General features: G+C 40.9%; 7 protein-coding genes, 2 long non-coding RNA genes and 2 pseudogenes across 15 annotated transcripts in view; 3 read left to right on the top strand and 8 right to left on the bottom strand.

The window, feature by feature from the left end:
- The window catches only part of LOC148790592 (uncharacterized), a 6,928-nt gene extending 662 nt beyond the window's left edge, over window positions 1–6,266 (bottom strand). Inside the window, exons 1-4 of one of the 3 annotated variants that reach the window (XR_016077153.1) lie at window positions 5,755–6,266; window positions 4,954–5,178; window positions 4,603–4,812; window positions 1–23 (exon numbers count right to left, since the gene is read on the bottom strand). The exon at window positions 1–23 is cut by the window's left edge and continues 662 nt beyond it. This is a non-coding gene — a long non-coding RNA (uncharacterized LOC148790592). The other 2 variants (XR_016077151.1, XR_016077152.1) reach the window with 2 other exon arrangements.
- A 2,928-nt stretch (window positions 6,267–9,194) lies between these two features.
- On the top strand, window positions 9,195–10,996 carry LOC148790591 (uncharacterized). Its single transcript, XR_016077717.1, has 2 exons — window positions 9,195–10,559; window positions 10,679–10,996. It is a non-coding gene; the product is annotated as an uncharacterized LOC148790591 (long non-coding RNA).
- Window positions 10,997–22,669: 11,673 nt separating this feature from the next.
- On the bottom strand, window positions 22,670–35,711 carry LOC148790590 (GDSL esterase/lipase At4g10955 pseudogene; annotated as a pseudogene). Its single transcript, XR_016077391.1, has 2 exons — window positions 35,196–35,711; window positions 22,670–26,078 (listed from the first exon to the last, which is right to left on the bottom strand). The product of XR_016077391.1 is annotated as a GDSL esterase/lipase At4g10955 pseudogene (transcript).
- A 1,038-nt stretch (window positions 35,712–36,749) lies between these two features.
- Window positions 36,750–39,487, bottom strand: LOC104604618 (subtilisin-like protease SBT3 pseudogene; annotated as a pseudogene). The gene has a single exon (XR_016077390.1). The product of XR_016077390.1 is annotated as a subtilisin-like protease SBT3 pseudogene (transcript).
- Window positions 39,488–43,000: 3,513 nt separating this feature from the next.
- Window positions 43,001–51,145, bottom strand: LOC109115209 (uncharacterized). Of its 2 annotated transcripts, XM_088889790.1 has the most exons (6): window positions 49,763–50,102; window positions 49,160–49,250; window positions 46,428–46,503; window positions 45,437–46,284; window positions 45,246–45,326; window positions 43,006–45,125 (listed from the first exon to the last, which is right to left on the bottom strand). In XM_088889790.1, exons 1-3 carry the CDS (start codon window positions 49,976–49,978, stop codon window positions 46,481–46,483), a joined length of 330 nt encoding a protein of 109 aa, XP_088745916.1. In that variant the 5' UTR covers window positions 49,979–50,102; the 3' UTR covers window positions 43,006–45,125; window positions 45,246–45,326; window positions 45,437–46,284; window positions 46,428–46,480. The 2 variants fall into 2 exon arrangements, 1 of the variants encoding a protein (XP_088745916.1); XR_016077392.1 differs by having other exon boundaries at window positions 43,001–45,125; window positions 45,269–45,326; window positions 49,160–51,145.
- A 3,080-nt stretch (window positions 51,146–54,225) lies between these two features.
- Window positions 54,226–83,921, top strand: LOS4 (P-loop containing nucleoside triphosphate hydrolases superfamily protein). The gene is made up of 8 exons (XM_010269057.3): window positions 54,226–54,734; window positions 54,833–55,126; window positions 55,217–55,444; window positions 59,370–59,435; window positions 76,688–77,089; window positions 77,191–77,302; window positions 83,169–83,254; window positions 83,524–83,921. Exons 1-8 carry the CDS (start codon window positions 54,504–54,506, stop codon window positions 83,584–83,586), a joined length of 1,482 nt encoding a protein of 493 aa, XP_010267359.1. The 5' UTR covers window positions 54,226–54,503; the 3' UTR covers window positions 83,587–83,921.
- Window positions 83,922–84,694: 773 nt separating this feature from the next.
- PHF1 (phosphate transporter traffic facilitator1) lies at window positions 84,695–106,603 on the top strand. Its single transcript, XM_010269056.3, has 10 exons — window positions 84,695–85,329; window positions 85,416–85,510; window positions 86,053–86,185; window positions 86,960–87,051; window positions 87,698–87,797; window positions 87,897–87,969; window positions 88,069–88,189; window positions 103,553–103,672; window positions 105,876–105,946; window positions 106,128–106,603. The coding sequence occupies exons 1-10, from the start codon at window positions 85,156–85,158 to the stop codon at window positions 106,319–106,321; spliced, it is 1,173 nt and encodes a 390-aa protein (XP_010267358.1). The 5' UTR covers window positions 84,695–85,155; the 3' UTR covers window positions 106,322–106,603.
- On the bottom strand, window positions 99,866–102,555 carry LOC148790589 (uncharacterized). Its single transcript, XM_088889789.1, has 2 exons — window positions 102,436–102,555; window positions 99,866–102,399 (listed from the first exon to the last, which is right to left on the bottom strand). Exon 2 carries the CDS (start codon window positions 102,356–102,358, stop codon window positions 100,007–100,009), a length of 2,352 nt encoding a protein of 783 aa, XP_088745915.1. The 5' UTR covers window positions 102,359–102,399; window positions 102,436–102,555; the 3' UTR covers window positions 99,866–100,006.
- Window positions 106,604–108,343: 1,740 nt separating the features above from the next.
- On the bottom strand, window positions 108,344–114,678 carry LOC104604615 (ATPase complex subunit). Of its 2 annotated transcripts, none has more exons than XM_010269051.3 (7): window positions 114,419–114,678; window positions 114,226–114,266; window positions 113,800–113,863; window positions 112,821–113,006; window positions 110,223–110,294; window positions 108,818–108,996; window positions 108,344–108,727 (listed from the first exon to the last, which is right to left on the bottom strand). In XM_010269051.3, exons 1-7 carry the CDS (start codon window positions 114,575–114,577, stop codon window positions 108,610–108,612), a joined length of 819 nt encoding a protein of 272 aa, XP_010267353.1. In that variant the 5' UTR covers window positions 114,578–114,678; the 3' UTR covers window positions 108,344–108,609. The 2 variants fall into 2 exon arrangements, with proteins under 2 accessions (XP_010267353.1, XP_010267354.1); XM_010269052.3 differs by having other exon boundaries at window positions 113,800–113,868; window positions 114,419–114,664.
- Window positions 114,679–135,081: 20,403 nt separating this feature from the next.
- LOC104604640 (uncharacterized) lies at window positions 135,082–136,004 on the bottom strand. The gene is made up of 2 exons (XM_010269074.2): window positions 135,866–136,004; window positions 135,082–135,790 (listed from the first exon to the last, which is right to left on the bottom strand). Exon 2 carries the CDS (start codon window positions 135,734–135,736, stop codon window positions 135,203–135,205), a length of 534 nt encoding a protein of 177 aa, XP_010267376.2. The 5' UTR covers window positions 135,737–135,790; window positions 135,866–136,004; the 3' UTR covers window positions 135,082–135,202.
- An 899-nt stretch (window positions 136,005–136,903) lies between these two features.
- Window positions 136,904–140,090, bottom strand: LOC104604613 (uncharacterized). Its single transcript, XM_010269050.3, has 9 exons — window positions 139,606–140,090; window positions 139,261–139,447; window positions 139,013–139,146; window positions 138,776–138,888; window positions 138,433–138,679; window positions 137,816–137,971; window positions 137,650–137,729; window positions 137,448–137,497; window positions 136,904–137,318 (listed from the first exon to the last, which is right to left on the bottom strand). Exons 1-9 carry the CDS (start codon window positions 140,017–140,019, stop codon window positions 137,155–137,157), a joined length of 1,545 nt encoding a protein of 514 aa, XP_010267352.1. The 5' UTR covers window positions 140,020–140,090; the 3' UTR covers window positions 136,904–137,154.
- Window positions 140,091–143,283: the final 3,193 nt, after the last annotated feature.

Genomic DNA, 143,283 nt, shown 5'->3' with positions numbered 1-143,283 from the left:
AGCCCATCCAATGCGCTGATTAGCTAGATCATAAACAAAAAAACAAAAAAGAAGATTAGTTTTCTTCTCATTAGTCATGCTTACCAACTCACAGCTTTTAACTCTTGTACTAATTGAGGCAAATATACATGCAAGATTACTGGTGTTGACAATGCATTTGCATCACTCAAAATGTAGTTGCCAATATCATGATTTTGTTTCAGACAGCAGAACTACTAGGCAACAGTTTGATCTTTCATAAAAATGGAAGAAAGTATTTCCAATGTCTAAAAGTAGAAAGATTTTAGAGAATCTAAGACAATTATTGATGGAAAAAAGATTGTTGGAGAAGTAAGAATTGGCATAACTAGCTAAACCTCAGAATGGACTTTCAATCAAATTTTTATCCTGATATAACTTGACTAGTCGCAACAGGTTATCTTTTATCTGTAGATAAAATAAACAAGTTCTTCTATATGTTAACAGTTGACACTTCTCTCATGGCCTATATTCCATGATATTGTAAGGGACCAATTAGTATGATTTGCATAATTGCATCTCAAACTACTTAAGATAGGCAATAGTTGAGATTTTCCCTGCAAACAATGTAGAGAGTGCATATAACTAAAAAGGCCATTATCCAATCACGGCCCCTGCTATATGGGGACATGGGAGGGGTAGACTGGATAGTGCTAACTCCTAACATTTGGCATTTTCTTTTGCACAAAGTGACGGCTCTCACTCTCACGATATGAGAGTGCACATATCTCTCATCCAAAAATAGAATTCAGTGGGAACTTTTCAAGCAATTTACTTCTATTCAACTCATGCCTAACACTTCACTGTGAGAAGTTGTTTATTAGATACGGTTGTTGCATAACTTAAGCCCACTTTCTAAAGGTTTTGGCAACTAAGATTCTACGCCATGGATAAATAGTGGATATACTTTTGGATTTCTACATTGCAAATGCATTTATGAAATTCTTAGTTGCTATTTCTCCCTATTGGATATGGTGTCATGCCCTGATTTATTGCAATGTATTCAAGAGTTTGTGAACACACTACACAGATTACATTTAAAAATGAGTATAATAGTGACATTTTATGTAGCCAAAAAGTGAAAAATTACCAACAAACCACAAAATTAGGAAAAACGAAAACTTAGTTATACTTCACATTTACACAACCTCCAAGACCTAAAATTCAAGAGATCAGTGACGGGTGACGCAAAAAGAGCTAAGGGTAGAACAAAAAGGACATGGGTAGAAGTTGTTAGAACTGATTTAGGCACTAAAAATTTAACAGTGGATAGGGATTTAACTTGAATGGATTGACGAAAAAGGATTCATGTAGCCAACCCCAAATAGCTAGGATAAGGCGTGGATGATAATGATGATGACATATTAGGGATGATTATTTAAGACCCGACCTGACTTGCAAATTTATGGAGCCAAAAAGCCACATTTCTTCCAAGCCTAGCCTAGCTTCGACCTACATTAAGACTACAAAAAATGCAGATCTGTGATGTTTAGCTATATTAGGGTAAACCTGATATTCGTTGTAACCTCAGAATGAACTTCCAGCTTGCAACCTTTAATATTGTAACCTCAGAATGAACTTTGAGCCAAATTTTTAGCCCGATATAACTGATATGATCGCAAATCTATAAATTTAGAATTGTCTTGAGATACCCTACAGCATGTTTATGACATTTGGGCATACTAATTCAATATCTTAGCATTAATATAATAATAAAATATTATACAACTAAAAATAAGATAATAATAATAATATATTAACAATAAATATTAATACACATTTAACTAAATATTAATAAAATAATAATAAAATAATATGACTATAACAAAAAATTAATAAATTAAAAATAACAAAAAGATATTAATTATTAAATATAATAATAAAGTATAAACACAATATCACTAAAATAATAAAAAACATTAATAATTAAATAAAAAAAATTCCAAAAGTTATATTAAGATAAAATAATAAAATAAAGAGTATATTATAAATATAAGTCGTAATAAAACATTTATGAAAAATCCATAAAATAATAATAAATAAATAATAAAAAAGCGAAGGTATTAATTCGTTAATTAATAATCATAATAATATTTAAGTACAATATAAGATGTTAAGATATATAATTAAAGTAATAATAAATACTAACATATTATTTCTTAAATAATACTAAATTAATTTTAAAATGATAAACAACAATAATGGAATATTATTAAACTAATAAGAAAATAATAATAAAATAAAAATTATGAATAAAATACTCATAAATTAATGATAAATACTAAGGTATTATTTCTTAAATAATACTAAATTAATTTTAAAATGATAAACAATAATAATGGAATATTATTAAACTAATAAGAAAATAATAATAAAATAAAAATTATGAATAAAATACTCATAAATTAATGATAAATACTAAGGTATTAATTATGGAAAACTAACAAAATCATAACAATGTACTAATAAAATAATTATATATTAATAAAATAAACATAAATATTAAAATATTGAAGTCTAATGTGTGCCCAAACATCACAGACAAGCTGTAGGATTTCTCAAGACAATTCTAAATCTTCTGAACTGCAATCACATCAGTTATATCGGGATAAGAATTTGGTTGAAAGTTCATTCTGAGCTTACAATTAAAGGTTGCAAGCTGAAAGTTCATTCTGAGGTTACAACGAATATCAGGTTTATCCTAATATAGCTAAACATCATAGATCTGCATTTTTTTTGTAGTCTTAATGTAGGTCGAAGCTAGGCTAGGCCTAGAAGAAATGTGGCTTTTTGGGTCCACAAATTTGCAAGCCAGGCAAGCGAGAATAGGTTATAAACAATCATCCCTAATATGTCATCATCATCACCATTCATGCCTTATCCTAACTATATGGGGTTAGCTACACGAATCCTTTTTCACCAATCCATTCAATTTAAAGCCATATCCACCGCTAAATTATTAGTGCCTAAATCATTTCTTACTACTAATACCCTTGTCCTTTTGGTCTACTCCTAGTTCTTCTTATGTCACCCGTCGTGGATCTCTTGAATTTTAGCTCTTAGAGGCTATGTAAATGTGAAGTATAGCCGAGTTTTTTATTTTTCCTAATTTTGTATTTCATGATTTGTGCTTTGTTGGTAATTCTCCACTTTATTGTCTACACAAAATGTCATTGTTAAACTCATTTTCAAATTATATCTGTGTAGCGTACACAAACTCCTAAATACATTACAACAAATCGGGGCATGACACTATATCTAATAGAGAGAAATAACAAAGAAGAATTTCATAAATGCATTTGCAGTGTAGACAACATTAAAATATCTCCACTATTTATCCACTGCATAGAAGCTTAGTTCCCAAAACCTTCAGAAAGTGGGCATAACTTATGCAACAACCATATCTAATAAACAACTTCCCACAATGAAGTGTTAGGTATGGGTTGGATAGAAGTAAACTGTTTGAAAAATGAAAAGTTCCCTGAACACTATTTCTGGATGAGAGATATGTGCACTCTCGTATGGTGAGAGTAAGAGCAGCCACTTTGTGCAAAAGAAAATGCTAAAGGTTAGGAGTTAGCACTATCCGATCTACCCCTCCCAAGACCCCAGATAGCAAGGGCCACAATTGGATAATGGCCTTTTTAGATATGTGCACCCTCCACATTGTTTGTAGGGAAATCTCAACTATTGTCTATCTTGAGTAGTTTGAGATGCAATTATGCAAATCACAAAAATTAGCCCTAACTCAACTCTCGAGCATCGGATCCTGAACCCGACCCTGACCCCGACCCCGACCCTATAGGGTTTAACCCGACTCGACCTGTAGCATTTCAAATGTATTTTTTAACATGTCTTGGAGACATAAAAAACATTAATTTCAGTTAGGAAGTTGTTTTATACATTCTAAGGTGTTACTTTTTCCATTTTAAAAAAGAAGAAAATCAAAATCAACATGTAAATAAAATATAAACACTAAGTCTATATAGTTAGAAGTCAAAAAATGCAAGAATACTTGGCATATATGTAGGTATCATGACCCAACGGAGTGGGCTAGTCAAAACCCGAAGCCGAACCCAACTGGGTCAAAGAATCAAAACCCTAGCCCGGCCCAAAAGCCGAATACACCTGACCCTAACCCAACCCTATAGGGTCGGGTCACGTCGGGTTTACCATTTAACCCGACCCAATGTCATCCTTTGTTAACCTATATAAGAACTTCCTCATTTTGTTAAATATATTTAATTTCTTAGTTTTGCATGTCATCAAGAATAACAGTTTAATAGGCGATTAATTTAAGCAAAATAATGCTTTCATGTATACATCATAATTATCAATAGTAAAACCTTTTTAGAATGAACTTCATGACAAAGATATAGATATATACATATCTAGGCATGTATACAAATATATACAGAATATATTTACATATCTAAATAAAAACATATGTTTATAGTGTATGTTAGAAGCCACAAGGATACGCACACATGACATAAATGCAAAGGTTAGCATATAACCAGTACTCATTCTCTACATTATGGACTAGAGCATACAATGGAGAAACATTCAAGTCAGGATTCATACCCCATAAAATGGTCATCCCTTCGTCCTGAACTCCATGGAAGCCAATGCACCAAAATTCTTGCCCCATCCTGGGAGAAATGTTAAAAATTTGAATTGAAACCTTTTGGTGGCAGTTGTGAAACGACGGACAGTCCGTCCTGCCCAAACCCAAAAATCCCATCATCAGCTCTGTCTGGCTTGGTCAAGTCTCCGGACTGATAGTTGCTACATCTGTTTCAAGAACAAATCTCTATCATGTAAGTTCCAACTAACATAATATTATCCCCACCACCCAAGTCATACAAAAGAACCTATCTGATACATAATGCCTACACAAAAATTACGGTAGCCAAAGAATTTGTTACCAAATACCTCCCGGGAACTGTGTCAAAGAATAACATATCATGTACAATAATAACCCGATGTCCCATTTCCATCACCATACTAAAAGGAGTAACCACACTGGGAATTCTGAGCAGTGCAGCCACCATCTAAAGTTTGAACCGCCAAATTACATATTTCATCTGGATGAGGTGGCAGCATCAAAGTAATTCAAAGCAATCTACAAAAATGTAACAGTCTTGGCAAGGATTACATCTGCAAAAATATCACTGGAAATGAAAGAAGAGGAGGGAGGGAGAAAAAATAAAATAAAGAAAGAAAGAAAGAAAGCTTTAGATTTAGATTCAGGCCGTTATATTTGGGGCAACCACGGCATTGCAGGTGATCGACAAGACATCACTTCCGGTGCCAATTTGAACATAATTCTTTTGCAGGAGAGTTTTAAAGAAAAAAGAACTACAATAAATCCCCACCCAGTAGAGTTTTAAAGAGATCAAAAACCGACGAAGATAAACAAATCAACATCTTCAGAAAACCCATCTATAAACTACATCAAAAGCATCAAAAGAGAAAGAAAGGTATAGACCCACATAACTGTCAATTTACAAACGAAAGAACGTCAGAAGATCAAGAATCATCTAATCCAGAACCATTAAACAAAGAAAAGGAAAACAGTAAAGAAACAAAGAATATCAAGAACCCATCAATATATATTATAAAACGAGTAGGTAAAAGAACACAAACAAAACCCCGAATCCAAACGCCATCCTCAATTGAACCCAGAGCGTAATATCAACCAAGGAGCAAAAAAATAAAGAAAGAAAAAATTACCCGACTGTGTAAGGATTGTAAGCACTCTCGACGGGAAAATCGACGATCCCACCTTTCATGATTCGGCGGTACACCGGAAAGGCTCTTTCGAGGTTCGGAAATCGACAAAACACCACCGCTGGTAGGAAGACGGCGCCCAAAACCATGATCAGAAACCCGACATTTCGTTTTGATTTCCCGACAACAAGAAAAAAACAAACGGATCTTATACTATAAATCCAGACAACTCAGAGACGATCGAGGTGTGTGTCTTCTCGGAAGAATAGAGTGTGCGTGAGAGAGAGAGAAAGAGAAAGGAAGAAACAGCGAGGAGACTAGCAAAGGGCCCAAGCAGAGAAATCAAGAACAGAGAATAAAAAGAGTTCCATGAGACGAGACGTTGACAACGGCCACCAACAGACAGAGGATTCAAAATCACATTTATGTATGTTTTCTTCCTTCACTTCCACCTTCTCAAGCTTCTAAAGTCTAAAGTAACGACGAGTGCGTACAACGCACTCCCCAGTTTCGGCTTATGATGATTGATGGTAACAGTTTCGGCTTATCCAATTTATTTATAAGAGATACATGGAATCATTCCTATCCCCGAATCCAATGGTTGATATTCTCGTTCTTCGAATCCAATGGTTGACATTCTGGTGCTTAAATGATGATGGTCTCACCACGCACGTGGTAACAGCCCGGGTTCTCGCACCGCCCATCTTAACACCTCTCTACTTCTTCTTCTGACACGTGGCCTATACATTTTAAGGCGATTGGAATAACTAATCAAGTCTAATGGAATTCAAATCGCACCGCCCATCTTCTAAATACAGTTTTGTGGCTTTTTGGAGGGTGAAAAACTGTAAATTACTTAAGCCTCCTATTTGTTTTAACCCTTGCAAAAACCTCCCTTGACCTTTCAAATAAGTATGTAAACACACCCCTTCTGTTAAATTCCCTAATGTAAAATAATGGATAAAGTTGACATAGTGCTTTAAACTTTTTAAAATCTCAATTTTACCCATGTGTTTTATTGAGATGAAGATTTTGTAGATTACCCTCAAAATCTTTTTAACCCAATTTTACCTCTGAGAATTTTATTGATAATATCTTTTGATTTTATTACTTGATTTATTCATTTTAGTGAATATTTTGACTATTTTATTATTTGTCATTGATATTTTATTAATAGCACAATAATTAGTTTTATTAAATTAACAATTTTACGACATTTTTATTTTTATTAAATTAATTATTTTATATGTTTTGAAATGCATATTTTTCTATCTTGTTGGTCATAAGGGCATAGTTGTAATTGTAACATCTCTCTTACATGAAATTTAATAAAAGGAGTATGCTAGCGTATTTACTTGAAAAATAAAGGGAGGTTTTGCAAAGGTCAAAAGGGATGTTGAAATAATTGTTACATAATCCGGTGGAGTTTTAAGTAATTTACCCAATTACCCTGTTTTGTGTTATAATTTATAAACAATTACCACTATGTAGAACCAAGGTTTTCGAACCGCCATTGATTCGGGCAATCGGATAGTTCGGCCGAGGAACCGTCTAGGCAATCGGTTCTGTTTTACCCAAAAGTCGGTTTTTGATAAAAAACCATTGAAAAAGTCAACAACCTATTGACTTGGGCGGTCGAATTACCGTTTTTATTTATTTTTAATTTGTTTGTTAGAACGAACCATCCATTTGAACCGGACGACAGGATGGTCGGACCGTTGACCCCGAAACCTGTGACTAGAACGCTAGGATGTATGATATATTCAACTAGATCAACTGCCTTGACTAGGGGTTTGCAATTCTACGTACAAAATGTCATAATCCAAGTTAATTGAAGGTGGATATATAAAATTCTAGGAATAAATGAAAAATTAAATGCAGCTGGTAAACTAATCATGAAAGAACCTATCAACCTATAATGAACGAGAAGGATTTAAAAGCAAAATAAACAATGAAAATTCAAATAATACTGAACATAATAGTTTCTAACAGAGTTTTCAAAATTGGATTGGATTGGACGGTTGGTTCGGAAAAACTGGGAATCAGTTAGGTGATTGGTTTTGTTTTGCCCCAAAACTGTTTTTTCGCCAAAAAAAAAAAACGTTGATTTGGTTAGCAAACCACTGACCGGGTAGTCAAATTAAACCATCAAACCATCAACCCAGACAACGGCTTTTTCTCCTTTTTTATTTTTTTGTTTTTTCTTTGTCAGAGTGCGCCGTCCATTCAGACTGGACGGTTGGACTGTTCAACCCAGGAACCAAACCCTAGAATGGTTCCCTGCCCGGTTTGATTTTAAAAACCTTGGTCTCTAATTACTTAGAAAATAAGGGATGAATGGATTAATTTATATAGAAATGAAAATAGAAATACCAAAACATAATTGTGGTTAGGGGTGCCAATGGACAATGTTCGGGTTGGGCCACATCCAAATAAAATCAATTTGAACAGATTAGACAAACCAATTAGACAAATTGAATTGGACCTGTTCAGACTTAATGGTCCAATATATTTATTAGATTGGATAGGACCTGGTCCATTTGTAATGGGTCTATATTGGACTGAGTCGGACTGAACCAATATCCGATCCATTGACATATGATAAAAATTCAGGTGTCAGCAGACCAGGTTCAGGATGGACCCAATCTAAATTAAAACCAATTTGAATAGTTTGGAGTTTGGACGGTCTAGACACAGAATTGGACCAGTCGTCCATAAAGGTCCAAAGTATTTTTCAGATTGCATTGAATCTTAGTCCATATGTACTAAATTCATACTGGGAAGAGCTTTGACCAATAATCAAAACCCAGTTCAGACTTTAATTCTTCATGTTTGGTAGGCATGAGGCAGTGTACGCAGGGATATGTTGAATGGGTGGAATAGGTAAAACAACTATTGCTAAGTGTGTCTATGATTAATCAAATATATAGCGTTTCACTCGGTGTTCTCAAAATCTGACCGAAGAAAAACTAGTCACCTGACCAGTTCTGTTTCACTCCAAAATCGCGTTTTGGCAAAAAAAATCATTGATTTGGTCTATAAATCATTGAACCAAGTAGTTGAACCATCGATCTAGACAACGGTTTTCTGGTTGTTTTTGTTTTTATTTTTTTTAGAATGGGCCATCTGTTCGGACTGGACGATTGGAGCATTCGATGTGGGAACCGGTGCCCATAACAATTCCTTGTTTGGTTCGGTTTTAAAAACCTTGGTTTCTCTCCCAAAAATTAAATGACGCTTTCAGTAGGATTGTATCCTAAATCACCTGACGTGGCGTTGAATTTCTCAACACGCTTTCAAATCCCAAAAATTAAGGTTGTGTTTGGTTTGAAGGAAAAAATAGGGAAAGGGGTAACCATTTCTCTCTTCATCTTCCTCTTCCTTTATAGTAACATATATTAAATTAAACAAATCAAATCTAACAAGACAATAAGGTGGGAGAATGAAGACAAACAATCTTCATCCCATTCTCCATTTAAGTGGCACATTTTAATTTTTCTATTTCTTTTGTAGAGGTGGGGAGAGTGGGGGAGGAAATCAACCGGGTTCTTCTACCCTAGGGACTTCTTTCATGCAGTTGATAAATCCTATCAGATGGCTGCTTTTCATCTGCCAATATCACTTTCTTGATCTTTTCATGATGGGAATGATTGGATACTGTAAAAATATATGGAAGCAGAAATGACAGCTTCTTTCCATGCTCTGAGCCTGGCAGCTGTCTTGAATGTACAATAACAAGAGAAAAGCTGTTGGGGCGAACAATGATTGGATACTTGTTCATCCATATGGCTCAGTTAGAATAGTTGGAACAGCTGTTGGGGCGAATATTCCTTAGCTATCTCAATATGTAAGATATAGAAATTTGAGTATAACTTTTTCAATGAGTTTTTATGTTATAGTTAGGATATTTATTTTAACCGGTTAAATGTTTTTGTTTGTAGTTTAAACTAGTACAACGTTGTGGATTTAAATGATGAAAAAAGTTTTTTTAATTTCTTATTTATATAGTTTTTGTTTAATTCTACTTTACATGCTTTTCATATTTTCCAAGACAAGTTGCAATGGATTTAATATTTTCTCAATTTAGTTTGTTTATTCAATAGATAGATTTGATTTTCTCAAGCACGTAGTGAAGAAGCTGCAGAGAGGTGTCCTTTCCCTATGCAGAAGGGAAGACAAGATTGGAGATGTGAAGGAGGGGCATTTTGCAGTGTTCACAACAGGTGATGCCGAGCCAAAGGAGTTCCTTATTGCATTGAACTATCTTGACAATCCTGAATTCTTTAAGCTGCTGGAAAAAGCGGAACGAGAGTTTGGATTTGATCAGAAAGGTGTTCTAGCAGTTGTACCTTTCCAAGCAAGTGAGCTCCACAGGATCCTATTGTTATTCTTTATAAGATAACCTAATGATGCTTGTGGCAGGCAGTTCAAGAGACCACATGCAGCAAAGCTATCTGATTTTGGGTGTTTAATTGTGTTGGCCCTTGGAGTCATTATTCTTCAAGAAACAGGTGGAGTAAATGGAACTTCTGGATCACATTAATAATGTCCCTCCAATGTTCCTTGACGAAAAAAAAGTCCTACAATTTCCTTCTTTATTCAGTTGGTCATTGAACCGACCCGATATAGTTGGGATAAGGCTTGGATGATGATGATGATTCAGTTGGTCATTGGCCTATATTGAGTAACTTGAACAAGAAGACTCTCTTTACAATATTTATTTTCTTCTATCAGATATCAGCCTAATATATCACATGATCCGTGGTTAAGGAACAATGAAGCTCTATGTGGTGTACAATGTATTAGAGGTCAGCCAGCAGATCAAGTGATTATGTCAATTTGGATGCACATTGCTTGCTTATTGAAATTGAACGTTATAATGCTTGGATTGAAAATCTATTTTAACTGATCCTTCAAACTGTGACAGATATTTGATAAACTATGCCAAAATTTTGACGGGGATGTGTTGCCAACTCTGTTCAGTTCTTCAGAGGGGCTTGCAAATTCTCACCAGACAATATGAGATTTTGGCGGTGGAGATATATTTCGGACCAAGCATTAGCTATTGTGTTATCTAAAATCCTTTTTTGTGGTTTATGCTTTTTCATTTTAGATTTTTTGGTAGCTTGGTCATGGTAATCACTTTGTCTACGTGTATTGTTGCCCACAATAATGCACTGCTTTCTTTGCTGGTATCAAATAATTTTGCAGAGATTAAGAGCAATGTGTTTAAACGCTTTAGCAAGGACAACATTCACTGTGTGGTGTACCATGGTGAGTTTTTGTTCTACCTTTGTTCTTGTTTGGTGGATTGGTGATCCACTACCACTGTCTGCCTTTCCACCCATTGAATGTGATCTGTGTTTCTGATGCTCAGACTAGTTAATAACTATGAATATCCTAAATGGTCCTGGGTCCTGCAATAATTGCATGCCATGGAGACAATTGATAGTTCTTGTGATTTATCTTGATAGGGCAGTCTTGGTCTATCTGTTATCTTTCCAAAACTTTCCATATTTCCTTTTTAATTCTATAAACTTTTCCACCTTGTATGTAAGATTGGAACATGACAGAGCAATGCCCCATTGTTGATTGCTGGTCATAGTCAAATGTCATTCTCTCCACAATTGAATGATGGATATGGCACTGAACAGAACGGAATGGCAAAACAGGATTCAGGTATCTGAACCCGTATAGTTGGGACAAGGCTTAGATGATGAAGATGAGACTAGCACCATTCTCTCTGAAACTTAAAACTGAAGTAGAAGTTCTTGTATAGAGCCTACTTGTCTCCAGAATAGCACCGGTGTTCTCAAGGTCTTAAGAGAAAAGGTGTAGGGATTTCCAGTAAGGACTGATTTGGACCATGAAATGCTGAGTTGGTTGCAATTATAGAAACTTAAAGTTGCCACCTACCATGATTTTTTTTTTTTTTTTGTTTTGATAGCAAAAGAAAAATCTTTATCACTTATAATGTGGAAAGACAACACCTTCACTGAAACACAACACCAACCAAGAAAGCAAACACTCAATGACCATTACACCTCTTCAAAAGAAATAGGCTCTCCACCTCTCTCACACCTTCATAGCTAGCAAAAAGAAAACAAGAATCCCCTTCATCAAAGCAACAACTTCAGACTCCCCACTCTCTGCCTGAGCCACTGCCTCTAAACCTCCCAATCAAATATTTCCTCGTACCTGACCATTGCACCCACTGCCTGAACCACTGCCTTTTGCATGTTCCTAGTAAGTTGTAATTAAGTACATGCTCATGCTTACATTCTTTCCTTTGAGATAAAGATGCTGGCCATGATGATGCTTTTCAAATTTCTATTTAGGTAATTTTTTCTTCTTTTGTTTGTTGTTAACCAGAATTTGGTAAGAAAAGAGAGAGAGAGAGAGAGAGAGAGAGAGAGAGAGAGAGAGCTACAACAAAATGCACAAGATGTTGCATCCAGAAAGCAAAGAAGATGCTAACACATTCCTTGGGAAAAAAATTAGAGAGAGAGAATACACAGCAATATCCATGGGTCTACATGGACTCCAAGAAGTCGTGCAATCAAGACAGATCTGCAAAATGATGTCATTCCTAGACTATTTTATCCCCAGGCACTAGAATCTTCTTTTTTTTTCCCTTTTTGTAGGTGGACTAATTTGGTTTTCCTCAATGTCGTGCTATCAAGACAGTATGAGTTTTACTTCCAACTTTCAACCCGGAATTAACAATTTCAACAAACAGATCATCCGTAGGCTCCAAATCTCCAATAGTCATAACATCCAACAATTTAGTTATGCCAGTAAAGTTTGTTTGAATCACAACTAAAAGAAGCTCAGGATGCATCTCAATATCACCTTGAATAAAACTTGAATAACATCAAGGAAAGAAGTATCGTTCCAGTAACATTAATTTCAAGTTTGAAAACAAAATTAGACACGGACTCGGTGGCCAATATGTTGTGAAAGGCATTTGGTGGTGGTTATTTTACTATGAACAGTGAAGAATGATTTCTCCTTGTTGGCCAATTGGCCTGATTTATCCAACTCAAATCTTGTTTATCAAGCACATTGCGTTTTAGAAAATAAATAATAATTAAAGATACATCATTTTCAAGGCACAGATTGACACCGGCAGTTCTTCCATGTGAATTGTTTTTCTTGTTGTGAGTTACAAATACAAATTAAACCATCTATTTTGATGACAAATTGGTTTGTAAAATAAAAATCACGGAAAACATGCTATTGCTAGTTTACATATTTGTTACCAAAACAGAGATAGAAATTTGTTCAAGAATTTCTGGTTTAAGAATCACGTTTTCTTCTAATGATCTTTCATGAGTTCATCATCTTTCCTAAATCATACAATATCTGTACTCAAAAATTTGTTTTTGTTTTAAAAACCATCATTTTGATGGTTTCAAAAAAATACAAATGGGTTCTTTTTTGAAATAAAACAAACTTATTTTTGCATCTCAAAACAAACTCATGATTCAAGAACAATCATGGGACTATTGATGATCCTTGTAGATCTTCAAACTGAAAAGTAAAAGGGAAAAAACAACATTTCTGTTTCTTTGTGGTTTTAGGTTAAATTACACCCATTTGATGTTGATCCCGATTATCTAAATATAGCTCTGGGTAGTTGCTTTTTTAATGAACAAGTTATTAAGTTGGTTGTGAGCTCCTTCTTTATGAAGCTGAAATTGGGTTGATTGCTTTGTATGATAATATTTGAAACTTGCAACAAAGAAAAGAACACCACATTGGCTAACACCCCCACAATAAGTTATTCAATTCAGCCACCTCAGCCATTGCATTCTAAAGCCCACTGTTCTTCTAAACTCAATTGATTTATTTGTTTCAAAAAAATGCTGTTGAATAGAAGGATATCAAGAAGTTGATTCATAAGAATTCAACTAGACAGTGACATTGCATAGAGAATTAAGTAATTTGGCTAATGGTAATTTCCTAGATGATGAGATTTTGAGTAAAATCAAGAAAAGAGGCTCCCTATTTGGGTCAAAAAGGGAGATTCATCTCTGCTACACATGGAAGCATAATGTGGCCATTCAATTCAACAACTTATATCAGCCTTCCACTGCACCCGTTGTATGTTAAGACTATGTTTGGCTTTGATAGAAAATAAGAGAGTAACAGATAGTTGAAGCAAAGTTGTCAAGAAACTTTGTGAAATTTCTTGAGAAATTTCCCATCTCTTTCTGTTTCTCTCTTATTTTTCTCTTGAACAAAAACAAAAACAGTCTACATGTTTTAATATTTTAATACCAAACCTTTCCCCCAAAGGGCTTTTATTCTAATCACCAGCTAGCAAGGGTTTTGGGTCTCGATTTTAATTAACCCATCGATGTAGGAAAAAATTATGAAAAATCTCCTAAGTTATAACAATAGCTAAACAATTAAGTGACATAATCCATATGTTTGAGTGTATGCCACACTCCTTTGAGGAAAGAGCTAAAATGAAATTCAAATGAATGGGGCCATTTTGAGGTCCTAGATCAACTTTCGATATGAAAGATTACTGAGCATTCAGTCTTTTTGGCCAACTGTGAAAGATAATTGCCATGTGTTAGGCTAATCAAGTGTAAAAGATACTTTGAACCTTGTTTGCAAACCTCCAATGAAACACAAACATTTTTTTTTTTGATAATATTCGAAGGGGCTACACAAGACGGGGAACCTGTGATACCCTTATTGTCATACTCCCAATCAGTAATAAATTGAGACGAATAAGAGAATCACTGGTCAATAAAGTAGTAACAATAATGAACAAATTAGTGGAGCAAAAAAAAGTCAAGTAAAACCAACTGCCATCTAACTTGCAAACCTCCAAAAGTAGAAAATAACTCAAAACAAATACCTATCCCAAGACATTTAATTGATTAACAATATGGACCTTGTCACGGAAAATAAACCACCTGAATTCCTTAATATTAAAATGGTCTTAATAATATAATGGAAATCTATTCCAAATCAAATCAGTTTTTATATCAATTACTCTTCTATCAAGAGCACAAAAAAGATATTTTCTTTTGTTTTTATATGATTGTTAACTGTTTAATTTTGTTAAATATATCATTATAAATTGATACTTAATTGTTAAAAATCTATACCTAACTATTACAAACCATACTCAACCATTTATAATATTCAATTGATACAGACTGTTACAAAGCATACTTGATTGTTACAAGTGTATACTCAAACATTACAAACTGATAACACAATTCGTACAAACTATTACACAGCCATACTTTATTATTACAACCAATACTCAACATATAAAAACTGTCACAAACCTGTACTTTAACAATTATAAATCATATTCAACTGTAACAACCCCATTACTAACCTTCACAAACTGATGCCTAGCTAGTACAAACTGTTACAAACCCGTACTCAATAGAGACTCAGCAGAGACCCTCTTCCCTAAAACTCTGTTGTTTCTTTCTTCCCAGATCATCAATAAAGCTGCTGTTGGGACAGTGTTCTCTTTCGCCTAATCCTTCCAATCTCCATCCCTTCAAAAGATACTTAACTGAAGCAGGATAACATCCCTTGATGGCAAATAATTTCATCACTTTGGACCAAATTTTGTTGGAAAAACTGCAGTGAATGAACATGTGCTTAACCGACTCATCATACTCTTCACACAACTAACAAGTTTCTCTGTCCACCACCATTCCTCTCCTCAACAAATTGTCCCTTGTTAAATCTTATTCATATAAGCTGTCCAAACACACAAAGACACCTTTGAGGGCACACATGATCCACACAGCATGAGATGGAAAGCCATTATCCTCTTGTGATATTAAATGATTATAAAATCACTTCACTGAAAATTGACCAGAATTCTCCCTGGTCCCCACCCTCCTATCTTCTCTACCCATGTCCATCTGGACATTGTACAGCAAATGCATTAGGCCCATCAGAGGTTCAACTTCCCAATCATTTAATTGCCTCCTGAACTGTGGTGTCCATGCCATGACTCCATTGTTTTCTGATAGGTGCCCAACTACCTATGCCTCAATATTTGTTGCTAGACTATACAAGGATGGGAAGTCATATTTCAAATGTCAGTTACCCCACTAGAAGCCCTAAAGAACTACTCTCTGTCCATTCCCTGCTGCATACAATACCCCTCTACTGAACTCTCTGTGGCTGTTCTCAATCTCCTTCCAAATAGAACATCCAAAAGTGTGTTTGGCTTTACCTGGCTCACATCCTGATATCCTCATACTGTATTTGGCATGGATTACTTTCTTCCCCTGCTCCCCATTCTGCGTTCCTAATCTCCCAGACCACTTTCCCATTAATGCTACATTCACTTCCTTCAACTTTCTCACAGACAAGCTTCCAGCTTTCTTTGTCCAACATACCTCATCCCAACACAGTTTTTCATGCACAAAAATGGAATTTCTAAATTGTAACAGTGTTGTCTAGACAATTAATATAAGGGGTATGCTTGTAAAGGTAGGTTTTTGTGGAGGTGAAAATACAGGGGAGGTTTTAGTATTTTTGCTATAAAACACGGGTAGTTTTTAAATAATTTTCCTTATAGTAGTGACTTCACTAAGCTATAAGCCCAATATTGGCTTGCAGATATATGTGCAGAATGTCCAACTTCAAATAGATACATGTTTTTTTTTTCTTTCTATTCATCTCCCTTTTCATTGAATGAATCTGGTTGGCTGGTAAGTTATACTGTTTCAAGTTGAGCAAAAGTATTTTTGAAACAATCTATATGGTTATCTATGGGTTGGGTTAAATGGTAAACCAGCCTTAACCCTATTGGATCTGGGGTTCAGTCAGCCTCAATAAGGTGTCAGGTTGGGTCAGGTCAAGCTAACTTGACCTGCACCATGTTCGGCAGACCGGAAGCAAACCTGATCCATTGGCAATACCAAGTCTGCTCTGTTTTTTCTTAAAATCTGCATATAAAATATGGTTGAATAACTAACTGGATTATCCATACGGGAAGCATACCTTCTAAAATTTTGCTTCCTTCGAGATGTAAAATAGTTACGGAAGCAAGGGAAAAACCAGTCAGATTCATGCTATTTGCATCCTGAATCTAATTTCTATATCCATCTTTCAACAGGTAGCTGAGAAGGATGAAAAATGATTTTTCTTCAGCTATACCTGTATCTGTTGAGTGCAGACACTATATATACTTACAGAAATGTGATTTTCTTTTCTTTTTGTAGATATTATCTAAAATCAGTGTTTTGTAATGCACCACTTTGTTTCTTTAGTTGAGGGCTTTAGAATGGCCAGTTTGTTATTACTTATGAGTGAAACTGCTGTACGTTGGTAAGATAGCATGTGCCAGGCTGAATGGTCACCCAATATGAGTACTATTTCTCTTGGTTTAGAACAGATCACCATACAGACAGGCACATAAACTGCACCCAAGTTTAGGCTGGTACACAACCACCTAAACCATATTTTCTATTTACATCATAATTGAGCCCAAAACAATTCCTACCCAGCCTCTCTTTGACCAATCCATCAGCCAAATTGTTTGCAGATTTTTGTACCTTGGAGAATGTATCCAGTTCTCCTGTCAAGCTTCTTATTTTCTCATAACATATCGATATTGCCAAATACCTTGACAGTTGCTCCTTAACCCTTTCATTGTCACCTTGGAGTGACCGTCCATCACTACATTAGTTTAATGATTTGCTCACCCTCAGGGGAACTTCAAGGGTTCCAAACCTCCACGAAATAGAAAGATAAAAAAGAAGAAAGGAGAGGGAAGAAATTGGTAACTTACTTCACCCTAAGTTAAAGTGCCCTTGCCTTATATAGGCATACATCAAGGTGAATGACACTCTCCCAGTATTTTTAACTAATCGCTTGCCATATGCCAGTTGGCATCTTGGTTCCTGGTTGTAGAACTTGCTGATGTGCAGGAACCAAAATGTCTTGGAGGGAAGCCTACTTAAATGGACCTGGGCTGCGACTGTGGCCATAATAATACCCCCCATGCCGGTAATGATAAAAAAGGTATTAAGAATAATGAACTTTATATTGCATAACTTTTTTAGATACCATTAATAATTGATTGATTTGTAAACAGAAACCAAAAGACATTTCGCCCAAAAAGGAGTGCACCCTCAGGCAGTAATGTGTGATCTATGTTCCATTTAAGGAATTATGTTATCTCCCTTTTGTTGGGAAGAGGATATGATGAAGATTGTTACTTTCAAGTTTTCCACATTGGACTTTTGAGCTTCCAATGATTTTGTTACCCTTGTTTGTTTTCTTCCAAAACCTTGTGAATACAATCTTCATCATGGTAATACAGGACTGTTGGGTATTTAGAAAAATTGACCAATTTAAAGCTATTGGTTCTACACCATTACAGCCATCAACAACTTTAAGTTATTTACTAGGTAAGTCACTTCTCAAAGGACTAATATAAAAAAAAAAAAAAAAAAATCAAAGGACTAAAACAGATCTAGAGTTACAGATTCTAAAATAGTAGTGTCAATATAAGAACATACTATCCTAAATCAGTTATTCTATTTGGTATACAAACCAACAATTTGATCAATATACCACAAGTTTGTATCTTTAAGGGTATAGAATTATGAAGCCAGAGCTCATATGCATGTACATATGATATTCCCATAGCCTCTTATTCAGTGTCAAACATTGTTTTTTTCTTTATCTGAACATGTAATTGTTTCTGTATGAACATAGTAAAGTAGTTATTTTTGTGTGGTTCCAATCTTATATTCATGTTCTTTATGTTTTTTATTTACTGTTATTATCTCTTGTTAAGCAGCAGGGGTATATTTTTCTTTGTAACTTTTTATGAGAAACATATAAATGCTAAAGGGTTGTATGAAAACACCATCCTGACTGTTTTGATCAAACTCACTTCCTTTATTCTTCATACCCCTATCTGAAAAATAATATGTTCCTTAAATGTGCAGTCTTAGGTCCACCTTTTCCTAGGATGTCAATAAGATATTGATATTTAAACAAACATCAAGAAATCTAAAAGTTTGTAGCAATAAAATCAAAACTTTAGCAACTCAAAGAAAATTATCAATTTTAAATTTCTCTCCTTCTCACCATGTCCTACGGAGATGGTGGGGGTGGGGGGGGCAGGGGAGCCATGGTTCCCCCTATGCCCGAGAAACCTATATGTATGATGGGCCCTTGTCCATCTTTATTTGCTCCTTCTCATCCCATGGTTGGCCTCCCCACTCAACTTTGCCAATTGATACCTAACCAAATTTCTTCTCAACTCCATGCAATGAAACCTAACTTTTGTTTTTTTTTTTGAGTTCACATGTAGATGGATATATCTGTAATGAACCCTCTAGGTCTGCTTTAGTACTAACTCCTTGTAGGGACTAAGGGCACTGCCATTTAACATTATCGGTTCCACCAGTGCCTTTTTCTGTGACTACGGTGTATTTGCAGCGTTATGGCTGGCATTACTGACCTGGAACTTTGAAGCATTATGACTGGCATTATCGGTTCCACCAGTGCCTTGGATGATGATGATGATTCAGTTGGTCATTGGCCTGGAACTTTGAAGCATGAGAGTTTCTATATCGAGTAACTTGAACAAGAAGACTCTCTTTACAATATTTATTTTCTTCTATCAGATATCAGCCTAATATATCACAATATCCATGGTCAAGGAACAATCAAGCTCTATGTGGTGTACAATGTATTAGAGGTCAGCCAGTAGATCGAGTGATTATGTCAATTTGGATGCACATTGCTTGCTTATTGAAATTGAACGTTATAATGCTTGGATTGAAAATCTATTTTAACTGATCCTTCAAACTGTGACAGATATTTGATAAACTATGCCAAAATTTTGGCGGGAATGTGTTGCCAACTCTGTTCAGTTCTTCAGAGGGGCTTGCAAATTCTTCACCAGAAAATATGAGATTTTGGCTGTGGAGATATATTTCTGATCAAGCATTAGCTATTGTTTTATCTAATATCGTTTTTTGTGGTTTATGCTTTTTTGTTTTAGCTTTTTTGGTAGCTTGGTCATGGTAATCACTTTGTCTACGTGTATTGTTGCCCACAATAATGCACTGCTTTCTTTGCTGGTATCAAATAATTTTGCTGAGATTAAGAGCAATGTGTTTAAACGCTTTAGCAAGGACAACATTCACAGTGTGGTGTACCATGGTGAGTTTTTCTGATACCTTTAATCTTATTTGGTGGATTGGTGATCCACTACCACTGTCTGCCTTTCCACCCATTGCATGTGATCTGTGTTTCTGATGCTCAGACTTGTTAATAACTATGAATATCCTAAATGGTCCTGGGTCCTGCTATAATTGCATGCCATGGAGCCAATTGATAGTTCTTCTGATTTATCTTGAAAGGGCAGTCTTGGTCTATCTGTTATCTTTCCAAAACTTTCCATATTTTCCTTTTTAATTCTGTAACATTTTCCAGCTTGTATGTAGGATTGGAACATGACAGAGCAATGCCCCATTGTTGATTGCTGGTCATAGTCAAGTGTCATTCTCTCCACAATTGAATGATGGATATGGCACTGAACAGAACGGAATGGCAAAACAGGATTCAGGTATTTGAACCCATATAGTTGGGACAAGGCTTAGATGATGAAGATGAGACTAGCACCATTCTCTCTGAAACTTAAAACTGAAGTAGAAGTTCTTGTATAGAGCCTACTTGTCTCCAGAATAGCACCGGTGTTCTCAAGGTCTTAAGAGAAAAGGTGTAGGGATTTCCAGTAAGGACTGATTTGGACCATGAAATGCTGAGTTGGTTGCAATTATAGAAACTTAAAGTTGCCACCTACCATGACTTTTTTGTTTTGATAGCAAAAGAAAAATCTTTATCACTTATAATGTGCAAAGACAACACCTTCACTCAAACACAACACCGACCAAGAAAGCAAACACTCACTGACCATTACACCTCTTCAAAAGAAACAGGCTCTCCACCTCTCTCACACCTTCATAGCTAGCAAAAAGAAAACAAGAATCCCCTTCATCAAAGCAACAACTTCAGACTCCCCACACTCTGCCTGAGCCACTGCCTCTAAACCTCCCAATCAAACATTTCCTCCTACCTGACCATTACACCCACTGCCTGAGCCACTGCCTTTTGCCTGTTCCTTGTAATTTGTAATTAGGTACATGCTAATGCTTACATTGTTTCCTTTGAGATAAAGATGCTGGCCATGATGATGCTTTTCAATTTTCTATTTAGGTAATTTTTTCTTCTTTTGTTTGTTGTTAACCAGAATTTGGTAAGAAAGAGAGAGAGAGAGAGAGAGTGAGAGAGAGAGAGCTACAACAAAATGCACAAGATGTTGCATCCAGAAAGCAAAGAAGATGCTTACACATTCCTTGGGAAAAAAATTAGAGAGAGAGAATACACAGCAATATCCATGGGTCTACATGGACTCCAGGAAGTCGTGCTATCAAGACAGATCTGCAGAATGATGTCATTCTTAGACTATTTTATCCCCAGGCACTGAATCTTCTTTTTTTCCCTTTTTGTAGGTGGATTAATTTGGCTTTTCTTGATGTTTTGGGTTAGGAATGTCAGTGTCTCTGGCTAAGTGGTAAACCCGCCTTGACCTGACCTGGGTCAGCCTAATTGGGTTTCTGGTTGAGGTCAGCCTGTGCCAAGCATGACCTTTAGACATAGTATCACTGAAACATTTGTAAAAATAGCCTTCATATCTATTTGTTGCAGTATTTATATATTCTCATTATCCACAAAGGCATCGTTAGGAGGTTTCTACTCCACCTTAAGATTAGAACTTTCTATTCAGAGGTGGATCAGATTGAAGATTGACACAAGGGATTTTCCAGAACAAAGGTGACCGTGATTTGCCAGAACTAGCAGACACCAAACAGTTGGGCTTAAGGCTGGATCAAGTTGACTTGTGTTGAGATGAATCTTGATACTAAGAAAATTCAACTCAGCTCAATAAAGCTTTGTCCCAACTATATGGGGTTAGATAGATTAATTTGGTTCTGCCATTCTGCTCTATTTAATATCATATCAATTGCTAAATTATGGGTCCTAAAATCATTTTTCTTACTTTGACCAATGTCCTTTTTTTGGCAATCCTCTATTTTTTTTTAGATTCTTCAACTTGCAACAGATCACTCATTGATTTTAGTTTATGAAGATGCTCCATTTACAAGCTAGTTAAGGATTATTTACTCAGATACATCAAGGACGTGAGTGGATAAGGTATAGGACACAGAGCTTACACTAACAGTTGAAGTATTCAACATGATATGTTACTTCAATCTTGCCTTCAATGAAATAACTATGGAAATCTTCCTTCTCAGCATTTACTATAAACATAAATAATACAAGTTCAGCATGATTTACTTGATTCCACTGGATTAACACATTACGTAATTAAATTAGTCCATTTCCAGTGATGCTTGTCTTTTTCATGATTTCTACCAATGCAGGACCTGATACATGTTATTCAGTCCAAATCGGCAAAGCAGTATGGTGATTACTTCTTGCATCAGATTGTGAAGGCATGCTTATGTTATTGCTTTTTTTCATTGTTATTACTCTACTCAGGAAACTTTCTTTGAGATACTATTATATTGTGTTGACTTCCATGTTTTAATACAAATATCAAACCAATCCATCAACTCTGTTTTGTCCACTTTCATCTTCCTATACCACTCCAGCAGAATCCGTTTTTCTTCTTTTTTTTTTTGTGAAAATTTTCCTGTAGTGCATACTAGAAACTAGAACTAGAATAGGAAATGACCATTCTTGGTTACTAGACTAAAAGTTGGAATTGGAACCCAACCGGTCATTAGTTGAATCCAAAACTGAAATTGGTATGTCTATTACTGACCAAGTCCAGATTGGAAAATGGAACTGGAATTGGTTGCGGTCCAAAGCTAGGTTGGGAATCCAAACTAGAACCACCTTAAGTCCAAAGATCTTCAAGGTCGCGTCTTTTTTTCTTGAATAGATCATTGTATCATTTCAGTACCATATTCCTAGCTATGGTTTAATCAGTGGTTCAATTCCTTTCTTAGGTTTGACCTATGAATAGTGTGTAGTTCAGTTATAATCCAGCTTGGCTTAGGCATAAAAAATGCTTCAACTCAATGTTATATAAATATCGTGTTTCAAACCTTTTATTTCTGTTGCAGGTCACCTTTTATGAAGCCCCTAAAGATTTGACAGAGTATGGGAAGCAAAAATGGATGCCAAGTCATTTTCATATTAATCCTTCACCAGTATATTGTAGAACAGAGTTGCACTTTACATCAAATGGAGAAACATGATACTGAATTAAGACAGTACTATTGAGCTTTGAGAATTTATAATACACCTCTACAGGAAATTGAACCCCCCTAGAGAGGACTTTATAAAGATTGCCAATTAAGGTAATAAGCCTGAAATCTTTAGTAGAAAGCATCAAGTTTTTTTTTTTTTCTGGAACAAGCACACTGATAGTAGAAAGCATGAAGTTTTCATTGGTTGAACTTATAGGAGAAGAAGACACATCATTGGTGAAAGCAACTAAGCTTTTGATATTATAATGATTAATATTTATATTAATAGATCAAGTTTTACATTTAATCTTTTATTTAAGTTGTTTAAGTTTTCATATATCAATTTGCAAGAGTGTATTAAGTATGTATTATTGTGGTGGATCAATAAAGTGCAGATAAAAAAAATGTTGAAAATAACATATCATTAAAAAAACAGAGATCTTAGTCGGCTTAGCTATACATAAGGCCTAAATGGCAACTTAGATATGATCTAAGCCGGCAGTGCAGACCGTCAATTTTTTGCAAAATTTAGGCTGGCGGTCCAGACCGCCAACTTAAGGAACATGCCATTTTTTTTGCGAAACTAAAGCCGATGGTTCCAACCGCTGCCTAAAAGAGCAGGGTATTTTTTTCCAAAACCTACACCTGCAGTCCTTGGTGTCTACGCCGGCAGTCTTAAATTAGGTCATTAATGTCAACAATTCAATGCCAGTGGTTTACACCGCCAACACACATGTCAATTTCAAATCAAGCCGGCGGTCTGCTTTTACTTGTACCAGCAGTTTGTAATGCCGGTATTTATAATATATTTGAAAAACATTTATTTATTTATTTTTTACTTTACTGGCAGTTTAGGACCACTGGTATAATACAGGATGGACGGAAATTCTGGCAAACCGCCGGTAGTGGCTTAATTTAATGGTCCAAATTGGTACCACACCACCTTTACCGGAAGTTTTGAATGGTTGTTGTGGCGGTCAAGACTTTCCCTGGCGGTGGCTATACCAGGAAAGAAAGGCCGCTGGTAAACCGCCAGCTAAAACCAATGCTGGCGGTTATGATGTTTGTACCGGTGGTCACTGACCACCGGCAAAACCTGTTCTTTGTAGTGTATGCTCAAAGTACTGAACATACTCCGAACAGATGTCATCTGCAGGATTCACAAACAGATATGCGACCCATGTAGACAAGGTAAGAAATGGATCTTCTGATGGAGAATTTTGGTTGTAACCCTTCACAGCCATAGAACGCCCTGCAGTGATCAAACTGCTTGCAATGTGGATCCCATGCTTCAATTTTTTTTTTATCTTTTATCCTCTCAATTGGAGCAGACAAGAATGGTGGAGTGAATAAAATCTCAATTGGAACAGAGAAGAATGGTGGATTGATTAGAAATGATTTAAGAAAAGTGCCAATCTTTGCCATGTTCTTTCCAGCCAACATTGCTAGAACAGATCCCAACAAATGACCTGTTATCTATACATTCAATTCGCCAACGGCATTAACTGTGTCTTGGACAACTTCCATTGCAGTCTGAAATCGAGAGGTACAATGAAGTTACTTCTGGATGAAGTGGAGGTCCAAACTGAGATCTTGTAGGAAGGATTCAGGCTTGGTAATGGTACCACGGAAAGCAACAACAAATCTTGGAGAACCCTGTGTTGAGTGGCCACAGTAGCAGAACTGGAGTTTGAATTCATATATAGCGTCAAAGATGGAGAAAGCAACATTATCCACAAGGGAACAAATCAACTGGAAATGGAAAAATTCCCACCAAGTTGGGGCAAGATCTTCAACTGGCTCAGTTTTTAACAAATTTACCAAATGTAATTTTGTACCTTCCAAAGCACTACATTCACAAACATGCATGCAAATCTTGTTCACATCAATGAAAGATAATTGCCATGTGTTAGGCTAAGCAAGTGTAAAAGATACTTTGAACCTTGTTTGCAACCTCCAATGAAACCCTAACATTTTTTTTAATAATATTCGAAGGGGCTACACAAGACGGGGATAGCACATCCCACAGATCACTATACACAATTACACTAAGATCGTAAGGAAGAGCTCTTGGATTGAATGTTGAAGAGGCATCCCCAAACTTTTGTGCTTCACGAGCTAACCAGTCAGAGAATGACCTTGTTATCTTCTTGATTCCTTCTTAGTGTAATTTAGAGTGCAGAAAAGCCTCATGTAGTCCTCTGCATTTGCATCATATACAAGTCCAAGGTCGAGTGCCTTATTAGGATTTAGGTGACCCGCTCCCGTGGCAAGAGGACTGGTGAGTTGCTCGTCGTCTAAGAGTTGTGATGGGTTTGATAGTGTTATTGAGTCAATCTGATGTTGTCATCATGGCAGATCAAATGGCTGTTGGGCTTCATCCAGGATGGACTGCTTTCATAAGTACTCCCACTCCCACTGCAAGAGGGCAACCCATGGAGGTTCCGTATAAGATGTTGAAGTTTCTAAACAACTTTATTGATCCTTCGTTCACCGCAGGAGGCCAAGATGCAAGAACAAAGGAGTTGGGAGACATGAGGTCAGACTTTAGAACAAGGTTTCAAAGAAAATTAGGAAAAACCGGAATTCTGTGGCTGAACCAAGAACTAATCAGATCAAAAGCCAAACCACGTAAACATTCACCCACTTATGGGAGTTATGATGGAGTTATCTTAAGGAATTATTACAACAAACTGGATGAACAACTTTTGCTGGATGCTAGAGATCTTTCCAGAGAGGAGTTTGACTTCTATCTTCAATGATAAACCAAAGGAGGGGTTCGTTAATACCAAATGACAAATCCCTTGCCCAAGAAATCTTAGAGTTCCTGGAATACCGATGCCATTATCTTCTTTCTTCTTCACGCTTTATTTCTTACTTATTTTTCTTCCTCCGCCGATTCAAAGGTAGCCACAACCACGAATAGTTTGTGTCCTTCGATTTAGAGAACTATCAAGCCAGCCACGAGTAGTGGTTGCCTTGAAAACTCGATTGCTTCAGAGAGGTCGATTTGAAAATGCGAACCTGTGAAAATCACACAGATTTGAAGATTTGAAGCCAGAGTGTTTGCATTGAAGGCAGAGAGTTCAATCGACTACATACTATTTCGCTCCAGGTACTCCATTCCTGTTCCTGTGACTCCAGTAGATTATTTTCCCAATGATACTTGTGTGAATCATTATGCTTTTGTTTATTTATTTGTTTAATCCACATTGCAATAGTTGTTAATTGTGTTTTTTTTCATCTTAATTCATTGATTTATTGTACTATTCCATTGTTGGTTCTTGGGAATTAAATTCTGGGGATTAAGTTATATTAGTATACTCATAGGATTTCTCTATGATCTGGGGATTAGGTCATTGGCCTTACACTTTCTACAAGGTGAAACACAAGTTACAAGACAGTGAAAACACCTTTTTATCCCATTACCTTGATTTCCTCTTGCAAAACAATCATGTACCTTTGTCTGTTGTATTATCTAGGTAGATATCCAAAGAAGATGAAGATATCAACTGCAGGCATGTTAGAGAGGTCCAGTATAGTGAGGTTAGACAATGAGTATGTCGAGCAGGTATTGTTTACTGCAGGTGTCTTGGTAGCACACTTTTGGAGGATGAGTGGAGCATTATATAATCAATTTTAACTTTTATTACCTGCACCAAGACCAAGGCAAGTGTCCACATAGTATATTATAGATTAGTGACTGTTATACAATGTTTCTAAGTGGCATTCCAACATGAAGACCTTGTGGCCATGGGATAGGTGTCCTGTACTAGTGGACCAAAAACTAAATTAACATTGATAATTCAAGCAATCACAGGTCTTCCCAGCTGAGCGAGCAAATGGTTGCCTGAAACCTTAAATTTGGTTTACTGGGATTTTGTTAGAGCTCAGATACAAATATTAACAAATCCCAGTTATCTCTGAATCGTATGTTACCAACTTCAAGAATTTTACAAGGTAGCCTCTGATTTCTAAAGATTACACTTGACTATTTTTAAAACGTGTTTGTTACCAGTTTTGGATGGTGAAAGAATATTTCTATGTTTTGTGTAAATTTCTGAAATCCCACTTGAAGTTTCTGCCCATTGCTGAAACCTCCCCTGAAGTTGAATCCAGACATTTTCTTGCAAGATTTCATTAATTTATGATTTTCTTGCTATTGACAATTTGGCTCCAGGGCTTCAACAGCCATGCTGACATCTCTCTCCTTGGCAGAGGAGAGCTAGGTTCATTAACCTGAGAATTAATAGTAGGTTAACTATTTCTTAGTATAGTCCTCTATGGGTGTCCTTTATTTCTGATATACGTGATAATGCACTCATGGTAGTATTTCACCTGTTAGAGGGAAAAAAGTCTGCCCAAAACTATAGAAACCACATGACAATGTGGATTAATGGCATTTATCAAATACAATCTCATTCTCTTAAGATGAGCCCTCTTGTTAGAACAAATGTCTAATGGATCAACCAATTGTTGTTAGCAAAAAAAATTACTGATTGGGGTTAATATATGGTTACAATGTTGAAAATGTAATAAAGTATTAATAATAATAAATAAAAACAGTTACAGTTAAGATCAAGTGTAGTTTCAGTTCTTGTTGGTAATAATAAATAAAAATAGTAACAGTTAAAACATAGCAGAACATAGCTCTGTAGAATCAGGTCAGAATGACTACTTGTAGAGGTTTTGTTAGCCGTTGAGAATAAGATCATCATTAACATTCATCTATGAATTAAAAAAAAAAAAAAAAAAAAAAAACAATTTCTCAATATATCAAAAAATCGAAACTGCTTGTAGTTTAGACATGCCTTATTTTCATGAGTTTTAACTGAACAAAAGGGTGAAGCTACTTATGATTTTATCTCATTGATGGAATCATAAGAAGAAATAGCCTTGATAGAGAAAAGGCTCGTTCCTCCATTAATTTATTGGGTCCACAGTGTCACAAGCTATAGATATACGGTCATCAGATTCATTTGGGTGGACAAAGAAAGGGTGGAAAGAGGAGGGAAGGATGATTCCACAGTTCAAACGATTGTGTTACATATAAATTGTTCCCCTTGTTTGGGAGTATATGATAGAAAGAATGGTTTTCCATTAAAAAAGACAAAGGTTTTACCTAGGCACAATGTTCTTATCATTTATTTGTAGGATTCACAATCATTCAAATATCTGGGTTTATAAGTTAGAAGATTAAAAGCTGTGTATGTGTGTATGTAAGTGGATTTGACCAAGGCACACTGTGTATGTGTATGAACTGACAAGGTCGGGTTAAGTGCCCAAAAAATTTTCCACAATGCTGTACCCCATGGCCCTATACCTATCCAAATCCTAATTCCAGCCCTATCAATGGACCCAGACCTGTCTAAAACTACAGACCTGTCCACTGTCCTGTACATGCCCAAAACTTGAACACAAACCTTTCACTTGAATGCTGACCTGTCCATGGCCCTGTACATGCATCCAAAACCTAAAGCCAAACCTATCAATGATGCTAGACTTGTCCAAAACCTAAACCCAAACCTATCAATGGACATAGACCTGTCCATGGCCCTATACTTGTTAAGAACTTAAACCCAAACCTGTTAGTGGACCTAGACTTGTCCATGACTTGAACCTAGACCTATCCATGGTGCTGTACCTGTCCAAAACTTGAACACAGACCTGTCCATAGCCCTGTACATGCTCAAAACTTGAACACAAACCTGTTCACTTGAATGCAGACCTTTCCAGGGTGCTGTACATGCATCCAAAACCTAAAGCCAAACCTGTCAATGATGCTAGACTTGTTCAAAACCAGAACCTAAACATGTCCATGGCCCTGTACTTGTCCAAAACCTTAATCCAAACCAATCAATGGACATAGACCTGTCCAAAACCTGAACCTAGACCTGTCCATGGCCCTACAGTTGTTCAGAACCTAAACCCAAACCTGTTAGTGGACCAAGACTTGTCCATGACATGAACCTAGACCTATCCATGGTGCTGTACCTGTCCAAAACTTGAACACAGACCTGTCCATGGCCCTGTACATGCCCAAAACTTGAACACAAACCTGTTCACTTGAATGCAGACCTTTCCATGGCCCTGTGCATGAATTCAAAACCTAAATCCAAACCTGTCAGTGATGCTAGACTTGTTCAAAACCTGAACCTAAAGCTGTCCATGGCCTTATACTTGTCCAAAACCTAAATCCAAACCTATCAATGGACATAGACCTGTCCAAGGCCCTGTACTTGTTTAGAACCTAAACCCAAACATGTCAATTGACCTAGACTTGCCGATAACTTGAACCTAGACCTGTCCATTGCTCTGTACCTGTCCAAAACTTCAACACGGACCTATCCATGACCATGTACCTGTCCAAAACTTGAACAAAGACCTGTCCAACACTTGAACACAAGCCTATTCCCCAAGGCCAATCAAGGCCAAGTTTATGGGTTTGGATTGGATTGGTTTGCAGTTGGTGTTTCATTCACTTTGGATCGGATCGTACCCAATCCAGTCCAGATGCACTTTAATTGATTTGGATTGGATTGTAGCAAGTGTTAAGTTGACTGATTTTATGTATTGTTGGTTCGGCTGATAAGTGTACATGTTAGTTAGTATTGGGTTTTAAGCTGTTAGGTACTGGGTCTTGTTTTGGGCCTAAGTCTGTTTAGTGTTTTTAATCCGTCTGGGCGTCCCATCACTAATCAGGGGCATTCCAGACATTTCATGTAACACTGTACTGTAATCTACTATAAATAATAGTACTGTCGATTGGGTTACTCAGTTCGACATTCTCAGCATTTGTTTGCCTTCACCTCTCTTCTACTACTTCAGCTACAATCTCTCAGCAAACATGGTATCAGAGCATTGAGCGATCTTCTGGTTACAGCCGACGCCAACTCTTCTCTCTTGCTTGCTTTCTCTCTTTTTTTCTGGTTGCTGCAGAAAAACCCTGGGGTTGCCGTAGAACAGAACAGGGTTCGAACCTAGGGTTTCTCTTGGTTGTAGGGCACAAGGGAGGTAAGACCCAGAAGTTGATGCCCTACTAGACTGCTTCTAGTAGTTAGTAGCCATTCGGCTGCTAAGAGAGGTCTGTATAGGACAGACCTAGTCCTAGTATTGGTCGTAGGGGTGAGCACTCTCTACAGTTGCAGAAGTCGAAGCCCAAGTGAAGTCTGCATAGTGCAGTGGTGGAGAGCTCTCAGTTTCAGGTCGGTTACTTGCTCACAGAATTCCTCTTGGTGCTGTAACTAGTCCACTTCAGGACTGTGACCACTTCGGCTTGTCTGAAACTGTTTTACCTACACAAAGTCTGCATCCAAGATGTCTTCAATATCCGGAGAGGTCTCTTCTAGGAATAACAGACCTGGTGGGAGGTCTTCAAATCTGGAGAACCCGAATCTGCACAGCTTAAAGATTATAAGTGTGTTGCTGGATGAATTCAACTTCAGGGAGTGGTCCGTTTCTGCATTGCTTTTTATTACTTCCCGTGAACTCGGGTTATTTAGATGGGAAGAAGAAGGAACCCGAAGTTGGCAGTGTGGAGTATGCAGTGTGGCGCAAGGAGAATGCCACAATTATGTCCTGGCTGCTTGCTTCTATGACTCCTCGAGTTGCCAGGACTGTTCAACACTTTCCCACAGCAGATAAGATTTGGGAAAAAGTGTCCAAAACCTATGGACAGAAGAAAAACAATGCTAGAATTTACTGGTTGAACCAAGACATTGCTGCTTTAAGGCAAGGGGATATGACAGTTGCAACATATTTTGCAACTCTAGAAGGGCTGTGGGAAGAGCTTGATCACCACTTGATTCTGGGTTGGGAGAATGCCAGGGACAAAGAGAGACATGATAAGTAGATTGAAGAGAGTAGAGCCTTTAAGTTCTTGGCTGGCCTGGACCCAGTGTATGAGGGCATAAGGTCACAAATTCTTGGAAGAGAGAAATGCCCGAGTTACATCATGTTCATTGTTTGGTAAGAAATGAAGAGGTCAAGAGAAAGGAGATGCAAGTTGACACTCAGAAGCAACCAGTTGAATAATCTATAGAACATTCAGCTCTGATTTCTACAAATCAAAAGGGGAACAGATATCCAGACAAAAGGCATCTTAAGCGCACTCATTGTGGAGGTGAAAGACATGTAAAAGAAAAGTGTCGGGTCCTGTATCCTCACCTGAAGCTAGCTGCATTGAAAAAAGACAAGAAGGGGCAAAAGGGTCAAGCGGCAAGTGGGAACCTTGCCACTAGTAACAATGGTGATAGCTCACAGAGTATACCAACAATGGCTTCTTCTTCCATGGGGTAGGTTGCTAGTTCCTCCGGAGCCAGTACCTTGGGCTTCACTGCTGATGAGGTAGAGGTCCTTAGCCGGGCTTTATCCCATCTAAGGAGTAACTCTTTTGCTTCCTCCTCTCTTGCTAGATCAGGTAAAGTCTCTGCCTTTAGTGCAACTAGTCCTATTGACTCTTCGTCTTGGGTTATTGATTCCGGTGCAACTGACCACATGACACATATGTCCTCCTTATTCTCTTCATATCACTTGTTGTCTGGTCAGGATAAGATGAGAGTTGCTGACGGGTCTTTCTCCACCATCTCTGGCAAAGGGGTGGTTGACCTAAGCAAGGACCTCTCTCTTAAATCAGTTTTGCATGTTCCTAGTCTTACCTCAAACCTTTTGTCTGTTTCAAAACTTACCAAAATTTTGAACTGTAGCATAACCTTTTTTCCTACTCATTGTGTCTTTCAGGACAGATTGACGAAGAGAACGATTGGGAGCGGTCATGAGTATGGAGGCCTCTACTATTTTGATGCAGACATTGGTTCAGCCTTACAAGCATCTGCTGCTAGTGGTTCGGAGAATGTGGAGTCAATAGCTAGGTTGCATCTGTGGCATGCTAGGCTAGGTCATTTACCTTTTTCTTCATTGCAAATGTTGTTTCCCGAATTGTTTAAGGGCATTTCAAGTCAGAGTTTAGTCTGTGAAGTATGTCAACTGTCAAAACAATGTAGAACTGTTTATCTAGTTTCCAGTAATGAAATTCAAGCTCCTTTTCATTTGGTTCATTTTGATGTTTGGGGCCCTTCACCTATTGTTTCTATTGATGGCTTTCGTTACTTTATCAGTTTTATTGACCACTACTTTCGATGCACATGGATCTACCTGTTAAAAGGACGAGATGAAGTGCCACGGATAACCATGGCATTTTGCAAAATGATTGAAACACAGTTTGACAAGAAGATTAAGCAATTCCGGTCAGATAATGCTGCTGAATATTTTGAAAAATCCTTGAACTTGTTCATGGAAGATGCTGGCATGCTACATCAATCATCTTGTGCTAATACCCCTCAACAGAATGGGGTTACTGAGCGCAAGAATAGACATCTATTGGAGACAGCTCAAGCCTTACTATTCCAGCACAAGGTTCCCAAGCACTACTGGTCTCAAGCAGTACTTACTACATCATATCTGATAAATCGGATGCCATATAAGGTGTTGGGTATGAAAACCCCTTTCTCTGTTCTGTGTCCTACCCTTCCAGACTTTCCTCTTCCTCCTAGGGTCTTTGGTTGTGTATGTTTCATACATGTAAAGGATCCAAAGAAGAAGTTGGATCCTAGGGCTACGAAAGGAATCTTTTTGGGGTACTCTCCTACACAAAAGGGTTACAAGTGTTATGATCCTGTCACCGGAGATGTGGTCTTTTTTGAGTCTCAACCCTACTTTCAGTCTTCCCAGAATCCTCTTTAGGGGGAGACTAGTGGGATGGAAGAGGATTCTTATTCTCCCTTCTTTTTTGTTCCTCTATCTGCCTCGGGCCTTCCATCCTCTCCTTCTACTCCTCCTAGTTGTGGCATCCCTGGTGAACCTAGTGAGGCTCCCACTGTGCCTACTACCTCTCCTAATACTACAGATGATCCTGAGGGATCTAGTAGGCAGCAGAAAAATATAACAATCACCTACAACAAAAGGAAAAAGGGCCCCCAAACTCATGACAGCAACCAGTTGGATCTTCCTATTGCTCTTCGTAAGCCTATCCGTTCTTGTACTACTCGGCACCCCATTGCTGATTTTGTTTCTTACTCACGTTTATCTCCATCCTATCACTCTTTTGTGTCTGCTCTTTCTTCTGTACATGTTCCTTCTAGGTACTCAGAGGCTGTGTCTGACCCGAGGTGGAAAGAAGCTATGAATGAAGAGATGAAAGCTTTAATGAAAGCAAGGGCTTGGGAATTAGTGGATCTGCCAGAAGGGAAGAGCACTGTTGGGTGCAAGTGGGTGTTCACTGTAAAGCATAGGGAGGACGGGTCCATTGAAAGGTACAAGGCCCGGCTTGTGGCAAAGGGGTTTACTCAAAAAGAAGGGATTGACTACAAAGAAACCTTTGCTCCAGTAGCGAAGCTCAACACAACTCGGGTTTTACGGTCATTAGCAGCAAATTTTTCATGGGAACTCCATCAGCTGGATGTGAAGAATGCCTTCCTAAATGGTGATCTTCATGAAGAAGTATTTATGGACCCTCCACCAGGCTACAACTTTGATAGAAAGGTGTGTAAACTGAGGAAAGTATTATATGGCCTAAAGCAGTCTCCTCGTGCATGGTTTGAGAGGCTTTGTGGGGCCATGAAGAAAGTGGGGTACACTCAGAGTGGTGCAGACCATACCTTGTTCATAAGGAGACATGATAGCAAACTTACAGCACTCATTGTTTATGTGGATGATATGGTGATTACTGGGAATGACCTAGAAGAGGTCAAAAGACTAAAGGAGTTTTTAGCCTCTGAATTTGAGATCAAAGACTTGGGCCATTTGAGATACTTTCTTGGGATTGAAGTTGCTAGATCAAGAGAGGGGATCTATATATGTCAACGGAAGTATGTACTTGACCTCCTAGAAGAGACAGGCATGATAGGGTGTAGACCAGCAGATACCCCAATAGAACAGGACCATGGCCTACAGGAATCAGTAGGGGAGGACTACTGTGATAAAGAGAGATACCAAAAATTGGTAGGGAAGCTGATATATCTATCTCTCACCCGACCAGATATCGCTTATGTTGTGCATGTTGTCAGTCAGTTCATGCACTCTCCAAAGATCCCTCATATGAGAGTAGTTGAAACTTATACTGATGCTGATTGGGCCGGTTCTGCTGGGGACAGAAAATCAACTTCAGGATATTGTACATTTGTTGGAGGGAACCTGGTTACATGGTGGAGTAAGAAGCAGAATGTGGTTGCTAGGTCAAGTGCGGAGGCTGATTATCGAGCTATGGCTCATGGTGTTGCTGAACTTCTGTGGCTCAGGACCCTTCTTGGTGAGCTTGGCATAAAAGCCGAGGGTCCTCTCAAGCTGTACTGTGACAACAAGGCTGCCATCAACATTGCAAATAACCTAGTGCAACATGACAGGACAAAACATATTGAGATTGATCGACATTTTGTTAGAGAGAGAATTGTCTCGGGAGAACTCTGCATTCCTTATACTCCATCCGAGATGCAGATTGCAGATGTGCTGACTAAAGGGTTGGCTGCAACAAAATTCTTGGACCTTCTTGGCAAGTTAAACATGACTGACATCCATGCTTAGCTTGAGGGGGAGTGTTAAGTTGACTGATTTTATGCATTGTTGGTCCGGATGATAAGTGTACATGTTAGTTAGTATTGGGTTTTAAGCTGTTAGGTACTGGGCCTTGTTATTGGGCCTAAGTCTGTTTAGTGTTTTTAATCAGTCCGGGTGTCCCATCACTAATCAGGGCATTCCAAACATTTCATGTAACACTGTACTGTAATCTACTATAAACAATAGTATTGTCGACTGGGTTACTCAGTTCGACATTCTCAGCATTTGTTTGCCTACACCTCTCTTCTACTACTTCAGCTACAATCTCTCAGCAAACAGCAAGTATGCATAATCTTCTAAACAAATAGATGCAAAACTGAACCGAGTGCAAAGTTTGTATTCAGTTCAGATTTGCACTAAAAACAAATAAAGCATGTATTTTTATCATCACCATGAAACTTATTTTGCCATAATCATCATAAATATTCAATTGACCGTTCATGTTGGATTCTCTACCCTTAATATTTTTAGTAGACTAGAACTAAGTGGTAATATAGGGCAACAATTGAGATTAGTTCAAGAAATTCTTACCTGTATATTGCAAAGTAGTAGGTCGTGCTACAACCACACCTAAATTAAGACCAACCTGAAATCCCTAAAACAAAGCACTCAACAAACCAAAAGAAATGAGTTAGAGTTTGCATGTATGTAAGTCTTAATATAAGTTGAATATGATTACGGTAGAACATGAACAGAAATAGTACCCTCTAATTATGTTCATCATAATTAGAGGCTCAGTCCATACAATATGTGTGAACGATTGTATACAATATAAACTTAGCTCAGTCCATACAATATGTTCATCATAATCAGTAAACTGTCAGAACCCTGTACCTAGAAGTTATTATTGTCTCAGTCCATACAATATTTGGTTGTGAAGAAAGAATTTGGGTTTTTGTTTTTTTTTTCATTACTGGGTTGTTCTCATCAGAATCATTGTTATGGTCATCCCAGGGAATGGATGCATGGCCCATTTTACACCTCTATATGTGAGCTTCTTTTCTATATAATTGTTTTATGTGTCAGGTTCGTGAACTGAGATATTGCTATTTGTTTTGTGTCAAGTCTACTACATCTGATTTTGCCAACAAGGAGGTTATGTATGAAATGGCGATCAAGAGGATCCACAAGAAGCAAACTGAAGGGTTTCACAGTAGCCATGGTTGAACATACAGAAGGGATTGAAGCACAAAGGATGGTCTTTTACAGTCCAATCCCTTTTGTCTTATGGTCTATGGATATGGATGACTGACGGGTTGATAATGGGGTCTCCACTTTCAGCCTGCACATGTGGATAATGGGGAACAATTTCGGTTGCAGGGAGCAGTATTACAGTAAGGACACCTTCATCTCCATGGATATGGGATGCAGGGGAGAATGTAGAAAATTTAAGAGGAAAAATCATATGGGTAACTTCTGACTTAAAATCTATCTATAATTTATATCTATATAAATATATTAAGCTGAAATGTGTATGTAAGAAAGCGAGGACGAGGGAAATGGAATCTAACAGTATTTTTTGCCTTTTTTCATAGAAATTACAAGAATGCCACTCACTCCTACCAACTCTCTCTCTCTCTCGTTTTTTTTCTTTCAAATTACAAGAATGACTCTCTCTCCTTATAAATTACAAGAATGCCACTGTCTCTCCAACTGAGGGAGACCTCAACTCGAACTTATTAAATTGGTGTGATGTCCAAAACATACATCTACCCCAACTGTACTCTGGGATTACAAATTCCGACTCTGGGCTAAACAGTCATTCTCTCAATAAAAAATGAAAAAATACGGACAGGTCCAATGCAGATTTCTGAATTCCACTGCAAACCTATAAACATTCAAAATGTCAACAATCCCCACTTTATACACCAATGTTCGCTCGTGAATTGGCATCTATTTCGAGCTGGCACCTACCCCAACTATACGGCCTAAAAATTCTGACCCTGGGCTGAAGTGTCATCCCCCCACCCCCCGTTGGGGTCACATGCATTGGGGATCACATCCAACTACAGTGTAGACACATTGGAGCTCACAGAAAAGATAGACTACGACATAAATTTAGTGGAGGATCCAATCTTGTTTGTAGAACTAAGAGAGAGATTGCGAGAGAGAACTTCATTTCAAGGGAACATTTTCACACAGCCTGAGCCTCATCAATATCCCATGACAAATAAACAAGGGAAGGGAGTAGAAGAGATTTGATGCTCAAACATAGATGAGAAGGATCATTAAAACAAAACAAAAGAAAGAGTCCATTTGGCTAGTCCCTTAATCATCATTTAGGAAACTTGTGGCTACAATTGGACTTCTCACCACATGTTTACCTCCAACTTCTTCCCAGCTCAAATAACCATGGACATCACCATTTTCCACTACCCTTGGGCCCTTCAAAGTGAGCTTGAAGCTTAGCTTCTGGTACTTCTCCTTGAAAACCAATCTATCTGGCTTAACCTTCAACTTGAAACCATCAATGGGTGCCAATTTAGCAACATATGTGGCCATTCCTTCTCCAACATTTGTCACTGTCCTACTAAACTCTTTTACTACTTTGGTATTCAGAGGCAGTATCGAAGAATCCTCATGGAGAATGGCAATAAATGAGGGGTAATTAAGATCCAACAATGGGTTTGAACAGTCAGCTTTTGAGGATGATCTTGTTATCTTCTTGATTTCCTTCTTGGTGTAATTCAAAGCACAAAGAAGCCTCACATAGTCCTCTGCATTCGCATCATATACGAGTCCAGGGTCGAGTGCCTTGTTAGGATTCAGTTGACCCGCTCCCATGGCCAGAGGACTGGCGGGTCCCTCGTTGTCGACGAGTTCAGTGATGGGTTTGAGAGTGTTATCCAGTGAATCTGCTGTGGTCATCATGGCAGACCGAATGGCCGCAGGGCTCCATTCGGGATGGGCAGCTCTCAAAAGTGCTGCCACTCCAGCTGCATGAGCACAAGCCATGGATGTTCCATATACGATGTTGAAGTTGTTATACAGACGTCTTGATCCTTCGTCCACCACAGGACTTGTTGGAACCCAAGACCCAAGAACAAAGGAGCCAGGAGCAATGAGGTCTGGCTTTAAAACATGGGGGCAGATTGCAGACGGCCCTCTGGAGCTGTAGATTGGTACTCTGGGTGCTGGCTTTGTTCCAATACGCATGTTAGGAAATTTCAGAGTTGCTCTTGGGTCATGACTTCCATTAATGTATTTAAGGATTGCTTCACCTTGTTGGTAATTCATGAGAACTGCTGGAAATGAAAACTGGAGGTAAGGATCCAAGTTATTGCCTTCATATAATAAGAAGATACCTCCAGCTACCCCTGCTCCACGAACATTGTAGATTTGTTGAGCAATGTCGTCATCTGGTGTAAACTTATCATCATAGCCAGCCGTGCCTTTGCACACGATGATCTTGTGACCAACTTTGTTCAGTTCCTGCGTATCTGAGCAATCACCCATGTAGACGAGGGGTAGTCGGGTTAGCGAAGAGCTTCCGTGAGACAAAGATGCACCTGCAATTGAAACACCATTGCCCAGAGCTACAACTCCGAACAGTTCACGATCGAGAGAACCAGAGGCCACAGTAAGCAGCCACGGAGCATCATTGTGCACAGTAAATACATAGGGCCCATCATTCCCCGCCGATGCAGCAACAAAAATACCCTTCTCCATGGCAGCAAAGGAGGCTATGGCGATGGGTTCATTATAGAAATCAGAAGCTGTGTTGCCCAAGGACAAGGAGAGGACATCCACAGCATCAACAATTGCTTGATCTATTGCCGCAATGACATCAGAAGCAACGTAACTACCTCCCCACAAAGCCTTATACATGGCTACCCGTGCTTTTGGAGCCATTCCTCTTGCAGTCCCATTGGCGTATCCAAAGTAGGAAGCCCCTTTGACATAGTTGCCAGCAGCTATGGAAGAGGTATGTGTCCCATGTCCTTCTGTGTCACGGGCAGAATTCATGGAGAAGTCTATGTCGGGTCTGTAAGCCATTATACCTTTACTGTAGAAGCGAGCTCCAATTAGCTTCCTGTTGCACAAGGTAGAACTGAAATTTGTACCACTTACACATTCTCCTTTCCACCTCTTTGGAACTTCGGCCAGTCCATCGTCTCCAAAGCTTGCACTCTCTGGCCAAATTCCACTGTCAACTAGCCCAATTATGACATCTTCACCATAGTTTGACACCGGCCATGCTCCAAAACTAGGATTGAGACCAAGGAAATCAGGGGTGCGGGTTGTGTGGGCCTTAAGAGGCACGTCGCGAGTCGATGAAACAAAGCCAGGTGATTGTTCGAGCAGTTCGAGCTCCAAAGGGGATAACCTTGCAGCAAAACCATGGATAGCACTGCTATAGGTATAGATGAGGTTAGAGGCTTTAGTGGTGGTAGCAACACCAGCCATCCCATCCTTAATGGAAGAAAGTGTAGCTTCATACCAGCTATGGTGATCTCTGAAGGGTGTGGGCATGGCTGATAAATCCATGTGGACGATGTACACATCTGGTTTTGCCACCAAGGAGGTGATGTATGAAATGGCCATCAAGAGGATCCACCAGAGGCAAAAGGGTTTTACAGTAGCCATGGCTGAACATTCAGAACAGATCGAAGAACAATGAAACCATGAGGATGTTCTTATACAGTCCAATCTCTGTTGTCTTTATTCTTAATGGATATGAATGACCGACGGATTGTTAATGGGGCCTTCACTTTCAGCCTGTCCATGTGGAAAATGTGGAACAACTTCAGTAGCAGGGATCCGTATTCCATACAGTATGGGCAATGGACGCCTTTGTCTCCACGGATCCGTGGATGTACGATTGAATGGGGTTTCCACTTTCTACCTGCCCAAGTGGAGAATGTGGAAAAATTTCATCTCTACATTAACAGAAAATATCCGAGAAACGATTAAATTGGCCACCACTTTGGTCGATAATGAAAAGAAAAACAATATGGTTGTATTTTCTGGAGCTCTAAATGGGTTTAAATGTTGCCGACACAAAATTTTAGTTTTGATTCGGGTCTCCAATAACATATAAAATATGGTTGCGTTTGGATGAATTTCAGGATTTGTACTTTTAAAAGTCTCAAAGCACAAAATTCCAATTTTAGGATTCGTGTTTTGGGGTTTGAAAGTGCTTTTGATATTTTCGAACTTTTCATGATGTATATATATGATCCCTCACCTTATTCACTTTAGCAACAACTTTGTGGAGGGACCATTGAGGTAAGACATTGACAAAATTGATTATCGTTACTCTTGGGCCCGACATATTATACTAGCTAGCACACTTGCAAATGGAGGTGGAAAAATGTTGAATACCATGTCACTTGTGATTTTCTCATCATTCATTTATTGTTGGAAATTTGAAGCAAAAATAAAGTCTGTGCCCACATCGTCATCACGATATATTCACAAAGAGAGGCTGTTTCCAAAATTTGAATCCTGATCACCTAGGTCACAGTGGAATAACTCAATCATTACCTCAAAACCCACCTATATTGATATTCAGAGTTATATTATCATTATAAAATTTTAAGTATATTCATCAATAATTATAAATGCCAAATATAATCGGTTCTAATCGTGCTAGACCCAATTGTCCCAATTAAGAACTTGTTCACTTATGACTTATGAGTATAATAACTATTACAACTTCACACTTGATGTGAGAAATATAATTAAATAGGTTTAGTATAAGGAAAATGATGCTATTTTCTTTCGTGATGGTGCCAGTTAGGGGTGCTCAACCGAACCGTGGGTTTATTTTTTAAATTAAATCGGACAAATCGAAGCCGATCAGTTAACTGATTGACCGATTCAATTAACAATCGGTTCAGTTTTTTGGTTCATCGGTTTTTTATTATTTACAATATATTATAATAAATATATAAATATATAATAAAAACTAAGAATATATATATAATATTATATTTTAAATAATAAATAATATATTATATATTATAAATATATATAATACATATTTATTAATTATAATGTATAAAAAATATAATATATAAATATATGCATACCGGTCGGTTCAGTTAACCACCAGTTTTTCTATTTTGATTAACCAAAACCGAACTGGTACCTTTGATTTTTTTAAAATACTGAACCAAAATCGAATGAACTGGTTCAATTAACCGAACTTTCAATTCGGTTTTTCAGTTTTTATTGCTCACCTCTCGTGTTGGTGGTATCCCTTGAGAGTTGGGGCAGTCAATGCAGTTTATGCCTTTTTCTGGTGGTGGTACACTGGTACACTGGTACCCTTGGTTGGTTTTTTGGATATCCATTTTGGGGATCTAGAGGTTGAATCGGTGGCTATTCTCAAAGCAATCTCTTGGATTGCAACTGCAAATTGCAGTTGTCTGATTTGTTTTGGCTGTTCAAGCTTTGTTTAGGAAAGGAGAATCTCTGTCAAGTGTGATGGTAGAAAAACTCTTGTATCTCTTTATTGATAGAGATACTTCGGAATTGATTGAGCCACTTCGGAGAAGTTATTGAACATAGATTTACAGTAAAGTTCAACTGGTCACAACAGACCTTATTCCGGCTCCCAGCACTTGACTTGCCTGTGTTTTATTAGAGGTTGCAAGGGAGTGCTGTAAATATAAATTAACTCCATTAATTCCTCCTACTGGTTAGCTCTGTTGTGGAACCCATTCATCTAAAAAAATGAATCTAACCTTCTCGATACCTAAAGATTAGGAAGAAAAATCTGCTGCTTCCATGGCCACATGTCATGCAACCACAGCCGTAGCAGATTTGACTCTGCAAGGTAGACATGGTGGACCCATGAAAAGATAAGACTACATATAATTTTAGTTAAAATTCCAATCTTGTCAGCAGAGATTATGAGAGAGAAGAACTTAATTTTCAATGGAACGTTTTCACACAGCCTCATCCATATCTCATGAGAAAGAAACAAGAAAAGGGGGACTGAAAGGGATATAATGCTCAGGTTGAACATATAGGAGAGGAATTATTAAAATAGAGGACACCATCTTCTACATACAAGAATTATTGCTGCTTGCTGGCATTATGCATTATTATTGACAATTGTTGTAAAGTGGAATAATGGTTTGCAAGGTTTTTTAAAATCGGACCAGAGTCACCAGACAGCGAATCGTTCTGGGTCCGATTTCTGGGCTGAACGGTCCGACCGTCCGGTGGTCTGAATGGATGGCTCGTTTTGATAAAAATAAAATAAAATAATTTTTGGCCAAAAAATGGTTTACTGACAAAATCAACAGTTTTTGGGGTGAAACAGAAATTGGTTCCTGGTTTTTCCAGTCTAATCGTCTGGCCTGGTCCAATTTTGAAAACATTGATGTTTTGTGACATATAAATTGTGATATACTGATATCAACATCAATAATTGTTTGATTTATTGTCCCAATGACATCGGATTCGAAGAAACTAACTCTCCATAGCATGGTTTTCAAAATTGGATTGGACCGGACTGGATGGTCAGACTGAAAAACTGGGAACCGATCACCTGACCGGTTCCGTTTTACCCGAGAAGACCAAAAACTGTTGATTTGGTCAGCAAACCGCTGACCTAGGCAGTCGAATCATTCAAACTATTCAACAGTTTTTGGCAATTTTTTTTGTTTTTTTATTTTTTTGTTAGAACAAGCCATCCATTTGATTTGAACGGTCAGACCGCTTGACTCAGGAATCATGCCTTTGGGGCCGTTTCTCACAATCCCATTTGCATTGCTATCCAAAATAGAAAACCACCACAACAGCGACGGAAGAGGTATGTGTCTCATGTCCCACAAGGTCTCTTTGAGAGTTTGGATCAAATCGGCACACATTGAGTAAGCATTCAGAATATTTAGGGACACCTGCCCCATAAAATACCCTCAGCCTACCCTTAAAATGATTTAAACAAAATTTTAAGACAGCTGTCCCATAAAATACCCTCAAGCTCGAAAGGGAAAAGACTTGGAGCAAAACCATGGATGGCATGGCTATAGGTATATATTGTTAGAGAATGAAACCCCATTAGTTAAGAGACTTCACCTAACAGCTAATGGAAGAAAGTGTACCTTCATACCAACTCTGGTGGTCATTGAAGGCACACAAGGGGATATAATTAAGGCCTGTTTGACTTTTATAAAGTATTTTCATACCTTTGAAAATATAAAAATACAAAAAACATGACATAGCCTTTGTATTATGTATTTTGTACTTTTTGCTTTCATATATATACGAGAAACCTCAAAAGCACGAAGTCAGCTTTTTTATACTTTGTGCTTTTGACGAAATTGTGCTTTTATTTTTGTGTGAACGGGTGGTTACACTCTTCAATAAAACTCTTGACCCTACCTCCACTCGTTGTTGCTAGAGTCAGACCGCTGTCATCGGTCTCAAACCCCGAAACCATTGAAAACCATCATTAGAAGTACAAACAGGCATGCTTTTGCCAAATAGAAAATGATACTTTTGTTTTGAAAAGCATACTTTTCAAAATTTTTTATCCAAATAGTTTTTAAATCAAAAATACCAAAGTAAAAGTACTTTATGTACTTTATACTTGGATATTTCTAAGAATACTAAAGTAGAAGTCTATCGAAGCATTGCCTAAGTTTCCACACAAAAATTTATTAGTTTTGAATTGGATATCCAATAACATGCATGTAAAATAAATTATTGTCATTATCATCACCATTGTCCATGCCTTATTCTAATAACTATATGGGGTTGGCTACTTGAATCCTATTTCATGAATCCATCCAAGAAAGTTTCAGGATGCGAGAAATGGAATATAACAGTAATTTTTGTTTTTTTTTCCTTATAAATTACAAGAATGCCACTCTCTCTCTCCTATCAATTCTCTTTCTCTTTCTCCTTACAAATTACAAGAATATCACTTTCACTCCTACCAACTATTTTTTTCCTTACAAATTACAAGAATGTCATTCTCTCTCCTGCCAATTCTATCTCTCTCTCTCTAAGGGAGACCTAAGCTCGGCACCTTAGTTGCTAGGGAGACCTCGGCCCAGCATCTCAACCGCTAGGGGACCTATAACCAAAGGTAGTAGAACTTAAACTTGCTCAAGTCTCTAATTCGAATCGAGCTCAAACTTGACGGCACCTCGACCACTGAGAGAGACCTCAGCTCGACACCTCGTCAACTAAGGGGGACCTTAGCTCGACACCTCGCCTGCTAGGGAAACCTCAGCTCGACACTTCAGCAAATAAGGGAGACCTCGGCTTAACACCTCGGCTGCTAGAGAAACCTACAATCATAGGTAGCCAAGCTCGAACTTCCGAACTTGTTAACTTGAGCCAAGCTCGAGCTCAAGCTAGATTATTAACATCCAGCGGAATTTGATGATGTTTAGAACCTTTTCTTATGTTTAGAATTTAGATTTTAGAACTTTATAACACGTAATATATATATCCTCTTCCCACGCATATCCTACACCTTTTCCATTCCATGCATGTAGCCACTCTTTACTATTTTTAATTTTGTTAAGGATTTGATTAAATGATGGAACAACCTAAGTACTCCTAAGAGTTGAAAACTTCCGTTATGACCTTTTGGAGTAGCCAAAGAAATCCCGTTAAAGGGAACCTCCTTCTCTTTTAATTTATTTATATAGACTAAAAAATCCCGTAAAACCCAAGGCAATTTTCCACTTCTTGGAATAGTCTCTTCCTCCAAGGCTAGAAATAGTCTCTGCAAATCCACCTCTTGGAGTAGCCAAGGTGGCCTTCTCATTTTTTGGATAATTAGACACGTAACAATTTTTGAGAAATTCCTACTAAAGCCCACAATCCACTACTAGGCTACATCCCCCCCACCATTTAGATATGTGAGGACCTCATTTTTTTGGAAAGCTAGACGTGTGGCATTAGAAGTTGCTACTAAAGCCCACAACCCACTACCACCATTTAGACATGACATCCTATTAATTCAAGAAATAAGATTCAAAAAGTGGGTAGTTTCACTCCTGAACATTCTCAATAGGATTCAAAAATAAACCCACATTTGTTTTTGAATGATTTTTTTTCTAAATAAAATACTTTATTAATTACAAACTTGATTTAATTTTCAAGAAGCAACCTAATTTAACCTTTAAAAGTAAATAACTCAAAATAGATTTATTAGATAAATAGTAAATACCAAATAAAGTGGTTATTGTTTACCAATAAGATCTTATTTAATATCTAAATCAAATTAAAAAAAAAACATAAATTAATAGTGAGTTTCAAATAAGTTAGGTCAGAATAGATTGTCAATTGCAAAGATGCAAGACCTATATTAGTTTTTTTAATTTAATTTTTGATACTAAATAGTAAACTTCAATCTAAATTATGCACACATTTAGTTACCCTGTACTTAGTACGGGAGTCATTCTTGGTGTGGGCCCATGCCCGTTGCTGGTCCACTTCATACAGTTGAATCGTCGCTGCCACATAATCTCCTGGAAGTGTCGATGCCTGGAGATAATCGAGAAGAGTTTAGAAAGAGAAGAAATAAAAATGCAAACAAAAAGCAATTACCAAAAAGAAATGTCACCACTTGAGAAAGCTTTAGCATATAGAGAAATGTGAACCTACATGGTTGCGACCACTCTTGATACCTCATTTGGCAAAGAGAGCTCTAGATAATGCGCCTGTAGTGACACGGTTGACGTTTCTCTGGAAGCAATCGCCAAGTCGTGCGAGTCCAAAATCAACATCCCATGTTAGAGTCATTCCCTACAAAAGCCAAACTTTGAACATTGACTAGGGGTTGGAAAGCTGCTTACCAAGGAAAGTGGATCCCTGTGGGGAAGGAAGGGGTTGTTGCAGCATTGGTCTTCCACCGGTCCGCATTCTCGAATTAGGGCCTTCAACGGGTAGGGTTTGCCCAACGGTCCTTGGCAAACCGGACCGAGTATAACGGTTTCAGTTCCATAAATATGTTCGACATGGGAAGCGGGTCGGTTCTTCCTATAAACAGTCCCAAAATGCTTAAGACCCAAAGCCAATTGCTTGATTAAATTTAAATAATATTTTGGTGAATTTCTTATAATTTCATCATAATATATGCTTAAAATTCTTTGTTTTACTTATAGTATTAGTTAAAAGTGTTTGGTTTTTTTTTAGCTTATCAATAGTTTAGTGTTTTTCCGTCAAATTTTATTTTGGTTGCGTTACCAAATTTTAGATTTGGGTTGCTTTTTAAATAAAACACTAGTAGTTTTATATATGATCGGTTCGGTTATTAGTGTAGTTTATTATATAATCTTACATTTTATACTATCAAGAACGGTTCTAGGTGTATGATTTTGTTCCGATTAACAACTGGTTGGGAACTATTTCTGCCTTGACCCGGCTTGGACCATACCCTTTGATAGCCCTATATGTTGAGTGGCCAACTCCCGGTGGAACCACCCCTTGAAACTTGAGAAGGACCGGTCGACCACTCATCCAGCACAAGGGAAACAGAAGGTGAATCCATTAAGAATGTGCAAAACAAAATTAAGAAAAACCAAATCATCACATAAGTCGACGCTTTGTTACCTTGCCAAAATCATCATCCGCAATAGCTCCGAGAAAGGTTGTCGTTGCCGTCTTTGTGCCTGGCTGAATCTGCATTGTCACTAGATGATACCTAGGAAAGCCATACATAATGAGTTCATAATGCAGTTGTCTATTCTATTTCTACCTACTTCTTCAGTCACATAAATGCGATGAAACATTTTGTACTACCAAGAAGGCAAAAAGGTGCTACGTAGGCTTTGCCTTTGTACTTACTCGGTCGGATCTGATGGCAACGTTGAAGATTCAACAACCCATTCCCCGAATGCCTAAGACCTCAAACCATTTGCACCTACACACAGTAGCCGGCAGAATTAGCAACAACAACAACATACACATAGGAGTAGAGAGAAGTTTTTTTATAGTAATAGTTTGCTTACCAAGCTTGCATACAACATACAACATCTAACATGACAACAATAATAAAGAAATGATAACCTTTAAAAAAGTTTTAGCATACAAGGTTCAAATTTGTTTAGAAGTATTTATTAGTTTGTGTGGGTGTGATATCAACACCCAATGACAAAATCGTACCCTACAAAAGAAAAGTTTTGAGCATTATTATGGGGTTGTAAAGGTCCTTTACCAAGAATAGCAAATCCTAATGTAGAAGAAAAAGAGATACAACCTTGGTGCCGCACCAGCCTTCCTGTCTTCTTTCAGCTTGAATTAAGTGCTGTCAACGGTGAGGGCCTACCCAACGGACCAGAACGAGTCGAGCCAATTATAATGGATCTACTCCTGTTCTCGCTTGTCCTGAACCGACTCATACCCTAAACCGATTATTTTGATAATTATATATAATATTTTCTTCAGTTTCTTATAAATTTTATCATATTATATGTTTAAGATGGCACATGTGATATATATATATATATATATATATATATATTTTATAAGTGAGAGATAGATAGATAGTTAAAAGTGTTTAAATTTTAACATATAAATTATGTAGTGTCTTTCTATCAATTTCATGAGGAGCAGTCAGCTTCTTATCCTACGGAACAATAAGTAAATGGAAGTCCATTATGAATGGGATGTGTCCAATACTTAGAGTGCCATCAAAAACCGGAAGCAATGTAAGGTGCAAGAGTCAGCAACCCCTTCCCCAAATGGACAAGACGTTGATCAATCCGCGACTACACGTATGACAACAATGATAAAACTTATTAGGCAGGAAATTGACACAATGATATGGCTAATAACTTTTTAGACATTTCCTATAGCCATTCTCTCCAATCCATATGATTTCTACTCACAACAGAACTGTAAAGCAATTGCATCAACTTCATAAGAGATTCAACTTTCCAATCATTAAAACTCCTACCAAGAAGTGGGTACCACAAACTCTATAATTTTGAACTTGAATGATTGAATTCAATGATTTTCTTTTCCTTCCCATGAAAATGTAAAGTTGTATGGATCTTTTTCAGATTTAGGATGAAATATCATGTAGTGGGTGGTATTGTTTTCTTTTAACTTGAAATGATTTTGTTGTTGAGAAATGGGAGTTCTGACTTCTAAGTGGCCAGAAAAATGGAACTTAAACGTTCAGAATCCTGGCCAAAATCTTTTTGGGGAATGGATCATTTATAAATTTCAGCTCAAATTGTCAACCCATCAATCATTTCAATTCACGGCAACAACACTTAAAGTGGAATGATCCTAGGAATTTAGATTATGAGTCTTGGACTGCACCAGGTTGTTTTGATGTCAAGTTGTCAACCCACCTCTGCTGTTCTCATTGAGTCCAGATAATCAGTTCAAAACACCGGAATGACTGGATGGTATGGATGGTCAAACAATTCAGGCAATAGTTAGTGCATCTAATTTTCAGGGTTGGGATCCAAGAACAATGTTAAGCATTCCTTCTTTCCTTCGTAGAACATCCACCAACTGCAAGATTTTGTGTATTTCGTTGCTGGAAGGGAAGGTCAGGTTTTGTTTCAACCAACTGGAATTGTAGCTCAGCTGCATTAACTTGAAAATTTTACACGATGTTAACAAATGCCATTACCCAATGTTAGTCTGTTGCTACTAAGTTGATGCAACAGTTCAACCTTTAGAATGTTATTCCAGACTATCTGGAGCTAACGTTCTTCTGTGGCATGCACCTAAGTAACCTCATAGCAGCCTCTCATCAAGAATTTGGTAGATCTTCAATTCCATTAAATTTGAAGAGTGCATATGCACACACTGGTTGTGAGGTTGCAACCCTTATCGATTGCACACTCCTTGGACAAGGTAGGGTACTCAAAAAGTTACCCTATTTCCTGTTGTGAGTGGTCTGGTCTAATAGATTTTTAATAAGATTCTGAATTTATATTCTCAATAACTTCAAGACTATAATTTTACATTTTTAACCTAAGGTGCAACATTATCTACAGTCAGGCAGGACTCAGGCCAGTCTGGCCCATTTCTCATCCCTTGATTTATCAGAATGAATTTTTTCACCTGAAGATTGATGGCTGCAAAAAGTTTTGAGTTTGTTTATAAGCATTTATGCAGGATCGTTTACAAGTTAGGTGATATTAACCTTCTTTTATATAAGAGGCACATTTGTGGCCTTACTTTATATATAAAATTGAAAGTGTTTTTTCTTTGAAACTAAGGCTGTAGTGCAAGTCTATGTGCACTAGTACAAATGCAGGAGAGTGCAAATTAAAAAAAAAAAAATGCTTACTCTCGTTTTATTTTGTTTTGGGTTTTACCTTACTCTACTTCATGTCTTAATTTATTTCATTTGTACTGCAATCAAACAAAATAAGATAAAATTTGAAACAAAAATAGGTTAGAATTTACACTTAAATCATATGCACTGTCATAATTGTGCATTAGTGCAAATTTATTTGCATTGCAATCAAACACAACCTAAGTGAAAAAATTCAGCAGTTGAAGAAAGCAATTATAAACAACTATATTTGGATCGGAAAGATGAAGGAACAGACCTGAAAGCAATAGAAGAATATCAATTATGAGACCCACTAAAAACAACTGACTTCTCAAATTTGAGCAACAATGATTATAAGCCGCCTGCACCTGTGAATTTAGGCAGAAGGTTTTGTCAAAAGAGAAATTAGAATTTGGGCAAAAGGTTTCATCAAAAGAAAAGTTAGGGAACAATCAAAACAATGAAATATCTATTTTCTTAATGGCTGTTCACCGTGGAGATGCTACGGTGAAAGTGGACATTAAAGAGGGAGTACGTAGATGGGGATACTCATTGAGAAGGTTGATTATTGAATAGGGAGAATACCTGTCACATGCTGTTGAGACTATAATCTTTTTCATTTTCATAGATTTTCTTTTTATTTTATTTAAAAGTATCTTTGACCAAGCATAACCTATATTTCATGCCCCTTGGAGCTAGAAACATAAAAAAGCTGGAGAGAACCAACATTAAAAAGCTGACAGAAAAAACAAAACTAAAATTCATCCAGGTTATAGAGATGAAACTCCAATATATCCCCTAATATGATATCCAAATCCTCTCTTAAAACTAGGATAAAAGCTGGAGAGATCAAAACCCAAACTGCAACCAAGATACTAACAGCTGCCACAATCTTCACCAGATTCCAGCATTTGTCTTCAGAGCCACTTCTGATCTTTTCTTTCATAAACTTACAAAACCGGGAAAATAAAATGCCTGCATGAAGCGCAACCTTGAAGGCACCAGAAACAAAGCTCTCCCTATCAAACCTGAGACTTCTGCAATTCCTCAAAAGCTTCCCCCCTAACCAACCACTGCTTTGCAGCTCCCCCATCATTCTTCAGCCATTATTTCTTCCTCTCCCCCTTCATCTTCCTCCCAAACCTTCCCCCCAGACTTTCAGTTTGTTCGCCTCTTCCCTTCTGTTTCGTTCAAATTGTTCAATTGCTTTTCTAACCACCGTTCCCCGCCCCCCCCCCCCCCCAAAAAAAAAAAAAAGAACCCAAGAGACTTCCCATTTTCAACCTGTCTATCCACTAGACTATCAAAACCCACTCTTTTCTTTTTGGGGATGCCATCTGTAGAAATCTCTTCATTTCCACTTCCTCCCCCCTCTCCTTTCCCCTTGTTCGTCAGGCTGAGGTTCTATGGCTTCCTTATTTTCCGCCCCTCCCGTTCTTTCATTCTTCCCCCTTCCTTCCACTGCCACCTTTTCAATGGCTTCCTCTTCATCTAAGTTCTCCTTACCTTCCTCCTCAACAGTGACCTCTAACCTATTTCTTTCCCTCTTCTCCTTTGAGGACTCCTCATCTTTTTTGAATGGAAGGGAGGGAATCTGACATCGTGTTAGCTGGGTCTAACTCTGTAGATGTTACCTTGTCTCTATCTTTCAATGAGGCTTGACCAATTTAACACTTGTACATCTACAAACAACCTCCAGTACTTCAATTTTTTTAAGGTATATGCCTGTTTCAACTACAAATAGCTTCAAATAATAGTTGCATGTCGATTTCTATAAATCAGCTTCAAGTATAAAGAGCAATTGTACCAAACAACCTATGGGAGGTTCCCCAGGACAAATCTGGCCTTCCAATTACCATACATCTACCTTACTGATGTTACGGTAAGTACAAGTCATCACCTGACCTACAAACACACCCTAAAGGATCGCACGGTCCACAAAAAAAAAATTGAAAAATAGGTTCTAAACCCTTCACATCAATCACACGAAACAGTTACAGAAGGTTTTCTTGGTACACAACCAAGAGAGGGAGAGAAAAAAGTCTGAAAAAAGCCTTCTCAGACCAGTCTGATTGGTATTCTCAAGCTTCTCCAAGAGAAACACAGCAAAATGAGTGGAACACTTGATCGGTTCCATTTTCCTGGCATAACAGACCTGCTTTGTTACCATATTATCTTGGAGAAAACAGTAGAGAGCTGGAACAGAAGAGAAGAAAAAGTGGAGAAGAGAGGATAATAGAAGAGAAGAAGAACGATAGGCAAAAAGTTCTGTTGGCGGTGCCAGAAATAGTTTATACCAGGGCGATCAAAAAACAAATAAAGAAAAAATACAAAAATGCCCTTGAAGCATTAAAAGTGAAACCTTTCACCTTAATAATTGACCACCTGAAACTAAGAGGTTTTCAGATGCCAAATATTGTGTTTTGTGCATGAAATGGAAAAGGGATGTGAATCATTTATTTATACATTATTGCTGGACAGAGTTCAAATGGGATTTCTTCTTTAAAATGGCATTGGAAATCATTGTAAGATGCATGGTAACCCTTTGAGTAGCATGAACAAAATTATGAGTTATCAGGAATGTTGGGATCACCTCATAACCTTTCAATCCTTTTTTCTCTAGAATCATTTGGCATGCAACATTGTCATCATAACTGTAGAAGAAAAGGGCCATTTGATTTTAAAGCAGTGGGGGAAAACTGGACCAGGCCAGACAGTCAGACTGGAAAAACCAGGAACTTGTCAGGTGATCGGTTCCGTCTTATTTCAGAACCATTATTTTATCAAAAACCGTTGATTTGATCAATAAATCGCTGATCTGGGCGATCAAATCGTTCGAATCATCTTCGACAGTGACAGTTTTTATTTATTTATTTATTTTGTCATGGGTCATCCATTCAGTTCCAATGACCGGACCATTTGACCCAGAAACCAAACCCCTAAAATCGATTCATCGTCCAGTTTGATTTTAAAAACCTTGATGAGCCTTTGAAGAGGCTCACGAATGCCAATCACCATATCATCCCAACATTTATGTTGTGTCACTGCACTTTGTTGATAGCTCCTACATCTTTGTTTCTTTTCTAAACCGGAGTATCCTCTCATATACAATCTCCTTGGGGCTTTTCTTAATTTCTTGTATCTTCCAGCTTCTTTGGTTCCATATCGGCATTTTATCGAATACCACTAAGGCATTAACTACATCCTTTTGTTCCACCATACACCGTTCAGGACCTTGTGACGGCAAATCCCAATCTTCAATTAATCATCTCATGTTTGGGGCAAGGCGGGATATGTCCTCCCGTGCTTTTCTTTTCATGTTTCAGCCAATTATTTAATATTAATAAAATTTGAAGGTTGCTGCCCCTCCACCAGAGTAAAGGTTGCTTTGGAGAAACTAATAAAAGAAGCTTTGGTAGAAAGCCATAATTTAGGTCGTAAGGTAGCTATTTTTTACCATTGCTTATAAGCTGTCTGGGTGGAGCCCACCTTGTAAATCTAGAAGCTATCACATGAAAGCACTCCAAAACAGACACCAAAGTTAAAACTTGTCCTTTTAAGCACCTATATAAAGTTGCTAATATGTCAAGTTTTGATCGTGATAGGGTGGAACTGGCCCGATCCAATTATAATTGGGATACAAAACTCTAAATAAAAACTAAATCAATTATATATTAATCAGGTTAATTAGGTCTGATCCAATTATATACTTGACATTTGGTTCATTGTTGGAATTAGAACCGAAATCCCTTGGAATCAAAGTTGGAATTATCTATTCTCCCACTTGTTTGGTTCAAATGGGATTTAGAATTGGATTTCATATAGTATGTATGACTCTCAATAAGGAAGGTTGGGGGTTTGAAGTCACTTATCTTTGTTTTTTTTTTAATCTGATCCACTAGAGTGAGATTCCCATTACCAAGGGGGGGAGGCCAAAAATGGCCATTTCCCTCAAATGGGGAATTGCCATTCTATAAGAATGGGAATTCTAATCTAATTCTGGCCAATCAAATAGTTAAAATTGGAATGGGCATTACTTTTAATATGACAACTTGGATTTCATTTTTGATAAATATAACCTTAAAAATGGCAGTAAATAGTAAAATTTTTATATTGTTATAAAAACAAGTGTTTTTTTAACTAAAATTATCTTATGTAACGTACAAAATTATCCTTTTAGACATGAAATATAACACAAATTACAAGAAAACCATGAGACTTTTATATATTATTAGTTACATGTTTGGTTTGGCTCTTAATCAATTTAGAATAGCAAAAACCGGTATAATCAGTTTGGTTATATCAGGTAGACCTGACCCATTAATGACCTTAGCAAGAATTTAGGTAACTATAGGGATGGAAAATTTCCCCATAAAATTAGGGCCCCACCCTTACCTAAGTGGTGCATGTTTTCCCCTATCTTAAACAAGGCAATGGGAAATATTTTTGCCCCAAACTAGGGCTAGATTTGCATATAATTTCCCAAATCCACCATGAGCCCAGTGGTAAATTACTAAAATTCTCCTAGGTTTAATATTAATTTCTAAAATATCCCTGCATTTCTGTCAAATTGTTAAAACCTATAGTATCCTCTCATCTCATTTCTAAAATACCCCCCAATTCTCATAATATAGTTTCTAAAATGTCTCAAATTCCCATAATATCATTTCTAAAATGCCCCCAAATTTACTTTCAGGTGGGGAAAAATTAAGGGATTCTCCATCCTTGACAAGGAGAAGTTGCTATACCATGAATCCACCCCGTTGCTATTCCTAAATCATAATCATCTATGCCTTATCCCAACTATATGGAGTTGGCTACATGAATCCTATTTTGCCAATCTGATCAGTTCTTATAATTAGCATAGTTGGTGGTCTTCTATGCACCTGTCCAAATCATCTTAGTCTATTCTTTCTCATTTTATCACCAATTAGAGCTATTCCTAAGTTTCTAGAAATAACTTCATCACTATTCCTATCATTTCTATCTTACTCTACTCCATACAATATAATTGGCCTTACAACTGTTTTATAAAATTTTCTTTTAATTTAAGTGGTATTCACCTGTTACCTAAAAATCTAGGTGTACCCTTTCTATTTTCTCGTTCTAATGCTTTGGGTGAAATCCTCCTCATCTCTCCCTTATATGAATTATTGAACCATGATATCCGAAATTATCACATCAATAACATGGTTTGGGTTGGGCCCATTCGTATATGGAGAACAAGCATCAGAAACAGCTGAAATTTCCCAAATGTAAAATCTCAGACGTGGACTGGGCCAACTACGAGCCCATATCTTCCGCATCCGCCCCAGCACATGGGCGTCTAGACTTCTCTAGACTGAGAGAACCGTCTGAGTCGAGATTCCGTAGTCGGTGAGTCGTCTCGCCCTCCTCACTCCTCAGTCCTTCGTATTAACACTTCCCGAGTGTTAGCGACTTAGCGTAATATGTCCGATTGACTGCCGTCCGCAATTCGAGCACCAACTGTACTTGAATTATACAGTCTGATCATTCAGTCGTCCTACCCATTCTCTCTCTCCCTCTCTCTCTCTCTCTCTCTCTCTCTCTCTCTCTCTCTCTCCAGCTTCATCTCTGTTCCTCTCCTGCAAATCGACTTAATGGCTGACAGCAGTAACGTAGCCGCTTCTGGGACAGAGAATGTCCCGGAAGTAAATCCACCGCAAGTTAGACGTTCTTGGGCCGACGAGGAAGATGATATGGCCGAAGAACCCACTTCGTCGGCGTCCGGAGACAAGCCGGCTGAACTGAATGTCGATTCTCTGGCAATCGATGAGAGCAAGAAAGTCAACAAGTTTCTGGACGAACCAGAAGATTCGAATATTAAAGCGGTAACAGAGTTTTTCTTTTTTTCCCCCACTTGTTTCTTCTTGGATATTAGGGTTTTAGATCACCAATTTGTTTTTTCTTCACACTAATTTTGATCTAGGTTACATCGGGGGATACTCCCTATACGTCTGCTTCTACTTTCGAGGATTTGAAACTGTCTCCTGAGCTGCTGCAGGGGCTTTATGTTGAGATGAGATTTAATAAGCCTAGTAAGATTCAGGCAATAAGCTTGCCGATGATCCTGACTCCACCGTATAAGGATTTAATAGCGCAAGCTCACAATGGTTCTGGAAAGACCACTTGCTTTGTGCTCGGGATGCTGAGTCGGGTTGATCCCAATCTCAAAGCACCTCAGGCGCTTTGCATTTGCCCTACAAGAGAGTTGGCCATCCAGGTATCTATTTATTAATATTCTTTTCTGCACCTCCTCCTGTTGGTGGTATTTGTTGGTTCATATTGTAACGGTAGGAAACGAATGTTGCAGAATCTGGAAGTTCTACTGAAAATGGGAAAATACACAGGGATAAGTACTGAATGTGCTATTCCCTCGGATAGTTCCAACTATCTTCCAATTTATAAAAGGGCGCCAATAACGGCACAAATAGTGATCGGAACTCCCGGTACCATAAAAAAGTGGATGTCAGCAAAGAAACTTGGGACGAGGGATATTAAAATTCTTGTTTTTGATGAGGCTGATCACATGTTAGCAGAGGTAACTTGTTTGCATTTAACTGACTTCAAATTTATTCATAGGATTAAGTTCCTGGGATTTTCTACTGTTCCTCCTCGCTTGACTATTTACAGAATTCTGTCCCAAGTTTTCTTAACCTAGCATGAAATATTGCTGCAAGCATACATACACACATACATAGCTATATATACATATGGACATGGGTTAAAGTAGTGAGAAATGATTTGAGGGCCTATAGTTTAATAATGGATATGGCACTGTAAAGAACAGAACGGAATGACAGAACAGGACATATGTAGCCCATCCCATAAAATTAAGATAAAGCTTAGACGATGACATACGTATATAATACACACATGTGACACTTTGAGAGAGCATATTAATTGGGAACACAAATAACTATCACTATTAAACAACTCCTTGGCAAGGAAGTAAGGATGATCTGTAAATGAGTTTATTGGCCAATTTGATATCCATATATACATATACCAATCTCATGGCCTTTTGCATCAGATTGATGAACCGTGCTCTAGAATTGTTCCCAAACCCGTTTCTACTACATTTGTGGGAGTTGGAGATAATCTAATTCCCTCTTTTATTAAGGAACCTCAACCTTGTTCACTATATGTGGTAAGGCATGCAAAAATCTAGAACTCTGCCATATTTCCTTATTTCATTTAAACCTCCTTTTGTTCTACTTCCACCAAAAGAGATGTCAAATTGAGAGTCTTTCCCAAATGCAGCCTCTGTACTACTGTACTTAACGGCTATCAGTTCTGCCCTTATTGAATTTCACATAACAGGAGATTTATCAAAAAAAAAAAACAATTCCCATAACAAGAGGTCCTGAGAAAATGTTAGGATATGTCCTTGATGGCCTCTACAGACCTCTCCAACTCGTGAAGCTCCTGGGCTACACAAACTACAGCCCTCAAAATTTAGGGGGTGTATGCGAAGTTTTTCCAAGCAATCTTTCAGGCTTTTCAAAGCTCGGAAGACCAAAATTTGGTCTTTTTCTGTTTGGCAATGTAGGACAGGAAGCTGAAAAGACCAATGCACAGAAACCTCGTGGAAGCCCAAAATGGTGAAAATCAGGAAGCTTCAATGAAGCTTCCCATCTTTCCGTCCCTAAAATCTCTCATTTAACAGATCAGTAGACCATGGTAGATCAAGATACTTACCATGGTCATTATCTTTAAAGACAGGATCCCAAAAGCTCAGTATCTCTTTTTGCCATCTAGGCTATCGGAAGATCTTTCTAAAATGACTTGCTGAACATCACCTTAATTTGACGATGTTAGTGCTGAGTGGACTCAGATGCCAATGAGTCCTTTGTTTAGCTGATGTGGAAGAACTCAACCATTGCCAGTTTCTATCTGTATCTTATGTTGAGAAAGGGTCAAAGATCTTCCGAGTTTTGACCAATGCATAACCCTTATTGATATGGTTTCTATAATACCTTCTTGAGATGTTTCCGTTCTCTTGAAAATTCTCCATTTCTTTTTCCTATAATGTCCAAATGATTGTCACCCTGGTGCATTTTCACATTATTTTACCTTTCTTTCTATTTTAAGGGATGATAGATAAGCCCACCTCATTAGAAGGAGGTGTCCATCTACAGCCAGACAGAGAAAAGAACCAATGCCATACTCAATGAGCGAAAAACAGGAGATTATCAGGTGATGTGTTAATTTCCCATAGGTGTTAAAAAGGATAGAACAATTTGGGGCTGGGGGGGATAAACACCAAGAAGGTCTTTTCTTCTGCAGAGTCTCAAGGTTGTTGATTTATGTACACATGCAAAAACATGTCTGCACCTATCTGCAGATCCTTTTTTTGTTTTTTGAGCTTGCTAATTCAGACTCCACACAGACACATAACAGAAGCTCGTTTGGTTGAATCTTGTTCTCTTGATTGAGACAGCAAACTGTTGTGTTATTTGTAATGGTGTTTGGACTTCTAGTGATCTCATGACGTTCCTTATCTCCAAGATTCCCCAATATTCCCTCCATCTTCTCTTAATAGGATAGAGAGGGCTATTCAAGATAGGTAGAATGTTAGTTATCAATAAAAAGACTAGATAGAATGTTAGTTATAAAAAAAAAAGACTAGATAGAATGTTCTCTCCAATCTTTGTAGGTGTTAGTAAAACTAAATGGCTAAAAGGGTTTTGCAAATCATGTTTATATACTGTTATACAATGGTTAATTGTTTATAATGTTAATCAAAAAAATGTTTGTAATATTAATAAAAGTGATATTCATATTGGGATAATAAACCAGAAGCTATGGTTAAACAGTTAGTCATTATTTGATTTAAATAAGTAGAAGATATATATTTGTTTATAAGATAGGTGAATTAATCTTCCATGTGAGGCTCACTAATCAAATATAAGGTGTGTTTGATACTTATGCCTCACCCAAAGGAATATATTTCATAAATGCTTCAGTCTGAGGTGAATGCCCCAAATGTAAATTATGCATCTTCAGGCATTTTAGGAATAGCTTGACTGCCTTGTAGGGCATCTTAAAACATTGATTTGATCAGTTTTTCTTGATCAATAACAAACATTGATTTTATCAGTTCCTACAAGGAAGCTGGCCCAACCAATGATGACATTTATTATTGCCTTATTTTACATCAGATGGTGTCAAAAAAAAAATCAAATGGGAGCCAAAAGAACTTCCATTTTTCTCTTGCTAATTATGTGGTTCTTTTTTCTTCTAATCAATATTTGAATTGCTTTTGTTAAGAATCAAAACAATAAATATAGAAAATACTGTATCATGAACAAATCAATGTCTCAATTTTTTTTTCTTGATAAGCAAGACTAAGTATAACTATTGCAACAACAGCAAAATGTACAAAGTTGGTAACTGAATAAGCTGCCTTGATTACAAACAAGTACCTTTATCAGTTTGCAAGTCCATTCCAGATTGGGGCTTCTTCAAATAAATTTTTCTCTATTGACCCCAGATCTAGCCAGTGAGTATTGGCTGCAAGTCATTCCTAAAATAAGGTAGTAAAAAAGCACTGGTTGTTCTAGGAACCCACCTGAACAAGGCATTTAGGCTGTTGAGTCTTTGCTCTAGCTTCTCTAACAAGAACCTGAACATCTGTGGTACTTCATTCCCTAGACTCTAGTCATATTATGACCACTTGGCAATCCCCTTCCATGTTTATTCCATTCTATCCAGCGCTTGAGGTCAATCTTTACTTGAGATCAAGATTTCTACTCTCACTGACTTAACACCACTCACCAGCCCTGAGAAGCTGATAGCTATGTTGACCTAATCATCACTTATCACCCCCTGACCAATGATAGTCCCTGCACCTCCTTCATCCTAGTGGTAATGATAATGTGGGGTGGCTGACTTTCACAAATATTGGATGATCTGACTTTCATTTTGGCCACTAAAAAAGCTTCTTAGAGGATGTAACTGATGCTCAACAGATGAGCCCTACCTGATAAAAAGATTGGGTGTCCCATTCCACCACCAGCCTCTTGATGCACAATGGGTGACCATGACCCTGAAGAAGAGCAAGGACCTTGAATTTAGATAGATTGTCTTCACCAAAAGGAAGCATCCAATTAAATACCACCTCTTGTAAAGTTTTACTGAATCTACACATTAGAAAGTGAAGATATTATAGACTTGACATAGAATCTACATTTTGTTCCATTTTCTTTCTTTTTTTTTGTCTAGTTTACATTTTGTCATTGATATGGTTCTGTTTTATTTTGAACTTTTCTTGATTAATGTTTCTATTTTAATGCTTGAGGACCTTCCAGAAAGAATATTTCTTGATTTATTTTGTTGATATAGTGGCATCTAATAAAATTTTATGAGTTATAGGGAAGAGTAGTAGAATGGCCCTTTTACGCTTCCATACCCAGAAAAGGTTGCTAATTTATTATTCTTTTATTTCCCTTATTCATCCACAGGATGGCTTCAAGGATGACTCTTTGAGGATAATGAAGGACATAGAAAAAAATAGTGTGCATTGCCAGGTTTGTCTCATTAGTTATTGCTATGGAGTTGATATTATCTATGCTTCTCTTCTTTTCTTGTCTTACTCTCTCCCCCTCCCCCCTCTCTGGCTAACATTCTATTTGGAGTTTGCTATGACATAGCTAAGAAGTATTTGTAGGGGCAGTGGTCCAATGGGGGCTGTTCATTATGAGATCAATGAAATTTTGGCCTCCTTGTCAATCCTAGGTCAGATAGGATTCCTTAAGATGAATTTAACTGCCAACTAGATAGTGAGATTGGGTGTGTGAAAGGATATATGTACAAAAAAAAAGAATAGCTTATGTATGAGCAATATTTCTCACCAACAGAATATTTACAAAAAATGATAAACAAGGATGCAAAGGTACCCTGCATCAGGGGACACCCCTCTCTTTATGTACAGACATGTGGGTATGCAAGTCAAAATGGTAAGCTTGGCCACTTCATTGCTGTCCGTCAAAAGTTATTTTATTACTAGTACCAGAGCTGCTCTTCAGCATGTTATAATGCATATTCATTCTTTTTGATTCTTGTATTTCTGTAAGTTTTAAGTAGGATGCATGTCTTTGGCGCAGATGATTTCATTCTCTGCAACTTTCCTATACAGGGGAGTACCATTTATTAACATTTTATTGTAGTAGCAATGGTTCACAACAGAAACCAATGACCCAATCGAAGAATAACTACAAGCATGAGAAACTTCAATGCTTTTGTGGATGACTTTGAATTAAAGGTGCTTCCATGGCTACAAGTAGAATACACCTGGTCAAATTTTCAAGAACCCTCAACTTGCTCTAAATTGGATAGATTTCTGTTCTCAATGGACTGGGAAAAGATTTGGGAAAAGTTAGTTTCTAGATTAGATCTACACTAGTTAACTTGTCTGTTTTTTTTTTTTTTTTTTATCGGTTTTTAAGATTCCAACAAGGGTGGCTAGCAAGTTGGAAAACTAATGAGAGACTTTGTTAGTAGTCAAGGGAGGAGAAAAAGGACCGTAGGGTTAGGTGGGAAGTGGTGAGTAGAAGTAAGAAGTCTAAAGGTTTTGGCATTGGGAATATACAGAAGAGAAACTTGGCTCTGTTTGGAAAATGGTTGTGGAGGTTCCTACTAGAAAAAGAAAAGCTGTGGGGTGTGGGCTAAGGTAGTAGTTAGTATTCATGGGCTTGCGGATAATGGATGGGATTCTGGGATTCTAGCTTGTACTACAAGAGCATCACCTTGGAAAGCAATGCAAGCTATCCTACCTCTGTTTTCACCCTGTATCAAGTATGACTTGCACACAGGGAGTTGGAGAGAATTCCAAGCGGCATTGAGATGGAGAAGGGGGTGGAAATCGAAGCAAAAAATTTCTTACTTGAGGAAGGAACGAATAGTGGAACAGCAATACTAAAGACCAAGGCAGACAAAAGAGTTACAATATTTTTAATAGGAGAAGCTATTTGTTGGTTGAAAGGTTTCGTTGATGGAACAGTTTACTCTGTTAAAAAACGAGGTTGGGAAAGTTCCTTTGGTCTAGTGGGGAAGAGTTATGAAGTAGAGGTGAGAAGAAACATGAAAGGATGGTTTGTTGCCATTACAAAGTATTTTTGCGATAACAGAAAACAATTGATCTGCGTTTCAGAGGGCAGGGGGAGAAGAGGCTGGATGGTTTTTGCTGATAGTTACAGGAGTTATTGACGAGACTGGAAGAGAATCACTTTCAAAAAAAAAAAAGGAATCAGCAGAAGACAATAGGGGTTCATTGTGAAGCACTAAGAGCAACATCTGAATTGCAATAAACTAGGGAGGAATCGAAGGGAGAAAAATCTGAGAGTAGGAGCTTGAAGCTTTTTTTTTTGGCTAGTTCAAACGAAAGCCAAAAATTGTCGTCAAAGGAGTTTGGAGGCAGCAGTTGGTTCTTACAATAGTAAGAGATGTTACAGATTGGGGGAGGCTTCTGGAGTGTATCATGAAAAAATTCTTGTTCAAGTGCCCTGCTTCTGTTATACCTTTTGATGCTCGAAAAGCAATCCTAGACATTGGGGAAGAAGGGCTAGCTATATCAAATATTGAGTCAGTGGAGACCTTGGATGGTCTGCTGGTGACTGAAAACTGGCATATGTCCTGTAACCAGATGGATGTCTCTCTCTTTTTTTTTTTTTTTTTTTGAGTAAAGTTAACTTTTATTGATAAAAGAAAATAGAGGATGTACAGCAGCCTGAAGAAGCTAAGACAAAATTACAAGGTAAACAATTTCCACTAAACAGTCTTTCTCTAACCCCTGATTTTGCTAGACTAGCAAGTGTGCTAGCCTCCAAGCCCCCCCTTCCTTCTCCCTTAATCAAGCTATAGTATTTGCTGAAACCCCTTCAATGGTTAGAGAGGATATACCTAGTTGTTTAACAATGCGTATTCCTGTGAGAGCAGCCAAGACCTCTGCCTTTGTGGCATTTGCCCTCCCAATTGGACCACTAAAAGCCCACCAAATATTCTCCCTTTCCCCTTGGATAACACCTCCAATTCCTGCTTGACCTGTGGACCCTTGTGCACTACCATCAAAGCGCACCAGACCTTCCTAGTGACAAGACAGTGGAGAAGAAGATTTGGAGCTCACATAGTAAACAAAGGCTCCCCTTGGATATCTTCAGCTTGTTATTTGACAAAGCCAAGGTTCTGGGCTTGATCAAGGGTTTTGAAGTGGGAAGAGATCTGGTCCAGGTTTCTCACTTACAATTTGTCGTCATCCTATTCTTGGATGCATCATTGGAAAATATCTCGAACGTGAAGAGGGTGATCGAAGCTTTTGAATTGGTTACCGGGTTGAGGGTTAATTTCAGCAAATCCAGCATTATTCCTATTAACTCAGTCGAAGAAAGTCTCATAGAGAATATCAAAGAGATTCTGAATTGTAAAGTGGAAAGCCTCCCCATTACCTACCTTGGAATGCCCCTGGGAGGCAACCCAAGATCCCTAAACTTCTGGGACCCAGTGGTGGAGAAATTTGAAAGGAAATTAGCCTCTTGGAAAAAATGTTACCTTTCAAAAGGGGGCAGACTGATTCTCCTAAAGGCCTCTCTAGAAAACTTACCAACTTATTACTTTTCAGTCTTCAAAGTTCCTCCAAAAGTGAGACTTTACTTAGAGAAAATCCAAAGAAATTTCCTTTGGGATGGAGGAGGGGAGAATAGAAATCACCTGGTAAGTTGGGACCAAGTGTGTAAGCTGAAGGAGGGAGGATTGGGAGTTGGGCATTTAAAAGAGAAGAATATCTCTCTCTTGAGCAAATGGCTATGGGGATTCCCAACTGAATCCGATACTCTTTGGGCAGCTGTTATCTCTAGCATGTATGGAACAAATGCAAATGGGTGGGACAGCAATCTTCAGTTGAACCAGGCAAAGAACTCAAACCCTTGGAAAGGTATAGTTTCCTCCCACTCATCCTTCAATCCTTTCATTAGACTCAAAGTGGGAAACGGAAATAAAATAAAATCCTGGAAAGATCTCTGGTGGGGGGATTCTACCCTAGCTGAATCCTTCCTTAGAATCTTTAATCTCTCCTCAAATCAGGACTCAACTGTCTCCTCTTGCATTCCAGCCTTACCTGCTGACACCAATTTGACTCTGAACCTGAGAAGACCTTTAAAGGAAATTGAGATCTCAGGCCTTTTAAACCTCTTCCTTACCCTAAAAGAAGTCTATCTCTCCCCTCATCCCTCTGATACCCGAATTTGGACCTTAAACCCAAATGGTGTGTTCTCTTCCAAATCTTTGTTTAAGGCTCTTCTTGCAGGTGACCAGACTTCCTCTTTCCCATTTAAGAGGATATGGAGCAGCCATATTCCTCTAAGAATCTGTTTTTTTGTTTGGGAAGCATGTCTACAGAGAATAAACACTTGTGATCTTCTCCAGAAGAAAAGCCAGGGAAGGTGTTATATCTCTCCTCATGTATGTGTGCTTTGCCTAAGAGAAGGGGAATCAGCAGATCATCTACACATTCATTGTAGTTTTTCTCAAAAGATATGGTGGCATTTCTTAAACCTGTTAGGCTATAGTTGGGCCTCTCCCAAACACATTCAGGAGTTCCTCAACCAGTGGTATGGGTCAGGTTTGAGCAGAAAAGGTAAAGTGTATTGGCAAACTGTGGTTCATGCAGTCTTGTGAGGAATTTGGGAGGAAAGAAACAGGCATATTTTTGAAAACAGGTCTAGATCTCTAGAGGACCTAATCGTAGATATCTTCTTCTGTTGTAACTCATGGGCCGTTAACAGTGTGATGTTTCAAGACCTATCCCTTAATGATCTTAACAGAAATATCCAGTTGATCCTACTTCTCCCAAATCACCCTCAACCAACCAAAAGTCTTCAGCTTCCTCAAATTGAAGCAGGGATGATTTTAAATTTTGATGGGAGTGCTGCAGGCAATTCGGGCAAAGCTGGGATAGGTGGAATTTTGAGGGATGAACAGGGACTGATTTGTTGGGCGTTTAGTGGTCCATTAGGTATTACAGACTCAACAAAGGCTGAAGTGATGGCAACCCTCACTGGTATCAGAATCATAAAAAACCTAGGCATTCAGAAAATATCTATAGTAGGAGATTCAGCTAATACCATCAAATGGCTGAAAGAGAAGGAGGGGGGCCCTTGGAGGTTGAGTCATTATCTGTCAGAGGCAAGAGACACCCTGGAACATTTGAATGTTAATCTGAAGTGGATCCCGAGGGAGATGAATCATATTGCTGATGGATTAGCTAAATTGGGAGCGAACTTAGAAAATTTATACAGCAACAAGCTTCCCCCCTTGTAATTTTGTATTTCTGCTGTTTTCTCTTTTAGTACACCTACTCATGTACTTCTTATCTCTATCAATGAAATCTGGTTAACTTTTTCTCAAAAAAAAAAAAAAAGTTTCCAGGTCCTTTGGTCAGGGGTGGTAGGGGAGATGTAGGCCTCACTGAGAGAGCTCAGCAAGCTTGCAACATCAGCAATCTCTTCCTCTCTTAAGGGCCTTCTGAGGTTTAGGTTTCAATTGGTTCCTAAGGGTGAGGGGTGAAGGCTCAAGGCTACCGAGGCTTCTTGGGATTGGGATAGGTTGAAGGATAAGAGTTAGCAAGGGTGTCCTCACCCCACCATAAATCAATCCAATAACTGATTCTACTTCTGTTTCCCACCTGATATCTGACAAACTCAATGAACAAGTCAAAGGTAGAAGAGATACCTTTCCAAGGGTTAGAAGCTTTCATCCGGTTCAAGTGGACCTTGCTATTCCCAACCATTGGCATGTTTCTTGTACTTGCTTGTGATGATGGATGTCCACAGAGCTTCCGTCTCCAAGGAGTACCTCCATAACCATTTACCAAGAAGTGCTAGGTTCCTCTCATTAATGTGTCCTAGCCCCAGACCACCGGCTTCCTTAATCTTGCACACCTGATTCCAATTCACTAAGTGGCTCTTCTTCTCACTTCCCCTTCCCATAAGAAATTCCGCTGGAGCTTTTCAATCCTGCTTTTAACTTTTCCCAGGACTCGGAACACCGACAAGAAATAGGTTGGCAAATTAGAGAGAGGTCTTAATTAGTGTTAGTCTTCCCCCTTTTGACAGAAAACTTCTCTTCCATGTGGTCAATCTTTTCTCGCATTTTTCTACCACTGGGTCCCAAAAGCTTTGGCACCTCGGGTTTCCACCAAGGGGCATTCCCAAGTAGGAAATGGGAAGCCTCTCCATATTACACCCTAGCAGCTCTTTGAATCTCACCAAGAGAGTGTCACTTACATTCAGTCCCACTATGCTGCTTTTTGAGAAGTTTATCCTAAGACCAGTCACCATCTCAAAGCTTTTTAACACCCGTTTTAGGTTAGAGATGTTCTCCCAATCAGCCTCCAAGAACAATATCATGTCATCTGCAAACACCAAATGGGACACCTGAACTGCTTCCCTGCCCACCACAAATCCTTTCAGCAGATTTGATTCCCTTGCCTTTTGAATCAAGTAGCTGTGTCTAGAATCTAGGCGAGGCACATATTCTAAAATGCGCCTTGGTGCGTCTCAGACGCGCCTTTTAAATCACTGAACAGAATTAAATTACATTTTGATGGAAGATCTATGGGAAGTTTTGGTTTGACAGGTATTGGAGGTGTCTTTAGATATGGTGCAGGTAGTGTTGTTGGCCATGTTTTTGGGAACTTTTGGATTCAGAGACTCATTAAAGCTGAAATGGCATTGCTGCAAGAATTAAGACACACAAAGCAATCAAATTTCCAACATTTGGAAGTAGAAGGGGACTCAATTACTTGTTTCTTGGGCCAGAAGTAAGCATCAAGTGATGCAGTGAGACTGGAACAAACTGTCACAAGTAAGCATCAGAAGAAATCACTCCAAGGGGTCTTAGAATCACTCTAGGGTTTGTAGGAATCACTCCATACAACAAACTTACAAGAGAGCTCTAAAGAAATCTTCATTCATTCAATAGCTTTAAAGGAAGAGAATATATCTATTTATAGAGTGACTTGTGTGGCACGGGATACTGTTCATCATAATTACAAAAATGCGACTCCTTGTCTTGTGCATCAAGAAACACAATAACCTTTTATCTACTAATGCAAATAAACTGAAAATTGAAAGACGAGACCTTCTAAACTAGAGGAAGAATGATGAGTTACCGCTCACCTCGGAAGTCCCTTCGAGGGTGGCTTAACCTCCTGAAATAGAAGATGGGGGGGAGAGAGGGGAAAGGTAGGAAGAAAATGACTTAGAGAGAGATGAAAGGGATATTCATTCACGCCACTTATTACATGATCAGGGCCTTATATAGCTGGCCTACATGTATGCAATCATGGAGAGAATATCTTCTGGTGGCAGTGTAACTAACTCTGGGAGGCTCTGCTGTGTGTCACACTAGCCTCTCTGTCTTCTAGTGAAATGCTGTTCGGTGGTGGCCTGCTCCACTCCTACAGCTGTGTGTCACACTATCTTCAGGTGGCAGAGTAACCAACTCTGAGTGTAACTAATTCTGGGGCTCTGCCGCTTGGCTCCTCTGTCTTCTTGTGAATGGCTGATAAGTGGTGGCCTGCTCCACTCCCCTAGTGGGTTCTGGAGGGGGTGTTTGGGTCTCAACAGTTCCTCCCCCCTTAGCACTGACCTTGCCCTCAAGGTCTAGGTTGGAAAACCTCTCATTCAGCCTTAGATAAGGTTCCCATGTGGCCTCTTCTGGAGGCAGTCCGACCCATTCAACCTTGGCTTTTGGCACCACCAGCCCTCCTCGCCGAACCCATCGGAAATCCACAATCTTGACAGGCTCCGTGTAAATGTCCCCTTCATCTGTAAATTGGGGTAAGTTGGGTGAGATAGGGGTATGATTCCCCACAGCTTTCCTGAGAAGTGAGATGTGAAACACCGGGTGTAGCTTCGAGGTAGCAGGGAGGTCCAATCTGTAAGCAACAAGGCCCACTCTCTCCAACACCTTATAGGGCCCATAATATCTGGGAGCTAGCTTGTGCCAAGCCTGTCTCATCACTGAGACCTGGCGGTAAGGTCGGAGCTTAAGGTAGACAAAATCACCTACCTGAAACTCTAGTGGGCGGTGATGAGAGTCATAGTAGGCCTTCATCTTTTGTTGGGCTTTAGTCAAGTTGGCCTTGAGCAGTCTAAGGATCTCATCTCTTGCCAATAGGCGAGTCTCTACTTCTGCCATCTTAGCCGACCCAAATTCATAAGGTAATATGGGAGGAGGTTCTCTGCCATATAGAGCCTTGAAGGGTATCATTCCTGCTGCTGACTGATAAGTTGTGTTGTACCAGTATTCTACCCACGGAAGCCAGTGAGCCCACTGTTTGGGCTTCTCCCCTATGAAGCACCTCAGGTAGGCTTCTAAGCACCGATTAAGAACTTCAGTCTATCCATCCGTCTGGGGGTGGTAACTTGTGGATGGGTGCAGTTGGGTTCCTTGCAATCGGAAGTATTCCTTCCAGAATGAACTCAGGAAGGCAGGGTCACGGTCTGATACAATGGATCTTGGTGTCCCATGAAATTTTGTGACATCCCGTATGAAGATGTCAGCCACCGTTGCTGCGGTGTAAGGGTGAAGCAGGGTAGAGAAATGGCTATACTTGGTGAGACGGTCAACTACTACCATGATAAATTCCTTCCCTAATGAACGGGGAAGTCCGGTGATGAAGTCCATGGAGAGGTCTTCCCATACTTGCTCTGGAATCTTGAGGGGCTGTAGGAGGCCTGCGGGAGACTGTGAGGAGTATTTCTACCGTTGACAGGTCTGGCATTCAGATACATAGTGTAACACGTCCTTGCGCATACCTACCCAATGGTAGTGGCTGCTGAGCCTCTTCAGAGTCCTTAGCACTCGTAAATGTCCTCCCAAAGAGGAATCATGAAACAACTTCAATAGTTCAGTTTTGTGGCTAGAATTTGGAGCAATCACGAACCGGCCCTTAAAGAAGAGGTCTGGTCCCACAATTTGGTACCCTGCAGCTGCGGATCAGTCCTTGCTTCTTGCCTTATGGCTTCAAATAAGGGAAAATTGGGCTGAGAGTAGGTTAGTTGGGCCAGCTCTTCTACCCGTGATAAGGCATCAGCTACCCTGTTAGCAGGCCCAGGTTTATACTCTATTCGGTAGTCAAAGCCCATCAGTTTACTAAGCCACTTTTGCTGCTCTGGGGTGTGCACTCTTTGTTCTGCTATATACTTCAGACTTCGTTGGTCTGACCTTATGATAAATTGGCGTCCCAATAGATATGTACGACATTTCTGGACTGCCATTATCACTGCCATCATCTCCTTGACATAAGTGGACTGGTTTTGGTGGGCGGCTGATAAGGCCTTGCTGAAGTAAGCAATGGGCTGTCCCTTCTGCATCCGGACGGCCCCCACCCCTGCAACTGAGGCATCACACTCAATTTCAAAGGGCTGAGTGAAATCTGGAAGAGTAAGGACTGGAGGGCTCGAAACTGCTGTCTTCAAGTCTTCAAAGGCCTGTTGGGCTTCATCAGCCCAGCTGAAAGAATCCTTCTTCAACAGGCGCATTAGAAGGGCAGCCATGAGCCCATACCCCTTAATGAAACGCCTATAATACCCTGTAAGCCCAAGGAAACCCCTGAGAGCCTTTACAGTAGTGGGCTTGGGCCATTTTTGGATGGCATCTATCTTTTCTGGGTCTGCCATGACCCTCCCTGCTGCAACCACATGGCCTAAGTATTGTATCTGTTTTTGTCCAAAAGAACACTTGGTCATTTTGGCATGTAACTGATGTTCCTTTAGAGTGGTGAGGGTAAGCCTCAGAGGTTCCATATGGGTGCCCCAGTCCTTGCTGTAAACCAGAATGTCATCGAAGAATACTAAAACAAATTGCCTTAAGAAAGGCCTGAAAATGTCATTCATAAGGGCCTGGAAGGTGGAGGGGGCGTTGGTGAGCCCAAACGGCATAACCAGAAACTCGTAATGGCCATCATGGGTTCGGAAAGCGGTCTTGTGGATGTCGGTCTGGTGAACCCGGATCTGATGATACCCGGATCTCAGGTCCAGTTTGGAGAACACCTATGCTTCTCCTAACTTGTCCAGCAGTTCATCAATGAGGGGTATCGGGAACTTGTCCTTCACTGTAATCTGATTCAGGGCCCGGTAATCTACACAAAACCGCCAACTACCATCCTTCTTTTTTACTAGGAGTACAGGGGATGAAAATGGGCTGGTGCTGGTTTGTATATGCCCTTTGTTGATTAGCTCTCTTACCGCCTTCTCAATTTCTAGCTTCTAGAAATAGGGGTATCTATATGGCCTCACATTGGCCGGTTTAGAATTTGGTAAGAGGGGTATCTGATGGTCATGGGCCCGGGGTGGAGGTAATTGGCTTGGTTCCTTGAACACATCAACAAACTGATTGAGTATCGATCGTAGTGCCTCGTGTTGGGCTTCCGTGGGTTGGTCACAGCCTTGATTGTTTAAAGTTGGAACTATGGGCTGCATGCCTAAGTGCATAAATAAGGGCTGTCCAGTATCCTTGGAGGCCCGTAATATGGAAGCTACAGTATCACCTTGGGGACTCGGAGGCTGCACCTTTTGTAGATGGAAAGTTTGACCATCCTGATAAAAGTTTATTGTCATTTTGGCCCAATCACATAGTGCCGGCCCTAGGCCACGTAACCACTGAATTCCCAGAATAATATCAGCCCCTGAGAAATCCAATGGGTGATCTACCACGAAATAGTGGCCTTGTATAAGGATCTTTTCCTTCTTGCACACACCATCACATGTCATCTGACTTCCATTAGCCACATAGATTGAAAAGAGTGGAGTGGGTTGTATAGACATACCTAGTTGCCTTGCTAATCGGCAAGTGATGAAATTCAGGGTAGAGCCACTGTCAATCAAGATCATCATAGATCGGCGACCAACCTTCCTTCTACTTGCATGGACTGAAGAGGGTTGAGGCCCATGAGGGCCTGTAAGGAGATCTCGGCTCCCACAGGTTCTGGTTCAACTGAGATCAGTTCACAGTCTTCTACGTTTTCTTCCAGTTCTTCCTCTGAAGAGGGTTGAGGCCCATGAGGGCCTGTAAGGAGATCTCGGCTCCCACAGGTTCTGGTTCAACTGAGATCCGTTCACAGTCTTCTACGTTTTCTTCCGGTTCTTCCTCTGTCTGAAGGAGAAACACTCGCTGGACTCTGCACTTATGGCCCGATCCAAACTTGTCATCACAATTGTAATAGAGGCCCTTCTCGTGTCGGGCTTGCATCTCAGCCCACGAGAGGCGCTTGAAGGGCACAGTAGGCCTGGGTAGAATGGGCTTCTGAGAATCCCCAACTTGTTTCATGGGTTGTTGTTCGGTCCGCTGGGGAGCCTCCACATTCGGGTAGGAAGGCTTGCTGGTCCTACGCATGCTATCAATCTTCTCTTCTTGCAGGCGAGCCATACCCACCGCCGCCATGACTGTCGCTGGTCGAAGAGCTCTCACTTCCAGGCGGATGTCTTCTCTGAGACCTCCCATGAAACACCCTACCAAGGCCTTCTCCGGCCATCCATGTACCCTGGTCGCCATTCTTTCGAACTCAAGCTGGTAGTCTGCTACTGTCCCGGTCAGTTTTAGTCGGGTGAGGAGTTCGTCGTAATCCACGAACGCCGTCGGCCCAAAATGGATGCACAGGGCTTCTGTTAACTCCGGTCCAAACCTGAGGATGGGTTTGTTGATACCATTGGAGCCAGAGAATAGTGTCTCCTTCTAGGTGAATGGAAGCGATGGCGACGTGCTGGTGTGCAGGGGTTTCATGATATTCGAAGAATCTCTCTGCTTTGAAAATCCAAGGAATGGGATCTCCATCGGAATAGTTGGGAAAATTGATTTTAGTAACCATTCCGGCGGGGTTACCCCCAGTTCCCTGGCTACCGGAAACAGAGGTGTTGGCCCCTATTGGATGACTGGTCTTGCCGGATTGTTGTTGGGAGGCGAGGTTAGAGATGACCACCTTGAGATCCCTGAGTTCGTTCAGTACCTGATGGAATCCAATCTCAAGTTGGTCAGCTCTATCTACCATGGTAGAGGATCTTGTCTGCGGCATAGCTGGTCTGCAACCTTGCTCTGATACCAAGTTGGTGAGTTTCCGCTCACCTCGGAAACCTCTTCGAGGGAGGCTTGACCTCCTGAAACAGAAGATGGAGAGAAAAGAGAGAAGGGAGGGAAGGAAGAAACTGGAATAAGGGAGAATCACTCATTGCTTTCATTATATGATGATGGCCTTATATAGTTGGCCTATAGGTGTAATATCAGAGGGAATATCCTCTGATTTCTGGATAACTAACTCTGGCAGATAACATGGGTGGAATATCTTCAGGTGGCAGAGTAACCAACTCTGAGTGTAACTAATTCTGGGGCTCTGCCGTCTGGCTCCTCTGTCTTCTTGTGAATGGCTGATATGTGGTGGCTTGCTCCACTCCCCTAGTGGGTTATGGAGGGGGTGTTTGGGTCTCAACAACCCACTCTCTCCAGAACCTTATAAGGCCCATAATACCTGGGCGCTAGCTTGTGCCAAGCCCGTCTTACTACCGAGATCTGGTGGTAAGGTCGGAGCTTAAGGTAAACGAAGTCACCCACCTGAAATTCTAATGGGCGGTGGTGAGTGTCTTAGCGGGCCTTCATTCGCTGTTGGGCTTTTGTCAAGTTGGACTTAAGCAATCTGAGAATCTCATCTCTCGCAAGTAGACGGGTCTCTACTTTTGCCACCTTGGATGACCCATATTCATAAGGTAATATGGGAGGAGGTTCTCTGCCATATAGAGCTTTGAAGGGTGTCATTCCAGCAGCCGACTGATAAGTCGAATTGTACCAGTACTCTGCCCACGGAAGCCAGTGAGCCCACTGTCGAGGCTTTTCCCCTATGAAACATCTAAGGTAGGCTTCCAAGCAACGATTAAGAACTTCAGTCTGCCCATCAGTCTGTGGGTGATAACTCGTGGAGGGGTGCAGTTGGGTTCCTTGCAATCGAAAATATTCCTTCCAGAATGAACTCAGGGAAGCAGGGTCCCGATCTGAGACAATGGATCTTGGGGTTCCATGCAGCTTGGCGACGTTCTGGATTAAGATGTCAGCCACCATTGCTGCGGTGTAAGGGTGAGGTAATGTAGAGAAATGGCTGTACTTGGTGAGACGGTCAACCACTACCATGATAACCTCCTTTCCTGTAGAATGAGGAAGACCCGTGATGAAGTCCATGGAAAGGTCTTCCCACACTTGATCTGGAATCTTGAGGGGTTGTAGAAGGCCAGCGGGAGACTGTGACGAGTATTTCTGCTGCTGGCAGGTTTGGCATTCGGATACATAGTGCAATACATCCTTACGCATTCCTACCCAACGATAGTGGCTGCTGAGCCTTTTTAGGGTCCGTAGCACCCTTGAGTGCTCTCCCAAGGCAGAGTCATGAAACAACCTTAGCAGTTCAGCTTTGTGGGCCGAATTCTGGGCAACAACAAACCATCTCCTAAAGAAAAGATCAGGCCCCACAACTTGGTAACCAACAACTTGTGAAGGGTCTCGCCTCCACTTATCTCTAATGACCTACAACTGCAGATCAGACCTGGCTTCTTGCCGTATAGCTTCAAACAAAGGGAAGCTGGGCTGAGAGCAGGTCAGATGGGCCAACTCTTCTACTCGTGACAAGGCATCAACTACTCTATTTGCGGGCCCCGACTTATATTATATGAGGTAGTCAAAGCCCATCAGTTTACTAAGCCATTTTTGCTGCTCCGGGGTGTGCACCCTTTGCTCTGCTATGTACTTCAAACTTCGTTGGTCTGTCCTAATAACAAATTGGCGTCCCAATAGGTATGCACGCCACTTTTGCACTGCCATTACCACAACCATCATTTCTTTGACATAAGTGGACTGATTTTGGTGAGCTGCTGAGAGAGCCTTGCTGAAATAAGCAATGGGCTGCCCCTTCTGCATCAAGACGGCCCCTACTCCTACACCCGACGCATCACATTCTATTTCAAAGGGCTGAGAGAAGTCTGGAAGAGTGAGGATTGGAGGGCTAGAAACTGCTGTCTTCAAAAGCCCGTTGGGCTTTACCAGTCCAACTGAAGGAATCCTTCTTTAATAGACGCGTTAGAGGGGCGGCCATAAGCCCATACCCCTTAATGAAGCGCTTATAATGTCCGGTAAGCCCAAGAAAAACCCGTAGAGCCTTTATAGTAGTGGGCTTGGGCCACTTTTGGATGGCGTCTACCTTTTCTGGGTCTGGCATGACCCGACCTGCTGCAACCACATGGCCTAAGTATTGAATTTGTCCTTGTCCAAAGGAACACTTTGTCATTTTGGCAAGTAACTAGTGCCCCCTTAGAGTTGTGAGGGTGAGTTTCAGATGTTCCATATGTGTGTCCCAATCCCTACTGTACACCAGAATATCATAGAAAAACACCAGAATAAATCGCCTTAGGAATGGCCTGAAGATGTCATTCGTGAGGGCCTGAAAGGTGGAGGGGGCGTTGGTGAGTCCAAAAGGCATAACCAAAAACTCATAATGGCCATCGTGGGTCCTAAAGGTCGTCTTGTGGATGTCAGCCTGGTGGACCTGAATCTGATGATACCCGGACCGCAAGTCTAATTTGGAGAACACTCGTGCCTCTCCTAACTCATCCAGTAGTTCATCAATGAGGGGTATAGGAAACTTGTCCTTCATGGAAATCTGATTCAAGGCCCGGTAATCTATGCAAAAGCGCCAACTACCATCCTTCTTCACTAAGAGTCTAGGAGATGAAAAAGGGCTGGCGCTGGTCTGTATATGCTTTTTTTCCAATAGTTCTCTCACTGCCTTCTCAATTTCCAGCTTCTGAAAGTAAGGGTATCTATATGGCTTCACATTGGCCAGTTTAGAACCGGGTAAGAGAGGTATCTGATGATCATGAGCCCGGGGTGGAGGTAATTGGTTCGGCTCCTTGAATACATCGCCAAACTGATCGAGTATCGATCGTAAGGCCTCGTGTTGGGCTTCTGTGGGGTGAACACAGCCCTGGTTGTCCAGAATTGGGACTATGGGCTGAATGCCTAAGTGCATAAATATGGGTTGGCCAGCATCCTTGGAGGCCTGTATCATGGAGGCTAAAGTGTCACCTTGTGGACTAGGGGGCCGCACCCCTTGTAAATGACAAGCCTGGCCATCCTAGTGAAAATCCATTGTCATTTTGGCCCAATCACATAGAGCAGGGCCCAGACCACGCAACCAATGAATCCCCAAATAATATCAGCCCCCGAGAAATCCAATGGGTGGAGATCCACCACAAACTTATGGCCCTGTATGAGGATTTTTTCCTTCTTACATACACCATTACACGACATCTGACTCCCATTAGCCACATGGATTGAAAAGAGAGGAGTGGGTTGTATGGTCATACCTAGCTGCTTAGCCAAACGACAAGTTATGAAATTCGGGGTAGAGCCACTGTCAATCAAAATCATCACGGTCCGGCCCGCCAATCTTCCTTCTACACGCATGGGCTGAAGAGAGTTGAGGCCCATGAGGGCGTGTAAGGAGATCTCGGCCCCGTCTGGAATCAGTTCACAGTCATTTAAGTGCTCTGGGCCTATCTCTTCCGGCTCTTCCTCTGTCTGTAGCAGAAACACTCGTTGGACCCGCATTTATGGCCCAGTCCAAACTTATCATCACAGTTATAACAAAAGCCTTTCTCGTGTCGGGCTTGCATCTCAGCCCATGAGAGACGTTTGAAGGGCATAGTGGACCGAGGCAATATGGGCTTCTGATGATCCCAACCGGTTTCATGGGCTGCTGATCGACCCGTGGAGGAGTGCTCAAATTCGGGTAGGTCGGTTTGCTAGCTCTACGAAGGTTGTCGATTCTTTCTTCTTGCAGGCGAGCCAATCCCACCGCAGCCATGACAGTCGCCGGACGGAGAGCCCTCACCTCCAAACGGATATCCTCTCTGAGACCTCCCACAAAACATCCTACTAAGGCTTTCTCCGGCCAGCCATGTACCCTAGTCGCCATCCACTCGAACTCGAGTTGGTACTCTGCTACTGTTCCAGTCTGCTTCAACCGAGTGATAAGCTCGTCGTAGTCCACGAACGCCGTCGGCCTAAAGCAGATGCACAAAGCTTCGGTGAACTCCGCCCAAGTTACCTGGGGATGATTCTGGCGATACCATTAGAGCCATAGAATCGCGTCTCCTTCTAGATGAATGGAGGCGATGGAGACGCTGGTGTGCGGGAGTTTCGTGGTATTTGAAATACCTTTCTTCTCGGAAGATCCAAGGAATGGGATCTCCACCGGAATAGTTGGGAAAGTTGATCTTAGTGACTTTTCCGATGGGGTAATACCCTGTTCTTTGACTACTGGAAGCAGAGGCTTCCGCTCTTGCTAGGTGACTGGTCTCGCCGGACTGATGCTGAGAGGCGAAGCTGGAGACGACCACTTTGAGTTCCTTGAGTTCGTTCAACACCTGGTGGAATCCAACCTCAAGCTGGTCGACCCTATCATCCACGGTAGTGGAACGTGTCTGTGGCATCATGAAGCCTGGGATTTGGATAGCCTGGCTCTAATACCAATCTGATGAGTTACCGCTCACCTCGGAAGCCCCTTCGAGGGTGGCTTAACATCTTGAAACAGAAGATGGGGGGAGAGAGGGGAAAGGTAGGAAGAAAATGACTCAGAGAGAGATGAAAGGGATATTCATTCACGCCACTTATTACATGATCAGGGCCTTATATAGCTGGCCTACATGTATGCAATCATGGAGAGAATATCTTTTGGTGGTAGTGTAACTAACTCTGGGAGGCTCTGCCGCGTGTCACGCTAGCCTCTCTGTCTTCTAGTGAAATGCTGTTCGGTGGTGGCCTGCTCCACTCCTACAGTTGGGTTCAGAGGGAGTATTTGGGTCCCAACAAAGAAGATGTTATTAGCCCAGGCCCACATAGGATTAGTTAAAGTGACGAAAATACCCATAATGTCCAAATAATAAAAAATACAGAAAATTTTGGAAAATTCCAAATTTGATTCTTCAGCTCCTGCATTACCAAGTACCATGGATCTATGGGCATGCTTTTAGGGAAATAGAGAACCTGTCATAGGAGCTGAATGTTTGGGTAAGGACTTGAAATGGGATGGCCAACACTAGCAAAACAAGGGGTCTATAGACAGCAGATGTTTCACTACTGTAACTTTGTTCTGGAAAAACTAGACAGCAATTGTTTTGGGACTATTGTAACCTTCATTAAGGTTGGTTAATGTCTCATTGGAGGGATGAAACTGCTATATTGCACCATTAAGTTTTCACCTTTTAATTTAATTCATAAAATTTCTTTTGCTGATTTGGAAAAAAACATTTTATTGTATTAGTGCATTTACCGTCATTCTTACTCTTCATCTGTTTTAGAAAGATGACTTTGTATTAGCAGAAAATTCCATGCATAGTAATATTGCCTTTATTTCAAGAAACTGGAGAATGAAACATGATATTTTTGAATCTGTTATAATTTCTCTTCATCCCAGCAATTTATGGCTATTGAGCCTAGAGAAAAAACATTGCATTCTTTAGTGTGTTGTTTTTCGATCTTTTATCGGAAACTTGCATCTTGTTTCTGATAATACATCGTATATGGAATATGGTTAATGGTTTATGATCTGTTTTATTGCGCCAAATTCTATCTTGGTTTACAGTATTTCTGCACCAACAGCTTTTCTTTTGGATGGATAAATATGTAACTTCTACAATGGCTCATGACAACTAGGTTTGATTTTTTAGTTTTGGGATATTGTCTGCAGGTGCTTCTTTTTTCAGCTACCTTTAATGAGACTGTCAAGAATTTTGTGTCAAGGGTGGTTAAAGATGGGAACCAATTATTTGTTAAGAAAGAAGATTTGTCATTGGAGTCTGTAAAGCAGTACAAGGTGGACTGTCCAGATGAACTTTCAAAGGTACAAGTGATTAAGGACAGAATCCTTGAATTTGGAGAAAGGGTGGGGCAGACAATTATATTTGTACGCACAAGAAACAGCGCCGGCATGTTGCATAGATCATTGGCTGACTATGGTTATAAATGTACTACTATTCAAGGTGCTCTTAAGCAAGAAGACAGGGACAAGATAATCAAGGAATTTAAACAAGGATATACTAAGGTCCTCATATCAACTGATCTTCTTGCTAGAGGTTTTGACCAATCACAGGTACTGGTCTGTTGTGATTTTATAGATTATTTGTGTTTCTCCTCTAGTAGTATAGATTATTTGTTTTATCTAGTAGTCTATGTTCTAACAGTTTCTTTTAGGTTAATCTGGTTGTCAATTTTGATCTCCCTGTCAAACATGAAACTCCATCAGAACCTGACTATGAGGTTTACCTACATAGGATTGGTAGGGCAGGACGTTTTGGTCGCAAGGGTAGGCTTTCCATCTCAGAGTTTTAAATTTTCTGCTAATTCTGTTTCTTAATATGCAGTTTTTTGTCATGCTCATAGAAAATGAATATGCAGTTATTCATGCTAGGTGCAACTACTGGTAGTCTACCCTTTAAAATAAAGAAAATTTTAGAAATACTATATTACATTTTATTCTCTGATGTTATGCTTTCATCTTCTTGTGGTGGAATCATGTTACAATTATAATTAATTATTGATTCCATAGTTTTCAGGGCGCCAAGGCGAGGCTAGGCGACAGGGAGGCGCCTTGTCGCCTAGGCGATGGATTTTTTTTAAGTAAAAACATGTATCCTAGGGTAGTTCCCCAATCATATTTCCTTAATAAATATCCATAATTTTCATAAGAAAAGTATAAACTTTATGTTGAAGTATTGAAAATCAACATATGCCAACATTTTCATGAAAAGAAAAAGAAGAAAGAAAAGAAATTTCAAAAAATATAGGGGATGAACCCCTATTTCTGGTATAGGAAAAGAAGAAAAGAAAAGGTGGAAGAAGAAGGAGAAGAAATTAGTATATCAAACACAAAATTAGTAAAGAAAAAGAAGAAAATGTGTTGATTGGACAACATTTTAAGTTCTTCCTTATTGGTTAGGGTTTTGAAGTCTTTGAGGGTTCAATACAGCATTTAGCAATTTTTGTGTTGATTAAACCCTAACAAATAAGAAAATAATAAAAAGAAATTAGTAATATAAACACACAAAATCAATATTTTAGCTTAAAAATGTCTATTTTATAATTATAACCTCAAAAAATTAAGAATATAAAAGTTTTTTTTTAACATGCTATAGAAAACTGCTTGGCAATTAGGCAAGGCGAGCCTCCAAGGGTGCCTTGTTGCCTAGGTGTCGCCTTGACAACTATGATTGTTTTAATTTTTATTTTTGTTGAGAAAAGTGAAGTATAAATTTATAATAACTTGAATATTTTGAGAAAAGTAAAGTATAAATTATTATTTCAATTCTTGAAATAACATGAGTATTTTTCATGTATCTTTTTGATTGGTTCCAAGATCAAGGAGGTATTATTATTTAATTATAAGGAAAAAAAGTATAAAGTGGAAAGTCCATAATAGGAATAGAAACCAAGTGCAAATTATAACTTTAAACTTTTATCAACAAACTAGCAACGAAGTACCTCCACAAAGAATAGTCTACAAGCTCCAGCTTTCTCCCCTTGGATCAGGTATGATTTGAAATTTGAATTCAGGTAACCTCATAAAGTTTTGGGAGCAAACTTGGGTTGGGGAATCCTCATTGATGAACCGGTTTCCCTCTTTGTATGCTCTGTCTGACTTGAAAAATGAGCCCATTTCTTCATTCCTTGTTCCTTTAGACTCAACTTCTAGTTTTGGGTGGAGCTTGGGCCTGAGAAGGGTTGTTAGGGATACAAAACTAACTGGGTTGCACCTTAACTCTCTTAGCCACTCCTGAAAATGTTTTTTTGGACCTTTCAAAGGAAGATAACAAAATTTGGACCCCATCTTCCTTGGGTACTTCTCTTGTGCCCCATTCTTTAAATCCTTAACTCAGCCACCTGCTCCTCCTAGTTTATCTTTTCCTGTTAAAGAGGTATGGAGCAAGTCCATTCCTCCTTGGGTTGGGAGTTTTTGTTGGGAAACTTTCTTGGAAAGAATTAACACAAGTTATCTGCTTCAAAGAAGTGAAGAACGAGGCCCAAGTCTTGTTTATCCCTGCATAGGTGTACTCTCTGCAAAGTTGATAGGAAAACTGGTTACCACCTAATGGCATCTTGCCTTTTTGCGATAAAACTACATGGGAATGGGTTTTCTCCCATTTTGGGTGTAGTTGAAACCCCCATTGAATGTGCAAATCCTGTTTTCTCCTTAATTCAGTTGGCCAATGAAAGGAGGAAGGATCATGTGGAGAAAGAAATTCACGAATTTTCTTATACTAGGAGAGAATCATTGAAAACATAATAGAATTGATCCAGATAAGGGTGTCACATTGGCAGAAATCCTTGGACTTATTCATAGATTTCTCCATGGATGACCTGCTGAAAAATTGGAAAGAGATAACTAATTCCGCCTAGTTTAACAGGGTTTCAAGTTCTTCTTGGACCTCTCCCCCCTCTGGATTCATAAAACTAAACTTTGATGGTCATAGAAAAAGGAGTACAGGGCTGTCTGGTATTGGGGGAGTCTTCAGGAATGGGGAAGGGAATGTCTTAGCCATGTACTCAGCCCCAATTGGAGAAGTTGACTCTCTCAGGGCTGAGATCTTTGCAGCTTTGGAAGTTGTCCAAAGAGCAAGAGATTTGAACATCAGAAGGCTGGTATTCGAAGGTGACTCGAAGGTGGTGGTGAGATGGTTAAAGGAAGACAACATTGGTATGGGGAACTACATCAATGAAAGGAAAAACTTTAAATGGCTAGGTAAGGACATTGAGATAAAATGCAATTGGGTGAAGAGAACTGCTAACTTATTTACTGATGGGTTAGCCAAACAAGGGGTGAATATGGATAAAATACCTCCCCCCTTGTTGTACTTAAAATTTCTTAAATATTAAAGGAGTGGCAAAACTGAATTTTGACAGAAGTTGTCTAGGTAATGCAGGGCCCTCTCCAGTATAGGAGGGATTATGAGAAATAAGGATAACAACATCATATCTTTATTCTCAATACCAGTGGGAATTGGTAACTCTACAAGGGCTGAGATACTAGCTGCGGTAATCAACATGGAGAACTTGTTAGTTGAAAGGGACTCCAAGGTGGTAGTGGGCTGGATGTCAAACCCAGAAACAGTCTTTTGGGGTTACAGGGATCTTCTGAAGAATGTTAATTGGCTTACAAGGAATATGTTAGTTAGTTAATCAACAAATGCCATGGCTGATTCTTTCTGTTTTGGACTACCTTATAATTGTAATTTAGGCTAGAGTGTGCTTAATTGCTCAGCTCTAAGGGGAGGTAAAATCTCGTTCCTCCTCTTAGGCTGATTGTACACTTTTTCTATTCTATGCTTAATAAAATACCACTCATTTATCAAAAAAATTTTATAACATTTCATTTCATTTTATTGTTTGTTAGGAGGGGGTAGTTTTTAACTTGTGAGAATTCTTAGAACTGTTTGCTGCAAGTAATGTTTTAAAACATGGAGGCATGCCATGAGGTGTAGTTTAGAATGCAAGAGGCATCCTTAGCTAGGAATGGCAATGGGGTGGGGATCATATTCCCCATCTCCGACCCCGATTCTGAAATTAACCCCCATCCCCTTCCCCGATCCCCGCCGGGGGTAAAATTTGTCCTCCATCCCCGATCCCTGATGGGGATGGGTTCCCTGTGGGGGCCCGAATCCCCAAAATTTTTTTAGATAAGTATTTTTTTTTGAAAAATAAATTTACTTAAAATAAATAAAAATTATAAATTATAAATAATGTTTAAAATATGTTTTGATATATATATATATATATATAATATAATATAAACAATATAATAATATATATTAATATTAATAACATTACGTATATATAATTGGGGTCAAGGTGGGGCGGGGACCTCAATCCCTGACCCCGACCCCATTGGGTCAGGGGAGTCGGGTCCCCATTGGGGATGGGGAAAATTGCCATCCCTATCCTTAGCCCAAGGAGGCACGGGCCTCCTCAAGAGGGGGGGGGGAGGAGTACACGAGGTAAGCTTGATGCACCTAAGGCACACGCCTCAGAAGCATAAACATTTCCAGCATGCACCTCAGGGCATTTTGAGGGCGTCTCGCCTCAAGGCATGCCTCCAGGTGTAGACCTTTTTAAAACGTTGATTGTGAGTATGGTATTTGATAATAGAAGGGTGTCTGAACCAGTTACTGAGAATTCATATAACTGTTTATTGTGAATATGGTGTTTGACAAAAAAGGGTGTATTCAGTTAGAAAAAATAATGTTGTTTTATTAAAATATCCATTACTGTTAGGTCTTATTTCTGTTAACAGTCAAAGCAGCCCTCTCTATTCCACCAAAAATTGGAAGATGTTAGAACCGAGAATGCAGGTGACAGATATGTAGGACAATGATTTAAAAGGTGCGCCTAGGCACACAGGCGAGGCGCATTTTAGGGTAGGCGCCTCGCCCAGGTCCTAGGCACAGCCCTTTCAAAAGGTGCATGCCTGCTGCGCCTCAGCCCAGGCGTGCGTCTTTTGAAAATTTGGCACTTTTTTTCTTTTCTTGTGTCTAGCGGCTGGGGCAGGGGCTCTGCCCCCGGACCCTGTGCCACGCCCCTCGAGGCAAAGTCCAAACAAGTCCACGTTAGGTCTTAAATTCTTAGTTCCCACACAAAAAATAATGATTTTATAATTTTAATTGCATTTTAAGAAGATATTTTATTAGGATGAATGAATGAACAACATTAGCATGGAGCATGGCACGGGGGTTACCCCCTATTTGGTCGGGTCGTTGACAATAAGACCAGAAATCAGGAAAATTCTCACATTACTCGGAGCTGCAATTTGTGGATCTCTAGTTCTGAGCTGTTTAAAAGGTGTTCCTGTTAGTGATCTGAATAGAAACTTGTTAACCTTTTTATTCTCCTCCTCCAGGCCGCTTCTCATTCCTTGTGGCCCTGGGATAAGAAAGGCGAGGGGGAGATGACCTTATACTTCGATGGCAGTGCTTCAGGCAATCCAGGTAGCTGGAATTGGAGAAGTGTTCAGAGATAGGATTGGCAGTGTTTGCTAGAGATTTGGCTGCTCTTACTGGTATCCACATTGCTAGAGATTTGGGCTTACAGACTCTAACCATTATAGGAGACTGCTAACATTATCAAATGACTTGGAGAGGAGGGAAACACTTGGAGATTGTATCACTATTTGGCTGGAGATATTCTGACTTCTGAGTTCAATGTTCGTAAATTTGTCTTGGGTTCTGACGAAATTGAATTCTGTTGCCAGATGGTTTAGCTAAATCTGGTGCACATCTGGATGTAATGCTTAGTAATAGTTATCTCCCTTGTAGCCTGTTCGACATCTCTGACTTCACTTTGCCATGATGTACATCTTCTCATGTACCTCGTCTTTTTAATAAATTTCAGTTATATTATTTTAAAAAAGAAAAAACACTCCATCTTAAAGAGGTTGATTCTGACTAGTGTCTTGACCAAAAAAAAAAGACTAGTGTCATATGCTATAATAACCAATGTTCAGAGGACCGGACGGGTGGACCGGGCATAGAACTGGAGAAGGGAGAGGTTCACGGGTCAGAGGTTAACCGAGGTCGAATAGGAGGTTGAACCATGATGATGCGGCATATACATCATATATCATACGGGTCATATAAATACTATATAATATATTTTACAATTTTTAATGTACTTAAATATGGTGGATGGATGGTAAGTTACTTAATTTTTAAAACAAATGACTAGGGTTCAAGTCTTTTAACTTACATTTTCTTTAAAATACGTGCATAATAATGTAATATGTATAATGAATAGTCATTAATTAGCATAAGAGGTGGATTAGTGATAATTAAGTAATTTGTGAAAATAATAGGTCTTGAGTTCAAATCTTGTTAACAACATTGTAAAATTTCACTTATGTATGGACTCAGGTTGTTTCATGAAACCAGGACCAGTTCACCGGTTTTCTGGTTCAACCGGTTGGTTAGCCGGTTTTCAGCGGGTTTTGAACAAGTCTGGTTATTGGGGTATGACCGAACTGGTCAGGGCCCTGGGTCATGGCTCAACTCTCTGGTCCGGTCCGGTTTTGTAAACACTGATAATAACTAATGGTTCTAAATCAGTCTTTGCGGAATCCTTATGCAACATGAAATTTTGAGGATACAGACATAAAAGGATTCTCATGGGTTCATTTGATTTTACAGGAGCTGTGTTCAACCTGCTCTGTAGTGACAGGGACAAAATGCTCATGGAGAAGATTGAGAAACACTTTGGGCATCGAATTGCTGAGGTAATTTAGATTTTAGCCTTCCGAAAGGCACTGTAAACTATGTTGATATTGAAAATCTTTCATGCAGAAAAGAGTTAAGGGTTGGCTCTATCTTTTATCTGTTTCGGTTAAATTGGAGGAGTTTTTGACATGTTTCTAGGTATTTTTTTTTGCGGTAAAGACGGTATTTGGCATGTTGGTTAAATGACGTGTTGTTTTTGCTGGTGGAAATGCTCTTTTTTTTCCTGGTGTCAACTGCTCTCTCATTATTATCAATCCCTGCGATGCAGGTACCTTCTTGGCAGAGTGAAAAGGATTTTGAAGAGGCTTTGAAAGCAGCTGGGCTTGCATAGATTATGATGGATTGGAACTGCCTTAATGCCCACCTGGCTGCTTACAAGAGATTTTCCATGAATCAATGGTTGTATCTTCCGTGAGAACTGCCCACAGGGTTCTTGCAGCTTTACAGGAGGTCTTGTATGGATGACCTTCGTGTCTGTTGCTTCAAGATGCTGGGTGTCAAGATATTCTCAGGCTTATTAGATAGATAATTGATGATATGATATCTATATATTTGTTTTCTCTGATGTTTTCATTGCAAAATGTAAGTCATCCCTTTCGGAACTCGGAACTTGATCAGATGCATACAACACGCTTTGTTTTGTGTGGAATACGACTTTAAATCGTCTGGGTTGTTCTCTTTTTGCGGTGTTTACAGTATTTCAGGTTTCTTAAAAAAGACAAATATCTAATTCCGTGTCTTAAGTTTAGCCTTCTTCAATGTTGGTCCATTTTATCTTTTCTATCTGTGGGTGTTCTCTTTGTTAGCTTGTATCGGTTGGGTTGGGATTTGGGAAGGTTAAGGGGAAAGGCGGGGTACTTGATGTGATTGGTTAATCAGCCCTTTCTGTGTACAACGGTGTGATCTTTGATCTGCAGTTATGTGATTTTCTGAAGCGGCAGCAGATTGTTTTTGTTTCCGGTGAACGTGAACCAGGGAAATCCCTGGAAACCCCAAACTAGTAAGGGGAAAGGAAAATAAATGAGAAAAAGGTGCTGCAGAAAAAAAGAAAACCCGCTTTATCTTGAATCTAAGCTTGTTCATTGGGAGAGAGAGTATTATAATAAGAAAAGGCCAAGCGCTCCTCCGTGGTGGTATAAACTATATAAAGTACAAATAACGTACAAGTAGACTTTAGAGGGGAATGAAGTTCATTTCATCATCTCTCATTTGTCTATAGTGGCATTCTAATTGTTTGACTTTGATCGATCTCCCCAGTCCCCACCAGCACCGAACACCAAACACCAATGACCAACCCAAGCCGAAAAAACAAAAACAAAAAGCATTATGCGTGTTCATCAACGATAATTCTGAAAGTAAATAAAAACAGACATCCTCGTCTCGTCAGCCATGGTCATGGGCGGGGATAGCTTAAATTCTTGGTCATTATTAATCAACTTATAGTGTGGAAGCAATCAAGAGAAAGGAGCAGAGGAGGCGTGACGAGTGACGACGACCCGAAAACATCGTCTCCTTTCATTTATTTATTTATTTGATTTCAATAAAATACGGCGGTCCGATGCCAACCCAAATGGGCAAATGGTACAATTTGGGGAATATCCCTTCCTTTCTTTCTTCTGGTTTGCTTGTTACAATCTGAAATCTGCATGTTAGATGTTACATTACATTGTTGACAAGACAATATATTAACTCTCTCACTCAAAAAGTCAGACTCCAAAAGAGGCAAACTGGGAAACAACAAAAAAGTCTTCCTTCTGTAGTTCTGTGACATTGAAACTTCATCGTCATCCTCTTCTACATTCCCACTTTCCACCAAACTATTACAACACCCCTCATCGACCACAAATACAACAGAACTCTCTCTCTCTCTCCTCAAGGCTCAAGTAACATTTGCCCATTCATGGACGCCCCTGCATCGCATCAGGACTCCGTCACTTGCGCTTCCTGGATCCGACGGCCAGAAAACGCCCATCTCGTCGTCTTCGGTAAGCCCCGGCGTGGTCACTCTTCTCCACCTCTGCTCCACATCTTCTCTTTCGATGCCAAGACTGCCTCTCTTTCATCTTCTCCCAAGGTCCAACCTTTTCTCCCTCCTCTTAGGGTTTTGCTTCTTTTATGCCTTTTTGTGAAATCCTCCTCCTCTCCTCTCTTTGTTCCTAGGCTACTCACGCGTTAGAAGAAGGCGATCCTATAAGCATTGCGGTTCACCCAAGCGGGGACGACATCGTTTGCTCCACCACCACCGCTGGCTGCAAGTTAGTTTCTTCTTGTTTAGCTCTGATCAATACAAAATACTGGCCGCCGGTTGAAGCTATTTGACACCTTTTGTATTAATTTCACCTTTTCTTTTTTTTTTTGTATTAATTTTACCTTTTCGGCACACGTTGATGCCACCTCTCTAGTCTTAATTTGCTAGCAGTTTTCTCTTTAAAATATAAATATGCACGGTTTGACTTTTTTACTTAATTTTCTAATATTTCTGGAAACTGATTTACTGTTGAGAGCTTATTGTCAATTTGTCATAATATCGCACACCTAATAACCGCAGAGGTTGTGGTAAAAGATCAGCTTAATCCTGCTACCTGAGATATATATCCTATTCAGTCTTCCCCTGCTCTGCTTTTCTTTGGACAATGATTGGATTGGTATTATATCATGCAAATTGTTCCAAGTGTATGGATAAATTACCTCTGTACATGTAATATTTTACTGGATTTGAACAGAGTCCTTTAGGATCAGGTTTTATTCTTTGAAATCTGAGGGGTGAAAAATATGATGTTTTGTCCGCAATTTACAGATTGTTCGAAGTGTGTGCTGGCGAAGAAAACATAAAGCTGGTGGCCAAAGATATACCACCTCTGCAAAGTGTTGGTCCTCAGACATGCTTAGCTTTCAGCCCTGATGGTTCAAGATTTGCTACTGGTGGGGAGGTAAGTCTTCCAACTTCTACTTGTAATATTCTTGGTTGACACTGTTTCAATAAGACAATAATTATTTATTAGTCACCAGTACTTGAAGTTGTAGATATGCACATCTAAGTATTTACTTTATTTTAGCATAAAATTTTGATATATTGCTACATGCTTTTATATGATCTCAAGGGAACATGGCACTGTTAGCCACATCCTTTTTTGATTAAATTAGCACATCCACAGTGAGAAGCCAAAGATGCCACTGTTTGTAAAGATAAAGGTCAAAACATGGGAGGTGCTTTGTCTTTTAAAATATGTACTTTTTTTTTTCTCATAAACAGGGGTGTGCCCCTTTACTAAAAATGGGATATGCCCAAATCACACCCCTTACTTTTTTCCCTCCCTGAGCAACACTGCTTTGCCATGTTTACTTTTATCAGTTTAGATAGAAATCCACTGTTTGGTACCTTGAGTGGCATTCAGCAAACATTGGTGGAACATTTCTGTTGTTCCAAGGAGCAGGAAAGAAGTTTTTCCCTCTATTCTAGGAAAACCAGAAATGTTCTAATGGTACGTCAACAAATGCTTCATCAATTACTATATTGTTTTCCAACAAATGAAACTCTACATCTAAATTTCCCTCTTGGTTCTTATTTATCAACTTTGTGCCTTTGAAAGGCTCTTTTTTTGTGCCCATGACTGTAAACAGTATTTTAGAGAAAGTTTGTGCACTGGATAAATTATGTCTGCATTGGTACAATTTGCTCTGACATATTTCTTTATTATCTGTAGGATGGACATCTTAGAATTTTTGAATGGCCAAGCCTGCGCATCCTTTTAGATGAGCCAAGAGCACACAAATCCTTTCAAGACATGGATTTTAGGTAGGGTTTAATACATGTCCATTCTGTCGTCATGTTAACACGCATATGTAATGTCTTTTTTTCTTATCAGTAACCAGGATAAAATTTTATTAATAATAAACAAATGTGTACAAGTTGTGCATCCCGTCAATGCAAGAGGTAGTCCCTACTACCTCACCTTATCCCATGCATTACAATTTAGCCCAAAACATTTGATTTCTATTAATCCCTTGTTTTGCTAAGGCATCAACCAAAGAATTGGCCAATCTTTGCACCTATTGAATCTTCACTTTCAAACCATTAGTCATCCATCTAAAGTTCTAAACTTCTTGATTTCATTAATGTAGTTCCACATCACTATCTCTTCATTCAATAGCCACTCTATTACCACTTTTGAGTCACCTTCAATGCTCAATTTCTTGCAACTAAGCTCTCTTTCTCTCTGTACCCCTTCTTGGAGTATTAGAACACCTATTGCCCTTTTGATCTTTCATGAAACTTTTATTGGTTCTTAGTATCAACGTGCATGCATTCAGCATTTATTACATGCAAATGTAGAAGTGCATAAGTTTTGGCTGCATTGCCCCCTTTTCATTCATTGATTCATCTATGGTATGTATTTGAATATATAATTGCATATGCTCTAACCTGTCTTGCCATACTCCAGTTTAGACTCAGAGTTCCTTGCTTCAACATCTACTGATGGTTCTGCACGAATATGGAAAGCAAATGATGGTGTTCCTTTGACATCTCTGACTCGCAACTCGGTATGACTTGTATGGTGGTGTCATGCAGAGCAGAATTTATTATCACATTTTTATGGGCATAGAGAACATACCATTTCATTTTTTTCCTTTTATTTTCAGGATGAGAAGATTGAATGCTGTCGATTTTCCAGGGATGGGACTAAACCCTTTTTATTCTGCACTGTTCAAAAAGGTTTTCTTCTTTGTTTTTAGAAGAAAAATACTGTACATGTCTCTGCTTTTATCCTGCTACTTGTTCATTTCTGAACTCCATTGGTTATTGATAAAACAGGCAATAAACCAGTAACTGCAGTTTGGGATATTAGTACATGGGATAGAATTGGTCATAAGAGGCTACTTCGAAAGCCCACCTCTGTCCTTTCAACCAGCTTGGATGGAAAATATCTTGCACTGTAAGCATAAGAAATTCACAGAGAATCTCGTCTAACATTTTATATAAGCTTTATAGCTGGTTTTCATTGTTTATGTAGGTGTACCAGTCTGTGCAAAAGAACTGGTTGATCTAATTTTTCTATTCTGAACTTGGTCTTGTTCTCATTTCTGAAGTTATGTTGTTTGCATTCATCTATTCTTTCTAAGTCATCATGGTGCTTTTTTCTGCCCCTTTTAATATGGCTTTCCCAGAGCTTATTCTATGTTGACAGTAATGCATTGTTTGTTTCCTATATCACCAATATAGTTTTCTGGTCAAACAATAACATGTTCTAATATTAAAAAAAACTGCTAATTGTTCTAATATTAAAAAAATAAATGATCAACAATATGTTCTAATATTGAAAAAATGACTGCTAATTGTTGTTTTTATACTATTTGATTTGAGTTCTAAATAATTACTAATTAAGCACATTTATATATCTGGATGGTTAAATTTGCATCTCTTTAGTTCATTTAAGGTAATGGTATAAAATTGTATTACTTGAAGGCAAAATGTGTATGAGGGGATGCATATAGCTATAAAAGGAAAAGATATCCCTTCTCTCATGCCATAGGAAGGTAAGGAGCTATGACTGTACAAAAAAAAGGCCTTTTGCACATTTGGACTAACCTATCAGCAATATATTCTATGATACCCAAATACCTTTACATGCGCAGCGTACCAGTATCAAATATGATACTAGGTACTGCATGGATACTTCCAGGTGTACTCTATACATTAGCGCTTACTAAAACATAAATGGTATGCTTTAATAATTTATAATATAAAACAATATGCATATCTTAGAAGTTTAATTGAATTTGACAATACACAAGTTTTGAGAAATGATATTTAGCTTCAAAAACTGGATATAAACTCATAATATAAGCATTTTACGTGGGACACCCTTACCTGTATCTGTGTCCATGATTTTAGGAAATGGAAAATCATATCTCCATTTTCTGTATCCATGTGTGTCCGTTTTATGGATTAACTATTTCATCCAATCTAAGGTCAAATGGAGGGAGATTAAAGAAATTAATAAAACCTGGGGGAAAGTCTAGAGTCTAGACACATCAAAGTTTAAATTGTTGTTATTACAAATATAATTTTGGGAAATGCAGGAAGATTTTAAATATTATGATATATATATATATATATTCCCTGCTAGTTGGCTTTGGCTTCGGTTATTTTTCTTAGAAGTTCTGAGAATAGTTCTCCATTAAAGAGTCATTGAAATATGGCAATACAAAGAATACCAAATTTAATCCAATGTGTAGATTAAGGCGATAAACAACATGTGTTTTTTTTTTTATCAATAAACATGTGTTTTTATTTATATATTTTAATGGGATATATAATTTTCCTGCATATGCAATTTTAGTTGGATAAAAATCACAAGAAGTTTCTTCTTCTTCTTCTCTCTCTACTTTGATTTGTTGTTTTTCTTAAATTTTGAAGTGTTTCTGTTGAGGGCCCGGGAATAGGATCTCGTCACGGGTCGGTCCACGGGGAAAACCTCCTGTTTTCCCTTGTTCCTTCCTGCTCGTGATGAACCTATCTTGGCACCTTCGGTGATTTGTCCAAGAGATCACCAACTCTCCTAACTCACTCTTGACTGAATAATTTGATATCTCATTCAATAATGGGGTCTCCTTAAAGGGAGTCTCCTTGCTGAATAGGGAGACTTCCAGTTTTATCTTGCTAAGGATAAGATAAGCTAATCCTAATCTGATAAGCTACTAACAAGATAAGATAAGCTAAGCTAATCCTAATCTGATAGCTATTAACAAGATAAGATAAGAGATAAGAACAATAAGATAAGAACAAGCAAAATGAGCTAATCTAATCTAGATAAGGCTGCTGTTGCCGAACTGGGTAGGATGAGCATCACTGAATCCTTGCTGCTGCTGGCGGTGGGCTCGGGGCCTGTTGCTGCCGGCGGCGATGGTACGTCTTCCCGAGGAAGGCATCCATAACATTACTCCCCTCCTGGACTACGAGCTTGTCCTCAAGCTCGAAAGCTGGATATGTGGCTTGGAACTCTGCCAATGGGATCCATGTGGCTTCTGTTGGTGGTAGATCACACCATTCCACCAAGACTTCAAGGATTCCACGATTGAAACGAGAGCGGGTGGCAGTTTTAGGCTGGGGGACCAGTTTGCCATCTTTCAAGGGTGGCAGGGAGGGAACTTGGTCCGGGGGAACACTCGTAAATGGTTTCAGCAAGGAGATGTGGAAGACATCATGAATTCGGCTAGTCTCTGGAAATTCCAGCTGGTAGGCCACACTGCCAATCCGTAACAGAACCTTGTAGGGCTCATAGTACTTAGGGGCCAGCTTCGGGGCAGCCTTGTGGCGCAAGGAACGCTGCCGGTAGGGCTGGAGCTTCAACCAAACAAATTGTCCTGGATCGAACGACAGTTCCCGGTGGTGCTCATCATAGTGGAGCTTCATGCGGAGTTGGGCCTACTGTAAGCGAATGCGGACGTCGGCAGGGAGGGCGTCGCGGTCCTGTAAGGAGTGATCGATTGCGTCCAAGCGAGTAGATCCGGGCTCGTAGGACAGCAAGCGGGGAGGATCCCTGCCGTAAACAACGCGAAAGGGAGTCATGCCGAGGGAGGAATGGTAGGCTGTGTTGTAGCAGTACTCAGCCCAAGGAAGCCATTCCAACCACCGTCGAGGTTGATCGCCTACGAAACAACGGAGATACATCTCGATAGTGCGGTTAACCACTTTCGTCTGACCGTCGGTTTGTGGCCGGTAAGCTGATGAGTAGGCCAGGGTGGTGCCGTGTAGTCGAAATAACTCTTTCCAGAAGGCACTAGTGAAGACCGGGTCTCTATCGCTGACGATGGATTCCGGCAACCCATGTAAGTGAAAGATATGTGTAAAGAAGGCGAGGGCAACCGAAGTGGCACTGTACGGGTGTGATAGAGGAATGAAGTGCGCGTATTTAGAGAAGCGGTCGACTACCACAAAGAGAACTGATTTGCCCCCTACCTTGGGAAGTCCCTCAATGAAGTCCATGGAGATGTCGGCCCAGATCTGCAATGGGATGGAAAGGGGCTGAAGGAGGCTTGTCGGGTGTAGGTTTTCCCATTTGTGCTGTTGGCATGTGGAGCATTTCTGGACAAAATTTCGAATAGAAGTCTTCATACCTCGCCAATGGAAATCAGTCCGGACGCGGTATAGTGTTTTTTGAATGCCCTCGTGGGTGGAGTTATGGATGCTGGTGATGATGGTGGGAATCAACGGGCAGTCTGCTGGAAGATGGACTCGTCCCTTATACAGTACCAACCTGTCGTGAAGTGACCAATCGGGGTTGGCCGTGCCAGTCTGGATCTTTTGCAGTAAGAGCGACCATTCCGGGGACTGTGGTGCTGCCTTCTTAATGTCGTCAAATAGAGAGATCCGAGGTTGGGAAATGCTACATAGAACCATCGCGTCTTCTTCTCGCCTAGACAAGGCATCAGCTGCGCGATTAGAGGATCCCGCCTTATATTCCACCCGGAAGTCAAACCCGAGCAGTTTGCTAACCCAATGCTGCTGAGGGGAAGTGGTAAGACGCTGCTCTAACAGGTATTTGAGGCTGTAATGATCAGTTTTGACGATGAACGACCGCCCCCACAAATACGGCCTCCAGTGCTGGATGGCTCGGGCAAGGCCGATTAGTTCGCGCTCATAGGCTGGAAGCTTCAGATGCCGGTCAGCCAATCTGCGGCTGAAGAAAGCGATCGGGTGCCCTTGCTGCTGTAGTACGGCCCCGATACCCACTCCGGAAGCATCGCACTCGACTGTAAATTCGAGGGCGAAATTAGGTAATTGCAGGACATGGGTTGAAGACGGTGCATTTCGCAGTGACAGAAAAGCTTCATCAGCTGCATCGTCCCACCGGAAGGAGTTTCTCTTCAACAGGTTGGTTAACGAGGTTGCCGACACTCCATAGTTCTGTACAAATTTGCGGTAGTAACCCGTTAAACCGAGGAACCCGCGTAAGGCCTTGGCGGATTGAGGTTTGGGCCATTCTGTTATAGCCTGAATCTTGGAACTATCAACTGTTACACCCTGCCCATGGATGATGTGGCCGAGGTAAAGAACCTGTCGCTCCCCGAAGGAGCACTTGGACTGTTTCAGGAATAAGCTGTGTTGGCGTAGGAGTACGAAAACGGTCCTCAGATGGTGGACATGCTCTACCCATGATTTGCTGTAAACGAGGATATCATCAAAGAAAACTAAAACAAATTTGCGCAGATGGGGCTGGAATACCTCGTTCATTAGTGACTGAAATGTAGATGGTGCATTGGAGAGTCCGAATGGCATGACTAAAAATTCGAAGTGGCCATGGTGGGTGCGAAAAGCAATCTTCTTCACGTCACCGGGAGCCATGCGAACTTGGAAATATCCGGACCTGAGGTCCAACTTAGAGAAATACTGGGCACCATGCAACTCGTCCAGCAGTTCGTCCACAACGGGAATAGGGAACTTATCTTTGATCGTCCGGTCATTGAGTTCTCCATAGTCAACACAGAACCTCCACGTTCCATCCTGCTTCGCCACCAACAGAACTGGCAAAGAGAAGGGGGAGTGACTTTTGCGTATGATCCCTTGGTTCAGCATCACTGTACATTGTTTTTCTATCTCATCCTTCTGTAAGTGAGGGTAGCGATAAGGCCTGACAACGATTGGTGCTGAACCCGCCACCAAAGGAATACGATGGTCGCAAGCTCGGGAAGGGGGAAGGCCCTTCGGTTCCTGGAACAGATCTGAAAACTCGGCGAGAAGTTTTTCCATGGCTGCCGGTTCTATCTGGAGTGCATGAACCTGCGGTGTCTTTTCTTTAACCCTGCAACCGTGCCATGAAACTTGCTTGCCATTCAGGTGGAAGGTCATGGTGAGTGCGCTGAAGTCCCACAAAATCGGGCCTAGGGTAATTAACCATTTGACCCCAAGAACAATATCGAACCCATCCAATGAGAGTACAAATAAATCAACAAGAATTAGTTCAGAATTGACCTGTACTGGGACGTCCTTACAAATCCCTGGACTGTGAACTTTTTCACCATTTGCGACGGCTACCTGTAGTCGCGGCCGGAGTTCCATTGGTACTTTTAACTGCAGGGCTGCATGTTCACTTATGAAGTTGTGTGTGCTCCCTGAATCGACGAGAATGCGCACCGGCTGACCTGCGATCTATGCCTGTAACTGCATGGTCTGAGAGGTTTTAATACCGGTGATCGCATGGAGAGAGATCTCTGGTTCGAATGTGAAGGGTTCCCCTTCCTCCTCCTCTTGCTCATCTATGAGAAGGCAAAAAAGCCTCTTGCATCTATGTCTTGCCGAGTAGAGGTCATCACAGTTGAAACATTGACCTCTCGCTTGGCGCTCTGCCATTTCTGCCCTGGTCAAGCGCTTGATGGGAGGAGTGACCATGTTACTGCCTGTACTTGTCACTGCTCTAGAGGTGGTGGTCGTGGGAGGCTTCATTTCCCGGCTGGTAGCAGAAGAGGGGTCGTTGCTGCTGGTCTTGGGGGCACCCACGAGTTCGGTGGACGACCCACATTAAAAATTCCGCGGCTGAGCTGCAGCTTGCGCTCAAATGCGCGGGCTAAGTTCATGGCTGTGACCAAATTTGGGGGATTCTGCATCTTGACATCCACTCGCAGGGGTTCTGCTAACCCTGCTATGAACATATCCACTTGCTGGTCTGGTTGCACGGAGGATGCCCTCGCGAGGAGGGTTTGGAACTGTTGCTGGTATTCAGCAACTGTTCCGGTCTGTTTAAGGTTAATTAGCTCGCCTAGTGGGTTGCTGGTCAATGGGGGTTCGAACCGAAGAAGGCAATAGGATTTAAACTGGGGCCAACTGAGCCCGGGTTCTTCTTTCTCTAACCGATAAAACCAAAGTTGTGCTTCTTCTGTTAAATGAAAGGCGGCTAGGCTTACCTTGTCCTGGTCATTTGTCCGTTGATTCCGGAAGAACTGCTCGCAGCGATACAGCCAGCCTAGGGGGTCTCCGTTGCCGTTGTACGATGGGAACTCCGGCCTGCTGTACTTGGGGATGATGGCTGCTCCATGGCCGACGGACTGCTGTTCGCCGGAACACTCCAGCAGATCTGGCCGGCGGTCGTTAGCTGCTGTCCCTCCGTCAGAGTTCCTTTCCCTGCTGGAAAGAAACATCTCCATTAGTCGTCGCAGTTCTCGCACTTCACCTTTGATCTCACGAACTTCGGAGCTGGTCTCCACGAGTTGGTGCTCGAGGTCGTGGACCCTAGAAGGTAGCTGCTCCAGATCTCCCATGACGCCTTGCTCTGATACCAAGTTGTTGAGGGCCCGGGAATAGGATCTCGTCACGGGTCGGTCCACGGGGAAAACCTCCTGTTTTCCCTTGTTCCTTCCTGCTCGTGATGAACCTATCATGGCACCTTCGGTGATTTGTCCAAGAGATCACCAACTCTCCTAACTCACTCTTGACTGAATAATTTGATATCTCATTCAATAATGGGGTCTCCTTAAATAGGAGATTACAAGAGTCCTAATCAAAGGGAGTCTCCTTGCTGAATAGGGAGACTTCTAGTTTTATCTTGCTAAGGATAAGATAAGCTAATCCTAATCTGATAAGCTACTAACAAGATAAGATAAGCTAAGCTAATCCTAATCTGATAAGCTATTGACAAGATAAGATAAGAGATAAGAACAAGCAAAATGAGCTAATCTAATCTAGATAAGGCTGCTGTTGCCGAACTGGGTAGGATGAGCATCACTGAATCCTTGCTGCTGCTGGCGGTGGGCCCGGGGCCTGTTGCTGCCGGCGGCGATGGTACGTCTTCCCGAGGAAGGCATCCATAAAAGTTTCTCATTTTGTTTTATATTTTAATTAAAACGACTTTCTTTTTCTATCTTATATTTTGGTTTTTCCTAATAATTACTTGATAAATTTGGTGAAAATGTTTCCATGCTTGAGCTGAAATTCTGCATTTAAACTTGGACTTATTTATGTTTAATTAGAAAAATAAAGAACTTATTTAAGTTTGATTAGACTTCTTACTTTTTTTTTTTTGATCAATAACACTTTCATTAATTCATCAAGAAAATTTACAAGTGGAAGACAAACACACTTATCTTCCAAGAGTCACAAAGAACTTCAAGAAAGGAAAGAAGAAAATACAAAGATACAAGGACACTACCATTACAACTTAGCCCAAAACAAGGAATCCCTTTCTGCCCCTTGTTTTGCTAAACCGTCAGCTAGGGAATTAGCTGATCTCTTAATCCAACATGTCTTAACTTCCATTTCCCGCACCAGCCATTTGATTTTCCGCTTCTTATTGTTTTACTTCCAAAGATCATTTTGTTCTTTGGTCAGCCACCCTATCACCACCTCTGAATCCCCTTCAATTATAACTTTCTTGATGTTCAATTCCTTCGCTTTCCGGGCTCCTTCCATAACTGCATATATCTCAGCTCTAAGGGAGTCGCCCACTCCAATTGGGCCTGAGAACATAGTAGAGATGACCCCATTTTCATCTCTAAAAACACCCCCGATCCCTGATTGTCCCGGGTTTCCCCTACTGCATCCATCAAAGTTTAATTTCAAGAATCCACTAGGTGGGGGGGTCCAAGCCACGCTCATTACTGACTTGGTCTGCGTGCAACTTGCAATTTCACCTCACTTCCTCAACATGTCATCCACAGTGTAATCTGTGAATATTTCCCGAGATTTCAACCACTGTACCGCCCTAAACTGTATGATAGCCCTCAAATCTGCTGTCCCTCTCTGAGTTTCTGATAATATCCTGAAGTTCCTTTCTTCCCACAGTGTCCAACATACTGCAACCCTTAGTCCTCTCCACATTGTCCTTCCCCTTTTTAACCGCCACCTGAAGGAGGGGGCGAAAAGGCCCTTCATGTCTGATGGGGGATTCCAGCTGCATCCAAATAAGGAGAAAGCCCAATCCCACAATGACCTCGCGAAGTGGCACGACACCATTAGGTGAAAACCAGTCTCCCCATCTGCTTTACACAGAACACATCACTGAGGTGACAAGCAAGTATTGGGTCTCTTCTTTTGGAGTAGATCACCAGCGTTGATTCTTTCCAGATAGGCTTCCCAACAAAAACTACCAACCCTAGGAGGTATAGCTCTGCACCAAACCTCACCAACAGAAAAAGGGAACTGGGTAGGACTGGTGGACTGACTTAAGACTTCGAAGAACGAAGCACAAGAGAAAATGCCATTGGGGTTAGGTGTCCAAGTTCTAGAATCCGCCCTAGTGGGGTCTAAGACAACATTATCAAGAAGTGCAAGAAGGCTCGAAATACAGTTGAAGTCCGAATCCCTCAAATCCCTTCTTAGACCCAAGTTTCACCCAATCCCAGAAGTGGAAGAGGACGGGGTGGTGAAAGACGAGATCAGCTCATTTTTCAAATCAGAAAGAGCATACAAAGACGGAAACTGATCCTTTAGAGGAGCGCTCCCCACCCAGGTTTGTTCCCAAAATTTTATGGAGTTATCGGAATTCAAGTCATACCTGATATTAGGAATGAAAACTGGTAGCAGGTCATGAATGGCTTTCCAAGGAGAATTGCGTGTGATCCTAGCTCTGATTCCCGCATCCCATCCGTTGTGCCCAGCCCATGAATACTTGCCACTATTCTAGCCCATAGCTTCTCCTTCTCCATAGGAAACCTCCACAACCACTTCCCCAGCAGAGTCATATTCCTTCTCCTAATACTCCCCAGCCCCAAACCACCACACGACTTACTCCTGCACACTATTTCCCAGCTAACTCTATGATCCCTCTTCTCTTCTTCCGGCTCCCACAGGAAATCTCTCATTAACTTCTCTAATCTGTTAACAATCTTCACTGGGATTTTAAACACCGACATGAAGAAGATGGGTAAGTTAGCAAGCGTGGCCTTAATTAATGTAATTCTCCCGCCAAGAGAGAGGTAATTCTTTTTCCAAGATACCAATCTTTTTTAAAACCTTTCCATCACCGGATTCCAGAAGCTCTCTCTCTTGGGATTATCACCTAATGGTAATCCTAAATAGTTCAGAGGCCACCCCGTGACTTCACACCCCAGAACTTCAGCACTATCCCTAATCTCTCCCTCCTCCAAATTCACCCCCACTACACAGCTTTTCCCAAGGTTAACCTTCAAATTGGACAGTTGCTCAAATAGTTGTATCACCGACTTTAAATTCCTAATAAACCTCACATTACCACTTTCACAAAACAGAATCGTGTCATCAGCAAACTGTAAATGTGTGAGGGGGGTTTCCATCCTCCCAACCCTCCAGCCTCTAATGAGCCCCCTAGAATCTGCTTTGTGAATCAATTTCCCCAAAACCTCCGCAATTAAAATGAACAAGAAAGGAGAAAGGGGGTCTCCTTGTCTTATACCCCTACTGGCTGGAAAGAAATCTACCACTGTCCCATTCACTAGCACTGAATAATGACAATTCCGAACACAGCCCATGATCCACTTGCACCATCTAGCCCCAAACCCGAATTTGGTTAAAACTTTCCTCAAGAACTCCCAGTCCACCAGGTCATAAGCCTTTTCCAAGTCCAGCTTACAGACCACTCCCTTCTTCTTATCCCTCTTAAAGTTCTCCACACTCTCATTAGCAGTTAAAATCTGGTCTATAATTTGTCTTCCACTCACAAAAGCTCCTTGATAGTGTTTAATGATATTCGGAATTACCTTCTTCAGCCTCAAAGACAACACTTTTGCAATGATCTTGTACAAGCTATTCACCAAGCTTATTGGCCTAAAATCCTTCGGGTGGGATGCATCTTTCACTTTGGGAATTAAGGCTATAAATGTAGAGTTCACACCCGGATTGACAATTCCTCTCCTGAAAAACTCCTCAAACACCCGCAAGAGATCATCTTTCAAAATATCCCAACAATCCTGATAAAAAGCCATTGTAAACCCATCCGGCCCTGGAGCTTTTGTTCTATCCATAGAAAACACAGCTTCCTTAATCTCTTCTATATTAAACTTCTTTCCATCCTTCTCTTGTTCTCCACCCCTACATCTGGCCAATCCAAACCTTCTACCCACACCCTTCTACTCACAGGCCTTCTTAGAATAGATTTGAAGTGCTCCCCACAGGCCCTGGCAATCTCCTCTTGTTGTACTAACTCAACTCCATCTACTACCAATTTGGAGATAAAGTTCTTCCTTCTCCTGCCATCTGCTAGAGAGTGGAAATACCTAGTGTTTCTATCTCCCTCTTGCAGCCATTTACACCGAAATTTTTGCCTCCAACTAATTTCCTCCTTGTGCAGGCAATCCTCTAACTGTCTTCTCAATTCTCTTCTGAGGTCATTGTCTTCCTCTCCAAATTCTCCTCTTTCCTCTTTAAAGTCAAGGCTTTCAATCTTCTTCATCAAGTCTCCCTTTCTTTCTTCTGTCCTCCCAAACTCCATCAAGTTCCACTCCTTAATTCTTGCTTTCAAGAATTGTAATTTCTTATGGAATTTTATCCCCTCCCACTCCACCGACGGGTTACACTCATGCCACCACTCCCTCACTTTGTTAGTAAACCCTGGATGCAGTAACCACATATTTTCAAATCTAAAGGGAGTAGGACCTCCACACCTTCTTTCCTCCTTGCATAACACTATGGGCCCGAGGTCACCCTTGGGAGAGCTCTAGCATCCAAGGTTCCCCAATGTTCTTCCCAATCCAAAGAGAACAGGAATCTATCCAGCTTAGAGAAAATGGGTCTAGATTGGAGATTTGACCATGTAAATGCCTTATGCACTAGGGGAATCTCTTTAAGCTCAAAGGCATCCACAAACTATTAAATTTCCTCATGCTTTTTGTCACCCTCTGGTTAATCTTATTGGACTCTTCCGAGAACCTTATCACATTGAAGTCCCCACCCATGCACCAAGGCCCATCCCACAATCCTCTAACATCAGCCAGTTCCTCCCACAGCTCCTTTCTCTCTCTGTAATCATTCGGTCCGTAAACATTTGTGAGCACCCACATATAATCATCCTCTTGCTGCTTAAACTTCATGGAAACCGAGTACTTTCCGATCAACTCCTCCATCCCTTCAACCACATCCCTCTTCCACATTGTTACAATCCCCCGGAAGCACCCCACAATGGAGCCGCCACCCAGCTAATCCCCCTGGCTTTCCATACACTCCTTGCCCATTTGTCACTAAACTCCATTCTCTTAGACTCTTGCAACATCACAATGTCTGGGTCATACCGTCTTATTACCTCTTTTATTGTTGCTCTCTTCTTCGCACTCCCAATTCCCCTCACATTCCAACTAAGAATCTTCATTCCGCTTCTTTTTACAAACCCTTTGCCACCTACCCACTACTTTCCCCCTTTCCTTCTATCTCCTTTTACCTCGAGCTTCTTGTCTCCTTCTACATCTCTCTTTAGTCTCTCTACTTCACTCAACCTCCTCTTCTTTGTTATGATCTGCATCTTCCTCTTCTGTAAACTTTCTTTCAACTCGTTCAAATCCTCCAGCCTACAGCCCAACTTCCCTACAAATTCTGCAATCGTGTCTTCTCTCACCGATTCCACCACCCCTACCCTTCCTACAGAATCCCCTTCATCTCTGTCCACCTGCCTTTCCTTCCTCTCCTCTATTCCCACCTCAGTTCTTTCCTCTCCAACCTTCCTCCCCTTACTGTTACCTCCCTCCTTCCTTGCTTCCTCCCTGTAAACCTCTCCATCTCTACCCTCATTCTTGTCCCTCTTCTCCATTAACCCCTCCTCTCTTCCTTCCTTTCCTTCCCTCCTCCATATCAGCTACCCTTCCACATCCTTGAACACTCTTTCAATGATTTCCCACACTTGTCCACTTCTATACCTTTCTTCCCGCAACTCCCCACAATCCTTCCTTCCCCTCTCCCCCTCCTCAGAGAGCCCGCCTACTAGCTCGGCTGCATATTCATGGGCTACAGGACATGGTACAGGAACGGAATCTGGAACCAAAGACACAGGAGACACATTAGTAGCACAAACCGAAATCACATGGTTACCTGGGACTGAAGGGCAAGCTAGAATAGGACTGCTCCCGGCCTCCTTCTCTTGTTCCGAAGGTTGGTAAACAATTATCTTCCTGAGTTGGTTGGGAAGTACTTCTGTCCTTTGGTCAACCTGGTGATCTTTCCACTCTACCCCCGGGTCACCTCTATATAGCATATTCCTGCTCTGCTTCCGGTTCTCCCGGTTTTCCCCTTCTGATAAACCTTGCGCACTCTGTGGTCTTGGGAATGAGATAATCCGATTGCAGTCTTCACCCTGGAATAATCTTGCAATATTCCACCCTTCCATATCATCTCCAGCACAGTTGCCTTCATCGTTTACACTGCCCACGCTAGAGCCATCGACAGAAAAGTCCTCCGGTTCACCATCGTCTTCACCGCACTGCACCCACCCTTCTAACTTCTCTTTCTTCTCTTCAGATCTTCCCCTAGTGAAACTTAGCTCCGGCCTCTCTGAGAAGCCTCGCACGGGGCTAAGCTCCTTCAAGCTGCGTCGGGAGACCCATTGTAACGCCCTCTTCTTTCCTGGTTTCCGACGCTGCGTGCATTCCCCCTTTTGGCTCGCGGCTGGGGACGATGATAGACCGAAACCGAAGTCTATCATAGTTGAAACCCCAGTCACGTGTTGCTTTAGTGGCTCACGCGCCTTATAAACAAACTGGGTCGGGCCCGCTGGCCTGTTTGGGCCTTTAAGAATGCCATTAGCAGCCCACCTGGGCTTTTGCTTTGGCCCATTTGTAAGCACCCGCGGGCTCACGTGATTTTTAAGAAGGTCATGCGCTTCCAGCCCCGACCCCGGTTTGGTTCTAACAGGTTTAAGTTCAAGTCTTCCTTGGCCCAACCCCTTTTCCCTGTTCAGAACAGTCTTGGCGCCAGTTACAACCTGTGCAAAGGTCCTGCCACCCTCCAGACTGCTCACTTCTTCCACACGCGAAAATCCCACCCCCTGCCTACTACCCTTTTGTTTCTCCAGCAAATGTTTTTCCATTTTAGTGAAAGTGCTTTTCTGGTTTGAATTCTCCAACCCTTTCTTGCCACGCAGCTCTTCTTCTTCAACCTTCTCATCTCCCTCCTTACGAGCCTCTTTCCAGAGCATCGATTCAGTGGAAGAAGCCAGCCACACTGAGTAGCACTGCCTTTCGACTAGCACCTCTATCTTCCGAGGTATCTCCTCAGGTTTTACTCCATTCAATAAAATGGAAGCTGAACGAAGGTCTCCCCAAAAGGCCCCTCCTAGTGATCCTCCACACATCAAAGCAATGGCTTCAGCAGTTTCTTGCTTCCACAAATGAAAGGGAAGACCTAACAGACGCACCACCACTCCATCTTCAACAAAGAAGTCTTTGGAGTTTGATCCCGGACACCATCTTGATACTGTGAAATTTCCAAGCTTAGCTTGGATGTTTAAAGCCTCCACTTCTACTCTGTTCTCAAGCAAATCCAGCAAAGCCTTGTTCTTCTCAAAGGATGTTAAAATAAATGTGCTCTTCAACTTTAACCTTGCTGTTAACAGATCTGCAGCTTTCCTCCAGTCAAGAATGGGATTTGAAGCTTCAACTATCAATTTACTTTCCCAATCCCCTCTCTGTATGTTTACTCCCATTCTGAAGTTACCTGCCCCAGCTAACACTAAAGGAGTCTCTTGCTTACTCTTGTTCACCAAACTATTAGACCTGCTTATCTTCCTTTTAATTAATGCTTCTCTTTTTACACCCATGCGTTTCAGCAGTTCACATAAGGCGTCAAGAACTGCCTTCCAGCCCTGACTCTTCCTTCCTTCTGGAAAGCAGATCATCTGCTTTCTACCCTTGCCAAAAAATTCTGTCAAGGAGATAAAATAACCTTTAAGGTTTCTCTTACACTCTACAACAACCCTTCTTCCAGATTCTGAGAAAAGCTCTTTCCAACTATTTTGCTTGCCTTTGTTACTTGCACCTTCCACAAACTCCTTGAGCCCTTCAATTACCCCCAGTCCTAGCAGCACCATCCCTCTCTTTGCTTCCCTGATCTTCAAGCTCAGCTGACCATTTATTCTCTGTTCCTCAAATAGGAGTTCCTTAGATTCAATCTTCAAAACTTTTTTCCAACGGCCTACCTCCACAAATTCTCCCATCTCAGCTCCTCCCCCTCTCCCCCTCTCACCCTATCAGCAACCTTCTCTTTGCTTCACCCTCTCACCCTCTCAGCAACCTTCTCTTTGCTTCAAAACTTTTTTCCAACGGCCTACCTCCACAAATTCACCCATCTCAGCTCCTCCCCCTCTCCCCCTCTCACCCTCTCAGCAACCTTCTCCTGGAATGTTTCTATACTGCAAAAATGGAAACATTTTGGTAGAAATCGAAAACTATGATGTTGTGATAATGTCTACTATAGTGGATAGCCGAAGATTCATGATGACAGTTGAAGTCAGCTGTCTCAATACATGCATTCTGGTTCTAGATATTTCTGGTCCTCCCAACCAGAACTATCACCACCACTACCACTTACAAATATCTGCCTCTTTAGAAAATGGTTCCAAATAATAAACCTTTCCAAGAGGCATCCAGTTAAAGCATCCTTGAACTGTGTAATTTGGGTCATGAAAACTATGTTGGAAGCTTCTGCTGGTAATAAATCAAATTAAGTTGAGGAGCCTCAGCTTTTGAATCCAAAAGTTGATCCACTGCTTGGACATGCAGTTCCCATCAAGAGGAGAAAGTTTTCTACTATTGTTTACTTAATAAGAAGTTTTTAGAACTTATAAAACAAGTTGCAGGTAAGGCCTCATTTCCTGGCTTGAAGAGATATTTCTAGTCATCTATTTTAGAATAATATTTATTTCTCTCTGACATGTATGCCTCTCATTAGTCAGCTGCAGGATTTCATCACCTTTTTTTTTATGTTTTCAAGTATAGGATCTACTTAACATTTATGTTTTTTTAATGAGGTCTTATGTTATAATTAATGTCATTGTCCTAAAAGTTTCCTGTCTATTTGATGATTAGAAAAGATCATGGTACAATATCACTTAAAATATCCTTTTTAACTTGGAATTTGGAAAAATTATATATTTGTATTTATACATTTGCTTCTAGCTAAGCAAGGGGTACAAAGAACTCAATTGTAATATCTGGGTTGAGTCAGCTTTTCTATATCTATGTTTTTCTTTTTTCACAACCTCTTCTTGTATTTATGCTTATTTTTATTAATAAAATCAATTCTGTGTTGCTGATAAAGAAAAAAAAAAGACTATACATTTGGATGCACTTGTTGAGCATTTAGCTTTTACTTTTCCCTGACAAAGTGGGGCTTTTTGTAATAACCACAGGGGAAGCAGAGATGGTGACTTATGTGTAGTTGAAGTAAAGAAAATGGAGGTCTGCCACTGGAGTAAGAGGCTTCACCCTGGTTCAGGCATTTCATTGATAGAGTTTTGTCCCAGTGAAAGGTAAATCCCAGTAAATGTCCACTTCTTTTGGTAATAGAATAGATAAATGGAGTATGAACATGCTCATTTTTGTTGGTTTGTGTATGAAATCCTAAACCTAAAGATCAAAGATTAGGTCATGTACCTAAAAAAAGCAAAATTTGGGCTGGGACCTTCCACATTGATTACATCTCAAAACAAGGACAGGTCACTGGATTAATCTGCAGAAAGAAGAGCAACTGAAATTCTTTATTATGATATTTCTGTAATTAAAGGACTAGTAAAATCTTTTCTTTAACAAGCTACAAATATTGAATTGAAGCTCCAGGAACAGAAATGTTGCATATTGCCATGGTGATAGAACATGGAATTTGACTCAAATTGCGTTCCTCGATTCATGGTAATATATGGGGGATTTAATTGGCTACCCCCCTTCTCTTAATCAGATCTGTTGTTGAATAATGGTTTCAATAAATGTAGATTTTTGCACTGTGGACTTTTGCTATAATATTCAAAGGGCATGAATCTCTAGGTGGGTCAGGAATTACAACTCTCCCTTTTCCACCTAAGGGGATCCATTCTCCCAAACCCCGCTCTCAAAAGAACAAAAAAATTCCTATTCCATTATTAATCTGATTGTAATAACTGGGTCAGAACCATAAACTGTTGCAATATCAAATGTTTTTACTCATCTTCCTTGGTTGTTAATGTGTTTAATATATTGTATGGTTTTGATGGGATTTATTGAACCATGGGGCTTTCTCCCATGTAGATCAGGATGATTTTTGTAACTCGTAGTTGTGACCCGTCTATGTACACTTGTTAACTTGTAGTTATGATGGGCCTTCACCATGGTTCAGCATGTAGCCCTTTTTTATTTGCATTGATCATGGATGAATTGGCTAAACATGTTTTTGAGGAGGTCCGATGGTGCATGTTGTTTGCTGTTGACATCATTTTAATCGATGAAACCAACAAGGGATTAAATGCAAAATTAAGCTTATGAGCAAATGCCTTAGAAACAAGATATTTCAAAGTATGTAGGACTAAAACACAATATATGGCATATAAATTTAATAATAACAATAGGAATGCAAATCAGGGTACACTAGGGATTGGAGACCAAGAGATAATTCAATGCGACCATTTTTTTATCAATAACAGGAACATTTCATTAATATAAGAGGTTAAAATACAAGGGAGGGGAGATAAACTATCTTAACTCCCCAAGGGATCTGAAAAACATTCAAAAGAAAGCCACTTAAACTTTCTCTTCTCATTGCTGTAGTTCCAGAGCCCGATCTTGTCTTCCTTTAACCAGCCCACCACTATCTTAGAATCTCTTTCCTTGACCAGCTTACCGATATTCAGGCCCCTAGCTCTTTTTACCCCTTCCACCATTACCTCAGCCCTAAGGGAGTCTCCCACTCCAATTGGACCAGAAAACATGGTTTAAGAAGAAATTGGCTCAATTGACCATTTTGGTACCTTGGTTCAATAATTCATAACAAAGAAGAGATTGAAGAGGATGTTGCCCATAGACTTAGAGCAGGATGGGAAAAATGGTGGAGTGCATATGGAGTTTTATGTGATAAGCGAATACCACTTAGATTAAAAGGAAAATTCTGTAAAACAGGTGTAGGGCCAGCTATGTTGTATGGAACAAATTGTTGGGATGTCAAGAAACATGTCCAGAGAATGAGTGTGGCAAAAACGCATATGCTGAGATGGATATGTGGAAAAATTAGAAAGGATATGATCAGAAATGAAGTCATTTGTAGGAATTTAGGAGGAGCTCCAATAGGTGATTAAATGAGAGCAAGTAGACTAAGAAGGTTTGGTCATGTGCATAGAAGACCATCAACAGTATCTGTAAGAAGTGATTTGTTACTAGATGAAGGGTCTAGAAGGGAAAAGGGGTAGACCAAAAAGGACATGGGCAGAAGTAGTAAGAAATTATTTAAGCTGCAATTATTTAACAATGGATATGGCATTAAACAGAATGGACTAGTGAACGGTACTCATATAGCTGACCCCATATAGTTGGGATAAGGCTTGGATGATGGCGATGATTATTATTTCATATTCTTTTTCTCAGTGGTATTTTCCATTACTTCCAAGTTTCTCTGTTCTTTCTTTTTCTTTTTTTTAATTCTCATCTAATTGTTCTGAGATTCCAAACTCCCTATACATGATCTTCTAATGTTCCTCCATGAAATTGCAGAGTGGTAATTACCAATTCTAAGCATTGGGGAGCTGTGGTTACAAAGCTAAATGTTCCTGCAGATTGGAAAGGTCTCTCTCTCAAATTATAATTGTTTAGATGAATATCCTCTGTTTTATGTCCTTATTGATGGTTCTTGGAAATCATGAGTTGGTGGTTTCACAAATCAGCTGTTGTGTGGACCTAAATTTTACATCATGGGGTTGCTATCTGGGCTTTTTTGATATTTGATTTTTGTTTGCTTCTGTGCAGAATGGCAAATCTATTTGCTGCTGTTGGGACTCTTTTTGGCCTCGGCTGTAGCATTCTATGTATTTTTTGAGAATTCTGATTCATTCTGGAACTTCCCCCTGAGTAGAAATCAGCCTGCTAGACCAAAGATTGAAGGTATATTTGGAGATCCTCAGTCCTCTGACGAGGGAATATTTGGACCATTGGATATGTAACTTGATTGTATAATTCTGTTAGAAATGCCCTTGAACATTTGATTGCTGCACCAAGATACGGTAGCTTTTGAGGCCAGTGTTTTTTGGATGGCAACAAAATTTTTTAAGGCATCCTCAGCCTTTAATACGCACTGTGGCAAGATATTACTTGTATTTAAAATTTTACCAGTGTAGCCACTTGTCAGCTTTGGAGTGATGTTTGGACTTAGAGATCCATGTGCTCTTTCTAATTTTTTCTTCAATGCAATAATATATCAAGAAATGAATATATTTCTTCTTGATTAATGGTGGAGAAATATAGAAGATGTTTTTGATCAATAACAAATTCATTCAATTCATTGAAATATCAAACTATTTACAGCAAGGAAGACAAAAATTCTTATCTTCCAAGTACAACTTAAACTCTCCCAAGAGAGAAACAGAGAAAAGGAAACAAAAGAAACAATTAAGTTACAGCTTAGCCTAAAACATTGCTTCCCTTTCTATCCCTCGTTTAGCTAATCCATCAGCCAAAGAGTTAGTTGATCTCTTAACCCAATGCATCCTAATTTTCATCTCTCGCACCAGCCACCTGAATTTCCTCTTTTCATTTCTGTAATTTCATAAACCGTAGTTGTTTTTAATCAGCCACCCTATCACCACCTTCGAGTCCCCTTCAATTATGAGTTTCTTGACATTCAATTCTTTGGCTTTCTGAACTCCTTCCATAACTGTCAAGATCTAAGCCCTAAGGGAATCTTCCACACCAATTGGACTGAGAACAGGGCAGAAATGACCCCGTTCTCATCCCTAAAAACACCTCCAATCCCTGATTGTACCGGGTCTCCCCTACAACTCCCATCAAAATTTAACTTTAAGAAGCCAGCAGATGGGGGAGTCCAAGACACCCTTATTACTGGTTTGATCTGAGTACAGTTTGCAATCTCACCCCACTTTCTCAGCATGTCTTTCACTGTGTAGTCTGTAAATAGCTCTAGTGATTTCAGCCATTGTATTGCCCTTATGTGGATCACAGCCTTCACATCTTCAGCCCCTCTCTCATTTTCTGAGAAGATCCTAGTATTTCTTTCTTCTCATAATGTCCAGTATACTGCAGCCCTCAGACCTCTCCACAGTCATTTCCCTTCTCATGTGCCACCTGAAAAATGAAGGGGAAAATAGGCTCTGCAAGTCTGATGAAGGGTTCCACCTACACCCAAAGAGAGAACAAGTCCACTCCCAAATTGATTTTGCAAATTGGCAAGACACTGGTAAGTGAAAATCAGTCTCCCCATCTGCTTTGCAAAGAACACACCAATGAGGTGTGACTTGTTACTTTTGAAACTCATCTCTGCTATGAATTCTCTATTTCACCCCACAGGAATGTTTTGTGGACTATGGAGTCTGATTCGTTATTAATTTACCTAGAATATGGGGTTCCATGCCCACCCAGTGTTCCTTGCAACTCGTAGATTCCAACTTTAGGCAATTTGACCACCAAGGTTAGTGTGCAGAGGGGTTTTCGGTGTATGACTAACAAATCTTTCCCTTTGGGAATCCCGGATGCGGATCGACTTTTGAAACCCAGCTGAAACATGAGAATCCATTATATCGTGGGTTTGGTGAACCCATTGAGTGACCAAATCTCACTATGGGACTATGGGTGGTTCTGTGACCCGTCATGTGGGTTCGCCTCAAAAGAAACATTTTTCTACCGCTACAAATCTAATTCATTGGATGAGTTTAACTCCGAGGTTGACGTCGAGCTTGGAGCCTTGGATTGGAAGGTAAAACCGTAAAATGATTAATGAATGATGGTGTTGCATCCAAGTCAAAATGGGAAATGAGGTAAGCCAGAGAAAACAACCCTGTTAGAGGTGGCTGTCACCTGGAAAAGGCGAAAGTGGAATGGAGACAGTCGTCAACAGAAAAAGGTAATAATGTGGTTATTGCCTAATTGGAAAACAGTGCTTTTGATGCTGAAAAAACTTTTTAAAAGTTGTAAAAAACCTTCTGGAGAGCAGCATGTAATCTTTCATTAAGTTGAAAAGAAAAAGAAAACAATTCTATAAAACTTTATACTTTTCTTTCTCAACAAGGTAACCTCAAGACGCGAATCAAGAGAGAAACATCTTTGAGTGATCAATGACATCCCAAAAACACGAGGCAAACAATTAATTTGACCACGATCCGATCATTGACAGTCAAAAATAGGATGCTTCTCTTATTTGAATAAAAGACAAACTGCTTTTTCCTCTTCCAATTACTTTAGAGATATACTAAGCTCTGGACTATCCAAAACAGTTATCCTATTTCTCTTCTAGCAAGAGGGATGTGCATGAAAGCATAGATGCTAACTCTTCGTCTGTTGCCAACCCAAAACCTTGCCATCTAATTCTTCCAAACCTGTCCAGCAGGAAAACATACCTGAAAAGTGACAATTAAAAGAAAAGCATAGTTGAGATCATATCACATTATAGAGCCTTGATAAAATTGAGAATAACACAGCAACCCTACCCAGTAAGAAGGTTCAATATCTTAAGCTCTTTTCTGAAATAATAATGGTCACCAAATGAATATACGATCTGTCTTTGGAGGGTGTTGATACTTTCATCGATATGAGATTTCCGCATTACCCGTAAAAGCAGCCGTTTTATCGGATTCAATGATAAGAACCAAGAGTCAATAAATGAAACCTGAAAATACAACCCAAATGTAAATTTTGACCCAGTAATATATAGATGATGGTACCATCATTTTTCTTTTCTCTTTTTTGATCAGTGATAGTACCACCACATTTATCAGCAAGAGACAATGCCACATACCCTTGAGTACAATCCTACAGATTTCTGTACAAATTTTATGTTGATAAATAATAACCAAGAATTTATAAATAAAAAAGTGATAATGCAATTCCTTCATTGACTTAAATCCAGTAAAATTTAGATGTAAGGGTAACCAAATGCATTAGTATGAGACAGGACTGAAAAGTAATAAAGCAAATGCTCAGAATCACACATGATGATAGATCTTATATGGGCCATGCTAGAAGCATACAGTAAGTAGAACTGTTATTTAGTATAATCAGCTCCATTTTGAGCCTCAAACCAGTTCTATCATCTTTTTCATTAAAAAAATAAAATAAAATTTATCATCTGATCTATCTGTGTGCCTTTTATTTAACACCACCTCTCATAACGATACCGGTGTTTCATCTTCACTGCTCATTTCTAAGATATTAGTTTTAGTGTTTCTATCATCTGATCTTCTACAATAGCTCCAATAATAGAAAATATTCTTTAAAAGAAGCAGGAAGATTCATATGATTGGTACATGAGAAGTTTGCTTATAAAAAAAATCATGCATGAATAGTTTTTCCAGTGCAAAAATAGTAGTTTAGAATTTAGCTAGTACCACCCATTTCAACCAGAATATACCAGAGTACATGCACTGTTTCTCTCTTGCACTGTTGAACATGAATTTTGCATGTGCCACTCAAGGGAGCATGATCAATACAATTTTGTAATTATTTGTAATCTTGATTGAATAATTATGTTCACATGCAGGCTTTTAAAATGTAAATCAATTCAGCATGTATTAGGCCAGTTTTGATAACACAGAGGCTATATTCTTAATCACAATTAAAATGACACTCCATTTCAGAATGTTAAATGTTAGTATATAGTAACTTGTAGAGGTTCACTTGACTGTATTGAGAATTTTCATATAACAATGTAGTCAATCCCTCTAGGCATAACCATTTCCAAAAGTATTAAGCTAAGATCAACAGAATCAGAATAATCAAATCTAAAATAGTAATAGAAGTATGATGTGGACACTATTGTAGTTACCTCATATTCCTAAGCAATAATCAGTGAAGCAAAGAACTATTGCTTATATAGAAAGACACTATTGTACTTACCTCATACATCTGGACATCTTTTGAAGCTCTAAAAGCATTCAGGAAGGGTGTACTCCAAGAATCTATCATTGCCTGTTGAAGAAATCAAACCAACAATATAGCCAGTTTCAGATTGTAGGAGAAAACTAAACATGGGCATTGAAGATTTTCTAGCCCTCTCTCTTCTTTCTTTGTTTTTCTTTTTTTTTTTTTTGGTATTACATAGTACTTATTACAGGGGTGGACTCTGGGGTGGGGACAGAGCAGGGTACACATGAGGTTCACTGGCCATACCATGGAAAGCCTGCAGTTCCATGGGTTGATCCCACACCTCCTATTTTGGAGGGACACCAAGCAACCATTTCAACTACTGAGTCATTGGCAATCTCAAAATACTTTAATAAACTCTGCTCTATTTTAGAAAATAAGTTTCACCAAGCTTACTGTTAACCTAATAGCTAATAGTGATCATGATGACAACTGCGATGGGATATTTCCACATCAAAATGCTGCAAATCTATTTCTATACTCAATTTATACTACTTGGAATGAATTACACAACCCATTAGTGCAAATAATAGGTCACTATTTCTTTCTTTCTTCCTTTTTTTTTTCCTCTTTTTCTGAAAGGTGAAGAAATAGATCATATTTTTTTCTTAAAATTAAAAGAAAGAAAAGAAAGGATGAATTGCTTTATTTGAACATAATAGGTGGCAAGCTGCATTAGGAATGAAAACACAAAGATCTCAAGTAGAATACTTTAAAACCATAAGATGCCCCTAGAATCTCAAATATTAGCCTAAGAATGAAGCTCGAACAAGATAAGGGAAATAAGTGGTCCTCCTATCGATGTTCCTATGAATGCATGATATTTGATTAAATACCATTCATAGATATAAGCGCCACACTGAAACTTTGAGAGAGAATAATTGAACAAAGATTGCGACTTGAAACAAGTGTATCAAAGAACTAATTGGGCTTTATGTCAGGGAGATCAACCATGGAAGCTATATTTCTTTTGAAACGATTGATAGAAACGTTCAAAGATAAGAAGAAAGATCTAGAAAATGCTTATGATAGAGTTCTTAGAGCGACAATATGGTAGGTCTTGGAAAAGAAAGGGGTTCAAAATAGGTATATAGACCTAATTAAGGATATGTGTGAGGGGGGCAACAACCAATGTTAGAACATCAGTGGGAGAGACTTCAGATTTTAACAGTTAATGGGTCTTCACCAAGGTTTAGCACTTAGCCCTTATCTATTAACATTGACCATAGATGAACTGACTAAACATATTTAGGGAGAAATTCCATGGTACATGTTGTTTGTGGATGACATTGTTTTAAATGATGAAACCAATGAAGGATTAAATACAAAATTAAGCTTATGGGCAAATGCCCTAGAAAGTAGAAACAAGATGTTTTAAAATAAGTAGGACTAAAACAGAGTATATGACATGTAAATTTAGTAAAGGAATGTAAATCAGGATACGCTTAGGATTGGAGACCAAGAGATAACTCAATGCGACCATTCCTAGTACTTTGGTCCAGCAATTCATAACAAGGGGGAGATTGAGGAAGATGACACCCAAAGAATTAGAGCAGGTTTGGTAAAATGGAGGGGTGTATCTGGACTTTTGTGTGATAGGAGAATAAGACTTAGATTAAAAGGAAAATTCTATAAAACATTTGTAAAGGTCAGCTATGTTGTATGACTGTGGCAGAAATGCAAATATTAAGATGGATAAGTGCAAAAGCTAGAAAGAATAGGATCAAGAATGAAACCATCTGTAGAAACCTAGGAGTAGCTCCAATAAGTGATGAAATGAGAGAGAGTAGGCTAAGATGGTTAGGTCACGTGCATAGAAGACTATTAACAGCTTCAATTAGGAGAAGTGATTTGTTACAAGTGGAAGGGGCTAGAAGAACTAGGGGTAGACCAAAAAGGATATGGGTAAAAGTAATAAGAAATGATTTAAGGTCCAGAAAGCTAGGGAGATGAATATCAGAAAACTCATAATTGAAGGGGACTCGGAGGTGGTGGTAGGATGGCTGAATAAAGACAACAGTGGCTTATAGAATTACAGCAATGTGAGGAGGAAATTCAGATGGCTGGTTCGAGAAATGGAAGTTAAAATCAGTTGGGTAAAAAGATCAGCTAATTCTTTTGCGGATGGGTTAGCTAAACAAGGGGTGGAGAGGGAGTCAATGTTTTGGGCACAGTTGTAATTTTATTCTTTCTATTTCTCTTCCTCTTTTTTCCTTCCTTGGGGCTCAAGCTGCAGGTGGAAGATAAGAAAGTTTGTCTTCCTATTTGTAATTATTTTTGAGATTATTTAATGAATTGTGTTATTGATCAAAAAAAAAAATGATTTAAGAACTAATAATTCAACAATGGGCATGGTTTTAAATAGAACAAAGTGGCGAAACAGGACTCATGTAGCTGGCTCTATATGGTTCGGATAAGGTATGGATGATGATGATGATGATGAGATACAAGTCTTGTGCTCAAGACTCCACCTTTTGAAAAGATGTCAAACAATAAATTTATTGTTCCAAAATCTACCATGACATACATCAGAAAGATGAAAGAAATATGAGAAAGCTAAACTTTCCTAACCTGAGAGTTCGCACGAAATGAAAGACACAGCAAGGATGCTGCGGGGACGGACAATTTTTCCTTGGCCTCATTTCCTTCAGAAACAATGGGTAGTTTAAGACTCCTACCATCTGAGGAGTCAACTTCTATTGTGGGAAACTTAACAGCTGCAACCGCTGGAATAATAATTTTATTTGCCATTGCAATCTGCAGAAATCCATAAAAAAAATTCAGAAAAAAAAAGCATTTGTTACAGATTAAGAAAAATTAAGGAATACAACACATAGCTGTTAGCAACGTATTGAAAATCATAATTACATCATAAATCATAGAGAGGGTTGAATCAAACTGAATCATGAATCGTATCATCTATCATAAGATTTTTCTGTTTTTTCCACAAACTTATAAAAAAAGAAATAAATGTATATACAGAAAAGTGCTTTTACCATATTTTTAATCCATATCTACCATTAAAACAATGCCATTTACTACTTGTACATTAGAAGCCTAAGATGATATAGTCAAGTTCGACTTGAAAGTTAATTAATCCACATACAATGGCTCTTTAACCTAAATATGATGGAAAATAAACTAAATATGGGTTAAAAAGGTCCCAAAGAACCTAAATAACTGTTCTGGTGAGGATTTTAAAACAAGAGTATCTTGAAAAATAAGTCATTAAGATTTATGAGTCAAATCATAGGATTCAAACAATTATTGTAAAGTTTTTGCAAAAAATTAAAACCCTTGGATTCATGATTCAAATTGTGAACCATATTGTAAAGCATAAGTTTTTGAAAACTATGCTGTTAGCATATTCACCACATTGTAGTTCCTTTTAGAACCATTTTTTTTCTTCTTTGCGGGGCACACTAAACATGAGGAGTAAAGCGTCCCCAGTAACTTTCAACATAATAATAATAATGATTGTGTGAAAAAATTATAGGTTTACTACATCGCTAAAAACTAAAGAACCTAAAAGAGAACTTTTTTGGCACACCTTACCACCATGTTTCTTGAGCTCAGAAATGTCAGCAAAGTATCCTCTATTCATTTCGTCTGCACTGCCCTAAAGCACAGTAACTAATTTAATTAAATTAAGTACATTAACAATGATGATGGAGAAATTTTCAAAACATATGGTTAATGGATGGAACTACAATCATGATGATTTAAGTATAGGATACACAAATTTAGAGGAAATGAAAATAACGGTTATTTAGTGCAAGATCAAAATCTTATTTTATTTATCAGATTGTGCTTCCACATGAAAAGAGAGATTCCAGAAAATGATTTTTCCAAGTAATCACTAAAGAAATTGGTTTGTATTTCCAACCAATCTGTGTGAGGTTAATCATCAAACAACACTACGACGTCAAGCAAATAACAACATCTAAAAGGCATAAAATATTAAATGTGAACTTACAGCCTAGCCCGTTCTTTCTCGATGGCCGCTTTGTTGCCGATCTGCAAAAGAAAGATTCTTGCGTTTGCTTATAAATTTCAATATTGTGAAGAGAAACAAATATTTCAATAAAACAAAAGGCTAGAGAGGAAGTAAGTCAACATAGGTCAGAGAGTGTACATGGTTGATGAATGGAGAGAAAAGGAATAAAAACCTGGTAGATGTCGAGTGAGCGATAGGTGGTCTTCTGTGAAGGGAGAAACGAAATCTCTTCTTCATGCTTTCCTCTGAGGAGACTGGAAACTGCAGCCCCAGTGGCGGTGGTGTGGAGCTGATGAATCATTGTTAAACGTTTCAATTTCAACCTCAACATATTTGATTCCGAGAGAAATGACAGTGCGAGAGCCGGACTGCTTCTTCTTAGCCTGTGTTCTGATTCTCTCCTGGTACCAGTCTACCACACCAGAAGTCGGGATCTGCTAATAACAATCAACTCAAGGCACATCAGACTGTAGACCTGGTAATCGGGTCGCTTTCAGGTCGGCTCAAGACAAATTCGGGTTGGGTCACCAAAGGCTATACCCTAATCCTAAATTCTCGGTTAGGATTGACCCATGGGTCAACTCGGATTAACCTTAAAAAATAACTGAAATTTCAAAAAAATAAAGAAAACCATAAAAATATTTAATTAAAAAATCCAAATTTAAAAGAAAAAACTTAAAATTTTAAAAATTCAAAGAGTAAACAATAAAGGATAAATCTAAAGATTAAAGGCTCGGTTTGGAAGGAGTACAAATATAAATATATAGAGTGTAAAACCTTGTATTTTGTATGTATTTATACTGTATATATTTATATTTATACTCGTTCTAAATTGAACCTAAAAAATTAAAACTTCTCACAATACATAAATAATTTCAATTAGACCTTATAATCAGGTCAACAGGTTGACCCGTGATCCAATCTTTTTTGCAGGTTGGGTCATCTCGGATTTGGATAGATAGATATGAGACCCTGACCCTATTTTTGGGTTGGGTCGAGTTGATGCCATCTTCAAGTCTATCTGGTCCAGACCGCATTGTAACAAAAAAAAAACTGGACCAGAAGAGCCCCCACTCTAAAAGAACCAGTCCGTCGAGACACCAAGACCGGTGCTGTCGCTGTATCTGGCTTGGCCACTCGGGTTGGTGGTGGGAACCGGATTCAAATGGAACAACGACCATATTTCACCAGTAATGTTTGCTTGCAACTTTGGATTGCCCACGTGGCACATATCTTATGTTAGTTATTGTTGATTGAATCTGGCCCATGGACTATGGATCGACCGGATGCCATAATATCAGTTTTGGGTTGGGCTTATGGTTTGTCCGACGGAGTTGAGATAAGCCAAGGTTTGTTCATATAATCATATGGTGTCGAGGACACAAATGTGAGTTCGGATCTCCTACCCATTTGACAGTTGACACTACAGGTGTGGGGAGGTGTTCCCAATGCACAGCTGTAGTGTCATGTGGGTAGGAGATCAGAACTACTCAAATGTTTATCTATAGATTCACCGGTTTAGGCTTGACCCGGAGGCTCGGCCTAAGAGAAATGTGTGTTTCATAGGTAGGATAATCATTCCTACCCTAGCTCCGAAGGCCAAGGTCTGGCCCATAACTTTTGGGCTTGGGCCTAGGCTTGGACCGGAAATACATATTTACAATGATAATTAATGTGTATTAAGTCTGATCCAAACCGGCCTAGCTCCAAATAGGATACATGGAGGCAGAAGTTTTGTTTACTTACGCTCTATTTTTGTCCGCAATGCAATTCCATTTGTATTAATTCAAATTGTTGAAAGTATAAATGAGATAAAAAAAATGCAAATTCTGATCCATTTTTGCTTCAAATTTTATTTTAATTAATTTCAGATTTTATTTTACTTCATCTACAAAGCAAACAAACAAGACAAGGCAAAATCTGAAACAATAAATAAATTAAAATCTGCACTGAAATCATTTGCACTCCCATACTTTTGCATTAGTATAAATGAAATTGTACTGCGACCAAACGATGCTTTAATGATCCAAGGCCATGCATGGATGTATTCAGGGCCTGAATTGCAGTTGAGGTTGGCATGTAAAAGTAACTGCTGAGCACAAATATTTGCTACACTGGTTCATAGGCTGGAGGGTCTCCTAATCTTTCTGTTTTTTGTTCAAAATTTATTTATAATATCATGAGAAGATTTATAGAAAATATCAATAAATAATAATACTAAATAATATTTACTTTGAAGGTATAATTATGAAACAATGGTAAAACTAGATTTTACCATTACATTAAGCCATTAATGGTCCATGAGACCAAGACCCAATAAATTTTAACAAGGATGGTATTAGTCAAAGTGGCTTGGGCAAAGCCATGCGTAAATGGAAAGTTTTGAGGGCTGACTGTGCACGTGAATTGAGCTTCTCATGAGTTATTCGAGTCCAGTTCGTGAAAAGTTCAATTTGGTTGGCTAAACTCGAATTCAATATAAAAGCTCGATTTATGAGACTTGTGAACTTAATTGAGTTTTTTTATATGTATTATAATAATTAGTTTTTATAATTATTATTTTTTTTATTCTTATAGGAAGTTTAGCTTATTATAATCAAGCTCGAGCTGAGATAAACTTGAACTTACGAGCTTTTAAGTCAAGCCAAAATTAATCTCAAGTCTTTAGTTCAAATCAAGCTCGAGCTTGAGCCTCATAATTTTTAGGTAAATTGAACTCGAGTAGCCAGATATTTGGCTCACCTCAAATCCACCCCTAAGGCTGAGCTAGGCTCGGCTTTGGCATCCACTTGATTTTTACAACATACTATTTATTTCCTCTTTTAGGCTTTGATCGGTTTCATACAAAAAGGAGATCTTAAGGACTTCTCTTCAACTTTCTATTTCTCTCTTTCTTGTACCAAACTAAACATGCATGACCTTAATGCCATAGAAATCCAGATCCCATGTCTCTTGAAAGAAAAAAACATGCAAATACTCTAAGAGTATAATCCAGTCATATGTAAAAATTATACTCTAAGAGTATATTTATATGGTTTTCATCGCGGGGAGATGTTTACAATGTATGACCAGATGTTGTGCTCTAAGACTAAGAGTGTTTGCATGGGTTTCGCCTTTAGTAAATTCTTCACCCGCTAGCTTTAGAATCTGAATTAGCTAGATGAAAAGGGTTTACAATCTCTAGGTATTGAATCTCAGTGATATGTGTGCCAATGGACCTCAAGTCATTCAACCCGACTCCAACCCCAAGTCATTCAAGGGGGTTGTTTGACAATATGGTTGGTTTTGTTTTTGAACTCAAAAGCAACTGCCCACATCAAACAAAAATAATACAACTTTGCTTGTATTTGTTTTTATTTTCAAAAACAAAATTAGCCATGTTCTCATCCCCTAAACACAGAAACAATCTAAGGTTGCATTTGGCATTTCTTATTTTGAGGACTGCCACTTAACCTGACCCACTAACAACCCTAGATGTAAGCAATACACTTGCTTGGTTACATCAACATGTCCAAAGCGCCATGCTATAAGCACCACCATTTACCACTAAGGTTATGTTTGGTTTGATGGAAAAGGTAGGGAAAGGAAGGAAAAGACAAGGAAATCAATACAAGGGTTATAAAGATTTTCCTACCTTTTCTTTCCCTTCCTTAGATTTTCCTTCAAACCAAACATAGCCTAACTAGAAACTTTTGCTAGTCCGGGTGGCAAAAGTAGTTTGGAATTCAAACTTTGAATGGATATTAATTCAATAAAGCCCGAAAGACCTTCGAATGCGTGCAAAATAAGACCTATATAAGTTTTATATTGAGAAATTAGAACTTTGAATGGATAGCATTAGTCATAAGAACCACCAACAACATTAAGATTATTATATTGCCTTAATATTAACTATTAACTAAATAACACTTCCTTCTCCACTGCCTAGTTTGTTAGGTATGGTCCCTTTTTTATACTTTGCCCCACAATTTGGAATCTGTCTACCTAGGAGACCTCTCTCCAAAATCAACAAATGCAAAAGAGAGAGAAGATTTCAAATAATAGTTTTTTAACTTGTTTGGGTGAGTAATTCTACTTTGCCCTTTTTCTTTTTCATTTTTATCAACTTTGAGATCCTTCTCAAAAGCGCCAATATGAAGGGGGAGATTGACCTGCAGGGCCCATTATTGATTGGTGGTGGTGGGACCAACCTATAATAACATATGGGGCCTGATGAAGGAAGATTTGGCCCGACCTCGCAATCACTCCACGAGGCAAAAACAAATATCTCGGCACAACAGCGCACCCAGGGCGCAAGCACCAAAAGGAAGAAACCAGCAGCCTGAACTCCCTACGAGGAGCCCGACCTCCCTACGAGGAGCCCGACCTCCCTACTAAGAGCTCGAACTCCCTACGAGGAGCCCGGCCTCCCTACGAGAAGCCCGAACTCTCCCTTAGGCCCCGAGCCACACAAGGCAGTGACCCGAACTGGCCCGCCTCATGGCAGTTCGGGACACTCCCCTATCCGAACTCAAGACTTCACCTCGTTCGCCACTCCAGCACTTCGCCTCCGAGATGCCGAACTGAACAAATGTACCATACCTGACACCGAGGAGGTCCGTATCCAAGGGCGGCGCATCTGACTGACTTGGGATCTGACGCTTGACAGCCGCACTTCAACGGTCACCTACCACCGCCACCTGCCACCGTCATCGCCAGTCGTAGAGACGGCTCCGACAAAAGGGAGCAGTGGCGGTTCTGACCAGCAGAGGGGATGACACCCGAACTGGCAGGAGACCGGAGGTAATCGTACCCGACCTGACAAAAGCTTAGGAGTGAGTGCACGAGGTGGCTATAAAAGGCTCCCTACCCCCAAGAACAAGGTAGGTGAACTTTGCGCCATCTGGTTTTATCTTGCCTTTGAAAGAATTCTAACTTGAGCTTCGGAGCATTCATACCGGGTTCCCCCCGGAGCTTCCTCATCTTCTCTGTTTCAGACTCCCTGTAGCTCCGTTCAGAGGCAAGGTCGTTGACAGTTAGGACCAGCCGGATTGCGCACCATCAATTGGCACCGTCTGTGGGAACGCTTCTAAAAGCCTCCCTCTAAACTCTCATAACCTCTTTCCTTCAAAAACCCCAACACTCATGGCTTCTTCCAGCAACGCCGGACGTGGCACGGAGACAAACACCACCGGGGAACAACTTCAAGTCCCCGTGGTATGCGTCGGACAGTTCACCATCCCCCTTTCGGTGGATGGAATCCCCAGCTTGAATGCGCCACAAGCGGTGGCGCCCGTAAACCTTCCTGCCATGAGCATCCCCTTTCCTCCCCCGATCGAGACAACCTTTACTGAACCAACTGCCGTCCCCCTGGCAACCGGCCAAAACCGGTTGGACGACCTGATGCAATGCAAGCGGGCAATGCAAGCCCAAATGCAACAATTCCAACAACACCAGCTCCAGCAGCACCAAGTACTGCACAACATCTCCCAACATCATTATCAGCAGCAGTTCCCCCAACTACCCTTGAACCAGTCACTGCTTCCACCTCGGTATCCTGCCCCGAAGCCGGTTAAGGCCTCCCCTCAGGGTGGATGCCCTCACCGGGGAGAAATCTCCCGGCCCCATAACCCCCCTAACAGCCAGGCCTCGTCCCCAGGCCGAAGAGAGAGAAAAATCACCCCCGCCTCGCAGCTCGCAGGCGGGTCAGGAACCTCGCCCGCAAGGTCAGCACCTCGGCGCTCTAGGCCCGAGTTCCCACTCACGGAAAACCGATTCGGTGCCCTGGCAGCAGACTACCAGCATCCCAGGCCCATCGAGCTCGGCAACACAGAGGCCAGCAGCGCTAGTACCAGGCCCACTCAACAACGAAGGCGCCGGCGAAGTCGCCAAACTGCCACCCGTGTCCTGCCCGAGCTTAGAGGTAAGGAAGAGACGAGCTCGGACGAGGTAAGAGCTGCCCCGATTCTCTCAGTTCCTTCCCCCCTCGCATCAGAACTCCTGGCGGTCCACTTGCCCAGAGATTTCAAGCTCCCACCTTTGGACAAGTATGATGGGTCCTTCGACCCCAACGACCACGTTGACAATTTTCAGTCCCAAATGCACCTCGCCAGGGCCAGTGAATCGTGCATGTGCGTGGCCTTCACCACCACCTTCAGGGGGGTAGCCCGCACTTGGTACAGGAACCTGGCCCTCGGGTCGATAAGGTGTTGGGCCCAGTTCGTGCAGGTCTTCATCGCACACTTTGTCACCAGCAAGCGGTGTCCCAAAACAGAGGAAAGCATCTTCGGAGTAGTCCAGAGAGAAGGAGAATCCATATAGGGCTACATCAAGCGGTTCAATGAAGCGTGCTTACAGATACCGCGGTTAGACCCCGCGGTGTAGCTTGCGGCGGCCAAGAGAGGAGTAACGCACAAAGAGTTCAAATGGCACATGGTAGCTAACCAGCCCGCAACCGTGGCCGAATTCCTCAAGTTCGCGGATAAGTTCATGAGAACAGAGGAAGAAATCAACCAACGAACAGAAAACGGGAACGAGAAAAGAAAGAGGGAAGGCGAGCCCTCCAACCCAGTCGACAGAAAAAACTCGGCCCGGGAGCCGAAGCCGAACCAGTCGTTCCGAGCTCCCTTAGCAGTTCAGACGGATTACACGCCGTTAAACACGAGGCGGACCGAGATCTTAATGACGATCAAGGACACCCCATATGTAAAGTGGCCACCTCGCCTAAAGGGAAATCCGAACAAGAGAAATAAGAATTTGTACTGTAGTTTCCATAAAGACCACGGGCACAGTACCGAACAGTGTAATAATTTCCGGGACGAGATAGAGGGACTCATCCGTCGCGAATACTTAAGGAATTTTGTACAGCATGACAATAATAACAACAATAAGGCAGGTCGGCAAGGAGAGCACGGAAAGGATGCCTCTGAATCTAGCAGCAGACCAGCCGAACCGTTGCAGCGATAGCCTCCGGAAGAGAGGCCAATTCGGGGAACCATCCATGTAATTTTGGGAGGTTCGGTGGTAGCAGGGTGTACTTCGGCAGCAGCCCGGACGTCAGTTCGCAAAGCGGCCCTCGAGGAACAGAACCCCCCAAAAAGACCAAAGACTGAAGAGTCGATCTTCTTCACGGAAGACGATGCGCGAGGGGTCCACTACCCCCATGATGACGCGCTTGTCATTAAACTAAGGATCAGCGACTTCGAGGTTAGGCGCGTACTCGTAGATTCGGGCAGCTCATCGGACATCCTCTTCAAGCTAGCATTTGACCAGCTACAATTACAGAGGAGCGAGCTGAAGCCCGCGAACCCTCCTATGATGGGTTTCAGCGGAGAGAAAGTCAGGCCCCTCGGAAAAATAACAGTACCTGTGGAAGTCGGCACATGGCCTTGTGCGGTCAGACTCAACCATGATTTCCTGGTGGTCGCGACCCCCTCCCCATACAATGCCATAATAAGGCGGCCAATTACGCATATCCTGTGGGCAGTGGTCTCCACATACTATTTGGCAATGAAGTTCCCTACAGACTTCAGTGTGGGGGTAGCGTGAGAAGACCAGCTCGAGTCCCGCAAGTGTTATGTTGCCGCACTGAAGGAAAAAACCAAGGTAGCCGACGACCTTGAACTGGAGCGGCCTACGGAGCAAGGCGAGGAACGAGCTTCGCCCACAAAGGAAATGGTCGCAGTCTCGACTTCGGCTACAGACCCAGCTCGTACACTACAGATCGGTGCTTCCGTCGAGGAACCACTACGAACCGAACTGGTGAGTTTTTTACTTCAAAATTTAGATATTTTTGCCTGGTCCGCGGCCGACATGCCCGGTATTAACCCCAGCCTGATAACTCACAAAATTAGTACTGACCCTGTAGTCAGACCCGTTAGACAGAAGAAACGCAACTTAGCCCCAGAGCGCTGGAGGGCGGTCGATGAGGAGATCGAAAAGCTCCTTGTAACAGATTTCATAAGGGAAGTCCATTACCCGAGTTGGGTGGCCAACCCAGTGCTGGTGAAAAAGGCAAACGGCAAGTGGCGCATGTGCGTCGACTACGCCGACCTGAACCGAGCTTGCCCGAAAGATTGTTTCCCCCTCCCCAGAATTGACCGCCTAGTGGACGCGACCATGGGACATGAGTTTCTAAGCTTCCTGGACGCCTACTCGGGCTACAACCAAATCAGGATGGACCAGTCTGATGAGGAAAAAACCAGCTTCATAACCGAGTTCGGCCTGTACTGCTACAAGGTCATGCCCTTTGGATTAAAAAATGCCGGGGCAACCTTCCAAAGACTTGTAAATAGGCTGTTTCGGCCCTTGATTGGCACGAAGATAGAATGTTATGTAGACGACATGGTCGTCAAGACGCAGTTTTCACAGGAATTAATACAAGACTTAGATTCTGTCTTGCAAATCCTACGTCAATTTAGCATGAAACTGAACCCTAACAAATGTGTCTTCGGTGTCACCTCGGGCAAGTTCCTAGGTACATTGTCAACCGGTGCAGTATTGAGGCCAACCCGGACAAGATAAAAGCCATCCTAGATATGAGACCACCCCGGAAAGTAAAAGAAGTTCAGAGGCTAAACGGCATAGCCGCTCTAAGCCGCTTCGTGTCCAAATCAGCAGACCACTGCTTGCCCTTCTTCAAAGCAGTCAAAGGAAAAGGGTTTGAGTGGACCCGAGGCTGCCAGCTCGCGTTCGACAAGCTAAAAAGCTACCTCGCTAGTGTGCCAACCTTAGCCCGGCCCGAGGAGGGCGAGGTCTTAGAACTGTACCTCTCGGCAAGCGACGAGGTGGTCAGTTCGGTACTAATAAAAGAAGCAGACCGGGTCCAACGACCCATCTATTATGTTAGTAAAATTTTGCAGGGAGCAGAGACAAGGTACCCTCAGATAGAAAAGCTAGCATACGCACTGGTGATAGCAGCTCGGAAACTCCGCCCGTACTTCCAGGCTCACACCGTCATCGTCCTGACTGACAAACCTCTGAGGCAAGTTTTACTCAAGCCCGAGGTTTCCGGTCGACTGACGAAATGGGCCATCGAACTCAGCGAGTACGACCTCCAGTACAAGCCAAGAACTGCTATTAAGGCCCAAGCCTTGGCAGATTTTATCGCCGAGTGCATGTTTAGCCTCAAAGCCCCTGAGCCGATCGAGCCCGAGATCCCCAGTTCGGGCGAGCTCAGAGCTCCCAAGCCAATAGAGTTTGAACCCCGTGAAGTAGCAGTCAGTGTAGCATCTCTCCTGGTTAGGCCAAACGCGAACTGGGATGAGGAGCCCTGGATCCTTCACGTAGATGGCTCCTCGAACCAGCAGGGCAACGGGGCTGGAATAATGCTACGCGGCCCAGGCGGAACGAAATTGGAATACGCACTATGCTTTGAGTTCGCGGCATCCAACAATGAGGCGGAGTACGAGGCACTGATAGCCGGGCTGAACCTTGCGCACAAGGTCAGAGCAAAACACGTAGTTATCTACAGTGATTCCCAGCTCGTGGTCAACCAGGTTACAGACGAGTACGAAGCACGCGAGCTCACTATGACAACATACTTGGCAAAAGTAAAGGAGGCTCTGCTCAACTTTCAGTCACACTTCATCAGGCAAATCCCGAGGTCAGAGAACACTGAGGTTGACACCCTGTCCCGGTTAGCCAGCACGAGTCACAACGCCATGAGAACCATGTACATAGAGGACTTACCTCGGCCCAGCATTCTCGATGGGGCAGAAGAAGTCGCTCCCGTTCTTGAAGCAGAGCCGAGCTGGATCGACCCACTCGCGAGCTTCCTGCTAGATGGAATCCTCCCTGCGGACCGCAATGCAGCCAAGAGGGTGCAGCGCCAGGCAGCCAAATACGTCACAATAGACGAACGGTTGTACCGACGATCCTACACGCTCCCCTACCTGCGTTGCTTGCGACCTGCCGAAGCCGAGCTCGTACTCCACGACACTCATGAAGGTATGTGCGGCGGACACCTGGGGGTAGAGCCCTCGCCCAAAAGGCACTTCAACAAAGATACTACTGGCCAACGATGAAGGCAGAAGCCGTCGAGCTCGTCAGAAAATGCGACAAGTGTCAGAAGCATGCCAATATCCACCATCAGTCTGCTGCCGACCTCAAGTACCTCACCAGTCCATGGCCCTTTGCACAATGAGGCATCGACCTTCTGGGACCATTCCCGCCAGCAACAGGTGGGAGAAAGTTCCTAGTGGTGGCAGTAGATTACTTCACAAAGTGGATAGAAGCTGAACCTCTGGCAACAGTTACGGCCCGAAACATATAGAACTTCTTTTGAAAGAACATAGTATGTCACTTCGGGCAACCTCGGGTACTGATATCCGACAACGGCAAATAGTTTGAGGATATCAAGTTCCAAGAATGGTGCCAAAATATGGGAATTCGTCAGAACTTCACGTCGGTCGCACACCCGCAGGCAAACGGTCAGACAGAAGTAATGAATAGAGCCATCCTCCGCGGACTGAAAGCACGACTAGACCGAGCTAAAGGGTTGTGGGCGGATGAGCTACCAAGTGTTCTGTGGGCTCACCGAACTACGGAAAAAACCGCCATGGGAGAGACCCCCTTTAACCTCACCTACCCGAAGCGGTAATCCCGACGAAAATCGAAATACCTACACTGCGACTAGAAGTATACGACGACCAGACAAACGGAGATGAGTTACGCACCAACCTCGACCTACTGGATGAGGTAAGAGACCTCGCGCACATCCGAACAGCGGCCTACTAGCAAAAAGTAGCTCGGTACTATAACGCCAGAGTAAAGAAGTGGAGCTTCCGCGTCGGCGACCTGGTTCTCCGTAAGATCATGGTACCCGAACCCGGCGTGGGCAAACTCGGACCAAATTGGGAAGGACCCTACAGAGTAAAGAAAGCACTCGGGGGGGCATACGAGCTCGAAACCTTAGAGGGTAAGCAAGTACCCCGAGCATGGAACATCGTCAACCTAAGGCGATACTACCTACAGACCACCAAGCAAAGTGGATAAAATCACCACCAAAACAGGCCGCGCGAGTGCGGTAACCCGGACAGGAAACAGTTCGGACGTATGGTCAGTTCGGCAAATACGCTCAATTCGGGAAAAAGAACAACCAACACTTAACCAAAAGAAAGTCATTCCATTTCAAAGTAAGGTAGTACATTTCAAAAAAAAAAAATTACAAGCCCGGAGCTACTTCTTCATTATCAGAAGGCACTTCAACGATACCCGAAGGCCTTGCCTCGCCCTCGGAGTCTGGCTCACCATCAGCAACATTGGCCATCTCCTAAGTTATGCGCGAAGTGGATATGGCACTAATATCGAGCTCGGGGTACGTATTCTGGATCATCCATCGGCTTAGTTTAAAACCCCTCCTGTATGAATCCACCATCAGATCATCAAACCCTGGCGAAGCAATGTACTCATCGACAACCTTCTTCTTGGCATCTTCAATACCTTGAGAAAAGATATGCATCCTCTCCCTGATGTCCTCCTGAAGGTACTCAACCTGATGCTGCAGATCCAGCCTCAAGTCCGCCATGTGCTTCACCACCACTCCCATGGCCTCGGCATCTCTCTGAGACCTCGTCTGCCTGATCCGTGCAAAATGAGCAGCCTCCTCGACAGCACGAGCAGCCCCTTCAGCAGCTCGCGAAGTCGTCTCAGCAACGCGAAGAGCCTCTTCGACAGCTCGCGCCTGCCTCGAGCTCCTCTCCACCTGGGCCGCCAAGGTGTGAATAGAAGAGTTCACCTACCAAAAAGAACCGAGTGATCAAAAGAACCAACAAAACGAAAGCCAAAGAGCTCTAAAAAAGGGAGATCACTTACCACCATGGCATGGGTAACGGCACGACAGGCCACTTGATGCAGAGGGAGATCAGTCCACGCTGCGACCTCCTCAGGGAAAATGGCCTCCTTACTCTTTTGAAGAGCATGGGTCGGCGACAGCACACTCCTGAAATCCCCCGGGGCCCTCGAGCCTAAGGGCCCAGTTCGCATATGAGCAGACCCAGAGTTAGCAGGAGCACCGGAGTAGGTAGGAGCCCCTGTGTAAGTAGTCTCAGCATAAGGGACCCCTGCCGGCTCATGCATTGGAGTAACCATCTTGGGCTCCCTGGGCAGATCTTCTAACGGATAGTCCGACACCTCAGGCTCCGCATCCCGGGGCAGCTCGGCGCGAGTTCGCTTAGCAACCCGCTTCCTCCTCTTCATGCCTTGGAACAAGTGCCCACCACGGGTCCCTCGAGAGTCCATCACACCTGCGAAAAGAAGTTCGCCATCAGTAAAATGCAAGAGAGACAGCAAGACAGAATCTCTAAGTGAAGAACCTACCCGAGTTCAGGCCGGCCGCAATGAGCTTGGCCTCCGTCAGATACTGTTGACACTTCAGCCCAAGCCGCGCCCATTGCCGGAGGCCCTTCGCCGTCTCTTTGTCAAGCGTGACCCCGGAGTCAGGAGCGGCCATCCCCCACCCGGTCTGAAACGGCCACCCCAGCACACTTCGCACCCCAAAATAGTCCCGCTTCCACGCCGGGACCTTGTTGGGGAGTTCATGTAAAAGCTTAAAGCTTGGGCGAGGAGACAGGTAATATGCCCGCCTACGCCCGGGGAGGGGACCCGCTTGCTTCTTAATCATTAAGATTGAAGAGAAAACCTCTAAGTCCAAAGGAAAGCTCTCTTCGCAAAATAAGGAGATTATCCCCACCAAACTTCGACAAGGAGGAGATGGAAAGGCAATCATAGCCCCGCGGCGAGCTGCTCCCGGAATATCACGATCTCATCAGGACTGTGTTCCCAAGGAAAGCTACCCGAAGGTATGAAATAAGCGTACTCCCCAGGCAAGTTATAGTAGGTAATAAGGGATTGGAGCCCCTCAGGCGTCATGGTCGAAGGGCCAAACTTGTCTAACATCCGACCCTGACGAGAGGTGGACGCCAAACTACCCGAGGCGCTTCGGCCTACGAGTTCGAACTCTTCCTCGAGCTCTACCTCCAGCTCGCTAGAGCTATCAGGGGATGCAACTCGGTTCGTAGAACCTGCATCAGACCCACTTAAAGGACTATCTGAGCTATCCAAGCTAGACATCAGGGAGTAAGATGGATTCTAGGAAAGTACTCACCCAGAAAAAGGCTATAGACCACGGGAGCTCGGACGAGCAAAAAAACCTTGAACGCGAACTGAAAAAGCCTGGACACGAACTGAAAAAACCTGGACGTGAACTGAAAAAACCTAGACGCGAGCTGAAACTCGGACGCGAGCTCGAGAGAAATATAGAAGTGACGGCTTAGATCAAAGCCAATCTGACGGCCCACAGTCGCACTGACCGCACGTCCCCTAAGACCGAGACGTGATTGGCACACGTCTTTCTGAAATTGACAGAGCGCCGGCGCACGTCTTCCTGAAACTGACAGAGTGCTGGCGCACGTCTTCCTGAAACTGACAGAGCACCGGCGCACGTCTTTTCGAAACTGACGGAACGCCAGCGCACGTCTCCTCACAATAAAAGCGGCAGCGGCACGTTTTCAAATTTAAAAAGACGCATGTTGTCGTGTCTCCCAAGCGGCGCGCTTTTTGAAATTTTGAAATAAAGCGCGCGCCATCACATCTATCAGCGTTCAGGCAGGTCGGCACGTTTCCCGCCTTTTGGGCGCTCGAAGAAACCCAAGGAACCCTGACAACGCACCTCGCACCATCAGAACCAAGATTCAAGGTACGGGAAAAATCCACCTGACACCTTGCGAACTCCCCACGCCAGGGCAAGACCCTTAGCGCGAGGAGTGGGGGGCAATTGATGAAGGAAGATTTGGCCCGACCTCGTAATCACTCCACATGGCAAAAGCAAATAGCTCGGCACAACAGCGCACCCAGGGCGCAAGCACCAAAGGGAAGAAACCAGCAGTCCGAACTCCCTTCGAGGAGCTTGAACTCCCTACGAGGAGCCCGACCTCCCTACGAGGAGCCCGAACTCCCTACGAGGAGCCCGACCTCCCTACGAGAAGCCCGAACTCTCCCTTAGGCCCCGAGCCACACAAGGCAGTGACCCGAACTGGCCTGCCTCATGGCAGCTCGGGACACTCCCCTATCCGAACTCAAGACTTCACCTCGTTCGCCACTCCAGCACTTCGCCTCCGAGACGCCGAACTGAACAAACGTACCATACCTGACACCGAGGAGGTCCGTATCCAAGGGCGGCGCATCTGACCTACTTGGGATCTGATGCTTGACAGCCGCACTTCAACGGTCACCTACCACCGCCACCTGCCACCGTCATCGCCAGTCGCAGAGACGGCTCCAACAAAAGGGAGCAGTGGCGGTTCTGACCAGGAGAGGGGATGACACCCAAACTGGCAGGAGACCAGAGGTAATCGTACCCGACCTAACAGAAGCTTAGGAGTGAGTGCACGAGGTGGCTATAAAAGGCTCCCTACCCCCAAGAACAAGGTAGGTGAACTTTGCGCCATCTGGTTTTATCTTGCCTTTGAAAGAATTCTAACTTGAGCTTCGGAGCATTCATACCGGGTTCCCCCCGAAGCTTCCTCATCTTCTCTGTTTCAGGCTCCTTGTAGTTCCGTTCAGAGGCAAAATCGTTGACAGCTAGGACCAGCCGAATTGCACACCATCAGGGCCCAATTCCAATGTCATGTATGACAATGGCCTCCATTGAGAAGCATTTTTAAACCCAACCTCCTCAACATGTGGATTAATAGATGCAAAGATGATATTGGGCATTCCACTAGTAATCCCATTCCCTCGTAGGAGAACCTAAAAGTTATCAATTAAGGATTTTTCTAATTGCATTAGGTCTGATGGGCCTTTGGAAGCAGTGGTGATAGTCAAATATAATATCATCTTTTCATCAATATTCTTATTAGAAGTTATTATTTTGAAAATGGTAATCTAGATTCGGAAAATTTTGATATTTTATCAAGTTGGCTATATCAGTCCCCTTTTAAGGGTATTCCATGAAAAATTATAAGCCCATTAACCTCGTTCTATTAATTTTCATTTTGGCGTTCAGATTTTCCTGAAATGAGAATGAATCAATTTCTTTCAAGTTGATTTAATCCATCCATTGACGAATCTTCCTAGTTCAGAAGTGATGATAGTGTCCAACATCTAATATCCATTATAGTCTTGCATTAGGAATATCTCCTTATAAAATAAGGCCCAGAAGTGTGAAAATGTTTCCGATGCAAGGTTATAAAAGCTGTTCAAACGGGCTTTGCACTGACACCGAAGCCGATTTCTATTAGACTGGATAAAAGGATAACTTTGATACGATGCTTGACACTAAGCTCTAAACAAGTGAAATACTTGGGAAAATCAAATGATTAATGTGAGAAATAGGTTTAAGTGAGTATTAATTAAAAATTTGGATTTTTTTTGTTGCAGATTGAACAAAACCCAGATCAAAAAATACAATTAACAAGTAAAAAAGAATACAAGAAGAAAATAAGAAAGAAAAACAAACAACTCAAGTACGTATAGATATTTAGATGGTTTGACTTATAGCCTATGTCCATGGGCATCAAACGAGTAAAATCCACTATAAAAAAATAAAAATTAAATTACAGTTACAATGTTTAATCTCTCACCAAACCCTAGCTCTCAATACATCCAAAACGCCCCCCGACACTTGGTTCCCGTTCATTGCCTTTCAGCATTCAACGTTTTCAAAGGCAATCGAAGTGTTTGGTTTCATTTTTGCACTTCAGCCCATCTTTTGTTTTTCAAAAATTACCCCAGAAGCTTTCTCCTATGCTACAATTTGAAAAATGATGATGATGACGATGTAATTAATTAATTACTTAATTAATATTTATGTAGTTGTTTATTTTAAATACTAATTAGTGTTCAATTCTTTAAAAATATGTAATTATTTATAATTTTTATTAGTTCCATTATTTATAAATTATTTTATATTCATTTAATTAATTGTTAACTAGTTTATTAAATAATTAAACAAACCTTTTTATATCCAAGGTTAAAATGGCCAATTAGCATTTCTCATAATTCATCATTTAGATTTCAAAGCAGCATTTTGTACATTCAAACTTAAGAACTAAGAAAATTTCATCAACTCCAATGCACCTTAAAAATAATTATTACAAATTCAGAGGCGTTTAGATGTCAAACTTCAATGCAAACGAACATGCCTTTACTGTGTCTTACACACTCTTGTGTTCTGTGTTTTCATTTTTCTCAAGATACAAGAACATAAGATGCAATGAGGCATATATGAGAACTGATGTGGGGTGATCCAACCCAACCCATTTGGGGCTGGGAGAACTAACCCACGAGCGCCAGATCAGGGAACGAGATCCGCTACAGCAGGGGTTGCCCTGCCCCCATCGTATAGAGCCAACTGCGATGCATTCACATGACCCTGCCAAACCCGTTGCAAGCCCTCGTATGGCTCCCATTTCAGGCATTCATCTCCACCTACCTCCAGGCAGCTCAAGTATAAATAGGGGTACCCCCCTCCAGGTAAGGGGGTTACAAAATACTTAAGACCAACAGCTATTGTCATAAGGGCTATTGCAATAACTGTTGTTGTGACTTTATTCTGGAACTGCCTACTAGGATCCTGTCCTGGTACTCTCCCTTTGTACCATGTACTAACTTGACCGTCGGAGACTCCACCTCGGCCTACACACCTTGGCTTCAGTAGCAACCTCTCCGAATCCTCAAAGCCTTTGGTTACCCTTCGGAGCCCAAGGGCAAAATTACTTTATTGTCATCGACCATTCTGAGCATCAACAATTGGCGCTATCTGTAGGAACGACACTGATACGTTCCCCGAAAGAACTATAGCAAGTTAACAAGTCCCCAAGCTCCGACCAATCAACATGGTACAAAGAACGAGGAATACACAAAATCTTGTCACCAATGAACAGTTCCAGGCCATGCTCGACCACCTGGAATATTTGACACAGCGAGTCAAGCAAAACTTCCCCCAAGCAGGAGGTTGCCCCCAAGGTGACCGCCCCACCGAGGAGTCAACACAGCGAGGTCGGTACAGGTCCACCACCTAGTCGGCCTCCAGCCTCGGCCACATGGAGTGGGCCGAGTCCTCAGAGTCTGGCAACAGTCACCCGACCGAGAGGTACACTACCCTAACTAGTTGTCAAACGTGGTTATGGTAAAGAAAGCTAACGGGAAATGGCAGATCTGTATTGATTCACAGACCTTAACCGAGCCTGCCCCAAGGACATTTTTCCTTTGCCGAGGATAGACCACCTCGTTGACGCCACTGTAGGGTACGAGCTGCTTAGCTTCATGGGTGCCTTCTCTGGATACAATCAGATAAAGATGCACCCAAATGATGAAGAGAAAACCTCATTCATCACCGAGCATGGCACATACTGCTACCGTGTGATGCCGTTTGGCCTCAAGAATGCTAGGGCCACCTACCAGTGCCTTGTCAACAAGGTGTTCAAAGAGCAGATGGGGAGGAATGTCGAAACCTATGTGGATGACATGGTAGTGAAGAGCCAGAGGGTTGAGACCCATGTCTCGAACCTAGCCGAGACCTTTGACACCTTGCGGAAGTATAACATGAAACTTAACCCCAGCAAGTGTGCCTTCGGCTTTACATCAGGAAAATTCCTAGGTTTCGTCGTCACTTAGAGAGGCATTGAGGCTAATTTTGAGAAGATACAGGCCATAGTAGATATTGCACCCCGCAGACGGTGAAGGAGACCCAAAAACTCATCGGCCGAATAGCAGCCCTCAATCGCTTCATGTCAAGAAGCTGAAAGAGTTCTAGTGGACGGAGGAGTGCCAATGTGCCTTTAACGAGCTCAAGGCATACTTTACTTCGCCTCCCCTTCTCACCCGGCTGGCCGAGGGGGAAACCCTATACCTATACCTCTCGATCGGAGATGAAGCAATCAGTTCAGTCCTCTTAAGGAAGATGGCGTGCAGAATCTGGTATACTATGCCAGTAAGGTCCTTTGCGATGTCGACACTAGGTACCCTGAGATAAAAAAGTTGGCTTTAGCCCTCGTGATTTCGACAATGAAACTTTGGCCATATTTCTAGGCCCACACTATAGTGGTCCGGATGAACCAGCCCCTCAAGGCCATCCTTGCCAAACTTGAGACCTCGGAACACCTGACGAAATGGGCCATCGAACTGTCGGAGTTTGACATCCAATACCAACTGAGGCCCGCGACCAAAGCACAAGCCCTGGTAGATTTTATAGTAGAGTGCACCTTCAGCCGAGCCCTTCGCTAGCCCCCTGAAAATGTTGAGGGGGATCATGTGGATGATGAGGCTCAACCTCGATGGAAGCTCTTTGTCGATGGTTCCTCCAATGCTAAAGAAAGCAAAGCATGCCTCATCCTCCTCAAACCAAATGATATTGTCCTGGAGTATGCGCTAAGGTTCGACTTTCAAGCAGTGAACAACGAAGCTGAGTACGAGGCCCTCCTCGCTGGTTTCCAGCTTGCTAGGGACCTTGGCTCCTCACATGTCAAAGTCTTCAGCGACTCTCGGCTGGTGATGAATCAAGTGAAAGGAAAGTATGAGGCTAGAGAACAAAGCATGTCCAAGTACCTCGCCAAAGTCCAAGATCTAACCCGCCACTTTCAACGCTTCTCCCTACAATGGGTCCTGCGAGCCAAGAACGCACGAGCCGATGCTCTCTCCAAGTTGACAAATACCTTGAGTGGATCCCTCGACTGGACCGTACACGTCAAAAAGCTACTTCGGCCCTCCATCGAAGAAGTCCAAGTGCTCCCCATAGAGGCCAAACCTTCATGGATGGATCTCATTGTCAACTTCCTGTCAATAGGACGGCTGCCCGAAGACAAAAATGAGGCAAAGCGACTCAGATGACAGGCAACCCACTATACCCTACTGGAGGGAAAGTTGTACCGAAGATCCTTCACCTTGCCTTACCTCCGATGCCTCCATCCAAAGGAGGGCAATTATGTGTTACAAGAAATTTGCGAAGGCATCTGCGGTAACCACCTTGGTAGGAGAGACCTAAACCAAAAAGCTCTAAGGCAGGGCTACTTCTGGCCTACCCTCCACAAGGACGCAGCTAGATTGGTGCAAAGATGTGACCCATGCCAGAGGTACGCCAACTTATGCCACAGGCAGGCCACCACTCTCTCGGCCCTCAGTAGCCAATGGCCCTTTGCCAAATGGGGCATGGACCTCCTTGGCCCCTTTCCTCCAGCCACAGGGGGGTAGAAAGTACCTTGTTGTTGCAGTAGACTACTTCACCAAGTGGGTAGAAGTCGAGCCTTTGGCCACCATCATGGCGTGAGCCATTCAAAACTTCGTTTGGAAAAGCATCATCTGCCACTTCGGCCTACCCTATATGCTGGTCACCAAAAACGGGAAGCAATTTGTTGATGCCAAGTTTTGGGAGTGGTGTGCCTCCCTCGGCATTAGGCAACAGTACACCTTGGTAGGCTATCCCCAAACCAATGGCCTATCCGAGGTCACTAATAGGACAATACTGGATGGACTGAAGACCAGATTGGACCGAGCTAAAGGCCTATGGGCTGAAGAACTAAATAGTGTACTCTGGGCTTACCAAACTACGCCTCGAATAGCCACAAGAGAAACCCCATTCGGCATAACCTACGGCACAGAAGCAATAATCCCAACAGAGATTGGCCAGCCGACATTCCGAGTTGAAGCATACACTAAAGTCGAGAATGATGAAGGCCTTAGGGCAAACTTAGACCTGCTAGAAGAAGCCCGAGAGCAAGCACAGATAAAGGAAGCCACTTACTAGCAGCGAGTGGCTCGCTACTACAACTCCAGGGTAAAAGAAAGATACTATCAAGAGGGAAACTTTATCGTCAGAAAAGTCATGGTCCCCAAGCCCGAAGTAGGGAAGCTGGGCCCTAACTGGGAAGCCCCTTACAGAATCAAGCGAGTCATCGGCCCTGGCACTTCCACCTGGAACACCTAGATGGAAGAACTGTACCTCGGACATGGAATTCAGAGAACCTCCGGATGTACTACAAATGATTGTAACATCTTTTTTAAAACTGTGGAATGAATGAAGCAAAGTTCCTCTTCGGCTCAATGCTTAGCACGTGTACCTACTAAGTCCTTATAACTCTTTGGCCTCGCGACTAGTAGGGGCGCACGGCCTCCTCCAAGGCTATACCCCCTCGATAGACTAACGCCAAGACTTAACGAATATGTAACAGACACCTTGGCTATGACTTACTGCGTCAGAATATGCCAAGACGGCTGAGGGCCCCATGTGCCTTAGCGCCCTGCCTCGGCGGCGGCTAGCCTCCTGAACTTTCACACTTAGCGCTACCAGCAAAGGAAGATAGCATCCTCGGAGCGTTGCGCTAAACCTCGTTGAAACAAGTATGCGGGGGCATGGGAGCTAAGAGAGCCTCGGCTCTGCCTAGGCCCCATGGAGCTAGACGAGCCTTAGCTATATCTCAACCACCCCCCAATATGGCAGGCCACCTCGGCCTCGTTAAGGTTAACACGTTGGGATACGGGGGCCAGGTGAGCCCCTATTCAACCTAGGTCCTACAGATCCAGACAAGCCCTAGCTCCATCTTGGCCACCCCTTAATACGACAGGCCACTTCGGCCCTGCCGAACCCAACACTTAAAAGATTGGGAGACAGGCGAGCCCCAGCTCAGCCTCGACCCCACTCTACATCGACAAGCCACCTTGCTATCTATTTAAGCAAAGGGAAGAGAGCTAGGCAAGCTTGGTGCCCTGCTTCAGCCTCTCCCCATCACAGTTTTTTGCACGTTGTGTTTTTTCCTTTGGAGGGGCAAGGACCCTTCGGCAACAAAAGCATAAGTGCAAAAAAACTGTGCAAAAACATACAAGGAAAGATAACACAACAAAACACAAGTGCAACAGTTGAAGCAAAAGATCTAAAAATTTCTTTGATTTTCATTATGCACAAAAAATTATTTTGGCTTTACATATTTGTTTCATGGCCCTTTAGGCCGAATACATAAAAAAAAGGAAGAGAAAGAAGCCTGGCTTAAGCCTCACGACCAGCTGGAGGAGGAAGTGCAAAGTCGGTAGCCTCTTCGGGAGTATTGGGAATCACTTTCAGACATTTAGCATCGAAGTCCGGAAGCACCGCAAGGAGTGCCTTCTTGGTGTCCTCGATCCCGTCCAAATAAGCCCCGGAAGTGACGTCGGCCAGCTTACTAGCTCGCTTCTCTGCTTCCTGGGCCCTCTTCTTGGCACCAGCCGTCTTCTGCTCGGCCTCAACAGCCTTCTTAGCTGCTTCCTCGGCCCTCCGCTCTGCCTCAGCTGCCCGCCTGTTCACCTCAGAGATGCCCTCCTTGGCTTGACGGAGACGCCGCTCGGCCTCAGAGACGAGGCTCTCAACCCGAGCCCTCTCAATCTGCTCCTTGGCAAGAAGATCTTGTGTCTTCTTCAGGTTCTCCTCGGCCTCCTTGCGGAACTTATGTTCGTTAGCAAAGAACCGTTGCATCACATAGCGCTTCTCCACGGTGTTGGCGACAGTCTGTTGAAGCTTGTCATTCTCAGCCTCCAACTTATCCATATTGGCCAAGGCCAGCTTCAACCGATCCCCTAGACCAACAAAATGAAGCTAGACCTACAACAAGAAAACAATCAGTACCTAGCAAAAAGAACGAAAGAAAAAGAAAAGAAAAGAGGAACAGACTGTTACCTCGGCCAACCTCTGCAACCCTTGGTCATACAACTTGTCAGGGGCCATCCCCAACATCTGGAAGCGATCCAGAGACAGCAGGGACCGGCTTACCAACGCTGGGCCAACTGTCGTGTTGCGAATCGAGTCCCCCTTGTAGACCTCCCATTGGGGGCAGAAGATCTTATCAGACCGCTGAGTGAGCTCCTCCAACGGCGTGGGAAAAGAGAATGGCCCCATCCGCTCCATGTGGGACCCCCTCGAGGCGTCACCGGCGGAAGATCTGTTCTGTGTTTTCATTTTTCTCAAGATACAAGAACATAAGATGCAATGAGGTATATATGAGAACTGATGTGGGGTGACCCAACCCAGCCCATTTGGGGCTGGGAGGCCCAGCCCATGAACGCCAGATCAGGGAATGAGATCCGCTACAGTAGGGGTTGCCCTGCCCCCATCTTACGGAGCCAACTGCGATGCGCTCACATGACCCTGCCAAACCCACTACAAGCCCTCGTATGGCTTCCATCTCAGGTGTTCATCTCCACCTACCTCCAGGCAGCTTAAGTATAAATAGGGGTACCCCCTCCAGGTAAGGGGGTCTATTGTCATAAGGGCAATTGCAATAACTGCTGTTGTGACTTTATTCTGGAACTACCTACCAAGATCTTGTCCTGGTACTCTCCCTTTGTACCCTATACTAATTTGACCATCGGAGACTCTGCCTCCGGTTCTCACCTGGGGCCTCTGACGAGTTTCTGCCTTGTAGCACTTCGGCCATCTGCCCTCGGCTTCTACCATACTCGGAGTCCACCCCGCCTCAGCTTACACACCTTGGCCTCAGCAGTGACCTCTCCGAATCCTCAAAGCCTTCAACCACCCTTCGAAGCCCAGGGGCGAAATTACTTTGTTGTCCTCGGTCATTCCGAGCACCAACAAGAACCAAACCCTAACAAAGTCTATATTCATGTTGGGTCCAATATTGACCCCCGTGGTGAGCTACAGCCCTTTTGCTTCCACCATTTGAAACAAAAATAGGTCAGAATTTTCATTCAAATCATTTGCTCTGCCATAATTTTGCATCGGTGGAAATTTATTTGCATTACAACCAAATACAGCCTTAATTTGTAACACACATATATAGGAACATTAATTATTGTGAGCATGGACCACACACTAGTTGGGACTTACATGGTGAATCAGGATTACAGTTACTGCTTCCTGCTACTATGGAAATTAAAATACTATATATTTCAGTTGTACTTTATAATTAAACTTAATATGATTTTGCATTCACTATGAAGAAAAGGCAATTAATTTTGAGATGGCTCTGCTGGGTTATCCTGATTTGCAGCAGCAAGCTCTACGTAGTATTTCTCTATCCATCCTTTGATGGTTTCGATCTCTAATTGCCGTTGCATAACCAACCACTTTGGGTCATGCGCCGATGCCTGATATAAATCCATGCAATGTGATCCTGCAAAATAGGTTTCTGTTAGCAGGGAATTGTATTAATGACTGCAGACTGGAGCAAATCCTCCAAGCTTGGAAGGTTTTACTGGACTTTGGTCTTGTTTTCTAAAGCAATAAAAAGCAAAAGACATACCTTCATTTGTATATATTGCCACAATACTGTCTGATATGTTTGCCAAAACTCTGGACAGAAAGAAAGAGTAAAAATGCATCTGACATTCTGAGTGAAAAAAACAACACACACACAACAATAACTACTACTACTACTTACATATGGTGTGAGAATATATTAAAAAGTATGGATTAAAATATTTATTGAAGCCTATGTTTCCTACCCTCCACTACTATAAGGGTCCTTGAGTCCATTGGAAAATATAATATTGCTAGCAAACTTCTGAAGAACCAATCTTATATCCTGCAAAAGAAGTAAAATTTAAGATTAAATGGGGTAATTGAAAATTATGGGCTGATAGCAAGAGAGAGAGAGAGAGAGAGACATACGTGCCCTCCAAATTGAGTAGTGATCCAATGAGGTCTTGGAGGAACACCATACAAATCCTGGCATGACTTGGTGTAATTTTTTAAGTCAAAAGGAGATGAAGGGAACATGGTGTCATTGCTACCTCGACCAATGGGCATTACCAACTCACTGCATGTCTGTAAATCAAGCAAGAGCACAGTTAAAAGTATTCTTATATATATTATTAACATGATATAATAGTATTTAATGTATACAGTTTATCTGATGTTCATGTAGCCAACTGTTAGTCTGTTACCCCCTTATTGATCAGCAGACTGACAAGAATAATTAATTATATATATATATATATAAAGAGATCCCTCCATTAGATTGGAGATCTCTACATCTACCACCTTTAAAGGTTTAAAGGTTTAAAGGTTTCCCTTGAGTATGATAAAGTTTCAATATTGGTATTTTAATTACAAAAAAATAAGACTCAAAAAATGGAAGAAACATCAGCTTTCAAGCCATGGTCATCTTCCTACTGCTTCTGCTTTTGTGCTGCTGCTGGTGCTTCGTTCTGTCTTAATTTGATGATGAAAGAAAAGAAAAGAATATACCAACTGTATATATATAGATCGATATATTGTATATATACCTGCCATCTCCAACCGAAATATCCTTGAGTTGGATAATTATAGTAATTTGTATCGTAGCAGGATCGATTTCCCATATAAGCAACAACACCTGCAAACACCCTGCTAAGAATATCGGTTCCTTTGGGTGCGCCATCAATGACATCACAGATTTTATTGACGATATTTTCTGGGGGTCTATTGAACTGTGCAGTTTCTGCATATATGCTGTCCAGATAGTCCTTGAGCTCGAAAGATGTGTTCAATGGCCTTGACAAGAAAATTTATAACCATATAGTTAATTAGTACTGAATCAAGCTATATATATTTCATTATAATGGAGATCGAAAAGTTCAATTAAATTACGAGCAAGTCTTGAATTTTTGACTCAGGACTGAAAGACCATCAGCTTGGGAGGCCACTTTATCAATTTCAGACCATGATTCTCTTATGGTGTCGTGGCAACTTTCACTAGCTTCCTGCATGACCCACCACAAAAGCTAACAACTGAGTGATGAGGAGATTCTCAAGATTAATTAATTTAGATAAAAAGAATTACAGATATAGAATATGTATGCCATTGGTGATCAATTGATTTCTTACTCTATAGTCCTTGGTGACAATAGAATAGTACCCATTATGTGGGGTGATGTCATCGAAGTAGAGAATTGGTGCTGATGAGGCTAGTGCACCAAGGGCAACGTGAGGGTATTTTAAGCGAAACCAAGATGCAAGCACTGAAGATAATTAAAGAGGAGATGATGAGATCGATGGATGCAAGAGGGATTATATTAATTTGATTCATTAATTTTTCAATATAGCTAGGCCAGGGTCCTACGTGATCGACTTACTTCCACCATAAGATCCTCCCATGACAATTACTGGGCAGAACTCTGCAGATAGATTTTTCTTCAAATCTATGATCACCTCTGCATAATCCGCTAGAGCTTGAGCAGAATTGAAATACCCAAGAGTCTCAGTGTTTTGAAATGATTTTTCCCAGGACTCAAACGGGACCGACTTTCCATAGTAGCGATGCTGCAAATTAAACAAACACCACCATGATATTAGCTAGATCGTAGTGCACATAGTTTTTGTTTAATTTGCTTAATCCAACTGTAGTACTAACGACTTAAGAAAATTAAAACTGATCAAACTCGTGGAAAAGAAAAACTGGTATAATGGCAGTTTTTTACCTCTATATATACTATCAAAGCATTGAAGCGAGGGGCGTGATCAGTGAGGAACCCAATAGACTCTATATCATCGTCCAAAGATGACTCCTCCCCAAGAAAAACAAAGATTGGAGCAATCGAATTAACGCCACCCCAGTACTTAAAGTTGATCATGTATCTCTGTTGAAAAGTAGTGTAGCTTTCTGGCCTGTAGTTGAAGTGGTCGAGCGTCTGTGTATAGAAAAAGGTCTGTAAGTCGTCCTTGGAGGTAGAGGAAGGTTTGGCAGCACTGGGATTCACCATCCTGCTCTTTCTGAAGACATCGAGATTCGGCATCTTCGATTGAGTTGCAGGCAGAAATGCCATGACAAATAGAAGCAGTAATGGTGGAAACCAATGAACTGAGAATTTCTTACTGTGAACTGCCATAATCATATCTCTGGTCTGTACAAGACCGTCGTAATGAATAAGCAGTGAGGTTGCATATACGAGAGATGGAGGAAACCCAGCGATCGATCATCCCATATTTATAGACCATTTCTTTAGTAGTGGCCTAGTGGCAAGTTCTGGTCCGATTGCTTCCAGTCAAACATGGTTCGATAGCATGGTAAATAAATTTCTTCGAAGCACCAGTCAAATCATGGATTCCTACCGCCTTCAGTCGAGGCATCCACTTTCAGCAAAAGGTGAGGAGTCAAATCATGGAACCGCTTATCCTCTTGCTGAATATATATACAACAGCAGGTTAACAAGGAATTAATTAATATATATTAACAAAGAATATAAAATCAATTAAGTCCTTGATCAATCAATTGTTTTTTGGTGTTTCTTCTGAGGAGACTTGTTGGTCAGCAGGGTTCTAATTTTCTTGACACCATGGGCCTTCCAGAATCACAAGAGGACAAAATGTATAAAGAGAGGGATTCATTATCTTGTGCAAATAAAGGGGCCGGATTTGTGGGTTGGTTTATCTGGTCTCCAATAACTTCTAATTCAATGATGCTAGCTTTACTTATGATATTAAACCCATAAGGCTTTTGATAAGAAAATTCCTATTCTAATCCAAGTACTATAAATAAATGGGGCATGAGTTAGGGCATAATTGCTTGGTGCAAAGTATGGTTTTAAAAAATGATCTGGAAATGAAATCATTCTGCCCATTGGTTTCTAAGTCAACGGTTTGACCGTTTGATTCAAATGGATGGCTTGTTTTGATAATAAAAATAAAAAAAAATAAAAAAGGTCAAAATCATTAAACGGATCGATGAATTGATGAGTTGACCACATGGGTCAATGAATTATTAACTGATTCAACGATTTTTGGCTAGGGATCAGGTTTAGGGTAAAATAGAACCGGTTGCCTAGATGGTTCCCAGGCTGAACAGTCCAACCGTCTAGATCAACAATGACTCAAAAACTATGGCACAAAGATAAAATCCCATTGCTGATGAAAGCATGGAAACATGGGTTCAAGTCTGAAAGAGGGTCATTTTGTGCAAAAGAAATGCAAAAGTATATATATAGCTAGGTTTGTATCAAGCCTAACCCTCCCAAGACCCCTGATCGATGGTCAGGACTTAGGACCACCATTAGGTAATGGTTCTTATATATATATATATATATATATATATATATTGAATTTTAGCCCAGTCGTTATCTCCCAAGATTCGATATTAGATATATCCAATTTGTAGATGATTGCCAGTAAAACCACAATAAAGCCATGTATACAGTTACGAGATGAGAACTACCAACTACAGTGCCACCCACATTCGCTTCATGTGGCTTATTTGGGATTTCGGTAAACTATTGTATGGTTTGGCAAACTATTGGATATTGGATGCAACGAATCACAATAAAGAAAAAGGAACTAAGAATCTCACAGGAGTAGAGATCTGGCCAATTAAGATTGTGGGTGTTGAACCCCACCTCAAATAATGTAAAATTTTTTTTGGACATGTTTATGCGCTTGGTCTTTGCATAATGTACTTAGTCAAAAAGGAATTTTGATTCACAGCTCATGCATGAGCTTATAGGCGTCATCACTTAATTGCTTTTGCTTCAGCAAAGTTAATTCTCTTTAGCACATTAGCATTCTAGAAGTAGATATATATCCATCCACTTAATCCATTTATAAATTTTATCAGTATGCGGTATCCACATGTTTCCCTTGTGCTGTAAGCTGTAGTTTCAAAGCCATAATAATCCTAATTGCCTACTCTTGAGCGTTAAATTCAGACCACTTTTTGTGAATCAAGGTTACGTTCAAACCTAAAATATAGAGGGCTATAATGGGATATGTTTGCTTAAGCTAAGTTAGAATCTTTTATCTTATCTAATACCTGTTATTGCGAATGCCTCCAAGTTTGTGGGGCCTTTTACTTTAGATTTTCTAGCTCTTATGAGTTCAAGAGGCTCTGAATTCTCTCTAGGCCAGTGAGGAGGATCCTCTACTTACTGCTGGCTCGATGATATCAAGCCAATTCATTTTAGTTTGGCACTCATCAAAATTCATGGGGTTTTGATTGGTCAAAGCTACCCATTGCAACTGAATGAATTAACAATTCAGATCTTCTATCCATAAGAATCCTAGCTACCCACATGACACCACAACTATACATTGGGAACATCTCTCATGAATGGTAACATGCAAATAAGGGAGATGTTCTTTCCGGTATCATAGTCGAACCCCTATCATAAATAACAAAATCATGCAGTCGTATCATTATCCCTAAAATACAAGACACATACAAGGTTCCTATAAATCCACCTAGGTGTGAATTGTAGCTAAACCCTAGCTCATTTTTTTCAATCTCAAAACGCACCATACATTTATTGGAAGAACCCTAAACAATAAATACATTTATTAGTTATTAGTATCATTAACATTACCAACTGGTTAGTAAGTTAAATATGAAGATGGCTTCCATCTCATCAAAATTATGAGCTTAAGGAATGAAGGAGACTACTGGCTTGAGAAGCCAGTCTATCACTTTCAGACCAAACAATTTTGGATGAAAGATCCATAGTTTCTTGCTTCCTAGTGTAATATTCTCCTATGCAATCACATAGCTAGTCTCTTTCTGATAAGTTTTGTTTAGATCTATATCATCTCTGCATAATCTGTGCTAGAGCTAGAGCTGAGCTGAGGTAACCAAGGATCCTAGCATTTCTAAATGCTTCTCAACTCACCATTGTAGGGTGCTGTTAGAAACAGAGTGGACTTATAAACAATCTTTCCCCTCACCTCGGGTGTATACATGGATCTGCACCATGATATTATTAATTTAAAGCCCATCACATATTTTTGCTGTAAAGTTTTGAGCATCTGAGTGTAGAAAGACTTCTCAAAGCCCTGGGAAGTAAGCAAAGGTTGGGTGGTGGCAAGATTCCTTAGCTGGGTTCTTCCAAGTTCCAACAATGTTGAGTTCTGCTAGGCCTTTTATTTATTTGCAGTGTTTGACAAGTCTTTTCGTGTGGCCTTTTGGGCTTCCACAAGCTTGGAAAACAAAAAATCAGTCTTTTTCTATTTAGTAACCAAAAGCCAGAAAGATGAGAAGATGCATGCATGGAAAGACCTGAAAAGACTGAAAAATGTTGAATTTCCAGAAGTTTCAATTGAAGCTTTCTGGTTTTTCTATGTGGTATATGGCCTTTAAATGTGTTTTTAAAATCACGGTAGACCGATCCATTTACCAA

Source organism: Nelumbo nucifera, chromosome 6 (genome assembly GCF_055504915.1).
Source record: "Nelumbo nucifera cultivar China Antique chromosome 6, China Antique-T2T, whole genome shotgun sequence".
NCBI classification, from domain to species: Eukaryota; Viridiplantae; Streptophyta; class Magnoliopsida; order Proteales; family Nelumbonaceae; genus Nelumbo; species Nelumbo nucifera.
Note: the sequence above shows the minus strand (reverse complement) of the source record. Positions and strands in the feature narration are given on the sequence as shown.

Excerpts from the sequence above, each read along its gene's own strand:
- LOC104604613 (XM_010269050.3), bottom strand. The coding sequence starts at position 140,019 with ATGATTATGGCAGTTCACAGTAAGAAATTCTCAGTTCATTGGTTTCCA. Across the intron at positions 139,448-139,605 it reads CTTTGATAGTATATATAGAG|CATCGCTACTATGGAAAGTC; the intron begins GTAAAAAACTGC and ends TTTAATTTGCAG. Across the intron at positions 137,972-138,432 it reads ATTTCGGTTGGAGATGGCAG|ACATGCAGTGAGTTGGTAAT; the intron begins GTATATATACAA and ends CTTGATTTACAG.
- LOC104604615 (XM_010269051.3), bottom strand. The coding sequence starts at position 114,577 with ATGTTGAGGTTGAAATTGAAACGTTTAACAATGATTCATCAGCTCCAC. Across the intron at positions 108,997-110,222 it reads AAGATGTCCAGATGTATGAG|GTTTCATTTATTGACTCTTG; the intron begins GTAAGTACAATA and ends TTGTATTTTCAG. Across the intron at positions 108,728-108,817 it reads ATATTGAACCTTCTTACTGG|GTATGTTTTCCTGCTGGACA; the intron begins GTAGGGTTGCTG and ends GTCACTTTTCAG.
- LOC148790589 (XM_088889789.1), bottom strand. The coding sequence starts at position 102,358 with ATGGGAGAATTTGTGGAGGTAGGCCGTTGGAAAAAAGTTTTGAAGATT.
- LOC109115209 (XM_088889790.1), bottom strand. The coding sequence starts at position 49,978 with ATGATGGGGGAGCTGCAAAGCAGTGGTTGGTTAGGGGGGAAGCTTTTG. Across the intron at positions 49,251-49,762 it reads TGGTGAAGATTGTGGCAGCT|GTGCAGGCGGCTTATAATCA; the intron begins GTTAGTATCTTG and ends CTAAATTCACAG. Across the intron at positions 46,504-49,159 it reads TATTCTTCTATTGCTTTCAG|GTGCAAATGGTTTGAGGTCT; the intron begins GTCTGTTCCTTC and ends TACTGTGTGTAG.
- LOC104604640 (XM_010269074.2), bottom strand. The coding sequence starts at position 135,736 with ATGGATAAGTTGGAGGCTGAGAATGACAAGCTTCAACAGACTGTCGCC.
- PHF1 (XM_010269056.3), top strand. The coding sequence starts at position 85,156 with ATGGACGCCCCTGCATCGCATCAGGACTCCGTCACTTGCGCTTCCTGG. Across the intron at positions 85,330-85,415 it reads CTCTTTCATCTTCTCCCAAG|GCTACTCACGCGTTAGAAGA; the intron begins GTCCAACCTTTT and ends CTTTGTTCCTAG. Across the intron at positions 103,673-105,875 it reads GAGTTTTGTCCCAGTGAAAG|AGTGGTAATTACCAATTCTA; the intron begins GTAAATCCCAGT and ends ATGAAATTGCAG.
- LOS4 (XM_010269057.3), top strand. The coding sequence starts at position 54,504 with ATGGCTGACAGCAGTAACGTAGCCGCTTCTGGGACAGAGAATGTCCCG. Across the intron at positions 77,090-77,190 it reads GAGGTTTTGACCAATCACAG|GTTAATCTGGTTGTCAATTT; the intron begins GTACTGGTCTGT and ends AGTTTCTTTTAG. Across the intron at positions 83,255-83,523 it reads TTGGGCATCGAATTGCTGAG|GTACCTTCTTGGCAGAGTGA; the intron begins GTAATTTAGATT and ends CCTGCGATGCAG.